The sequence below is a fragment of the Prionailurus bengalensis genome, chromosome D3 (genome assembly GCF_016509475.1).
Source record: "Prionailurus bengalensis isolate Pbe53 chromosome D3, Fcat_Pben_1.1_paternal_pri, whole genome shotgun sequence".
NCBI lineage: Eukaryota > Metazoa > Chordata > Mammalia > Carnivora > Felidae > Prionailurus > Prionailurus bengalensis.
The window spans coordinates 16,701,336-16,816,488 of NC_057356.1; the positions used below are offsets into that span (position 1 = coordinate 16,701,336).

The 115,153-nt window shown below is 50.2% G+C and overlaps 4 protein-coding genes and 1 long non-coding RNA gene across 8 annotated transcripts; all 5 read left to right on the forward strand.

Moving 5' to 3' along the window:
- Positions 1 to 4,064: 4,064 nt before the first annotated feature.
- LOC122470316 lies at positions 4,065 to 11,805 on the forward strand. The gene is made up of 2 exons (XR_006293888.1): positions 4,065 to 4,181; positions 11,389 to 11,805. It is a non-coding gene; the product is annotated as an uncharacterized LOC122470316 (long non-coding RNA).
- Positions 11,806 to 21,221: 9,416 nt separating this feature from the next.
- On the forward strand, positions 21,222 to 42,114 carry CABP1 (calcium binding protein 1). 3 transcript variants are annotated; one of them, XM_043557781.1, is made up of 7 exons: positions 21,222 to 21,928; positions 33,992 to 34,171; positions 37,201 to 37,231; positions 37,506 to 37,649; positions 38,679 to 38,788; positions 39,016 to 39,163; positions 41,652 to 42,114. In XM_043557781.1, exons 1-7 carry the CDS (start codon positions 21,281 to 21,283, stop codon positions 41,675 to 41,677), a joined length of 1,287 nt encoding a protein of 428 aa, XP_043413716.1. In that variant the 5' UTR covers positions 21,222 to 21,280; the 3' UTR covers positions 41,678 to 42,114. The 3 variants fall into 3 exon arrangements, with proteins under 3 accessions (XP_043413716.1, XP_043413718.1, XP_043413719.1); XM_043557784.1 differs by lacking the exon at positions 21,222 to 21,928 and adding an exon at positions 28,057 to 29,417; XM_043557783.1 differs by lacking the exon at positions 33,992 to 34,171 and having other exon boundaries at positions 21,236 to 21,928.
- A 13,291-nt stretch (positions 42,115 to 55,405) lies between these two features.
- MLEC (malectin) lies at positions 55,406 to 70,893 on the forward strand. 2 transcript variants are annotated; one of them, XM_043557786.1, is made up of 5 exons: positions 55,406 to 55,679; positions 62,537 to 62,715; positions 63,297 to 63,473; positions 63,580 to 63,637; positions 65,290 to 70,893. In XM_043557786.1, the coding sequence occupies exons 1-5, from the start codon at positions 55,676 to 55,678 to the stop codon at positions 65,517 to 65,519; spliced, it is 648 nt and encodes a 215-aa protein (XP_043413721.1). In that variant the 5' UTR covers positions 55,406 to 55,675; the 3' UTR covers positions 65,520 to 70,893. The 2 variants fall into 2 exon arrangements, with proteins under 2 accessions (XP_043413721.1, XP_043413720.1); XM_043557785.1 differs by lacking the exon at positions 55,406 to 55,679 and adding an exon at positions 55,696 to 56,144.
- Positions 70,894 to 77,400: 6,507 nt separating this feature from the next.
- Positions 77,401 to 89,173, forward strand: UNC119B (unc-119 lipid binding chaperone B). Its single transcript, XM_043557787.1, has 5 exons — positions 77,401 to 77,697; positions 80,115 to 80,228; positions 82,794 to 82,905; positions 83,031 to 83,203; positions 85,349 to 89,173. The coding sequence occupies exons 1-5, from the start codon at positions 77,454 to 77,456 to the stop codon at positions 85,459 to 85,461; spliced, it is 756 nt and encodes a 251-aa protein (XP_043413722.1). The 5' UTR covers positions 77,401 to 77,453; the 3' UTR covers positions 85,462 to 89,173.
- Positions 89,174 to 91,101: 1,928 nt separating this feature from the next.
- On the forward strand, positions 91,102 to 103,159 carry ACADS (acyl-CoA dehydrogenase short chain). The gene is made up of 10 exons (XM_043557788.1): positions 91,102 to 91,218; positions 92,741 to 92,904; positions 99,892 to 100,041; positions 100,280 to 100,391; positions 100,852 to 101,003; positions 101,303 to 101,473; positions 101,545 to 101,682; positions 101,859 to 101,954; positions 102,156 to 102,212; positions 102,372 to 103,159. Exons 1-10 carry the CDS (start codon positions 91,173 to 91,175, stop codon positions 102,522 to 102,524), a joined length of 1,239 nt encoding a protein of 412 aa, XP_043413723.1. The 5' UTR covers positions 91,102 to 91,172; the 3' UTR covers positions 102,525 to 103,159.
- The last annotated feature ends 11,994 nt before the right edge of the window (positions 103,160 to 115,153 follow it).

Consider the following 115,153-nt stretch of genomic DNA (forward strand, 5'->3'; position numbering starts at 1 on the left):
CAGACGAATGGAAGCGATTCTGTTTCTCACCTACTAGTGGTTGTACTAGGTCATGTGGATAAATGCTCAAAAACGTCAGCTCTTATTACTGCTTATATCCGTTGTTCACCGGTGCATAAAAATTCCCCCCAAAACTCAGTGGCTTTAAAAACCTTATAAACACTTACTACCTTGCACAGTTTCTGTGGGCCAAGAATTGGGAGCAGCTCAGCGGGGGTGGTTTTGACTCCCAGTCTCCCCTGAGGTTGCGGTCAAGCTGTTAGCCAGTCATCGGAAGGGTCCAGCTGGCTCACCTCCATGGCTGGCAAGCTGGCGCTGGCTGTTGGCAGGCGCCCTTTGTTCCTTGCCATCCAGACCTCTCCACAGGGCTGCGTGAAAAGCCTCATGACCTGGTGGCTGGCTTCCCCTAGAAAGAGTGATCCAAGAGCAGCAGGCTCAATGCGTTTTCTGACCTAGTCTCCAAAACCACAGACCATCATTTTGACAATATCCCATTTGTTACACAGGTCAGCCTATTTGCTGTGGAGGGGACTCCGAGCGGGCAGGAATCCTCCGATGCCTTCTTAGAGGCTGGCTACCACAGTTCATAATACATTTGCTCATTTAATCCTTTCAAAAGTCCCATGAGCTTATCTAACAAAACAAATGAAATGAAACAAAAAACCAACCAACAAAAACAAAACAAAACAAAAAAATCCTATGAGGGAAGTATTGTTATTACTGTTGTCACTTCTCTGTTGGGGAAATAGAGGCACAGAAAAATGAAACAATGTGCCCAAGATTATGCAGCTAGTAAGTAGCAAAACCAGGAATTCAACCCAAGTGGCCTTATTTTAGGGGCGCCTGGGTGGCTCAGTCTGTTAAGCGTCCGACTTCGACTCAGGTCATGATCTCACGGTCTGTGAGTTCGAGCCCCACATCGGGCTCTGTGCTGGCAGCTCGGAGCCTGGAGCCCGCTTCGGATTCTGTGTCTCCCTCTCCCTCTGCCCCTCCCCTAGCTCACATTCTGTCTCTCTCTCTCTCTCTCAAAAATAAATAAATATTAAAAATTAAAATCAATTTTATTGGGATATAATTTACATGTGATAAAAAAACAATAATGAAGTTCTAGAACATTTTTCTTCCCGCAAATTTTCCCATGCCCCTTTGCAGTCATTCCTCCTGGGCCCTGTTCGAGGCAATCCCGGATCTGCTTTGTGTCACTATTTGTGTCACTTTGTGTCACTGCTTTGTGTCACTTCATATAAATGAAATGATACAGTATGTTCCCTTTTTTGTTTTTTAAGTTTATTTATTTATTTTTGAGAGAGAGAGACAGGGAGGGGGCAGAGAAAGAGGAGAGAGAGAATCCCAAGCAGGCTCCATGCTGTCAGTGCAGAGCCTGGTGTATGGCTCAAACTCACAAACCATGAGATCATGACCTAAATTAAGAGTCTGAGGCTTAACCAACTGAGCCATCCAGGTGCCTCTTGTTTTTGTTTCATTTTGTTTTGTTTGTTTTGTTTTTTTGAGAGAGAGGGAGGGAGGAGGGGCAGAGGGAAAGGGAGACTCTTAAGCAGGCTCCACGCCTAGTGCAGAGTGCTTAATGGACTGAGCAACCCAGGTGCCCCAGTATGTTCCCTTCTTTTAAAAAAAATGTTTATTTATTTATTTTGAGAGAGAGAGAGAAAGAGAGAAAGAGAGCAAGGGCAGGCAGGGGAAGGGCAGAGAGAGGGAGAGAGAGAGAATTCCAAGCGGGCTGCTTGCTGTCAGCACAGAGCCTGATGCTTCGGAACTCAATCCCATGAATGAACCATGAGGTCATGACCTGAGCTGAAATCAAGGGTGAGCCACCCAGGTGCCCCTAAGCACCTGCTGAAATTTTGATTAGGATGGCACTGACTCTGTAGCCTCAGTATGGGGAGAAGGGACATTTTATACATGAACATGGTATATCTCTTCATTTATTTATGTCTTTCATGTATTTCCATAAGATTTTGTAGTTTTTGGTGTACAAATCTTGCACGTGTTTTACGAACCACATCCCTAAATATTTTATTTTTTTGATACTATTAGAAATGTTTTCATACATTTCACCTCCCAATTATTCATTGCTAGTATAGAGAAATGCCTTTTTATATATTGATCCTGTATCCTTTCATCTTGCTAAATAACGTGATTAGTTCCAAGAGATTTCTTTCTTTTGTGAATTCCTAGGATATTCTACATGCATAATCATGTCATCTGCAAATAAACACAATTTAACTTCATCCTTTCCCCCATTTTTTTCTTCCCTTCTTGTCCTGGCTAAGGACCTCCAGTCCAACGTTGCAGAGAAGTGGTGAGAGCAGATATTTTTGCCTCGTTCCCAGTCTTAGGGCTGACAGCGTTCAGACTTTCAGCATATGTTAGCTGTAGGTTTTAAAGATTAAAACAATTTTTTTTAAAAGTAATCTCTTCAAGGGGCCCTTCATGGGGCTTGACCCTGAGATCAAGATTGCACGCTGGACAGCCTGAGCCAGCCAGGCCCCCCAGCTTCAGGTGTTTTGAAAAATCCCTTCAACAGGTTGAAGAAGTCCTCTTTATTTTGACCCCGCTCACATTTGGTTTTGTTTTTATTTTTTAAATGTTTAGTTATTTAGAGAGACAGAGAGATAAATGATGAATGATAGTTATTGATATTACTATTGTTATTACAGAGAGAGAGCATGAGCGCAAGCACAGGAGAGGTAGAGAGAGAGGGAGAGGGAATCCCAAGCAGGTTCCATGCTGACAGAGCAGAGCCTGATGCAGGGCTTGATCTCATGAACCATGAGATCATGACCTGAGCGGAAGTCAAGAGTGGGACACTTAGCCGACTGAGCCACCCAGACACCCCAGTTTGTTTTTGTTTTTAAATCATGAATAGGTGTCAATTTTATCAAATGTTTTCTCACATCAATTGACATGACCATGAAGTGGACCCATATATGTCCTTTTAAAAAGAAAATTGGGGTAAGATTCATATAACATACAATTAACCATTTTTATTTTTTAAGTTCATTTATTTATTCTGAGCTGGGTGGCGGGGGGGGGGGCGAGAGAGAGAGAGAGAGAGAGAGAGAGAGAATCCTAAGCAGGCTCTGTGCTGTCAGCGCAGAGCCCGATGAGGGGCTCGATCTCACGAACCATGAGATCATGATCTGAGCCCTGAGCCAAAACCAAGAGTCGGACACTTAACGAACTGAGCCACCCAGGCGCCCCAGAATTAACCATTTTAAAAGTGAACAATTCAGTGGCATTGCACAGCCACCACCTCTATCCAGTTCCAAAAACACCTTTTATCACCCCAAAAGGAGACCTTGCACCCCATTAAGAAGTTACTTCCCATTCTCCCTCACAGCTCCTGGCAGCCATCAATTTGCATTCTTTCTCTATGGATTTACCTATTCTGGACACTTCATATAAATGGAGTTGTGCAGTATGTGACCTTACACATCTGGCTTCTTTCACTTAGCATAACGTTTTTGAGGTTGATTAACACTATAGCATGTGTTAAGTACTTTATTCCTTTTTATGGAGGAATAGTATTTCATTGTATGGACATAGCACAATTTCTTTACCCAGATATATATATTTTTTAAGTTCATTTATTTATTTTGATAGGGTGAGCATGGGAGGGGCAGAGAGAGAGAGAGAGAGAGAGAGAGAGAGAGAGAGAATCCCAAGCAGGCTCTGCACTGTCCGCTCAGAGCCCTAGGTGAGGTTTGAACCCATGAACTGTGAGATCATGACCTGAGTCAAAATCAAGAGCCGGATGCTTGATTGACTGAGCCACCCAGGCGCCCCTACCCAGATATATTCTTAACCACTATTTTTTTTTTTAATTTTTTTTTTCAACGTTTATTTATTTTTGGGACAGAGAAATACAGAGCATGAACGGGTGAGGGGCAGAGAGAGAGGGAGACACAGAATCGGAAACAGGCTCCAGGCTCTGAGTCATCAGCCCAGAGCCCGACGTGGGGCTCGAACTCACAGACCGCGAGATCGTGACCTGGCTGAAGTCGGACGCTTAACCGACTGCGCCACCCAGGCGCCCTCTTAACCACTATTTGATGCTGTCTTTCCATGTGCCAGGTGCTGTCTTTAGCTCTACAGATACAGCAGAGAACAAAGGAGAATTGGCCTTGCCCAAGTGGAGCTAAAGTCTCTTCTGGAACCTGGTATGTTCTCTGTCCATTTCTGATCACATTGGAGGCCCCATATGTTCCTGCTCATTCCTCTCCATAGCCCCAGTGTCTAGCCCACTGCTCTTAGCTGACCAGATAGGTTTTAATCTGGGAAGGCTTCATGGAGGAAGCGGCTTTTGAGCGGAGCCTTGAAGTTTGAGGAGATGAACAGTTTCCTTGAGCCGACAGTGATTAATAACAATAACTATCATTTATCAAGCACATAGTATGTGTCACACACACTCTAATGAACGCGTTAATTTCCCCAGGAGCAGGCAGCTAGTGAGGGGCAGAGGAGAGTTTGGCTTTGAACCAGGACTCACACCCCTAATGACTGCCTTGTACTGACTGCCTTTCCAAGCCTGGTTCCAGATTGGGGTTGGGGGTTTCTCTTCTCTCTATTCTATCTCCCCTTTCTTCTTCTGGGGACATCTGGATGGGACTAGAGAGTGGGCAAGCCTGGACTTGGGGCACCCCAAATCCTGGAAAGGACTCTTCAGATCTTACCCTTCCGGGTCCTTTGGACTTAGCCGAGCCCCGGGCCTCTGGGGGACCCTTCTGTCCTTTGCGGCACCCTTTCCTCCCCCAGCCTCCCCTCTTCTCCTTCCTTAGCCCCTCTAGCTCTTTGGGCTGTGCTGGAGTCTGTGGGGAAAGGAGCAGGATTTTGGCTAAATATAAACCAGGCTGTTCCAGTTTCCAAATAGAACAAAGGAGCAGGGTGTTAAGTTGATTTTTATAAATAAAGAGAGAGGGAGTGAGAGAATATTTTTTCGAGATGTTTAATAAAATCGCCTGTGAGAGGCAGGAAAATCACTGGGCTGCAGTGGGAGGGTTTGGAGGGGGAAGGGGTGAGGGAGGGTGGGGACTACTTTCTCCTTCCTGCTATGATGCTTGCCAGTGTCCTTGTCCTTTTCCTGGGACCAGGGAGAGCCGGTGGGGTCAAGGGGGTTGAGAGGCAGGGGAGGGACACAAGGGTCCCTGGGCGGTGGAGGAAGACAAGGAAGGCTCAGAATCATAACAGTTACTGCGTATCGAGCACCCACTGTATGCCAGGCCCTGTGTAGATGATGCATCATCTCACCAAATGCGCACAAGTGCACAAACTTGGGATGCTCGTCATTAGGCGCCCTGTGATCTAGCCCCTGCCTACCTCTCTGACCTCATCTCCTCGCCCTGTCCCCCTGGCTCACTTCACTCCCACCATGCCGGCTCCGACACAAAACCCACTCCCTTCCTGAGGCCCATATGCCTCCTCTCCCCTCTGCCTTGAGGTCTCCCAGCCAGCTCCTTCTCATTATTCAGAAGAATCACCATCACCTCTTCCCAGACCACCTTATCTGATGATAGAGAGAGAGCTCACCCTCGCCCCCACCTCAGTTATGAGTGCATTGCCTGGTTTCATTGTCTTCATTCACACATCACTTCTGAAATCGTTTGCTTATGTCTCTCCTCTACTCGGCCAGAACGAAAGCCCCCATGAAGACAGAGGTTCTCTCTCATCCACGGCTCCAGCACCAGGAGCCACAGCAGAGCCTGGTCCATGGTTGACGTTGCTGGGTATGCATTTGCTGAATGAATGGATAAGTGAATGAGGCTCAGAGAGGTAAAGTGACTTGCTTGAGCTCACACAGCAGGGAATGACAGAGCCAGAAGGGAGCCCAGATTTGTCTGACTCCCAAATGCATGCCCTTTCTACTACTTTACAAGGCTTTCAGCATGGAGGAAGAAGGGACTTACAGGGATGTCTCTGGAACCTGGGATTTGCTGGGGGGGGGGGGAGGGTGACCAGATACAATCCTGTAGGATCAAAGTGGGGGTGTCAATGAAGCCAAATCATCACTATCCCCTTCATCTTTTTTTTTTTTTAAGTTTATTTACTTATTTTGAAAGAGAGAGAGAGAGAGCAAAGGAGGGGCAGAGAGAGAGAGGGAGAGAGAGAATCCCAAGGAGGCTCTGCACTAACAGCCCTGCCGACACGGGGGCTCAATCTCACGAATCATGGGATCGTGACCTGAGCTGAAATCAAGAGCCACACGCTTAACTGACTGAGCCATCCAGGTGCCCCACTATCACCTTCCTCTTTAAACAATGTGGGTGACATATAAAAATTATTAAACAGACAGATCTTTGGCGAAGCTGTTAGTAGAGAGAGTTTCACTCAATATCACCCAGAGGAGAGCTAGTCTAAGCTTTGGGGGGTGGGGTGGCAGAGAGCTTCTCAGCTCAGGAAAGCGGAAGGGATGTCAGAGGAAGCAGAGATGTTTTGCACCCCCACCTGCCTGCTCCCCCCCCCCCCCAACAGTGGTATGCAGATATGGGGTGGGCTAGGAACACGTGGCCACCTGCACCCACCACACCCCCCGCCCCGGCCCTCACCAGGCTATGCCTTTCTGCTGACACCAGATTCCGCCTCACCTGGCATCGGCACCGTGCAGCTTGGACAGTCACACAGCTCTCTCTCTGAGTCTCAGTTCCTTCCTCCGTAAGATGGAGATGGTGCAATGTGCTCGGTTACGAGTATGAGGGATCCTGCAACATAAGTCAGGAACCGGACTTCAAACACATGGTAGATACGCCGCAGAATGACTGAAGCTGCCATTTTCTTACTTATCGTTACCTTTCTCTGGATTCCAATCTAGTTGAGCACAGGGACTATCATTCCATTCACTGAACAGCTACTGTATGCCAGCTTCTGGGCGAAGCGCTCTAGGTGGGGTATCTTGGTGAATCCCCATACTAAGTACTGTCATGATTAGCATCATCATACTACCATAATATCCTATTTTTATCATAATACTGTTATTACTATGAATGACGAAAATGGGGCACCCAAGGGGAAAGTGACTTGCCTAAGGTCACACAGTCAGAAAAGAGAGCGCTGGGCCTGAAATCCATGTGGGCTCCAGATCTTGGGTGTTTCAACATCATGCGATCCTGCCCCTCGGAACTAAGGAACCAGTGGGCTTCCTAGTGCTCCAGGAGGTACAACCTGGGGTAAGTGGGGAGTGACAGGGTCAGAGGGGATCCTGGTGAGAAGCAGAGGCCTGGCCTTGACGAAGAGGCCAGTGAGGGAGCCGGGGGTGGGGTGGTGGGGTTAGGGAGTGATGTTGCAGTTTGAGGGGCTGTGGCTCCAAGCTTCTGACTCACTCAGAGCAGCTCGATTCGCAGTGCAGGAGATGCTATTTATAACCTACAGGTTCTAGCAGCCTCTGGAGCATGGAGCCTTGCAGCTACCTGGGGCCCCTCTGCCCAGGCTGCAGGGCCAGGTGGGGAAGGCAAGTGGTGGGGGGAAGGCCACCAGCTGAGCCTCCTTTCTCTTTGCTCTGGACTCTCCAGTCAGCACAAAATGCACACGCAAGTGCCCCGTGGCTCACTCTGGGGCTGTCCGGCTTGTCACCAGCAGAGTGCCTGGCACCTAGGACATGGCTGAGTGAATGAATGAAGAGCAGCAGCTCTAGGCTTTTTTACTGGGTCAGATCGTGTCATTTCTCTGCCCCAAACTCTCCAGTGGTTTTTCATCCGGAGTAAAAGCTAAAGTCCTCCTAGTGGCCTACAAAGCTAAGACACCATCTGGATCCTGCTTCCTCTGACTTCCTACCCTCTCTCATGCTTACTTCACTCCAGAAGCCTCTTTGCTGCTCCTAGGAACACACTAGGTATGTTCCTGCCTTGGGGCCACCAATCCCTTTCCTCCTTTTGGGAGGCTCTTCCCCCAGAGACCAGCGTGTCTCCCTCCCTCACCTCCTTCAGGCCTTTTTTTTTTTTTTAATTTATTTTTTTAATGTTTATTTATTTTTGAGACAGAGAGAGACAGAGCATGAACGGGGGAGGGTCAGAGAGAGAGAGACACACAGAATCCGAAACAGGCTCCAGGCTCTGAGCTGTCAGCACAGAGCCCGATGCGGGGCTCGAATTCACAGACCGCGAGATCATGACCTGAGCCAAAGTCGGCCGCTTAACCGACTGAGCCACCCAGGCGCCCCTTCAGGTCTTTGCTTAAATGCCAACTTCTTGTGAGGCCTTCCCTAACCATTCTACTTAAAACTGAGCCCAGGGGCGCTTGGGTAGCTCAGTCGGTTGAGCATCTGACTTCAGCTCAGGTCATGATCTCACAGCCTGTGGGTTCGAGCCCCGCGTCGGGCTCTGTGCTGACGGCTCGGAGCCTGGAACCTGCTTCAGATTCTGTGTCTCCCTTTCTCTCTGCCCCTCCCCGACTCATGCTCTGTCTCTCTCCGTCTCTCAAAAATGAATAAACATTAAGAAAAAAAATTTAAAAAAAACTGAGCCCGTGCAATACATTCCTTGTTTCTCTGCTCATGTTTTTTCTCCATGACAGTTCCATTATCTAACATACTACATGTATGACTAGTTTATCCTTTCATCGTCTCTCTCCTTCTATCAGAATGTCCATTGCAGAGGGTAGGAATTGTTGTCTGTTTTGATCGCTGCCTCACACCTAGTGTCAGGAACAGTGCCTGGTGCATATATAGTGCTCAAAACGTTTTTGTTGACTGCATGAGTTCACTGAGATTTTCTTGGACTTGCTGGGTGAGCTTGGGCAGCTAACTTCACCTCTCTGGGCCTCGGTCTATTGGACTCAGTGGCCTCCCAGTTTGGACAGTCCTAGGGCTCTATCCCTTCAGCCTGGCTCCTGAGGATTCTTTTCAGAATACTTGCTAAAAGGAGAGCTGCCCAAGGCCTGGCTTGATATTTTTCTCCCAGACTCGACTTTTCCGTGCAAAGTGTTCAAGCCTGGGAGCGGTGTGTGCCAGCACTCTCGTATCTGTTAGGGGTTCTGAGCAGATGCCTTTGTGTGAATGAGCCTCAACATGTATTTGGGAACCTGGCTGAGATAGGACATTCCAGAAAAATGTCAGCACAGGTCCTAATCCTGTCTTCCTGCTTCTTTTTGGTTTCAATGGAGCAGAAGGTAGAAATTTCCAAGGGCATGGCAGACCCTTCTTGAGTCAACTGATAGAAACACCTGCTTCTCTGGAGATGCAAGGAAGAGGCTTGTTGACTGTGAATCCCTATACCTGTAACAGGCTGTTTCCACTTCCCCAGGACCAGCTGTGAGAAACCCACAGTAGAGCTTCCCACCTTCCAATGAGGGAAGCCCACAGAACTGCAAGCTTCAATGGGGATGCCAGGCCCATTTTTAGATCTCATCTGTTCTTAATGGGAGATGGGTCCAAACTCTCCCAGGTTTCTAGAATAATCTCTGGCAGGTCTTCCTCCCTCAGCTCCTCAGGTCTCGGCTCAAATGCCAACTGCTCATGAGGCCTTCCCTGACCATTCTACTTAAACCTGTGCCCATGCAATACATTCCTTATTCCCTTTCCCTGCTCAATTTTTTTTCATGACACTTGCCATTATGTAACCTCCTGTATATATTCTTGATGGGCTTTGGAATTTATTAGCATCTCCTATTATACACTATCTTTTCATGACATGATCTCTTCTGCTTTGGTACACCCCAGGCCTACCTAGTGCAGTACCTGGCATCTGGTAGGCATGACCAAATTTTTTTCTAGAAAAGTTAATTTTCAGGGCACCCAGGTGGCTCAGTCAGTTAAGCGCTGGACTCTTGACTTCGGCTCAGGTCACGATCCCCAGGTTTGTGAGTTAAAGCCCATGTCGGGCTCTGTGCTGACAGCTCGGAGTCTGCTTGGGAGTCTCTCTCTCTCTCTCTCTCTCTCTCTCTCTCTCTCTCTCTCCCCCCCTCTCTCTCTCCCTCTGCCCCTCCCTTGCTGTTGTGTGCACTCTCTCAACATAAATAAATAACCTTAAAAAAAGTTAATTTTCGTAAGTAATGGCCAGAGGGCAATACTGTCATCTTACAGATGACGCAACTGAGGCTCAGCGGTGACATGACTTGCCCAAAGTCACACAGCCAGGACATGAATCCCTGAGGTTCAACAGGGAAGGAGAGAGGGCATCCCTCCCTTTACTGTTGAAGGATGATCAAGGACATAAGAAGACTTGGTGTCTGGGAGACAGAAAATGGAGTTCAAATCCGAGGATCGTCATGAGACAAGTCCCTGGTTTTTGCCACACGAGCTTCAGTTTCTCCGTCTGTAAAACGGACATAGCAATCCCTACACTACACCAAGGCATTGGGAGTATTCAATGAGATATTTTAGCCCAGTGCCTGCTACTGGGCTATGCTCAATGCAACCCAACCCCACCTTGGCCTCCCAAGTGACCTCGCAAACCCCACTCCTAATTCTGCCAGCCCTCAAGCGGGCCAGGTTGAAATGCCCCAACATCTGGGCTAGGGAAGAGAGATCCCGTGAGGAACACTTCTCCGGCGCATGCGCAGCTTCTGCATCACGTGGCTGATACAAGTGGGCAGTTGTGAGGCGGGAGGAAGGTCATGACCCTGTTGGGGTAAGTGGGGCTGTTTTGTTCTCACCTCAGCTAGAGGGTCCTGGAGCGACTGTAGGTCCGCTTGATGGGGAGAGAGAAAGCTAAGACCTTCTTGAACCTCAAAGGAGGTTCTTTTGGCCTTTCCGTTTTTGAGGGAGGCTTTGGCAGGCCCCTGGGGCGAAGGCAACCCCCTCCTAGGGAAATGGTAGATCTGGCCCCCATGAGGCTGGGCAGCCCCGCTGGGCAACCCTTCCCCATTCGTTGCGACGGGGCACAAATGAGCGTTCAGCCCTTCTCTGGTGTTCGGCACTAGGGATGCAGTGACATAGGCCCAGCTGGGGGGACAAAATTCCCTGGGAAGTGTAAACGGAGCAGAAACCAGAGGGATGAGTATGAGTTAGCCTGGAAAAGAAGGGAGAAGAAGAGGTTGCAGACAGATGTGGGAACAGAGGTCAAAGGCCTTCAAGTGGGAAGAAGCCTGGCTGGTGGAGAGAACTGAGGCGGGAGCAGTGACAGTGTAAAGAATTTTGGACTTGATCCTAAGCAGTGGGAAGCCAGCGAAGCTGAGGAGTAATATGATCTTTAGAGTCCTGCATTGAATGTTTTTGCTTTGATTTCTTGTTAAAAAAAAAAATGGATTTTGAATTCATACCTGCCATTCTAATTTTTTTTTTTTTAGAAGTAGCAAATAAGGGAACAATGGAATACGTATATACCTCCAGGATTAAATATGCTAACAGATGCAAACTGCCTGGCATTCTATATGTGGTCTATAAATGGTACTTCCCTTATCTTTCCTCTAAATTCTATTCCACAATTTTTCCTATTCCAGGAGCACGGAAGGAGACCAATCTTCCCTACAGACCAAAGATAAATTTCTTTTGAAGTACTCTGGATGGACAAAAAATCAGTTCAAAAGATCAAAGGGTGATTATTTTACCAAATTATTATTTGAAGAATACGCTCACCATGATCATACAACTATTTTTTGATTTATGGAAACACAATTGGTATTCAACTTTTTAGGAGTATGTTTAGCGTGTAAAACAAGAACAAATTGCACGAAGTGAGAGCCCACGTCTGTGTTGTTTCTCACTAAGATCAGCACCTTTCTGGCCACCTAGTAGGCTTTTGAACATCTGTGTGATTGATTTCAATACTGGAATATGTTTTCTGTTAAATCTCAAGGGCATCAGTTCTGCAGTTCTCCCTTTATAGTTGTTAACATGAATTTTGATGACACGAAAAAGCTTGTTCTCCGAATTATATTTAGCTCATACAAACTCTACTGCACAATTATGTTGTAAAGAGGAATTAGGTTTTATCTTTAAGTTGTTATTATAGCCTTGTGAGAAGGTGAACATTGAGAATAAGTACAAAGTAGTAGCATATCGTATTATTAATTTTGCTACTTTTTAAAAACACTGCGGTGCAGGGCCTAGAACAGGCTGACACATGTGGTACGTGTATCAGTCAGGGTCTGCATAAGAAACAGATGGCACACTCAAAATAGATAATTAGGGGAGGATTTAATAGAGACACTATATGCAAGGGTTGGTAAGGTGTAGGGAAACCATAAGAATAGTGCAGGATCCAAGAGGCTCGTAATAGCTGGGGTCTTTGTCATTTTTTTAAAAATTTGTTTACTTATTTTGACAGAGACAGAGATGGCACGCGTGGGGGAGGGCAGAGAGAGAGGGAGACAGAGAATCCCAAGCGGGCTCCGCACCGACACAGGGCTCAAACCCACGAGACCAAACCAAGAGATCATGACCTGAAGCCAATACCAAGAGTCGGACGCTTAACCCACTGAGCCACCCAGGTGCCCCAGTCTTTATCATCTCTAGATCTGGAAGTTCAAAGGAGGGAGAAATGACAGAACCCAGGAAGAGAGGGCCACCTTGACAAGGAGCGGTGGTGAGCTATTATCAATAGAACAACCAACCCGTGGTGATCTGGCAGGGAGGGAACTGGGGGAATAAATACTTTGACCTCACCCTCCTTCTGCCCTCCACGCCTCTGCTGCTGCCTCCCATTGGCTGGAAGCTAAGAGGACTAAGGAGTGAGTTGATGTAGGATGGGTAGAAAAGTGGACCCGAAGGGGCAATTGGAAAATACCTGTTATAGAAGACTTCATTTCCTTGTTGAGTGAAGACTTGACGTTTAAATCTTTTAGTAAGACGTTTAAATATTTTAGTAAGAAAATGAGGGGCGCCTAGGTGGCTCGGTCGGTTGAGCGTCCGACTTCAGCTCAGGTCACGATCTCGCGGTCCGTGAGTTCGAGCCCCACGTTGGGGTCTGTGCTGATAGCTCAGAGCCTGGAGCCTGTTTCAGATTCTGTGTCTCCCTCTCTCTCTGCCCCTCCCCTGTTCATGCTCTGTCTCTCTCTGTCTCAAAAATAAATAAAACGTTAAAAAAAATTAAAAAAAAAAAAAGAAAATGAAACCTCTGGGAATGGCACCTATGGCAGTAAGTTCAGGGTCATTCATTCATTCATTCATTCTTCTACTGACCATACTATAAAAAAGTATTGTGCTGGGCATTTTGAGAGAAGCCCAGCCATGACAAAAGAATCCTAGACATGCAATGAATTTTCCTTCTCGATGCATGTATTTAAAAGAAATTATTATCAAAGTATAGTTGATATGCAATGTTATATTAGTTTTAGGTGCAACCGCATAGTGATTCAACAATTCTATACATTACTCAGTGCTCTCCAAGATGAGTGGAGTTTTACCATCTGTCACCATACAATGTTACTGACGCGTGTATTTTTAAGAACACATCCCCACTCTATCAAAGCACCTGTCTAGAGCTCTGAATAGTAAACACGACCCCACCGGTCTCAAAATTAGGTACTGCTCCCCCAGAAGCAAGTGAGTTCAGTTCAGGCAAAGCTCAAAGGTTCTGAATCTTGTGGCTGGCCACTGGCAACAGTTAAATTCCTTGCCATGTTGGTACCTAGGAGGTAGCCGAATAGTCATTTTTCAGGCAAGCAGAGTGGGATTTATCAGTGCAACTCTGGAAATTAGACTTGCTCTTATGAATGGAGTCAATTGTGGTCTCACATGGTCTGAATCTGTGAAATCGTGTCCCTCTTTAATGAGGTCCTCTCAGAGGAGGAGGGAACGGGTCTCCTTTAGTGACATGACTCTGACAAGCAAATCAATTCGTTCCATTTGTTTCCTCTTTGAAAACAGCAATCCTCAAGCGTTACATAATCTAATCTTCATGCCTCGCTGGTTTGTTCTGTCCTCCTGAGGAATTGGCAGATGGTGCCAATGCGGAGACCCGCGCACACGCCTCGCAAGCCTCATGGTAACGGGAGAGATGCTCACAGTGTCTGTCTCTTTGCTGTGGGGTCCCTTGCTGGCATTTGTTTCCCTGGATCGGTTTGCTCTTTAGCATTCCTCAGGCACCACTGGCTTCTTGCCTCGGGCTCTCATTCCAAGATTAATTGGAAATGCTGAAAGCAGATAAAAAGAGAACAGAAAGTGAAGTTGAAAGGGCAGAGAATTTGCCAGATCTTTTCTAAAAGCCCTTCTCCATTAAAGGCTGAGCGTCTTTGGGGTTTTAGCTCCAGACCTTCCTCATCCAGCCTGGTCCCGGTATACATCTTTGTTGCTGGGTTACACATAGAGCCCGGGGACAGGACGGGGCTGTGTCAGTTCTGGGGGAGCAGAGCTCTGCTTCATAAGGTGTCTCAATTTCTCTCTCTCCCAGTGACTCATTTACCAGCAGGAATGATTGTTCTCCAGAGAGGGCAGTTGCCTAGAACCCACCTTTAGGTCAGTGATGTCAGCCTCGCTAAAGGAAAATTATCTCAGAACTCTGTAAGGCGAGGGGCCTCCCGTCAAGGTCCTGCCGGCCAGAACCGCAATGTTTAGATGTCCGGGCAAAGATGTTGCCTGTACATCTCATCTGCAAACTGGGAAACGGCAGCTTCCGAGAAGGCAGGCGGCTTCTCAGACATCCTGCGGTAGGGATGGTTCTGCTGATGCTCAGGACCAGAAATCAGCTGATGGGTGCTGGTGGTGCCTTTCAATTGTTAAAATACCGAAATACTTCCACATGAGTTGGTAAATAGTTCCATCTGTGAGCTCCCAGTGCCTCCCATCCCTCTGCTCATACTTATGTCTGTTGAGAGGGTCTTACTTCAGGTAATTTTATGAGTAGCCCGGCCATTCCCCGCAGCAAGGTGAGCTTTCTTTGCTGAACCCACATTGTTTCCAACCTTGCGGTCCGGGGAGGTCTGCTCGGTGTGGGACCGGGAACAATTCCAAGTGCCACAGATGTAACCGCCCTGCTCACAGACTGCACTGTTGGCCGACTCTGATTTTGGATGAAACCTCCAGGCAATTAAAACATAGAACCCTCCTGCCTGTGGCAAAAACATGCCGGGTCCTTAAAGGTCACACGTACTTTTGTGCTGGCTGGTCACTCAGGACCCAGGTTCTATATACGAACAACAGAAATGATCTGTCTGAAAGGGAAAACCAAACCATGCAGAATCATCTTTCAATTCCATTCCACCCCCTCCGCTGAGTCCAAGCACAGGAGACTCATCTCTATAAAAACAGCAATGCTTTGCTTCTTTTGATTTGTTACTCCTTCACTAAGTATTAGGTGAACACCTGTAATGTGGCAGGCAGTTCCTGTGCTAAGTGCTGGATATCCCGGAGTGACGAAATCAGGCCTGTCTCTGCTTTCATGGAACATACAGTCTAGTGGGAGAGACAGATAATAAAGGAGGCCATGTGGCTGGAGTGTTGTTAGGTCACCCGAACACGGGTTGCATTTCAGCTAATGGAAACTGCATGGATGTAATGGTAACTTCCAGTGTGTTGTATACTGATGGTATATATCTCCACCAATGGAGTATAGGGGTGTGTGGTATTGTATTAAAGGAGTAAGGCATTGAGGGTGGGAGTGCGGAGTGATCACTCCTGCATCCAATCAAGATCTCAGAGAGGCTAAGAACTGCTCTGGATTAAGGAAGGAAAGTGAGGGGCGCCTGGGTGGCTCAGTCGGTTGAGCGTCCGACTTCAGCTCAGGTCATGATCCAACGGTCTGTGGGTTCGAGCCCCGCGTCAGGCTCTGTGCTGACAGCTCAGAGGCTGGAGCCTGTTTCACATTCTGTGTCTCCCTCCCCAACTCGCGCTTGCTCACTCTCTCTCTCTCTCTCTCTCTCTCTCTCAAACATTAAAAAAAAAAAGAAGGAAAGCGAGGAGCATTCTGAATGAGACTGATGGTGATGATATGTTCTAACATTTGGAGATCCGATATGCTGTTCTTAGAAGAAGATGGTAACCAGTTGTGGAATGAATTAAGTCACAGCACAGGGAATACAGTACAATGGTACTGTAATGACATTGTCTGGTGACAGATGGCAGCTACACGGGTGATGAGCCCTGCATAACGTATAGAGTTGTCAAATCCCTACGTCGTACACCTGAAACTACTGTAACATAGGGTGTAACTGTACTTCAATAATAATAACAAAAAAGATGGTAACTCCTCACCAGTCATCCATAGGGGACCGAATTTCCCTGCTCTATACTTTCTCTCTCTTTTGCCCTTGAAACCAGGAAACAAATACAGAACTTGCTAGTAGGATGAGTGGTACCAACTGCCCCCACAAAACCGTGGCGAGCAAATGGCCTACATAGGAATCAGCTCGTGACAACCTTGGCCTCACGTCAGAGGCTCTTACTGACTGAGTTTAGCTGCTATTATTTTGAAAAATCATAACTCACATCCCTAAGACAGACCAGTATTTGGTTCTATTTGTCAGTATTATTTTTGCTCTGCCTGTCTTGCTTGTCTGATTTATCTTTTTATTGAGTTATAATGTGTACACGGAGCAGTCTTCCATGCACAGTGCGGTTTTGGCACATGCATATATGCCTGTAACCCACATCTCTTTTCATTTTATTTTAAAAATCTTGGAATCCTCTTAAGTGATGAACATTTGGGTCCAAAGGCAGATTTCCAGAAAGGAATCCCCTATTCAGTCCACTGACTGCCCCTTCCCCACCAAAAAAAAAAAAAAAAAAAAAAAAAAAACCCAAAAACCAAAATCTCATCCAATCCTTTCCTGAGTTCTCCAATCACCACAGAGGACTTAAAGCCATAAGAACATTTTGTAATCCCAGCTTTCTGAAACCTAACAGAGAGATTTTGTCATCTGAAAACAAGGGAGAGATTAAGTGCGGAATCTGATTCTGAAAACAGCAGAAAGGAGTGAGCTAGACGGGAAACGTCATGGAGAATTAATTTAAGCACCACTGTGCAAAGGCTCCACAGCCTTTTTCTAGACTCTAAATATGACACACCGTCCTGGTCAGGAAAGTACAGTTTTTTTAGAGGAGTTTGCTACAGGGACATGACGTTATCAGAGTGACAGGTGTTAAATGAGAGACCCAGGTACATTTTTAAGAATTTTGCCCTGGGGCGCCTGGGTGGCTCAGTCGGTTAAGCAACCGACTTGAGCTCAGGTCATGATCTCACAGTTTGTGAATTCGAGCCCCACATTGGGCTCTGTGCTGACAGCTCAGAGCCTAGAGACTGCTTCAGATTCTGTGTCTCCCTCTCTCTCTGCCCCTCCCTCCTCGTGCTCTCTCAGAAATAAATAAACGTTAAAAAACTAAAAAAAGAAAAGAATTTTGCCTTTCACCCTGCCTGACTCCTTCTGAATGGATTCTCTTAGAAATTAAGACATACAGACAGCTACACACACACTTTTCTCTCTAGACTGGTGCCGTGGTCTCGAACGTATTATCCCTATTTAACTGCCCTCATATGCTAGGATGTTTTTCCAGTGCTCCAAAACAGCTATCCTTTTGCAGAACTTTGGCCAAGGGTTATAGAGTCAAATGATATTACAACATATAATTATTTAATAATTACAATCTGTAAAACACTTAAGGGCAAGTGAGAAATTTTATGTGGAAATGCTCTTAAAGCTATAAAGGGTATATATGTATATATATAATCCATATGGATTATTTAAAAATTATTTCTACATGGCAGGATCCTTTGCAGTAACTATATTCCCATTATATCTCACAATCAGAAAGGCAAGCCATTCTCATTTTCCACATGCAGAACTTTCCCTGTCTTTATGATGGTACTTCTGAAATATTTCCTGAATCTGTCCCAGCCTCTACATTTAGTCCTCTTTTATTTTTATGTTTATTTGAGAGAGAGACAGAGTGTGAGCAGGGAATGGCAGAGAGAGAGAGAGAGAGACAGACAGACAGACAGACAGAACCCAAAGCAGGCTCCAGGCTCTGAGCTGTCAGTACACAGCCCGATGTGGGGCTCGAACCCACAAACTGTGAGATCATGACCTGAGCTGAAGTTGGATGCTCAACCGACTGAGCCACCCAGGCGCCCCGCTACATTTAGTTCTTATTACCTCCCCACCAGACCTAAAATCCATAAAGAAAGGCAGGATGGTCATTTGTTTACTGCTCACTTCCTGATGCATAGTGTACATGGTGGGCACTTGCTCATTTTTGTGAAACGAATGAACCGCATTTCCTAATGTCCTTCCAGTCTACTCCATAATGCATCAGAACACAGTTCTGCCTGTGTCTGGTACCTACTTGTAAAACCTTCCAGGCCTCTCTACTGTTGATAGAATAAAGGACTTGCTCCTGAATGATGTCACATTCAAATTCCTTCCCAGTCTTGTTCCAACCACTTTTCTGGGCTATCTTCCTCGTCCCCCACCCTCCCCCCCACCCGCCAAATGATTCCAAAACACACCGTGCAGCCTCATGCTCCCAAGGCTTCACGTAAGCTGTTCCCCCTGCCTGGAATGACCTTCCTTTTACAGCTGGTGGAATTTCACTTCTCCAAACACGGCTCAAATGTCACCTTCTCCAACGCCTTCCCCAACCCCCCTGAAGGTGCTGCTTAACCCAGCCTGTCTTTCCCTTATTGCCTGTTTCCCATTACGTTATAGTGGCTTTCATTCTCTCTTGATTTTCCTGTGAATTCCTTGAGAGCAGGGACTGAATCTTACCGTCATTCTTTAAATATCTCCCAAATCTGACCGCTGCTCACCCCTTGCCCCCAATCACTCTAGCTAAACCGCCACCTTCTCCCACCTGTTCCGCGTGACGGCACCTGACTGGATCCATGTTGCCAGACTGCCGTCCAACAGGGGACCTGCCACGAAGCAGCCAATGATCCTTTATAACAATGTAAACAACCACATGCCACTCCTCTACCACAAGCCTGCAGGCCTGCTGGCTTCCCTTCACACTTAGAAAAAACCCAGAGTCCTTGGCTGTCTGGCCCTTTCTCTCTAATTTCACCTGTACCACCCTCCCCCTTGTTCACTCCAGCTCCATTTGCCTCTTTGCTTCTTCTCGAACATGCCAAGCTGTTCTCTCCCTGGGACTTTTGAATCATCTCCCCTCTGCCAGGAAAGCTCTTCCCCTGGGTATATACGTGGCTTGCTCCCTTACTTCCTTGTGGTCCCTGCTCAAATGTCCCCACCTCAGAGAGGTCCCCCGTAATCACTGTCCGAGAGAACCTCCTCCATTAAGCCCTCCTCTCCTACCTGCTTTATTTCTTTTCACAGCACTAAATGCCACCAGTGTGTCACCATCAACTTTCCATGCATTTCTATGGTTCACTTGTCACTGAGGATAGAGACTGTTTTGTTTAGCACCGTGTCTCTGATACCTAGAACAGTGCCCGACAAATAACAGGCACTCAAGTGTTTGTTGACTACGTGGATGAATCTTGGTATATCAGGTGCCTAGCACAGTGCCCGGTTCTAGAAATCTTTAAGTGAACGAACAAATCAGCAAATTTTACAAATGAAATGGAACCTTGGCATATATCCAGGATTCCCCAGGATCTGAGTGCAAGTGTTTTATCCACTGGCTCCATGAACATAATCTTGATTGCTTTTATTTACTCTAATATCATAGGTGATGCAACCAGGTCCCTCACTTTTCCAGAAATCGGTTGTGGACAGAGGTGTTGGCCAGCAAATTTGGGAATTTCGGAAAGATGACCAAGAGCGGCACAGCAGGGATTCCGAATACCCTTCGTTGCCTCTCATCAGCAACTAAGGGACCCTGATAAGGTATTTTATCTCCTGTGATTTATGCACAGTGTGCACTTGCTGTTAATCCTGCTGAACACCGATTATTCCGAGGGCTGGAACAGGTGAGACATTGATTGGTCCCAAACTGTGAGAGGGTGGGCCCTTTATGCCCTTCATATCTGAGTGGATGATGCAATAAGGCTCCTGGGCTACTGGACCCCAGCTCGCCTCAGTATTTGTGCTTTAGGAGCCCGAGTGGCTTTGATATGCCAATTCAGTCCCTCGTAGGTGAGCTGGGGAACAATTTGCCACACTTTCCTTGTTCACTTTGGCCTCTGGCTGTTGCTTTTTCCTGCCCATTCTGTTTGGTTTTTTCTTAATTCCTTGCATATGGGTATGTCAAAGAAGCAGGCAGTGCAGAGTAGGGTCAACCCTTGGCATGAGTGAAGTGTAACATATTCGTAGTCTGTCCATCTATCCTTCTCTTGAGGCTGAGCAGTGATCAGATGTGCCCAATTCTCATGCATGGATGGCATCAGGGCCAGAGACCAGAACAGGGAGATCCTGGGAGGTTCCCATCCCACCCCTTCCCTTCAAATCTCAAGTAACCCATTACTAAACAAGAGTGGGAGATGGGGCTTCATAAGGTGTAGAGGGAAGGGAACTAGGTTAACTGCACGTGGGCCATATTCTAAGCCCTCGGCCAGGCCTTTTATGTGCATGGCATCATTGGATGTTACCGAGGAGTTGGTTATGATCATTTACCTGCATTTTAGAGAAGAGAGAGAGGGGAAAAAAAACCAAAAAACAAGGTCCAAGAGGTTGATGACACTTGTCCAAGTTACCCAGATGGTAAGTGGCAGAGCTGGGATCTGAGATTCAAACCAGGCCTTTGTGACTCCCTGGCTGCCCACCAAGAGCAGGAATTTCTCTAACATCTGGAAAGACACGAAGGCAAGGGGGAGGGGGGCAACAGCTGGAGGGGTAGCAAATGGCTCCTACCTGAGATTTCATCATCACCAGGCCCTGCAAAGTCCAGGTTACACTGATGCCACCTGGCTTCTCTTCTGCTTTGACAACTGAAAACTCTCTGGCTGATTTACCAGGGTCATCCTGGTCACACTCCGTGGTACTGGAGTGGATGAAGCGCCCCATAGACGCTCCTTTCAGCGGTGTCCTTCCACGCCATTCTGGCTCCGGTGTCTGTTTACACAGTGCTGTCCTGGAGTGCCTTCACCCTTCTTGGGTCTCCAGTTCATGGCACCTCTCTCTCCTCGTTTCCAAAGTTGTACCCCCTGGGGAGTGCACCCCGCCTGCATTTCTGGAAGTTCCAGCGGTTCCGGGTCACTGTGGGAGCCTCCGGGCGCGATAAGAGGCACTGCCGCCTACCAAGGTCTGGGCATCTTTGGGGCCATTCGCCGAACCCCTTCCCTAGCGCTCCCGGCGCCGCGCCGCAGTGCCCCCTCCGCCGCCAGAGGCCGCCCGGAAGCGGGGCTCCACGAGCGCGGGGCGGGGAAAGGGGCGGGGCGCGGCGGTACCTGGGCCGCCGAGGAGCCGGGGGTGGGCTCTCCGGGGACAGCCGGCAGCCCCCCCAGATCCGCACCGCCAGCCGCCGGGAAGCTCGGGGCTCCGGGCGTAGAGGCTGCGCTGTCACATGGGCGGCGGCGACGGGGCCGCATTTAAGCGGCCGGGGGACGGCGCCCGCCTCCAGCGCGTCCTCGGGCTTGGCTCCCGCCGGGCGCCCCGCTCTCTGCCCGCCGGGGGCCCCGCGCCGCGCCGCACCGCGCCGCCCCCGCCGGGCCATGCGAGCGCGGGCCCCGCCGCGATGAGCTCGCACATCGCCAAAAGCGAGTCCAAGACATCGCTGCTGAAGGCGGCGGCGGCCAGCGGGGGCAGCCGGGTTCCCCGCCACGGCCCTGCCCGGGAGCCAGGGCTGCCCGGCCGCCGGCTGCCCGGCACCGGCCCGGGCACGCCGCCGCCGTCCGGGGACCCCAGTTCGCGGAGGCCCCTGTGCCGGCCGGCGCCGCGAGAGGAGGGCGCGCGGGGGAGCAGGCGCGGGCTCCCCCAGGCGCACTGCAGGCCCCGGGAGGCGCTGCCGACCGCGGCGTCCCGACCTTCGCCGCCGTCGCCGCTGCCGCCGGCCCGCGGGCGGGATGGGGAGGAACGGGGGCTGTCCCCGGCGCTCGGCCTCCGGGGCTCGCTGCGAGTCCCGGGTCGCGGGGACTCAGCTCCAGCTGCCGCGTCCGAGGCAGACCCGTTCCTCCACCAGCTGCGCCCCATGCTCAGCTCCGCCTTCGGCCAGGTAAGGGCCGCGCCTCCCGTCCGCGCTCCCGGGAAAGGCGCTCGGGACCCTGCCGCGGCTGCGCGCGCCCACAGCCCTCCTCCCGCTGCCCGCGGCCCCCCAGTCACGCTCCCCGTAGTCCTTCCGCAGCCCTGCGCCCTGGCCGGCACTCCGCCTCCCCCGTGCCTGATTCAGCACCCTGTGCGCTGTCCACGCTCCGGGCCTCTTCTGGGCGAGGCACCAGCGCCTCGCCGCCCTCCACCTGCCAGAATAGGCCAGTCCTGGAAGGGAACGACCGCCACAAACCGTCTGGAGATTTTTGCAGGGGTCCGGAGGGGCGCTCTGAGCAGGTGGCGCCAACTCCGGTCTCCAGCCAAGACTGCCAGTGAGCCACCCAAGGGAGCAAAGGGTTTGGAGTCTGGGAGTCAAGAATGGCTACCGCGGGGGCACACAGCCTTGCTTGGGGATGGAAGACACTAGTCATGAGCTGTCGTGGCCCCAGAGACCTGGGAAAAGTTTGGAGAGCTAGATGGAGACTGAAAAATATGAGAAAAGAGAAGGGTCTGGGTGGGCATAGAGGGGCTACACAGAGCTATGGCTCACATCAGAACTTTGGGGAGATTTAAGAAGTTGTCACTCCAGGGATGTCACTAGGATGGCGGGTGGGCAGCTGTCAAGTTGTAGAACGTGGAATAACACCCTGGCCTGAGTTGATGTGCATTCTAGGGTCAGGAAGGTCACTAGGGGGTCACCAGTGGCTACTCTGGTTTCCTCTAGGCCTTTCTGTCAAGGGTCATTGGCAGCTGAGCATCCGTGCCCTAATCTAGGTCTACAGTTTGGGATGTGCTGCTGGGGAGAGAGGTTCTCAGAAGGGAACTGTGAACTCCTGCGCAAAGCCAGGGTTTCCTCTAGTGCTGAGTCCATAATTAATTCAAACTCATTGGCACAGCGTTGAGGCAGTTCTGCGGCAGCCGAGGAGGGGTGTAATGCAGAGGTCTGATGGGAGAGTCTGCGTGGTGTCTGGAGGAAGAGGGGCCCTGAGTGTTTCTGTGCTAGGATGTAGTGTAGAGAAGCCGTTTCAAGCTCCTGGCTTGCCATGCTGGATCCGAATTCCACGGAGGCCGTGTGTGTTCTGCTTCAGATCTGCACATTCCTTTTCAAAACACTACTCCGTGGTGGCTGATGCCGGCGGAGGTCTGACATGAAGGCAGCTGCACGTGGATTCGGGTTGCGCGGGGCTGCTGTGTGGTGTGATAGGGCAGCAGTGTGTGGCTTTGTTCCTGTGGGGAGCCCTCGTTAGCCGAGTTAGCTGGAAGCAGTTCTCCAGAGTAGAGATTTGGATGCAGGGCTTTGGGAGTTAGTGCAGCGACATGTTGAGGTGGAGTGGGTCTGGGCTGTGGAGTCAGTGACATCTATTCAAACATTTATCCGATATTTGGGGACATCTACTTTGCCCCAGCATTTGCTGGGACCAGGGAGCCAACAGCAGACAAGATAGCTGCGGTGCTGGCTGTTTGGGAGCTCACCATCTAGCAGTGTGGAGGGGTAGGTCACGGGCCCGGAAGCACACATTTTCTGGCTGTTTTGCTAGCACTATGCCTTCGTTCCTAGAAAAAGAGTCTTTTCTTTTTCCAGTCTTCCAGAATTTGCCTTCATGGGCCCTTTGGGAGCTCAGAGCATTTCAGCTGCCTGCTTTCCATCCTCCTTCTACGTTCTTAGTCATTAATAGTCTCCAGCCCAGTGTTCTGAAATGTCACCAGGGTCACCTGAGTCAGGAAGGGCTGGAAGGTCCCATCAAATATTTATCCTCCGTGTGGGAGCTCTTGCCTCTGGAGCTGCAGACTTTTTCTCTAAAGCTCAGCACATTCAGTGTGGGCTTCCTGCTGACAGCTCTCAGACATCTGCTTGAACAACAACAGCAATAACAATGGAACCCAGCCTGGGACTTTTGTGTCAGGGTCTCCAGTCTTCTTTACTTCTCTTTGCTTTGAGATTTCTGTCCTTAGAGACAGGGCCAGGACCAAGAGAAGGGAAATGGGATTCTGAATACAAAAACATTCTGATAGAATCTGTTTAGGGCAAAACATAGTCCTGGGGAGGTCTATTTCTCACGTCTCCCAAGTTCTGTTATTGTTTTTAACCTTAAGCAAATTGTGTAACCTTGTTAAAGCCTCTGTTTCTTTACCTGCAAAACTGGGGAAATCATAGTACTTCACTGGATTTCGGGGGAGTTAGATGGAACATGGAGATAGATGTGTACAGATCTTGGCCGAGTGCATGGTTCAGAGCAAGGGCACTATCGATATTAGTTATTATTGCTGTTGTTGATTAACTGCTAAGTGCTGTCCCGGACCTTCTTCTTTCCATTTGCAATAGAGTCAGGGAGAGCCAGGGCTCAAAGTGACACTGAAAGGACCAAGCTAGACTCCTACGTTAGGGGGAACAGGAATCAGGATGCTTCAGTGACCTCCTAGAGCTGCCTGACTGCCTGCAAGGAGATGATGTGGTTTTGAGGTGAAGCCAGGGAATGGTGGTGTGGGAGAAAGAAGAGTTGCAAATTGCAGTCCCAAGTCGGTCACTTCCCATTGCTGTGACCTTGGGTCTGTTATTCTCTCCCTCTGGTCTGGGTTTCTTCCTCCAGAAATGAGACTGACAAAAACTACCTTGCAGAGCTATTAATGAGGGTCACACAAGATTAAGGATGTCAAAATGCCTGGCTTGAGTAGGTGCTGGGAAAAAAGGGCAGCCTTCATTAATGTTATTGTTAATAGAGTAACTATCTGAATGTGGGCCTGTATAAGATACTTTGAAAGCTGTCTCTGAGCAGGGCAAGAAAGGCCATTAAATGAGCTGAATGACAAGAGAGCTTCCCAAGTACCCTCTTTGTGGCCAGCTGAGGACATGCTACCCAGCTGCCTAGAGAGATGCGGCATGAGACATTAACTCAGAATAGGCATGATTTGGGGCAACTCTTGGCATTGGGTTTTGTAAAACTATTTTAAGAACGTTTTTTTGTTTTGTTTTGGTTTGGTTTGGTTTTTTTTTTTCTGCTCCTTAGTCTAAGCTGAGGAAGAAACACCCCTTGTAGAGGAGGCAACTGTGTATAAAACCCACAGCTCTGTTCCATCTTTTCCCTTTTTCTACCCATAGAGACATCTCTTCTGATTTGACTAGATTAGCCCAATTCCCAAACTGCTTTGCACATAACATGATCACCATATCTAATGAGCAAATGACCAGTATCTCTAGCCTCTGGTCTGCAGAGGTTTCTTAGTTCCTATAGTTCAGATGAGGGAGGGAGACTATATGGAAGCTTGGGTCCTAATAGATTCAATCGTCCTAGGTCTGTGTTCCTAGGATGAGGGCTGTGTATTTTGTTCATTCCTGCCCTGCCCAGTCTCTCCCTACTGCTCTCTCGGAGGGCTGGGATACCCTCTTGCCTTTCATCGGGGGCCTGGGGAAAATGAAAGAGGAGGTCAGCTTGGGGTTAATATCAATCCTATACAGTCCTCCAGGACATCCGCTTTGGCCTTTAGCTGTTTTGGGGAAACCACAAGAGTGGCCTGAGACCTCCGTCAGGAGCTCGCTAAACATTTGCCAAAGTATCTTCTCATGATCTTATCTTCACAGCAGTCTATGAAGGTTGGCATTATCCCCCCCCCACTCCACCCACCCCCATTTTAGAGATGAGGAAACAGGCTGGAGAGAGGGGAGTGGCTTGTCCAAAGGTCACACAGTAAGTAAATGGCAGGGCTGTGATCTCTGAAGAACCTGCCTGTGCTGCTCCATGCCAGTTCGGTGGGGAGTCACATAAGTGTGTTTCCTATTTGTCAGAAACATCCACAAAGCACCTCTTAGGTTATGACCCAGCTTTCCCTGAGTGTGTTCGCACCGGGCTGTCATCCAAGCTCAAATGCTGGTGATAGAACTGATCAGGGCTAGAGGCCAGCCTCCCTCCTAATCAGGAATAATCAGCAAAGGGTTTATCCTTCTCATCCCTCTGATCCTATTATTCCATTCCAGAACTCAAAGTGTAGGCTTCTGGAGGCCCAGGGGCTGCTGTCCCAGTGAAGAGGGATGGGAAGGTGGGGCCACATGATATGCTCCTTAGAGAAGCCCCCACTGTTCGATCCTTTTATTTTTTTTAATGTTTTTATCTATTTTTGAGAGACAGAGAGAGACAGAGTGAGTCGGGGAGGGAGCAGAGAGAGAGAGAGAGAGAGAGAGGGAGACACAGAATCCAAAGCAGGCTCCAGGCTCAGGGCTGTCAGCACAGAGCCTGATGCGATGCGGGCTCCAACTCAGGAGCTGTGAGATCATGACCTGAGCTGAAGGCGGATGCTCAACCGACTGAGCCACCCGGGTGCCCTGATCCTTTTAAAAAATTTCTCCTAAAGGTCAAGCCACCTGCTCCCTCTAGATCACCAGTTATCCTATGGTCACTCAGGACCACCATAACCTGACCTGTCCAGCCCAAAATAGCTTAAGCAAGCTCTGAGTTAGAATCCCTGAATCCCTTGCTGCTTTAAGCCTCAAGCTAGCAGCATCCTTCCCCCTGAAGAAGGATGGGATTTCTTCAAAGTGCATGACTTTTTCCATAGGGGCCTGTTTTTGCCATTTCCCGTCTCCTGTTTCCAAGGACAGGCATATTCCAAGGTTGACAAATGGGGGCTGTGCTCTGGGCTGGCCTGCAGGGGGCAGAAGTCACCAGGTCTGACTGAGTGGGTGTTTTGCTGAGTATGGGGGAAGGGAGCGCACAGCTGGCCCTTTAAGATCAATCCTGGGCAGGAGAAGGGGCACCTTCTAGGTGCCTGGCACTGTGCCAAGCCCTTTGTGTGTGTATTATCTCATTAACTCCTCACAACAGCCCAAGAGGGAAGGGTTATTAGTGTACCCATTTTATAAAGAAACTGAGGCTCAAAGAGATTCACAAGTTTTCAAGGTCATAGAGTTTGCTAGGCAGAAGGGCAAGATTTGAACCAGGTCTGCCGGCCTCTGCTTTCCAAGCCCTTAGCATCCGTGTCAGTGGTCTTCAACACTGGCTGCAGATTACATTTACCTGGAGCACTAAACACCACCAATGTCTGGAGCTTACCTACACCTATTAAACCAGAATCTCTGGGGAGGCTCCCCAGAGATTCTCAGCTTCAGCTAGCATTGAGAATCTCTGCTTGATGCTGTGGCTGCCTTCCCGTGTATCTGCCCAGGTAGTTAATATGAACTGGGTCTGTACCTGGAACCTAACCCGACTTCCCTCTGGGGTCCCTGGTGAGCCCCAGCTTTTCAAGAGTCTGCAGATGGTTGGTGTTCTAGGTTTGACCTCCAAGTCTTTCCGAAACCCCCAGACTAAGTCGGATTCCTCTGTCTCACATTCTCTGAGGTTTTGTGTTTCCCCTTCATCGCATTTACCTGAAATGTAATTAAGTAAGTGCCTTCCTAGCTCTTTAATAGCTCTTGCCTGCCTGCTTGAACGTAAGCTCCCTGAACGCAGGGACCATGTTTATCTTGTTCTCCCCACAGCATTCCCAGAGCCAGGCACAGTGACTGGCACACAAACACTGGACAAATGTCACTTCCTCCTTCCATTTTAATAATTACTCTCTGAGTATCTACCATGCACCGGGTACTTGCCCACATCTGCTTTAGAAGCAAGATAAGGGGAAACCCCATTTTTCCAGGCAAGGAAACAGAAGCTCTGGAATGTGAGAAGTCAGAAGCTGGCAGACCCTTCTCATGCACCTGAGTCTCATGACCCTGACCCCCCTGCCCCGCAGAGAGGCTGCTTTGTGCTCTCTTCTGGAGGAACACGTCTTTGGAGAAGGCACTTATGTTAGCTGCTCACTCATCTGTTTCATCTCCCCAGTGTTTTTCCTGCCCTTTGGGAGTCAACGCCTCCCCGGTCTCCTCCCTCTGTCCTCAGGGGCTGCCCCTCCTTCTCCGTACCCCCCTCTGGAGGTTTGGCCCAAACAAGGCTGCTGAGTAACTCCCCTGATTAAACCGTTCCATCGTCAGCAGCAGCGCAGACGTCAGGAGCTATCCAGGGACTTCCTCCCCCGGCTCCCTGGGAGCGAGCCTGTGGCACCTTCTGGGCCGCGCCCCACCCACTCCCCTAATGGGGCTTCTGACCAGCCACTCAAGCTGGACAAAAAATCCCTGGGAAAGCAGCCTCCCTGGACTGAAAACTCTTTCAGCGACCCATGAAAGGGTTTTTGCACCGGGGCCGAGAAAGAGTTCGCCTTCCCAACCTACCTCTGGTGCCCCCTGCTGGGAAAAGCTGGCTGCAGGGGGGAAACAGGGACGCCTCCTCTCTTGGGTCATCGGGCTCCGCCTGTAGGTCTTGAATGTAACATCTGAGGCTTGAGATGAGTTCACATCAAACCTGGAACCCAGAGGGACGAGGAAGAGCCACTCACCTAAAAAAAGTTCCAGTCGTGGGACCTCGAAGACCACTCTGACAAGGGCAGCCTCTCAGCTTTGCACCCAGAGGAAGCCTGTGACAGATCTTCACTCAGGATTAGGCGGAGGATGGTTAGAGGGGTCACAGCCCTGGATCACACCTCTACCGGCACTGCCTCCATCATGCCCCCCGCCCTCCCGGTGGTCTCTTGGTTTCCCTTGGGTCGGAGAGACCTGACATAGCAAAGGGAGCGAAGGACCTGATCACTGCTGTTGGCTCAGCTTCCAGCCCCGGAGCCTCATCCCCTTTTGGTAACGAGGCAAGTGTGAAAAATGGAGCGTGATGGGGATGTCACAGGATCTTCCAGGCCTTCAACTGGAACTGCCTGCTCTCAATCCAGCTGTGATTGCCGGGGGGCAATTAGGATGTGTGTCTGTCCCTGAGTTCTTTGTGTGTGTGTGTGTGTGTGTGTGTGTGTGTATGCAAGCACAAGGCTGGGAGCTGGGAGGCACCCTGGCTTTGGTAGCCCAAACTAGCCTGCTTCCCCTTCTGGGTCTGCTGGCCTAATTCCCAGCTGCAGCTGCCATTCTGGGCCCCCCTCCCTGAAGCAATCTCCCTGCAGATTTGGCAGCAGGAGAGGAGGGGCTGAGGGAAGGGAAATGAACCGGAGAGAGGACTGAGCTCTAATCTGATGTAGATGATCCGGCAGCTTTCCCCAGCTTGCTGCCCTCTGCCATCAGCTCTCCAGGCGATTTTCTCTGTGCCCTGCCCTCTCCCCTCCTGCCTTCATGTCCTTAAGAAAGTGCCCAGAAAGTTAAACCCACACACACAAACATATACACAATCCACAAAAAAAAAAAAAAAAAAAAAAAAAAAATCAGAGAGCAGGAGCAGGCAGACGAGTAAGAGAGCACGCGCGCAGGAGAGAGGGCTCAGAACCGTCCAGGAGGAAGAACCGCGCAGGCAGATGGAGGCTGGGGTTGGCCGTGACAGGGACTAAGGTCTCTTAGTCCCCAGGAGTCTCCTTCATGGACCCGGGGATCCTGAGAGGGGCTGCCTCAGCTTAGGATGGGCAACTGTGTCAAGTCTCCACTGAGAAATCTCTCAAGGAAGGTATGTTTCTGGAGTTCCCAAGATCTGGGGCAGGGGAGGGGGCATCTTGCCATCTGTGCCAGAGTTGGGGACGGAGGGGGTGGGCATCTGAAGCTTGCTACCCTTTCCGTGGGTTCTATCTAGAGCTGTTTCCCTGCCTCAATCTCTACATTCCCTCCGATCCCAGTTTTCTGTGTCTCAGGCTCTGCGCTGAAGTTGGGACTTAACAGCTGCATGGGGGGCTGTGTTTGGGAATTAGCACAAGATTTAGGAAAGAAACCAAAGAGTTCCTGGGCTACAAAATAAAAAGCACAGATCCACAGCATGTGAGTGACCGGACCTTCCTGGGGCTGGTAGGATCAGAAGAGGGTTGAGCTGGGCTTTGCCTCTGCTGCTGCTGAGGTTCCTTCCCAGCCATAGGACCAGGGACTCATTCATCTCTTTGAGAGCATCTGGCCCTCTCTCTGGTGGTCTCTAAACCTTCAGAATTGTGGGTTTTGGAGTCAATCCCATTGCTACTGGGGTATCCCCTGCCACCCTCAATAATTCTTGAATCAGGTTAGAGAATCTCAACTAGGACCAGCTGGTTCAGAGCCCCGGATTATTTCCACTGAGAAACAGGATGTTGAGCAAAGGTGTCTGTAAGTCGCTTTGTGTAGTGGATTTATTGCTTATCTACCAGGATGATATCCTTTTGCAAGAATTCCTTTTGGAAAGCAAATCACCACCTCCAAGACATTTTTCATGCAAAGCTGGGCTTACATCTATAGGGTTTTGCTTTAAATGGGCTCTGCTTGTATTTCTAGCCCTCTGTAGCTAAGCCATAGAAGAAACTCATGGATATTATTTAAAGGAAGGAGGAATGATAGGGATGTTTTCTTCCAGTTCTTTCATTTTCCAGATAAGGAACTTGATTGCCACTCAGGTAAAGTGACTTACCGAAGGTCTTAGGTTAACTAATGGCATCTCTGTCCCTAACCCCATACTACCTCCTGGGTCAGTTTGATAGTCTCTTAATTTAGGAAATTTTGAGCCTTTTTGCTCATCATCTTCCTCATTTAGCTAAGCTGCTCACACCAAATTCCCTTTCATCTCCACTGTTCCTTGGATCCTTCCGAGGGTTGACTGTTTCTTCTGTGCACACAGCCCCATCAGCTGTCATCTTAGGAGAGGATTTGGCCTCCACGCAGTTGCAGAGAAGCAGAAACTGACCTGAATTAGTCTAGAGGACCACAGGCCGAAAGCCTCCCCCCCGCCCCGGGTTCTGTCCAAAGCTTAAAGAGGTGAACTTAAGAACAAGATTTATCCCTCTGTTCTACCTCCCCTCTTCTCCCTGTACACAGCAGAGTGTTTAAGAGCCAGACTTCTCAAATCTGTTCTTTCCAGCCATGTGACTTTGGGCAAGTTACTTGACCTCTCTGGACCTCAATTCCCTTGTCCATCAAGTGGAAATACTAATATTTGCCTCCCAAGGTGATTGTCAGAAGCAAATAAAAGTGCTGTGCACACTGCCCAGAACCGAGTCCTCAATAAATGGTAATTAGTATTATTATCATCATGATCCTAATGTTTCCACTCTGGGTTTTCTTAGAATGGGGATGGAGGATAAAAAGAAAATAGGAGGGGGTTTGAGTCCACGGAATAAGGTAAAAGACAATAAAACTTCTTGCATTCAATTTCATTTTTCTTTTTGTAATAACAGCAGTTGCTTTCTTCTGAAAAGCTACAACACGCCCAGCCTCTGTGATCTCGTTTGCTCTTTTCCACCAGGTAGTTCTCTTGGCTCTTTTATAGAGCAAGGAGCTGGGCTTAAGAGCGTTCCTAAGGTCACACAGCCGAGTGGAAGCGGAGTGGAGATTTTGGAAACGCTGGTCTGTGTGAATCCATAGCTGGTATTTTATTTTTATTTTTGCCTCTGTGAGAGGCTGCGTCTCTCTCCTGCTGTCAGAAATGTTATTCGTAGATCCCCGCACCTGACCTTCCAGGTCGTCCGGATTCCCACTCACTGCAGCGATTCCTTCCTTCACCTCGCCAAGCGCTTGCTCACTTACTCACCCGCTGCTTGAATACCTTCCAAGTGAGAGGAAGCTTTGACCTGCCTTCTCTTAGCCAGCTCGTGTTGTTAGAAAGCTGTAAGGTCATGAGGCAGGCTGACCCCTCCTGTTGCCATGCTCCTCTCGGGGAGATGTCCCCTCGGTGCCAGGAGACATTGTCAAGCCGCTGCCCACTTGGCTTCCTGAGCGTGGTAGCCGGGGGGCGCGTAATGGGGAGAGGCGGCCTGCTCCGGGCTCCGTGTGGGGCAGGACCAGGCTGTCAGGTGCCATCACTGGCCGGGGGAGAACAGCAGCCTCCCGGGGCGACTTGGTGCCAGGCAGTATTATGATCAAGAGACGCAGTGGAAATTCCCCAGCCACCGCGGGTCCCTTCTTCGTGGGAACACATTCTTCTCCATCCTTCTCCGTTCTTTCCTGATTGGCAAATATTCTCCCACTTCCTCTGGAGCCAGAAGTAAATGCCTTCTGGCTCCCAGCACCTCTTATGTTGCATCTCCATCATCGCCGTTGTCCTTATCATCGTCATTGTCATCCCCATGGCAACTCCATGCATTTGGCTCTTACAGTGCTCAAGGCACTGTGCAATAGCTCATTTATTTCTCACGAGAATCCTGCGAGGGGCCGTGTGTATCCCCGCCGGACTGAGAAGGAACCCAGAGCACAGAGAGGTGCAGTCACTTGCCCAAGGTCACATAGCAAGCAAGGGGCGGGGCCAGAATTTGTCCCCGAGACTGTTGGAGTCCAAAGCCAGGGTACTAAATCTCTTCTCTGAGCTCTGTGCCTCCGCTGTGCTGCCTCCTCCTTCCTGGCTTGTGCTCACTCTGAGCCAAGTGTACGAGACTCAGCCAGAAACGAAAAGGCGGATTCTCTGCACACATCTCGGGAGCTTGTTTCATGGGGTCGAGCCGCTGTCTACTGCCAACATTCCTCTGAGCCAGCCTCCCAGTTGAGAAGGTCTCTCTGGATTTGCCCTTGCTCTAGCCTGGGTCCTGGGATCCTGTGAGAGTATGGCTGAGGCCCTGAACTCTTTCAGACATTAAACCAGAATGGCTCTCGGTCTGCCTGACCTCTCTGAAGTTCTGAGACAAGCAGAGACCCAAACCTATTGCATTCACTGAACTTGGGCCTTGCCCTGAACATGAATTGCTGCCTCCCCTCTGAGGAACCAGGATACTGCTCCTCCCTCTCTAGGCCTGGGAGAGGCTTAGGAGGTTGGAAGGGAGTCTAGTCTGGAGCCCCAGAGCGCGGGGCTTTGGGGAGAAGATGTACTGGAGGAGAGGGGAGATGATATAAGCTGGGAGAGACTGTTCAGGTTCTCAGCCTGGGAGGACAGGCCGCCCCCTACATCACAGGATCTTCTCCTGGGCATGACCTTCTGTGAGCTGGAAGAACCTGGCAGCAAGTGGGGTACAGTAGGACATAGGGTAGGGTGGGCAGCTCTGGGGTTCTTGGGCAAAGACGGCCCTCCAAGTTTCAGCTGCTCTGTTTCTCCTTGAAAGGTTTGCCTCTAAGTCTAAGCTCATCCAAGCTCAGGACTGAAGGCAGAGTCCCCTGGCCTGGATCCTGGGGGGCCTTGGGCATCCTGGGTAGGCCGGGGTGGACTAAAATGTTGTGTCTGGATGCTGCTGTTGTCCTAAGGGGACCGTCTGTGAGCAGTGCTGACTTTTTATAGCTGCATGGGAACTGTCAGGGAGGAGGAGAGAAGGGCCAGGGCCTGAAAGCACAGCTATATTCGGTAAGCAGAGAGAGGGCCCCTGCCTCAGCCTCTAGAGGCCGGGCAGGCTGGGCCAGGCAGGGAGCCAGAGACAGGAGGGGGAAGAAGGAGAGCTGCTGGGGGCAGAGAGCGTCTAGTCTTGAGGCAGCAAACTGGGTAGACTCTGACCCTCGGATGGGCTTTGCTTGGCCCAGCTGAAGGTCTGGAAACCTTGGGCTGAGTTAAGTAGCACTGTCCTTCGGAGAGGACAGTCCCCCCTCTTGGTTATGTCGGCTAGGCTCATGTGTTTGCACCTGCCAGTCCAGCAGCCTACCCGAGCCTGCTCTGTGTGTTCCCAGCTCTGATTGTCGTCACTGCCTTCCAGTGGGGTCTATTGAAGACAGGGACAAAAGTCAGTTTGGGAACATCTCGGGCAAGGACCGTATTCATTAGTCTCTGAGCGAGCACTTCCCATTGGCTGGAACAGAAGCCTCCCTCTGCCTCCTTCTCTTTCTAATCTTCTGCATGCATGCGAGTGTGTGATTTTGTGCACGTGTGTGTGTTGTGAACACATGTGTGGCCCTGTTCCACACGGCGGGTGTCACACCCAGCTCTCCCTGGAGCATCCGTTTCAGGCAAGGATCAGAGACTCCATTTCTTGAACCAGTTTCACTCCTGCCTCCCATGCATCCCGAGAGCTCTCCGAACCCTACTGTCTGACTCTCCAGGGTCTCCTCTTGAGGAGAGCCCCTTCTAGGACCAGCAGCCAGGCTGAGGCCAGGAGGGCCGGTTGGGCAGGGAGGTGACGCCCTTGCCTCTCTTTTGTATTTGCTTGGTGCTGGCTGAAGATGCGCCAGGAGGAGAAGAGCAGCTACACAGTGGTGCAGACGAGCGAGGAGGGGCTGGCGGCCAGCGGCGAGCTCCCAGGACCGCTCCTGATGCTGGCCCAGAACTGCGCGGTCATGCACAACCTGCTGGGCCCTGCCTGCATTTTCCTGCGCAAGGGCTTCGCTGAGAACAGGCAGCCTGTACGTAAGTTGGCCCCAGTGGAGCCTCACTCGACTTGCCTTCAAGGGCATAACGAGGTGCTGGGAAGAAGCGGGACCCGGTACGCAGCAGCAACCCGTGTCCCCTAATGGATATACCCCAAACCCTCAACTGGGAATCTGACCCCCAAAGTTTCCCACCCATGGCTGCAAAGCACTGGTGAGTCTACATCCACCAGCAAGAAGTAATAACAGCAGCTCATGTTTTTTGTTTGTTTGCTTGTTTTTTGTTTTTTGGTTTTTTGGTGTTATTTTTGAGCACTTGCTATGTGCAAGGCACTGTGCTAAGTGCTTTGGTGCATCTCTTCAATTAAGTCTCAGAGCAACCCTGAGAGGTAAGTACTATGATCATCCCCATTTGGCAGATGAGGAAACTGAGTCAGGGAGGTAACTCGAGATGACAGCTAGTGGGAGGCAGAGGTAGGGTTTGAACTTGGGGAATCTGACTCAGGGGTTTCCTGTACTCTTAACAGCCCTCCTGAATACAATGTCCAGTACTTCCTACAATAATGGAAATATTCTATAATTGATGCTGTCCAATATAGTAGCCACCAGCCACACGTGGCCACTGAGCTTTTGAAATGTGGCTAGTGCAACTGGGGAACTGAATTGTTAATTCTGTTTGTTTGATTCCAATTCCAATTCCTATAGCCACACGCGGCTACTATATGGGGCAACCTCCTTTAGGTATCCGAGCGGTCACCGGGAGAGGGTGATAATCATAATGTCACCAATACGAATGTATGAAGGTTCCATTTCTTGAATGCCACACGCTAAACACTTTATTTATTTTTTTAAGTTTATTTATTTTTGAGACAGAGACTGTGAGCAGGGGAAGGGCAGAGAGAGAGGGAGGCAGAGAATCCCAAGCATGCTCTGTGCTGTCAGTGCAGAGCCTGACATGGGGCTTGAACCCGTGAACTGTGAGATCATGACCTGAGCCAAAATCAAGAGTCAGATGTTTAACAGACTGAGCCACCCAGACGCCCCCTAAGCACTTTATATATCTTGTCTCACGGGATGCTCACAAAGGTCTTATTAGGTGGGTACCAGTATCAACCCATTTTATTGATGAGACGATGGCTTGGAGAGCTGAAGTGACCTACCCAAGGCCCCACAGCTAGCAAGTAGCAGATCTGGGCTTTGCACTTGAGTTTGTCCGACGCTAGAGGCCAAGATCTTCTCCCGGACCACATAAGCTGGGGAGAAAGGGGTATTTCGTGTGCTGTATTCCCATTTCACCCCTGGGGATGGTGCTCATGGTTTCCCTGTCACCTCGGTGGGCATCCCTGGCCCTGCTTCACACAGCAGAGTGTGTGATCCAGGGGCCAGCTCCCAGGACTCAGCCAGACCAGCACCACCACAGGCACCTGGAGAGGGGTACCTGGCCTTCCTGCTCCTGGCTCTGGCTGTGCACGAAGCAGAGGGGGCTGCCCTGGGGGTCAGCAGTACCCTATCCCCTCCAGTCCTGCAGAACTGGGTCCTGGAAAAGTGGGAGCCTGCGTGAGGCTTGAAGGGGGGGCGGGGAAAGGACTCATGTCGAAGTGACTTATCCTAGCCAGTGACCTCTGCGTGCATATGGACACACATACACTCGCCTACTCGCTCACTTCACTTACCGGGGTCACAGGGCATGGCAAAAATCATCCTTTTCGGCCACCCAAGATCCAAGTCTGATTAGGAAGAGAGTGATGACAATGTACCGTGACAGGCTTTTACGGTGGAAGTCCCGACAGTCATCTTGCAGAGACACGCATACCTTCAGTGAATCCTGCCCTCAGCTAGAAATACTACCTGAGGGCTGGATAGCTTGCAGCCTGCTCAGCCCCGGCTCATGTACACTCTCAACACTGTCCTGCCACATTTAGCCACTCCTGAGCACATGGTCCTGTGCACCTGGTTGTCTCATAAGGGGTTGCTCAGCAGCCCCTTTCTAGAAGATTCTCAGATTTTCCGGAGCTGGGGTCCCTTGACCCAGGGCCAGTTTACAGTGGGTGGTCAGAAGCTGTCTCTTGCTTGCCCTGACTGTGTGGGCTAGAACAGCCTGCGTGCACAGCCGAGATGCCTCACGCTCACTGTGGCCCACCTGCGTGTCTGTGTTCACAATAGGCGTGCCCACACCTGGTATGTGCTTCCTCAGGGGGGCACGCCCTGCCCCACGTTCCTCCTGCCCAAGGACGGAGAGCTGTGACAGGGAGGATGGGCCCAGTGCGCCAGTTTTGGAGCTGATTGAACAGGTCCAGTGGGGCATCAATTTCGTGCCAGTCTGTCTGCCTCCTGGGAAGGCCTAGGGTGACTGGCACCTCACCAGCCAGAGCTTACCCCATGCGTCCTCTGGGCCTGCTCTTTGGAGACCTCGCTGCCATCTGTTCAGATGCCTAGACCCAGGGTTTCCTTGACTCCCCAAGGAGATCTGGGCACTGCTTGAAGCTGGAGATGTGTGCTTTGGACCCTGGCAGCAGCCACTGGCACTGGCGGCCCCCAGGGTCCTATGCTGTGTCCCGTGACAGGGCCAGGTGTAGGATGGGGGTCAAACTGGAGAAGGTGGGCCGTGCCCAAGCAGCAGGGCACAGCCTGAAGTCTACCTCCACACCCTTGGCTCCTCCTCCTCCTCTTCCTCCCTTATGGGCAGCCTGTCTAGTCCCTGCTTTCTGTCCTTCCAGCCCCTCCCTCCCTCCCATCGCCTTGCAGATTTCCACACTGTTGTGACCTCCCGCCCACCCTGCTTTATTTACAGGTTTTTGCCTCCAGACCAGCTCTGTTCCCTGACACATCCTTGTGTCTGGAATGGGGACACAGAGGTTCTCTGCCCAGGCTGGATGGGGCTCTGGGGTCCCTGGGCATCTCCCGTGTCTATGGGAGATGCGGGGCTGCAGCTTTTTCCCTTGAAGACGTGGTCCAGGCATGCGTCCCACTCGGTGCTTGCTGTCCCTTGGATGGCCTCCAGGTTGGGCATTTTGTAACTTCTAGGTCGCTCGCAGCTGCTAATAGGACACTTTCTTTTGTTTCAGGACAGATCGCTGCGGCCAGAGGAGATTGAAGGTAAGACGCAGCCCCTTAGGGGAAAGGGTTGCTCAGCTCTCCAGGCAGTTGAGGGAAGGGAGATTGGTGGGAAGAGAGGCAGAGACACATTGGCTTCCTGGGGACAAGGCCTGGTACGGGGCTGGGTATCCTCTGTGGAGTCAGCTGTCAGAGGAGCGCCGTCCTGGCAGCTCCAGGGTCTGGCTCTCCGGGCCAGTGGGCACCCGGGCTGCCTCTGATCAGAGGCTCTGTGGACCCCACCCCCAGCCATGCCCACTTTTATTCTGTTCCTCAGAGCTCCGAGAGGCCTTCAGAGAATTTGACAAGGACAAGGATGGCTACATCAACTGCCGGGACCTGGGCAACTGCATGCGTACCATGGGCTACATGCCCACCGAGATGGAACTTATTGAACTTTCTCAGCAGATCAACATGAACCGTGAGTCCCTCCTCTGGGCACCCTCTTCCCTTCCCGTCCCCGCCCTCCAAGTCCTCTGCAGTCACACAGGCCCTGGGCTTAAGTTCTGGGCCCAGCTCTTTCCAGCTCTGTGACTTGGGGCAAACCACTTACCCTCTCTGAGCCTCCTTTTCCTCACCTGTAAACTGTACAATGAGAGGAGCACAGGAAGTCATTGAGAGACTGTCTGCAAAACAACGCTGTACGTGGCACACGGTGATTGTTGAACAGAAGGAAGTTCTCATTACTGTGTTATTCTCTGTCTTAGTTTTGGGGTTCTCCCGGAAGCAGGCCCCGAAACAAGGATTTGAGTGCAAGCAGTTTATTTGGAAGGTGAAGAGAAGCATCAGCAGGGAGTAGGCAAGTGAGACCACAAAGAGAAGGAGCCACAAAGGTTGAACTCTCGAGCCAGCCAGCACCATGAGTGGCCAGAGTCTCATTCTCATTCTGCTAGGCAGCTCAGGGAGTCAGTGTAGCAAGCCCACCTTGAAGTTAGAGCCCTCATCCCTCCAATGGGGAGTTTCAGCAGTCACTGGCTGAAAGCTGCCGTGAGCAGGGGGTGGGATGGGTGTTGGTTCTCCACCACTCCTACCTACTGGGGGATCTTGTTGAATTTGAGCTTCCATTTGCACAACAAGAGTAAGGCTTGGGGCAGGTGGGCCAGGCTCTCATAACTTCTGTTTCTCTCTCTGCCTTTCTGCTCTGTCTCTGTCTCTCTGTCTCTCCGTCTCTGACATTCTTTGCCTGTCTCTGACCCAGTGTGTCCTTAGCCCGTATCTTTCTCTCTATCCACCTCCCGACTGGTTCCCTCCATCTAACCCTGGCCACTCCCCTGAGCCATTCTTTGATAAGCCACCTGTCCATGGTCACCTGTGTGTCCTCATTTGGCCTTTGGTTATACCCTGGACCCAGCACTGGACCAGTCAAGGAGGGGTTCACAGTGCCTTCCTTTGCTTAGTTAGAGGTGGGGAGTGGTTGGATGGATGACCTAGCCCTTTCCTCTGTCTCCAGTGGGTGGCCATGTAGATTTCGATGACTTCGTAGAGCTAATGGGACCTAAACTCCTGGCGGAAACAGCAGATATGATTGGAGTGAAGGAACTTCGAGATGCTTTCCGAGAGGTAAGTGACGACCACTGGACAGGCACGGGCAGGGTGTTGTTAGAATTCCAACCCCAGGACAGTTACTTGAAAGGAGAAACTAGAGCCCCGGATCACAGGCCAAGGGAAGAAGCTTGGACAGAGAAGAGTCTCGGGGTAAGGGGGGGGGGGCAATGATGCTAGAGAAGGGGCCCGACCTTGGGCCCCCCACGTTGAAGCTACCCCTTTCTCCTCCCTGCCCTCTCTAGTTTGACACCAATGGTGATGGAGAGATAAGCACCAGTGAGTTGCGGGAGGCCATGAGGAAACTCCTGGGCCATCAGGTGGGACACCGAGACATAGAGGAAATTATCCGAGATGTGGACCTCAATGGGGATGGACGAGTAGACTTTGAAGGTAGGTGGGGTTTGAACGTGGGAGAGAAGCCAAGGCAGTAGTGGCCATACGTGGAGACTTCCAACTGTGTATCCATCATGACTCCATCTTTCCATGCCCCTACCCTTCCATTCTTGTACCCCTCCATCTATGCGCCCCTATAACCCACCTTCCCATTCATCCCTTCACCCAACCATCCATTGGTCCAGCTTGCCAAATCTCTCTCTCCATCTGTTCCATCCATCTCTTCATGTGTCCAGGTGTCTATCCATTCATCCATCTCTAAAAAATTATCCATACAATCATTTATTCATACATATGTATATGTTTATGTCTGTGTGTATATCTGGTTCCTCAGGCTGAATCCCTCTTTTCTGGGCTTTCACAGCACCTCAGGCTCACCCTCATCCTTCACACTGCTCCCCCACGTGCTAGGTGTACCTCTGCTTGACTGAACTTTTTGAGAAGAACACCATTTTGTTTATCTCTGTATTTCCTCATAATTCAGTACCTGGCACATAGCTAATGCTCAGTAAAAGCTTTTGTTTCTTCTTCTTTTTTTTTTTTAAGGAATCAGGAATCATTATACTAGTTACCATTTATTGTACATGTATTATGTACCAGTCACCGCACCAAGTACACTTACATATATTATCCCATTTTATTTTCACAACAACTGTCTGGATTGCCACTATTATGGCCTCGTGTTACATATGAGGAAATTGAAGCTCAGAGAAGTCATATGACTTGCTTGAAATTGCCAGACCGTTAAGACGCGGAGCTGGATCATAAACCAGGCCTGGGATCTCAACCACTACATATGTAACCCTGCAAGATACTGCTCAAGACAGCTATGGGATCTAGGGCAAAAATACAGTAAAACGTTCACTCTGTGCCCCGGGAACTTGCCTTCTGAGCAGAAAGACAAGATAAACATGTACCAGGATGTAGGATGCGCGTGTGTCCAGAACACAAAAGTTGGAAGGCCTTTTCTGGGGAGCACTTAGACTCAAGTTTGAGGAGAGTGTGGCTATATGGAAAGAAGGCTTTGCTGCCACCAGATCCGAAAATTTCAGGTTGCCCGTGTCCCGGTGGTGCCCCCTCACAGATGACAGCCCTTCCCTGCAAGCCCAGCATCCCCCATCCATTCTGCTCGTATGTATTGCATACATAGTATGTATACCTACTGTGTGTTGAGATCTGCCTTGAGAGCCCAAGACCAGCAAGGAAGACAGAAGCCAACGCTGTAGTCCCTGCTGTTTTGGGGGAAATACAGTGAGCTGTGGAGTACAGGGGAGAGGCATCTTGCCAAGCTGGAGGGGGGATTAGGGAAGGTTTCCTGGAGGAGGCTATAAATAAATAGAGCTCTAAGAGATGAGTAGGAGCCACCAGGTGAAGTAAAGGGTATTTACCCAAATGAATTGAAACTTACGTCCACACAGAAACCTGCACACAGATGTTTATAGCAGCATTATTCATAATTGCCCAAACCTGGAAGCAACCAAGATGCCCTTCGGTTGGTGAGTGGATAAAGGGTGACAATGGCACATTATTCACACTAAAAATAAATGAGCCATCAAGCCATGAAAAGACATGGAGAAATCTTAAGTGCATATCGTTAAGTGAAAGAAGTCAATCTGAAAAGGCTACGTAGTGTGTGATTCCAACTGTATGACATTCTTGAAAAGATAAAACTATGGAGACGGTGAAAAGATCAGTGGTTGCTAAGGGTTGTGCGGTGGGGGAGGTATGAATAGGTGGAGCACAGAGGATTTTCAAGGCAGTGAAACCGTTCTGTATGACACTGTAATAGTGGATACACGTCATTATGCATTTGCCCCAACCCACAGAATGTGCGGCACGAAGGCTGAACTTGAATGTTACTGTGGCCTCTGGGTGCTAATGCTGTGTCAGCGTGGGTTCATCGATTAGAACAAATGTCCCACTCTGGTGCCAGATGTCGATAGTAGGGGAGGCTGTATGCTGGGAAGGCAGGGTGCATATGGGAACTCTGTACTTTCTGCTTAATGTTGCTGTGAACCTAAAAAAAAAAATCAAGTCTAGTTAAAAGAAAAAGAAGAGAGAGGGGACGAGTGCAGGCAAGCTGAGAGGTGGAGGGAGAGTGAGTGTGCCAGCTGCACCGACAGGGAGATCTGTGTGTGGTTGGAGCGTAATGGACTGGGGGTGAGCTTGTGAGAGCCGCGTCAGCTGGGGCCACAGCTGGGAGGGCCTGGAGGTCACATCAGGATATTGGACGTTATCCAGTGGGGAGCCTGGGAGGTTTCAGAGGGGTCAGGTATGCAGATGAGAAAGCCCCCATCCTGGGGCCCAGCTGCTGTGCGCAAGATGGACTGGGAGAGACCGGAGGGCTGTAGGGGACCAGCCCCGAGGTAGGAGCTATGTCAATGGAGGGGGGGCGCTCAGATCCGAGGGAGACTTGGAGGCTGTGTCCTGAGCTGGGCCTGACGGCTCCTTTCTCCCCACCCGGTCCTGTCCTGTGCCCTCCCAGAGTTTGTCCGGATGATGTCCCGCTGAGGCCGTGAGGGCCCCTCCAGGACTGCCAAGCTCCCCCCCCGGGCGGGAGAAGAGGAGCCAGAGCGCGCCTCACCCTGCCGTAGCCGCCGAGAGCCCAGGATGGACTGGCGGAAGGGGCCTGCCTGCACCCCAGGGAGGTGCCCACCCTGGACCCCCTCCCCTCCGCACTGTGAAAGACTCACAACTCCTGCAACTGGAAAGGGGGGCGCCCGCCGACGAGGAGGCCACAGTGCCAAGCCAGCAGAGGTCATGCCGGGCGCCAAGTGCCATGGACCCAGCCGCTGCCGGTGGGGTGGGCCAGGGAGCCTGCCAGCAGCCCCCCCGCACAGCATGTCCGCCCCAGGGCAAAGCCTCTCGCCGCCCTCCTTAGCTCTGTGCCCGTCCCAGCTCGCCACAGCCCTGTTCTCTCAGAACCAATAAAAATATTTCCAAGACAAGGGCAGCTGTGGGGGTCTTTGCTTCTTGGGCCCGTGCAGATGGCACACATTTCCTGAGTACTGACCGCATGCCCAGAGCTGGCTGAACAGTCCTGTATTCAACATGCATTTATTGAGCACCATCAGGTACCCCTCTCATCTCAGAAGCCGGGACCTTATGCCTCTAGCTGAAGGGGAGCCTGGGGGATATAGTGATTTAGCTGGGTACCCAGTTGCCCCAAACAAAGTCAGGCTCTCAAAGAAAAGGAGACTAGAAATTGGGTAAGCATCTAGCAGGGTCTGTCCCCTTCCTGTCTTCCTGGAGCATCCGTACTGGTGGGGAGACAGACATGAAATACTTCACCACGTGGTTACAAATTGTGATGCTTTTATTAAGCAAAAAAGCAGGGATCCGTGGTAGGGTATAATAAGAAGGCCTGGTGTAGTCTGGGGAGGTCAGGAGAGGCTTTCCTGCGGAAGTGATGACAAGGTGTTTGCCACGAAGGAAATCCCAGCGTGTGCGTAAAACAGATGTCGAAATGCTGCTCTGCAGCATTGGAAGCTGGAGAGTATAGTTGTTTACTTGCTGTGTGGCTTTGGGCCAGTCATGTCCCCTCTCTGAACCTCAGTTTCCTCCTATGTGACAGGGGAATAATAAAGGATAATAAAATCCCCAGTAAGTGCTCTTAGGGCATTGCATTGCGTCCCTCCAGGGGCTGCTATTCCTATAACTGCCGTGGGAGTGCCCAGCCTGGCAGTATTACACAGGATCCGTTTGTAGTCACCGTCATTAGTTTCTGTCACTGAAGGGTTGAAGGAGTCCAAGGGGGTGTTAGTGGGTGGAAGTTGCCCAGAAGCTTTGACAGGGTGAGGACATGATTGGACAGGTGTGTAGGGTGGACCTGTATACTTCAAGCTTGTGGTTCTCAAACTTTAGCATGTAAGAATCGCCTGGAGATTTTGTTAAGCCACAGATCTGGGCCCCACCCTAGTGCTTCTGATTCAGAGTCTGAAGTGGGGTCCATGAATTTGCATCTCTAATAAGCTCCCAGGGGATGTTCTTGTTGGAGGACCGCAATTTGAGTAACACTGCTGTTAAGTCCCAGACATGGGGGTGGGGGGTGGGGGGGAGGCAAGTGTGTTCCCAGGCAGCGTGGGTGGAGGAGGCTGTGGGCTAAAAGCTGGAAGTGGGTGGTGGGTGGGAAATCCCTGCCCCTGCCTGTGTGCTGCGGCAGAGGCAAGATCCTTGTTCTCAGACTTGGCAGGGAATGTGGGAAGGACTGAGGGCGCCCCCCCCCCCCCCCGCCAGAGGCCTGGGTAATCCCCATGTCCCTGAGGCCAGGGGGGCTGGGAGTTCCAAATTCACTCTCATAATCCAATTCTGAGACTAAGCCCTTGGCTCTGCGCCCCGCAAGGCAGGCCTGCGGTTCTGCCTGCTTTTGTATTGACTTGGCTCTGCCCAGAGACCTCAGATCTACATGGTTGCAGAAGTGCAATGGCCTTGGAGGGCCAGAGGAGCAGTTCATAGAGAGAGGGCTCCTGTGGGCATCTCTGTCAGCTGATAGGACGAGCCCTTGGTGGCACCAGAGAGGGAAGAAAGTAGAGTTAGGGTGTCATCTAGAACACTTCTTTCCCTGGTGTGGTGGCCTCCTAATCACAGACAGAGTGGCTATGAAAGCGACTTGAATATATAGCTAGGCCAGTGTTCAGAGATACTCTAGTGCTCAGGACAAGGGGAAGCCCTGGGCCTGGACTTCTGTCTCCTCCAGTGCTGAAACTCAAACTCCCCTTCTGGAACTTGTCTTATATTTAGTGGTTCCTAGATTGTTCGAAGAAAAGGTTCTGCTGCATTCGAAGAACGAGGACTCATTTTTCTAGATGGATCCTAACCCAGTTGGGAGTTCTTTCTGTGACCTGCACCACGCAAATGCTTAATTACCTCCCCTAGTGGGAGCTGGGGCTGTGTCATCTTAGAAGGGCTCTCATTGTCTGAAAGGTCCTTAAATCTGAGCTTAGATTTGCCTTCTTATGACTTGTAAACTCCAATTCATTAATTCATGCATGCATGTGCTCAACAGATACTTAACTGTGCACCTACCATGTGCCAGTTCCGGTGTGAGGGTCCCTGTCTCTAGCAGGGCACACAGTTAAGAAAACAGACAAGTTGGGGCGCCTGGGTGGTTCAGTCGGTTAAGCGTCAGACTTCGGCTCAAGTCATGATCTCACGGTTCCTGGGTTGGAGCCCCGCTTCAGATTCTGTCTCCCTCTCTCTCTGCCCCTCCCCTGCTCCTCTCTCTGTCTCTCTCTCTGTCTGTCTCTCTCTCTCAAATACAAATAAACATCAAAAAAAAAAAAAAGAGAAAACAGACACGTATAATGTGGCAGCAGTGCTGCTTACTAGGTTACTTATGAGGTTAGCCTAGGAGAAGTGAGGAGGGTATGTGAAGGGTACCCAATCCAGTCCGGCAGGGTGGGGAGAGGGTGGAAGGGACAGATTTGCTAGGACCTGAAGAATCTGCCATGCTTGGTCAGAGGAGGTAAGGGGAAGAGTGTTTCTGGTTGAGGGAACAGCACGAACAAGGGCCCAGAGGTAAGGGAGAACACAGATCTTTTGGGAAACGAAGCAGAACTCCATCTGCCTGGTGGACTGGGCTGGAGGGAGGAGAGACAGAGATGAGGCTCATCAGGGAGGCAGGGCCCCATCCATCACTGCCACTGGGATGTGGAGAAGCTCAGGTAGGACCTCTGAGGGGCTGCCTTCGTGTGTCAGCCGGGCTCGGAGCAGCAGAAACTGTGGTGCCTATAAAAGGCTTGCTTTTGGAGACAGATATGTCCAGAGGGTGGAGCAAATCACGGAGCAGCTGAGGACACCCGGGAAGCATCCCTATTAGCAATGTGGTTAATAGCATGGGCTCTGATCAAAAGACAGAGGAAAACAGACCTTCCATGCCCCTGATGGAAGAATACCAGCTCCCTCCGCCCCCTCCCTCCCTGGGCCTTGCCAGAAAGATAGAACCTGAGTCCGAGCCTCTAGATCCAGCAGGCAGCTGGCAGGAAACTCAGAGAACAGGGTAACATGCTGAGCTGTACTGTGACTATCTTCCACCAGCGATATCCAGGCTGGGAAACTCCCCTGCTCAAACGACTGAAGCTCTTCAACAGATACATTACAAGAAAAAGAAAGGGGTGGAGGGAGAACTTACAGACTAAAAGGTACCAAGTTTAAAGATGGGCCTGACTTAGGGCACCTGGGTGTCAGTAAAGCGCCTGACTCTTGATCTCAGCTCAGGTCATGATCTCAGGGTTCTTGAATTCAAGCTGCACTGACAGTGCAGAGCCTGCTTCAGATTCTCTCTCTCTCTCTCTTTCTCCCCTCTCCCCAAAACAAAACAAAAACAAAACAAACACAAAACTTAAAGATGCGCCTGACTAACCAACAGTGTCCAGGGATACATTCAGGAGAAAACATCATGGACAAACATGGGGAATTCTTCCTATAAAGGTCCGAATAGTGTTTGATTTTAGAGAGAGGCCAGGAGGGGGCTGTGCCTGAGTGGGGAGCACAGACAGGGGCTTCTGGAGTTTCTGGCAAATTTCTGTTTCTTGACCTGTGTGGTATGTACAAGGGTGTTTGCCTCATAATACTTCATTTCACTAATTTATACACTTGTTCTGTAGGTTTTTCTGTGTGTCTTCTTTTCTTTTTTTTTTTAATGTTTATTTATTTTTGAAAGAGAGAGGGAGAGATCACGAGTAGAGGAGGAGCAGAGAGAGAGGGAAACGGAGACGCAGGCTCCACGCTGTCAGCACAGAGCCTGACGCAGGGCTCCAACTCACGAACCATGAGATCCTGACCTGAGCCAAAATCAAGAGTTCGACACTTAATGGACGGAGCCACCCAGGAGCCCCCGTTTGTCTTATTTTCCAATAAAAGGGTTTAAACAAGTGTAAGCTCAGGAGTCAGCCACCTGGGTTCAAATCCCCGCTCTGCCACCTTTTAGCTGTGGGGCACCGGGGTGGCTCAGTCGGTTGAGCATCTGACTTTGGCTCAGGTCATGATCTCACAGTTTGTGGGTTCAAGCCCCTCATTGGGCTCTGTGCTGACAGCTCAGAACCTGGAGCCTGCTTTGGATTCTGTCTCCCTCTCTCTGCCCCTTCCCCAGTTCCTGCTCTCTCTCTCAGAAATAAATAAACTTATTAGCTGTGTCCTCTTAGGTAAGTTATGGGACCCTCTGGGCCTCGGTTTCCTCACCTGTAAAATGAGGATGATGTTATAGCATGGTTTTGAAGATTAAGCAAGTTAGCATACTCGAAGCCCTTGGAACAGTACCTGGCACACAGGAAGCACCATCAAAGTTTTCACTCTTATTATTGTGGTGTTATTCCCCATTTCCCGACCCCTTTCTCCACTGTGTCCTGATGCCTCCACGATCCTCTCTCAAGGAAAGGGGAAAAGAGGGCCAGCTATGCTATTCTTCAATGGCTTTGGTGGGACCTCTCATTGACAGTGACAAGATAATCAGCTTAAATCTGGGATCTGGCTCCATGACCAGGGAGTGACTGTCTGCACAGCATGGTCCTGCAAAGTGGCCCTGATGCTCTTGGCTGTGCCTGTGGCTTAGGCTGCAGGGCCAGAATGTCCCTTCATCCCTCTGGAGGTGCCTGCCACCTGCTCCTGTTCTCTGCCGATGCCTGCCTGTCTTAGAGAGAGGACAAAGGGGCTGAGTACCACGAACGAGGCATGGGCGTTAGTGGTAACGTGAACCCGCATTCGAATCCCAGCTCTGCCACTTAAGGGAGTTAAGGGATGTATGTGGTCAAGGAGTCTGTCTTACTCTTTGAGCCTCCTTATCTATTATTAACGATAATAATTGCACCTGCCTGTTGGCGGGGGGTTGTGAAGAGATGATCCATGCATAATACTTAGTAGAGGGCCTGGCTCAGGGCCCTCACACATACTGTTCTGTCTAGAATGCTTTTCTTTTCTTCTTAAAAAAAATGCTTATTTATTTATTTTTTGAGATAGAGAGCGAGTGGGGGGAGGAGCAGAGAGAGAGGGAGAGAGAGAATCTCAGGCGGGCTCTGCGCTGTCAGCGCAGAGCCCGATGTGGGGCTCAATTCCACAAACCGTGAGATCATGATCTGAGCAGAGTCAGGAGTAGGGCGCTTAACCGACTGAACCACCCAGGAGCCCCGGAAATGCTTTCCCTGCCCTTTTCCAAAAGCTGGATCCCTCTCACTTTGGGGGGACTGGGCTTAAATGTCTCCTTGACTTCCTTATTGAAGGAAGGTAGGAAGCCATGGCCATATCCCATTTACGTTATTTAGAGAGAGATGAAATTCATGGCCTGACACGTATTTATTTTATTACAATACGTTCCTGTTTATCTGCTTCTTGACAGCCCTTACCCCTCATTAGAGTGTAAGATCCACATTGGCAGAGACCATCTGTGCCTTGTTCACTACGGTACCTCCAGGGTCTAGTGGTAGGTACTCAGCAATTATTTATTGAATAAATGAACAAAAAAATCCATGAACGTATAAATGTATGTATTTGTTCACTCCTTCACCATCTGTCTTCCCTGACTGGTTTGTGAGAGACCTAAGTGCAGGACCTTATTTGACCTGTTCTCTGTTGGGTCTCCTGAACCCCTTGTACTTGGCTGGGTGGGTAGTGCATGCCCGGCAAATACTTGTCAGACGGATGTGAGACTGGGGGCGCTGAGGGTGGCAGCCATTTGTGACTGCTGCCCTTGGATGCAGGAAGGGCTCCGGGCCCCATGCCCGGTGGTTCTCCTGACCTCAGGTCTTGCTCTGCTCCGGCATTGGGTCTTTTTGGGATCATTTCTCTGGGCTGCGGGCCTCGAAGTCTAGTGTCATGGAATGGGAAAACAGACCAAGGCCTGGGAGTTGCACAGACCTAGATTCTTGTCATTGGTCCGTCATTTATAGTCTGTGGGACCTTGAGCTAGTTGGTGAAGCTTTGATTTTCTCATCTGTTCAAGGGGAAATAAGAACCATAATGACAGCAACAACATATATGCCTGGAAGGGTTTTAGTGTTCAGATCAGGTAGCAGACATGAAAGCCCAATGTGCGGTCGAAGAGCCCCCACACATGTTCATTGTCACCTGTATTAGTAGCTACAAAGGCCTGAAACAGCCATTGAAAACCAAATCCTAGGGTGAAAATCGAATTCTGGGGAGACACTGCTGGGTGTCCATCAACATTGTTTTCTTTGTCTCCTTTAGTAATAAAACTCAATTTTTATGACATTCAGAAGCAAGACTACATTTCCCAGCCTCCCTTGCAGCTCAGTGTGGCCTTGTGCCCAAGTTCTGGCTGATGGGATAGAAGTGTGTGTAGTTTTGGAGCACCTGGGTGGCTCAGTCACGGCTGAGGTCATGATCTCACAGTTGTGGGATTGAGCCCCACATCGAGCCCTGCACTGAACATGGAGACTGCTTGAGATTCTCTCTCCTTCCCTCTCTGTCCCTCTTGCTGCTAGTGCTCTCTCTCTCTCTCTCAAAATAAATAAATAAAACCAAAAAGAAGAAGAAGAAGAAGAAGAAGAAGAAGCAGCTGCGTAGAGGTGCCTGGGTGGCTCAGTCAGTTAAGTGTCAGACTTTGGCTTAGGTCATGATCTTGCGGTTCATGAGTTCCAGCCCCACATCTGGTGAACTCGAATCTGGCTCTGGGCTTCGCACTGTCTCTCCTCTCTCTCTCCCTCTCTCTCTGTACCTCATGGGGTTTTCTGTCTCTGCCCCTCACTCACTTGCATTCTCCCTCTCTCAAAAATAAATTAAAAAATAAAAAGTGTGTGTGGTTTCTGGAAAGTGTCCTTAAAAAGAAGACCTGGGTTCCTTTGCCTTTCTTTCTCCTTCTTGCTAGCTGGAATGTGGCCTTGAAGCTCGGAGCTTGAGCAGCCATCTTGGACCATGAGGAAGAAGTCAGTGCTGAAGTGGTGTCAATGGAACAACAAATAAAAGGAGCCTGGATCCCTGACACCTTTCAGGAGCCCTCCTAAAAGCCCTGAAGTTCCTCACTCCAGAGTCCTTTACAAGAGAGAGAAAAAACGTCTGTGTCCTTTAAGCCATTATTACTTCGAAATTTGCTTTCATTTGCAACCACATTTAAATATAACTGATACATTTTCCAAAAAAAGACGAATTCGCAGGGCTAGATGGCTTTTAATTAATGAGCACATGTATAAATAACACCAGCTATGTTGCTGACATTCTATGAATACCTTTACAAATATTAACTTGTGAATTCTCATTATAATTCTAGGAGAGAGAAACCACTATTATCCCCATTTTACAGTCTTGGAAACTTCGCGGGAAAGAGGAGAGATGCAGTTCTTGGAAATGTTCTCTTTTCAGTTCCTGCTTCTGTTAATTCTTTCAATCAATAAATATAGACTGAGCACATACTTTATGCCAGGTCCTTTGCTAGGAGTTAAGGATATAAGGACAAAAAAGGCGGATCTGATGGCTGGTCTCATGGAACTTACAGCCCAAAGGGGCACTGGCCAGTAGCTACATGTGGCTATTTAAATGTAAATTAATTAACACTAGATAAATGTATAGTTCTCCAAACAAACCAGCCACATTTCACATGTTCCCCAGCCATGGATGGCTAGTGGCTACTGTACCAGATGGTACAGACATAGTATGTTTCCATCATGATAGAAAGTTCTGGACAAAAGGGATAGCTGGCAAGTAACGTAGCCATTTACAATCCAGTGTGCAAGCTCTGGTTTTCATATTTCTTAATTGCTTCCCTAATTTGCCCAGCTCTAGGGGAGAGAACAGAAAAGATAAAGCAGCGACTTTTTTAATTTATGTGGTATTGTTGGTATATGTTAATATTTTTCATTCATCAATTCACTCCACCTTTACAGTCACCCCATTTTGCAGATGAGGAAACTGAGGTTCAGAGAGAGGATGTGACTTGCCAAGTGGACACCTAGAGTAGATAATAAACACTCTCTGGGGTTCCTGACTCCATAAATTGTGCCCTTGACACAATGGAAAGAATCTGGGAGATAACAGTTAGCTTATGTGGAGCGCTTTCGATGGCCATGGAAGGCATTCTCCCAAAGTCTACTTTCTATAATCCTCATTCCAACCCAGATGCAGAAGGGAAGTGACTTGCCCAAGCTCACCCAGATGGCAAGGCGCTCGCTTTTTCTGTCCATGTCCTAGGCAACTCTAATCCTGCCTGGCTTCTTCCCTGTGACTCATATCCTTCTGGGGGAAGTGAAGAAAAGCCAAGTCCATTCTCCCTCCCCTGAAGTTCAGTTCCAGTGGCTCACTGGGGGCCAGGACAAGGAGACACCATGGGCTGGTTCCTGGACTCTCTGGGAAGATCTGGTCCCCTGGCTGTCTGACTGTTAGAGGCCCTAGGTGAGGAAACTTGGCTTTGGGACCAGACCACCCACCTGGCAGGGGGTGCTGAGCAGAAGGCAGGACTGGCCCCCACCCCCTTTCTGTGTTTACCTTTTGAACTTTTATTGTGAGCTTATCTTTAAGGGAAGAATAGCCCATAAACTTAAAATAGGCAAGACTTAATTAATAGCATGCTTTGTTCTTCTGATCCTTATCTGTTCAGGAAGACACACCCCTTTTCAGTTTTGTGGGTCAAGGTGAAACTGCCTCTGGGGGCTTGCCAACAGCTGCTCCATTTTCCACTTTTGAACTCTGGTTCCCTTTGGTTTTCCCCTCGTCCTGTGTGTGGGGGGTTTTTCTCAACTTTTCAGCCTGAGCACTTCACCAGGACATTTTCTATTTATTCAGTTGCCAATAATATATAATTATTTATTTTTATATGATAAATAGCTACTGTGCATTGAAGGCCTACGATGGGCCAGGCGCTCTGTTAAGGGTTCCTATCACCCTTGTATGGTGGATCTTCTAATAAGTTCCACTTCACAGATGAGGCAACCAAGGTCCAGAGAGGAGAAATGACTTTCCCAAGTCCACACAGCTCTAAAAAAGTAAAGCTAGGCTTTGAGTCCAGGGCTTTATGCCCCCAAACACCCATGACTAATATTTATTGAGCATTTAGCTATGGGCTCCAGGGTCCCACCATGCTCACTTTTAAAACATGTCCTTTTTATTTTGTGTTTAAAATATATCTTTTTATTTTCTGCAATTCTACAAGATATGTACAATTATTCTCTCCATTCTTTCCTTATCTATCAGATAAGGAAACTGAGGCTGATAGAGATAAATGTATTTACCCAAAGTCACATACATGGTAATTAATGGTGGGGCTGTGATTTGCACCAAGTGGTGTCTGAGAGGTAGCCTGGTTCAGAGGCAGATTACTAGATTAGAAGCCAAAAAGCACCAGACTTTGGCTCTCACTGTGTGGGCAAATCGCCTAACCCTACTGAACTTGAGCTTCTCATCTGCAAAATGGGGGACATTTTTTCCCCATCTTCTTGAGGTGGTTGTGAGAATAAGTGGGTGGGAACCAATGGCTGTTAAGAACCTGCTCCATCAGGGCCTGAGTTTATATGCCTTATCCCAGTTAGGGATGGAATTATAGTGAATTTTATGTTTTTAAAGTTCTCTTCTGAGTTGTCTGTATTTTCCATAAAAAGTATATCTTTCTTCCATAAACGAATGGTGTCTGTTAAAAAATTTTTTTGTGAGGCGGGCACCTGGGTGGCTCAGTCAGTTAAGCGTCTGACTTCGGCTCGGGTCATGATCTCACAGTTTGTGAGTTCGAGCCCTGCATCGGGCTCTGTGCTGACAGGTCAGAGCCTGGAGCCTACTTCAGATTCTGTGTTTCCCCCTCTCTCTACCCCTCCCCTACTCATGCCTTGTGTCTCTCAATAATGAATAGATGTTAAAAATTTTTTTTTTCTTCAATAAAAAAACTAAAAAAATTTTTTATTTTTCCAATTTTAGTGAGAAATAATTGATGGACACTTTTTTTTTTTTTTGGATGACTATAGCTTTATTATTTTTTTTTAATTTTTTTTTTCAACGTTTATTTATTTTTGGGACAGAGAGAGACAGAGCATGAACGGGGGAGGGGCAGAGAGAGAGGGAGACATAGAATCAGAAACAGGCTCCAGGCTCTGAGCCATCAGCCCAGAGCCTGACGCGGGGCTCGAACTCCCGGACCGCGAGATCGTGACCTGGCTGAAGTCGGACGCTTAACCGACTGCGCCACCCAGGCGCCCCAGGATGACTATAGCTTTATAGGATAGCTTGAAGTCAGGAATTGTGATGCCTCCTGTTTTATTCTTCTTTCTCAGGATTTCTTTGGCTATTTGGGATCTTTTGTGGTTCCATATAAATTTTAGAAGTGTTCTTTTCTACTTCTGTAAAGAACTGCCATTAGAATCTTGACAAGGATTGCATTGAGTCTATAGATGGCTTTTGGTAGTATTGACATTTTAACAATATTAGTTCTTCCAATCCATGAACATGGAATATCTTTCATTTATTTGTGTCTTCTTCAATTTCTTTCATCGATGTCTTACAGTTTTCAGAGTAGAGATCTTTCACCTTCTTAGTTAAATGTATTCCCAAGTACTTTACTGTTTTTGATGCTGTTGTAAATGGAATCAATTTCTTTATTTCTTTTTCAGATAATTTATTGGTAGGTGTCTATTTTAAAATATCTCGTTTAATCCTTACAACAACTGTGAGGTGGATGACCTTTTGCACTTTAGGAGAGAGGTGATTACAGAGAAAAGGAGTAACAGACATAGCTGGGAAGCCACTGAGAAAGGAACTGAACCCAGTTCTGTCTGATCCCCAAATCTCAGTTCCTATCACTATACGGAAGGCAAGTTCTCCATCCCGAGAGGGTGCTGGTAGGCTTCAAGCAAATTTTTTTTATTTAAAAAAAAATTTTTTTTAACGTTTATTTATTTTTGAGACAGAGCATGAACGGGGGAGGGGCAGAGAGAGAGGGAGACACAGAATCCGAAGCAGTCTCCAGGCTCTGAGCCATCAGCCCAGAGCCTGGCGCAGGGCTCAAACTCACGGACCGCGAGATCATGACCTGAGCTGAAGTCGGACGCTCAACCAACTGAGCCACCCAGGCGCCCCTTCAAGCAATTTTTTAAAACAGATGTTAGCTGTCATCCCCCAGCCTCCCTTCCTCCAGCCCCAGACAACTACTAATCTACTTTCTGCCTGTATAGATTTACCTATTCTGGACATTTTATATAAATTCAATAATGCAATTTGTGGCCTTTTATGTCTAGCTTCTTTCACTCAGCGTAATGTTTTCAATGTTCATCCATGTTGTAGTGTGTAACCGTACTTTATTACCTTTTTTTGGTTGAACAATAGTTTATTGTATAAATATACCACATTTTGTTTATCCATTCATCAGTTGATGGACACTTGTGTTGCTTCCACTTTTCAGCTGTTGTGAATAATGCTGCTGTGAACATTCATGCACTTTGCGGGGACACATGTTTTCATTTCTCTTGGGTCAAATGGAGTTAAATTGCTGGGTCAAATGGTTGCATTACCTTTTATAAGCCTCATATCTAGCCTTCAGAGTAGGAACTACTACTATGTCTTTCTCAGTTGAGGAAACTGAAACTCAGAGAGGTAGAACACTTGCCCAAGGCCGGCCACACAGTGAATAAATGGTGGAGCACGGCTTGGAACCCAGGCAATCTAGCTCAGATTCCATGCTCATCCTGCCTCCAGGGTCTCAGAACTTTTATTTTACCTAAGAGGTGGTCTAATTCACCAGATACTGGATCTCAAAAAGCTGGGCCAGACTCCTCTGTACAAAGGTAGCCCAGTCAGGAATGGAATCTGAGGAGCCCAATGGGAGCTAGCCAAGTATCCTATTCATCTCGTGGGGTGACCAAGGATCTGGGGAACCGAGAGAAGGCTTAAGGTTAGGTCTTTTGAGTCCTCCCCAAAGATTTAATCCATTTTTGTGATAGTTTCTCCTGGACTACACTACCTTAAAGGTAAAATAAACAAGAGCTCCTGTAGGTAGTTTAGTGTGTGGCTCTACAGGTCAGCTGCCTGGGAGGGAGGAAACCTCCATCACCTCTTTGTACCTGTGTTTCCTATTTGCACCATACTCCTGCTCTGAGGGCTATTCAAGCGCTGACTTGTCAGTTTTCTCCAAAGATGAGTTTTCAGAGAAGTGGAGAATGAGATAAGAAACCCTAGTGCAGGACTTCAGAGGTGCCTTGAGACGTTTACATGTCTGTGGGAGCAAGCTAGTCCAGATCCTTGCAAATTATGGAGGGAAAAAGTGGGACCAGGAGGGCGGACACTCTAAAAGTTAACCCTGTGGGGTCTGACCTTGGGGGCTGGGCAAGGAATTATGGTGCATTTCCATATCCCCCATGGATCCTCTCGATTTTGGTATCTCATTGCATTCCTTTATCTCTGTTCTAGCTAAATAATTGAGCTGTGGGTAGTTCAAAGTCTGCAATTCTCATTCAGGACCCTGGGTGTTTTTGTTCACTGCTGCACAAAGTTCATTGCCTGGCACGTAGTAGGTAGGGTTGTTAGGTAAAATGCAAAAAGCCCAGTTAAAATTGGATTTTAAACAAAATATGAATTATTTTTTCATAGTATGTCCCATTTGTTTACCTGAAATTCAAAGTTAATTGGGCTTCCTGTATTTTACCTGCTACATCTGCCAACCATACTAGTAGGGTCTCAAAAAATATTTGTGGAATTTGCCCTGGCCCTGCCCTAAACTTGCAGTGTGACCTTTTGGCCAACACTGAGTCCCTCTCTGGGCCTCAGTTTATCTGTCTGAAGAGTGGGGGTTTGGACAGTGACCACAGCGCAGAGATCGCCAATGTAGGAAAGCGCTGGGTGAAATGCCAAAGAGCAGAAAGGGAGCTCGAGTCACGCGTACACCTACAGGCTGGGTACCACGCGCGACTCCGCTCACCGGGGTTGGGGAACTCCCGGTCCCGCCCCTGAGTCGCTGGGACGGACCCAGGCTGTCGCCAAGGATACCTGGGTAGCCAGGAGCCCCTCCCCCACAAGGCCACGCATTTCCGCTGCGTTGGAGTCTTCTGATTGGACGGCTGTCTGGACGCTACCACCAGCCCAGAGCTCGCTAAGGGGTGGGGGCGGGGTCTTGTCCCCGTGGGGCTCTCTCCCTGAAGACCTGTGCTAGCAACCTGTCTAGGAGAGGATGGGTTTTTTGCCTCACACAGAGAAAAAGACTGAGGCTCGGGTCGAAAGAGTTTCCATTGCTTCTCCTACTAGAGCTTATGTTCATGCCTCTCCCTGAGAAAAGAGGGGGCGGGAAAGTGGGCAACGCACCCCTACCCGGAGCCTATTCGGTCCCAGGATTTGGAGCACCGGAAGTGTTGGCGACGTGTCAGTGCGCCCTACTCTAAACCTTCCCTCCCAGGCCACCTTTCCTATTCAGCTGCAGGATTCCGGGGCCGCCTGGGCGCTGCACCCCGCCACTTCCGCATTGAACCGCCGCTTCAACCGAACTCCCCACCTCTGCGCGCGCTCCCTCTCGAGCCTGTTGGTTGGGCTGGCTCCTGGGAGTAGCCACGCCCTTTCCCCCGCCCGGAAGCCAATGGACGGGCGTCTCCCGGCTGGGCGATGGGTAATTAATGAGGGCCGGGCGCTGATTGGCTGTAGGGTCGTGGGGGGCTGGGCGGCGGGGTAGGTTGTTCCTGAGGTGGGAGGCGGCACCCGTGGCTGAGAAGGAGGCCTGAGAGCGACATGTCCCCGGCGACTGAAGCAGAGCGGCCCGTGGCGCTGTTTTTCTGAGCCCTGGGCGGCCTGGCGGCCGACTGAGGACGAGGGTCGGCGGAGGCTGCCCCCGCTGTGGTGGCCGCCATGCTGGAGGCCCGGGCGGTTGAGGGAGCCGGCGTGGCGCTCCTGCAACTGCTATTGCTGCTGCTACTGCCGCCGGCGCTCCGGGGGCCGGGGCTCGGCGTGGTCTGCTCGGCGGGGGCCGGGCTGCCCGAGAGCGTCATTTGGGCCGTCAACGCGGGCGGCGAGGCGCATGTGGACGTGCACGGGATCCACTTCCGCAAGGACCCTTTGGAAGGTCGGGTGGGCCGAGGTGAGAGCCCCTCAGCCGAGCCGTGGGATCCGGGGCCTGCCGTGCTGGGCGCAGTCGACCGAGGGCTGCGGGCTCTGAGCCCCTTCCTCGACCCTGGGGCCACGTCTCCGGAGCCAAGTCTGTCTCTGCGGTTTCCTCAGGGACCCGGTCAGAGCTCAGAGCCTGGCGCGGTCTCGAAGCTACGAAGAGAGATTGAGGCAGAGTTGGCGAGAAGTTATATTTGGACCTCACATCCTGCATTTTCTTAACCCCTCTCTTCCAGCCGATCTGGGAAACTAAAGACGAGGGCGGCTTGTTGCCACCTCGAGGCCTCACGGGTGGTAGGTTATCAGTGTCCCAGGCCTGGGTGGTTTTGCTGTGCTGTAGTACGACCGTTCCTGCTAGATTCTTGCCATCCCAGAAATCGGCCGCTTTCCTTACCCCATCTGCAGGAGCGGGGCTTGATTCTTAGCCGGAATAGAAAGGAATCTTCGAAGACGATGAGCCAGGAAAGTTTGATTGTAGCCTCCTCCTGCTCCCCCCTTTAGAGTGAGGACTATGTGTGCTCAAAAGTAGAAGCTGAGGCCACCCCAGAGGGTGGTTGTACTGAAGCCATCCTGCACGTGAGGCTGGTGGAGTGTCAACTGGGTCAGCCAGTGGAACCATCGGAGTATTCTATCCGAGAGTACGTGTAGAGCGTGTAGCGCCTACCCTAAGAAGTCTTGAGGGGTAGGATTCCAGTGTATGGGGAAAATGATTCTGACTTAACTGACCAGCAACAGTAGTTTTCACAGAGCTGCGCAGTTCTCAAAGTTAGTGTAAGAATGGCGGGGTGGGGGTGGGGGTGGGGGGGAGCTGGCTAAAAATGCAGATTCCAGACCTAATAGATTAAACCCACGTTTCTGCACCAGGGGCTTCTGATGTTGGGCATCCTCAGACCAGACTTTGGGAAAATCTGCTCTAGACTCTTTTCTTCTGTTAAGTGGGATTGGACAACAGGTTTAAGAGGGAAGTTCCTTATTTCGTGTGTTGGAAGGAGATTTATGTTGTATGCTGGGTTCGGAGGCTGCCAAATTGGCAGTGTGCCATCTCCAGAAAGCTAAGAGACAGACTTTCTCTCATTCTTTCCACGATGCCCAGATTTGGCTCTTGCCTTTACGAAAGGGTTTAACTTCGTTCTTCCAAGTTCATTGCAGTGTCCCGGAGTTTGTTGTATTCGAGGGTTTATTGCTTCCATACGTGTGAGGATGTTGGGACACAGGGCCGTTTTCTGAAGTTCTGTGTTTGTCTTGGAATTTACTCGGCCCTGGCATGTAGGTCTCAGTGGCCTGGGTTCAGCTGAGTCAGGGCCCCGGTCTTTAGCAGCTGTAACAGCAGCGAAAGCCAGACTTCACATAAGCACGAGGTCACTGCTGTCTCCATCCTGGACCCTTCCTCTTTCTTCATGGGTGTGGGCAGGGAGGAAGGAGCTCTTGAGGAAACTAGACCGTTTGTGGACTTTGCCTCTTGAGATAGGAATGGTGAGGACGCGTGCAGATGGTTTCTTTCACTTGACAGATACCAGGCTTTACATATTACATGAATCCTATTAGGTTTATTGTGCAGAGGAAAAAGCTAAGACCATGCAGGTTCAGTTCCCAGTTCAGAAATCCTGGTTTTAATTTGCTGGTGCAGGTGATTTGCAGGGGGAGGTGTGGTGCTGGTCAGCAGTCAGCCAGGCTCTCTGTCCTTGGGTTATTGGCTCATGGTTGCAATTTCTTTGGAGGGGTTTATTGTAGCAGGTAAAATTACAAGAGACCTACCAAAGCTCGTGTGTACTGGAATCCTGTCTTGGACCCCAGCCTTTGGGGTGCTCTATAAACAGAGGTTCCCTGCTCCACTCTGTCAGAGTGTAACAGACAGGGGCCATGAATTGTAGCGGTAGGAAGGGGTGGATGGAGAGTGGAGGCTGGTTGTCAACTGTGGCTTGGACCAGCCAGTTGCATCATTGCACTTACTGGGTTCCTGACTGAGAGTAGCATTTTGGTGGCCTTAGATCTGGGTCTTAGATTCGATTCAGCTTCCATTCTCCGGAGGCATCTCTGTAGTTTCTGTGCTAAGGAGTCGGTGCCACCAAGGGAAGTGTAGCTGTTCACTCTGCCTTCCCTTCCCTGGCACTGTTTGGGTGGGATGTGCCAGGTATTTGGAGACCCTTGCTCCATGCAGCTATTACACTAATTGCAGTAGGAGCTGTATGTCTAATTTCTTTTGCCACATGCCGGCGATATTGTTTCCAGCATTGGTTCGTTTTATGTTGAATGGATTTAGGCATTTGTTGCCAAGTTAATCCAGATAAGGGTTTGGCCTGCTTTTGAACTTGATGTTTCTCTATAGTGTCTTTGTAGTTCAGCATTCTTGTAACCGTGAGTGGCTTAGGGCACCTAGTGGCTTTTGCTTTCAAAGGCACTTCATAATGTTTATTGAATTTCTTTTCTGCCTTGAGGGTAGCTAGTGCTCACAGGAGATCCTCATAGCCCGGGAAAGGCTTTTTCAACTTGTGGTCTTCACCAGATGGAAATACCACTATAGAGTGCTCAACTTGGGGCTTTGGCATGCTGCAAATTCCAGGTTCTTGCTCATTCTGGGTTCCTCCTGACTCAGGAGGAAAAGGCCTGGTTATTTGGCCTGAGGGCCCAGGACTTGGCCTGGTTTTAGGAGAGGCTATTTCCTCTTCATAGAAAGATATCTGCCAATCATTTGTATGACCTTGAAGAACAGGCTTTACCTCTCTGGGCCTTGTTTTCCTTTGTACTATAACTTCTCGTGCTCTAGAAATCAGTGACCTGAGTCTGAAAACTCTCTTGCCCAGAGTGGGTTTAAGTGCCTCTGTCTTTCTCTGTTCTTGATAACCTTTCACATGAAGTTACAAGTACGGCAGAACATGGTTCCAGAGGGGAAAAAAAGGTGGCTAAGGGCCTGAACCTATTAGATTACTAATTCTGCAGGCCTAAGGAAGACCCTTTTCTGGGCAACCTTCCTTTTGGCTGGGGAGGGATTTGGCTCTGGGGAGATTAGAGCATGAAAGACGCTGAGGGTCACTGCTGTGTCTGATTTGCTGAAGGCTGTGGGATTTGTTTAGAATTTTCTCTGCATACTTTCGCCTAAGAGGCCGGCTTCATCTGCAGGCCCTCTAAGTAGCAGAAGTTCACAGGTAGAGAACTTAGGTAGGCCGTATCCCCATTTTACAGGTGAAGAAACACCTAGAGATAATAATCTGTTCCAAATCATGTAGTAGTTTGCAGAGCCAGGGTTCAAATCCAGGCCTGTCTTACTCTCAAACTGGAGCTGAATTTTTTAAGTCGCCTGGCTCCTCTATTGTCCTGAACTAAGTAAGAAACAGCAGACATAATGTAGGCCCTTTGGCCCTTCCTTTTTGATGAACCGAATCCTCAAGGTTCCCCGCCTCAGTGCATTCAGAATAATTCTTTATGGACTCGCCTTGCGTGAGAAGGAAGTGACTGAGAAGAATAAGCTAGCGGTCAGGTGGGAGGCCTAACCTCGGGGTGGCAAGGGTGGGGTGGCAAGGGTGGAGTGCCACAGCAGCTCTGCAGTGGTGGTCTCGTGTAGGACAGCTTCCAGCTCATTCTGGCTTTTTCACTGCTGTGGTTCCTCACCGCAGTTTTCCAATTTTTTATTACTTCCATTTCCACTTGGTCCATTCCCTAAACTCCTGGGAGTGGAGGCATCTTTTTTTTTTTTCTTTTTTTTGGTGCTTATTGTGTGCATATGCTTGCCTGGGTGGCAAACCTTTATGTCTGTCTGTGTCTCTATGAGGCACTGTATTAAGCTGTTTACACATCTCCCTACATGCAACCTGTGGGATAGGTGTTATCCCCATTTTATAGGTGAGAAGACAAATCGTTCCACACCACATGGTAGGCGGCGGAGCCAGGATTCAAATCCAGGCCTGTCTTACTCTCAAACTGGGGCTGAATTTTTCAAATAGCCTGGTGCCTCCATTGTCCCGAACTAAGAAGCAGCAGACATAATGTAGGCCCTTTGGCCGCCTTCCTTTCTGGTTAACTGTCTGAGCTGTATTGTGCCAACTTCAGCAGTGTGCTGACTGTGTACACGTCACTGTATTTTAGAGAGATCTGTTTAGCTGTGAATACCTAAAGTCTAAAGGGGAAAGAAAGAAACCCTTTTTACTGCTGCATCACTTGGGACTTGGACAAATGCAACTTTGCATGTGGCAGATCTCCTGGGAAAGCCACTTGGGCTTTACAGGAAAAATATTTAAAGGTAATTCCAAGGTTGTTAAGTAGTTTTTATTCACATGGCTGAGTTTTGTGAGTTGTGAGACTGCGGCTCTTACAGATTACATTACTGTCAGTTTCTCACTTTTTCCGCTCACGAGAAAGAAAGAAAAAAGATTCCCCACACATGTACAAAATTTCCTGTGTGTGTAAAAAGCAAATGTAGTTAATGTTCCAAATTTGTAAGGATCATGGTCCTCCTGGAAGGAGGGAATTCTTAGAGCTCAAGTGGAAGAGAAATAGCAGTCTTTTAATCTTCATGGTATAAGGGTTTGAGCCTGGGAAAGAGCTGAGGCGTGTTGGCAGTCCGTCCTTTGTAGTGCTACTTGGCCACCCTTTGATTTCTTGAGAAGAAATAAAAAGAAAAAAGCCTGAAGACAGAAGCGCAATGAGTTTCCTGTTGCATTGTCTCATCAGGTCCATCTGATGTCACGGCTAACTGTTCACTTACAGGAACTGTTAACAGTTATGTTTATTTTTTTGAGGGCTTGACCTTAGCCACTGGCTCTTTTAGTTACTCTTTGACCTTCCTTAGAGATAAAAGATCCTGTTGGAGTTGTGATTCAGATGATAAAGCTCCAGGGATGACTGCTCTTGGACATCTCCCAAAGGATCTAGGTGCCAAATGTCTTCAGAGTCATCATGTGCGATTGGAAGGTGGTCTTGAAATCTTAATCCCAGGCTGGAGGAGAGACTAGGCGGGTGTACTGAAATCATTGCTAAATCTGCAGTTTGGAAAGTAGATTATGGAGCACTGGGAAACCTCATTGTGTTTACAGGATAAAGGAGTCAGAGAGGCTACTCTCTGAAGGAGGAAACGTAGCTATTCATCTCTGAGGCTGGAGTGCAGTCAGTGTCTAATATTTGAGGCAAGACCCCAGTTTAATTTGTTATGTGTTCGGGGGAGAAAAACATGTGTAATCTTGTCTCCTACTAAGGTTGGGGGAAGAGGGCTGGGGGCAGTAGAGGTTTTTGGCTTTTTGATACTGACTCAAGGTATGTAACTTTTTACCTTTTTTTTTTTTTTTTTTTTTTTAATGTAAGCTTTACCCTCAGTGTGGGGCATGAACACTCATGACTCTGAGGTTAAGAGTCACATGCTGTATCAACTGAGCCAGCCAGGCACCTCTAACTTTTTACTTTTACCCTGCCTTATTCCTTATCAGTGTGTGAGATGGGAAAGGTGGCTCCCCCAGGACTTGGGCATCTTAGGCCAGAGGTGCCAATAGGACCTTGGCAGATTTTTTTCCTGCGAGGATGGCTTAGCCCTATGGAAAGAATAGCATGGCTTCACTGCTGCGCAGGCACCTCCTTAGTTGCTGTTTGTTGGTTCAGCGAATCATCTTGAGTGCCTGTTTATGTGCCAGCGACTTTGTTAGGTGCTGGGGCTACATTAGGAACTTTTTGGTTCTAAACTCTTTTGGATTAACTGGGGATACGTTCAGGAGAGAGTAGGTGAGGTTGAGTTTTGTGAGTTTGTGGGAAGTAAGGTGCTTGCATGTAAAAGAAATTGGAGAGTATCACGCCCTTCTTTTTGTGACCATGTTTCTCTGGTATTTACCACCCTTGGAACTTTGTGAATGAAAATTATAAAAAGCAACTAAGCTGGTATCTTATTTGTAGTAAAGACAATGCAGAATGACTTGCCTAACATTTCCTGTTTGTTTTAGACCCTTGAGCTTTTCTGAATGAAAAAAACTCTTTGAACTTAATGGTCTTACAGAGTTCTTGGCCATCCCCCCCTGTTTTATGAGGTTTCTCTGAAGCTCCCCTCTCAGGGAGCCAGGAGCTGTAGCTTTTGCCTGTTTTCTTCCTGTCACTCTCTGCGGTTGAGGAAAGTCATTTTAACAAGCTTCTAAGAAGTTCTTCTCTGAGGGTTAGGGAGCTGTTGGGGTGATTAGTGTTTGGTTTCTTTCACTTTTTCTTCCTTAGAGCCATTAGGCTCTCTGATGCTTGCCTTTGTGTCTGGTCACTTTAAAGCCAGATGCAGAGGGGGTGGCTCCTTCCCCTGGGAGGGTTACTAGCATTGCCCCAGAAATGGCTCTGGCAGTTGTGGGGTCTCTGCAATTTTTGTGTGTCTTGCCTCTGATGTGGTGTCTCTTTGTCTTTTGTCCCCAGCCTCCGACTATGGTATGAAACTGCCAATCCTGCGTTCCAACCCCGAGGACCAGATCCTGTATCAAACAGAGCGGTACAATGAGGAGACTTTTGGCTACGAAGTGCCCATCAAGGAGGAGGGGGACTACGTGCTGGTGTTGAAATTTGCTGAGGTCTACTTTGCACAGTCCCAGCAGAAGGTGAGGCCTGGTCAGTGGGACATTGCCACTCTTGGATAGTCCCCTGCTATGGGCCAGAGAATGTAAGAGCCTCCCCAGAAGGGAGGAACAGGTGAGCTTTGAGGAGAAGCTGGATTCCTTCTGCCCCTCGAGAAGCGATGTCCCATTGCTCACAAGGCTGCACTTGCCTTGGGGGTTGGTGACAGAAGGCAATGCCAGAATCTTAGTTCTTGGCAACTAACTGATCCTGGTCGTCTTCCTTACTTGTCAGCACCTTCTTGTTTTTTAGCCTTATTCTTTTCCTGTCTCTTCTTATGAATTTCCTTCTTTCCATGTTGAGCTTTTTTTTTTTTTTTCCATGTTGAGCTTTTTGTTTATATTCTTTGTTTCCTAAGGCCAGTATGAGACCTTGACCATGAAGGAACATGGCTTTGATTTGGCTCATGTAAAGAACTCTTTACCCTTGACTATATCCAGCTCTTTCATTTTAAAAATTATTTCTGAACTTGAAGCCCAAGCAGGTACATGATGTCCAGCTGCTAAAGGGAGTATGAAGCTGATGGTTTTGACATTGTCTCTCTTTTTTTTTTTAATCGTGGAAGGTATTTGATGTGCGACTGAACGGCCATGTCGTGGTGAAAGACTTGGACATCTTTGATCGTGTTGGGCACAGCACAGCTCATGATGAAATCATCCCTATGAGCATCAGAAAGGGAAAGCTGAGTGTCCAAGGGGAGGTGTCCACCTTCACAGGGAAACTCTACATCGAGTTTGTAAAGGTAATGCTCTCCCTCTGCCTTCCCAGCTGAGGAGATGTTTAAAAGAGTGGGGGTGGGGGAATGTTTACTGCTGTGTGGTGCTGACCCTGGTTCTCCCATTTCCCAGGGGTACTATGACAATCCCAAAGTTTGTGCACTCTACATCATGGCTGGGACAGTGGATGGTAAGTGGTGTTTTTAACTTGCTTTTTTGCCTTGGTCTGAAGGATATGATTGAGGAAAGCCTTGGGGGAATAATTTAGCCATTCACTTTTGTATAAACACTTAAAGCCAAATTGTGGGGAATCCAAAGTCAGATGGATGGGGATGGAGTGCAGCATGGTGCTGACCATAGCTTTGGAGTAAGGTCTGTGTTCAGATTTTGCTGCTGCCACTTAATCAGCTGTTTGGTTTTGGACAAATTCCTTTAAGTTCACTGTAAATGGGGCTTAATAATGGTACCTACTGGTGTGCCTTGACCCTTCTAGTCTTGGAATCGCCTAAAACCTGTCCTTATTCTCTTTCTTTGACATCAATTTCCTGGGGGCAGAAAGGGAAAAGGCAAAAGAGGGAGGAGTCTTTCAGCGTTTCGGTGTGCTCTCGGGCATTGCTCAACCGCACTGGACAAAAGTCCACTTCCGAATGTCTCCTTGTCCTTGGGATCCGCCTTAGGATATATCACTTTCTCAGCATTGAGATGATCCTGGCTGCCAGCTTCCCAGGCTGATTTTTGCACAGAAAGCTGGTGTCTTAGTGACTTTTCTCTTCCATTCGGCCTCTGTACCCTTTCCCGAAACTCATCCTTAATGCAACAAGGAGCTCATCCTGTTGTCTTGATGTGTCTCAAGATGCTGGTGTTATGACATCTAGGCAGATGTCTTGCCGCAAAAACAGATTTGTAGCTTGAGTCCCTAAGGAGCAGGCAGAACAGAGGGGTGGTGTGTGCTGACAACCCAGGGCCCTGTATGTAGCTCAGCTTTTCCTCAGTTGCTGTGTGAATCAGAAGGGCACATGGGATTGTGGAGGCTGCAGAAGGGATTTGAAAAGGTTAAGTTTTGGGTGTCGAGTCATTGCCACTGTTCAGTCCAGTCCTCACGGTTCTGAAGAAGGAGAAAAGGAAGGTGATAGGAAGCCTCCCTGGGGTAGGGCTTCTACTACATTTTAGTTAAATCTAAAAAAGACTGGTGTTTACAGCCATCTGCTATTCTCTAGGCCAGGAGTTGTTTCTGCTACATCTGTTTTTTTGCTGTAGACCTTGCATAGGTCATGGCATCTCTTTATTGTGGCTCATTTATGGCTCTTAAGGGTCTCACTTAAATGGTGTGGGTCTTGGGGCACCTGGGTGGCTCAGTCGGTTGAGCATCCGACTTTGGCTCAGGTTGTGATCTCATGGTTTGTGGGTTCGTGCCTTGCGTCAAGCTCTGTGCTGACAGCTCGGAGCCTGGAACCTGCCTTGGATTCTGTGTCTCCCTCTCTGCCCCTCCCCTGCTCGCACTCTGTCTCTCTCTCTCTCTCAAAAATAAATAAACATTAAAAAAAGTTTTTTTTTTTTTTGGGGCGCCTGGGTGGCGCAGTCGGTTAAGCGTCCGACTTCAGCCAGGTCACGATCTCGCGGGCCGTGAGTTCGAGCCCCGCATCGGGCTCTGGGCTGATGGCTCGGAGCCTGGAGCCTGTTTCTGATTCTGTGTCTCCCTCTCTCTCTGCCCCTCCCCCGTTCATGCTCTGTCTCTCTCTGTCCCAAAAATAAATAAACGTTAAAAAAAAATAATAATAATAAAAAATTTTTTTTTTAAATGGTGTGGGTCTTACTTAAAAGATGTCTGCTTTCTTGTGTCAGATGTACCAAAGCTGCAGCCTCATCCAGGACTGGAGAAGAAAGAAGAGGAAGAAGAAGAAGAAGAATACGATGAAGGGTCTAATCTCAAAAGACAGACCAATAAGAATCGGGTGCAGTCAGGCCCCCGCACGCCCAACCCCTATGCCTCGGACAACAGCAGCCTCATGTTTCCCATCCTGGTGGCCTTTGGAGTCTTCATTCCAACCCTCTTCTGCCTCTGCCGGTTGTGAGAACAAATACCATCCTGAACAGGGTGAAGGGGTGTGGGAAAGAAACCGAACATGTTGGTTTTGGTTTCTGTATTTTTCACAGTGATTAACAGACAAACAAACAAACAAAACCACACACAAAAATTAAAGGAGAAAAAAAGAGGCAGAGTGGGTAGAGAGCAGCCCTTATCCACCACTGGTCCCAGCCCTGCTTCAGTCCTCGTGCTCTCTTTGTGGCTGGCCCCAGCCGTCTCTTTCCTCTCCAGGGTACTTAAGGTGAAGCAGATCCTCCATGTTCAAGGAGCCCTATCTGCACACCTAGTGGAAAGGACTCTGAACCCAGAGCAGACGTGGTTCCTTTTTTTAGGTTAGAAATTAACAGCAGGGAAATGTCATCTTATTACCTGAGAAGACCAGCGCTGGGAGTTGGGTATGTTCTGAAGTTATGTCCAGATAAGTTTTCAGATGTCCTGGGATTGAAAGTGTGTGTGCTTTGTGTATGTGTGAAGGTGTATAATTTGTATGATAAAGACGAAAACAGAAGGGGGATTAAAAAAAAAAAAAAGAAAAGAAAATTAGATACTTCCTTACTTGGAAGCCTTTCTGGTTTCAGCCCAGTGATGGTTCCACCTTAAGTGTTTGCGCTTTGTCATTGCTTGTCTCCCTGACATATGCCAGTTAGAGGACTGTCTGGTATCCAAGACGATTAGTTTATGTCAGGTCCTCAAGTTGCCTCTGACGTTACCACAACAAATCATTTTGATTTCAGTGCCTGTTGGGGACTTTGATTTCTTCTCATTTTTTTCCCCCTTTAATCTGGCCCATTTGAAATCTCTTCTCTCTCTCTCAATCATCCCGCTAAGTTATTGCCAAGAAGGGAAGGCGACCTGGGGATTTGGGGTTCCCTCTGCTTGAATGTCTTATCCTCTACCACCTCACCTTGTTGGTACCTCCCTCCCTGGATCTCTGAGCCAGCAGCCAGGAGGACCTGACCCAGCAGTTCTTTTACTGGCCCCCTTGTAGGGTCTTGCTGCCAGGGGACAGGGATGCTTTCCAGCCTGCAGCAACAGAACACTTGACCTTAAAAGTCTTTTCTGGTCTTTGGATTAGAAAAGGCTTATGTTAGCATAACTTAAGAGCCACCTCAGAGACTTGAGCCCTACTAAGTGACTGACCACTGTTTAGAGTGTCTATCTAGTATCTGATGTTCATTTATTCCCATGTCCTTCTGTGTCACAAGTCAACCAGTTTTGGTTTATGCCTAGAGCTGCCCCAAGAAATTAGACTCATTGTCTGTATCTGGCCCACTGGCGCCTCTTCCCGATCCTAGCAGTCTACCCCTTTCCTTTCATTTCCCTGTCTGAGCTGCAGTTGGGTTCTTGGTGTGACGGAGCTGAAAGATTTCTAGTCAGCCATAGTCCTGGCAGCTCTGAAGCCAGCCTTAGCATCAAGTGGCTGTCTTCAATTCCCTGGAAAAACTTGTACAGGAAATGAAGGTTCCCCGTTGCCTTTCTTTCTGGTCACTGTTATTCTTTTCCCAGTTAGAGCAACAATGAGGGAGGACCCAACCAAGCTACACAGAGTTTTGTGGATGGAAAGCAGCAGGGTTAGCTTCCGCTTGGGCTAGAGCAGCATAGAATCTCAGACCAGGCTCATCTTTTTAGAATGTGTTGAATTGTCTTTTTTTTTTTTTAATGTGTTTGAAGAGCTCCACGCATTTGAATTGCTTACGTGACAAAGTAAGTAGCTCTTGGGCTCATGGCCTGGGTTTTGGCTCTTAATGAGTTACTCTGGGCCAGCATTTAGTCCTTTGAGAGTGGGAGCCCTTTATTTTAGCTGTGACTTAGGCCTCAGTAGTAGGGGATTGAGTCAGGCATCTGGATGACTGTGGCCTGAGGCCGCAATAAGAGGAACACTTCCTGGAGTGCTTCACAAAGCTCCCTGCTTTGAAGGATGGCATCCTGTAGCCTTGGTCCGGGGCACCCCTTGCCCAGGGCAATGGACGTCCTGACTAATTGGGCTTCTGACAGTGGCTTTGGTTCCCCTTCCATCAGATCTCCTCAAAGCTGTAGGCCACTGTCAATGGAGTAGACAAGAGGAGGAAGGAGGACTCGCTGCCTCCATTTTGCCTTGTTTGTTAGTTTGCCTGGGTCTTTGAGGAAGGAGGGGTCCCGCCTACTCACCTCAACGCATCCCTTCAGTGACTCAGAGTCTCAGAAGGAAACCCTGGCTCCTGGGGCCATTTCCTAACGGTACTGTAAGCCAAGCAGCTTTGCTTCCAAGCCCACCCCTGTTTCCAAGCTCACTCCTTTCCCCTGAGCCCAGGGATAGGGATGGGCATTTTCCTCTGCTTGTGTCCGAAAGGAAGGAACATCTTTCTATGGCTCACAAAAACTAAAGGAGAAGTGAGGAAACAGGAAGAAGTATGGTGGGGGGCTGGGGTAGAGTCCCCTGGAGCCAAGTCCACCCAGCTAACAGCTGCCCGGGGCTGGTCATAGCTGGCCCATGATGCTGAACTTGAAAGCTTTTTTTTTTTGTTCGGGGAGGGGGGGGGGGGCCCTTCAAGATGATATAGGTACATGAAGTTTAGGTTAAAGGGGTGGGGTGGGGCACTCTTTATTTTTATTTTTGTATTGTGTACGTCACCAATTACTCTGTTCGTCGTTTGCTTTTTGCACTGTTTGTTCTCCTGCCTGTATTTTGAGCTAGTGCTAGGACCAGGCAGCTACGCTGTAGGGAGTCTATCTGGGGTTGGGGAGGTGATGAGGGGTGCCACTTAGCTCTGGGGAAGGGGAGGCCTGGACTCTTCTACTGGATCCGTGCACTGTCCTAGGTTTTTAGATCTCCCTGAGCCCAGCTGGCCAAAGCCAAGAGCAGACGGCCAAGATGAAACTCCTTTTGCCAGGAATGTGGCTTCGGTTCAGTTTCTGGGTGGACCACATTAAGATGTTCTGCTGGGGATAGACTGAGAGTCTTCAGTGTAGCTCTGATTTGGGTCAGGGGCCAGCTGGCCTTTTTGGGTTTCACTCACGCTGACTGAAACATCCTGCCAGGAAATAATCTGTGGCACTCATGTCCCCTAAACCAGATCCATATTTCTGTAACATCTCCACTATGGAGGAGAAGCTGCTCAGTGGATATCTTGAATTCTGGTGACTTGAAAAATGGTTATCTTCGAGTGTCAGTGGTGTTAGACTCCCGGGTGGTGGGGGTGGGGGCGGCACAGGGCCTGTAGGGTCACTACCGGCTGGTTTGAGAATGTAACCTTTTCTCTTTTTTCCACTGTTTGCCTAAGAGATACTGGCCTGAAATTGGGAGAGCACATTAGAGGTCAATTAGGCTTTGAAGAGATGGGGTGAAGTTCAAGTTAAGTTTACCTGCCCCTTTCTGTGTCTGGAAACTAATCTGGTTTTGGAATTGTGTTTTGACTTCTTTATCTTTTTAGAGAAGCTTCTGTTTTAAGGAATTTCTCTTCCTTCTTATCCTGCTTCTACTTTCTCCTGGGAAGACCTGGCCATGGCTTCTAGAATCTCAGTTGAACTTCAGAAAACAGCAGCAGTATTTTCCCTTTCCTAGCACATATACTCCTTTCTCTAGAAATTGGCTCACCTTGGGAAGACCAGGGAAAGAGTCCACGGGTTCTCTACCCTCCCTGGAGATTGGGGCAGGACCCACCCCGGTCAGCACAGTGCCTTTTCCTCTCCTGCTCTGAGCCAGGGTGGGCATTCCCTTTAGATTCAGGTCTGGGCAGGGGTCTTACAGTCCCTGCCGTGGGGCTGCTTCCCCATCCCTTTCTCCCCCTCCCCTTTGCTGGCCGGCTCTAACCTAATTCAAGTGTCTTCTTGCCTCGAGGAGCCTTAATGGCATCAAGTGGCAACATGTAATATTGTCCTCTATGCCTCTCCAAAGGACCTAGGAGAGCAGGTGAACTTTCCAAAGTGAGAGAGTAACAGATGCTCCTGTTCAAAACAAGGGGAGGAGGAGGAGATGCTTGGGCCTCCTTCTGCTGTGGCCCTGGGGGAAAGGAGCCTGGGGTAAGGCTCAGTGATAGTGCGGAAGCAGAACCAGAAACACCCGGGATCTGTTCAGAAATCTTAGAAGTCTGCTTCTCTTCTATGGAAAGATATAATTAGGGATCAAAGAGCTCTAAAAATATTGCAAAGAAGCCTTAATGTTCAAGCTTCAGAGAGATCAGAGTAATTTCTCCCGTTCTGTCCGAGCTAGGACTCTTTCTGTATTTAGACCTCTTCTGGGGCAAGAGGGCTAGATTTCCTCATTTTATTACGAGACCAGATTGGCATCAGTGGGTCAGCTGCCCAGCTAGGGCGGATTTCTTCTTTGTACGTGGGTGGCTTGCTGCCGATCTAGTTTGTCCTTCCCCAGCTGCCTTTTGGGTGGCCTGCCTTCGGCTGCCAAATCATTTTGATAAGAGCAGATATTTGGGGACTGGCTGGACTGGCAGAAAAAGAGCAGGATGGATCTCTTGGGACAGTCCCCTCCCACCCCCCACCCCCTCCAGGATCATAAAGACAAGGAGCCAGGATTGTGCCGGCAGCCAGGGAAACAGTAGTCCTGTTAGAGTTGGCAGGGAGGGCCCTGGCACCTCTCACATCCAGGCAGTCTTGTGAGGTGGGGGCACACAGCACCAGGAGAAGCAGAACTTCGTTCTCACCTCTATTTTGAGCTTCAGTGCTTTATTTCAGTATGAGGGAAAACAACAACAAACTGAAGTGTGCTTTCCGTCCTTTGAAAGGACAACTGTCAGGAAAGGAGAGCCGAGTTGCCAGGTGGGAGGGGAGAATTGGCAGGGAGAGTCTTTACGGCAAAACCAGGAATGAGGCGTTCTTGACTCCTCTTCCCTGGCGTGTTACGATCCAGGGAATGAAAAGAAATTTGACCCTGGATTAGTTCCCTCTTTGGATCCTCCTTCCACCATGTTCTCACACACTAGGACCAGCTGCCCATTCTGAGCTCAGAGCAGCCTCTTCAACAATTATTGGCCTAACCTGGCTTGTCAGGAAACCACCCCTGCCTCCCTCCCCCCCCCCCCCCCCATTGGGCCTGGCTGCTCTGTTCTATACCAAGTACTGGAGAAGAGTGGCAAGTTCTTAGTAGGCCTGGTAGCTCCTAGATTCCCATCCTCTCCCTGCCGCGGCGAAACAAACTGTAGCCACAACATGCATTTACAGCAGCACAGTGAGATGTGATTGAGGGGCTTTGAACCTGGCTGGCCCGGGAAAGCAGTGGGGGGTGGATAGAGCTGTCTTTCCTTCTGGGCTGTCTCCATCTGTCCCTACCCCTGACATGCCCCATCCTACTCCCACCAAAAAGTAAAAAATCAGGATGTTTTTCACTGTCCATTGCTTTGTGTTTTAATAAACAATTTGCAGTGACACTGTTGAGATTGAGTTTGAACTTGATTGCGAAGAGGTGAAGTGATTGGGTGGGAAAAGGGAGACATGGGGGCTCACTTAGCTGCAAAGGGCTCTCCTGGGACAAGACCAGCAGCTTTTGTCCATTTTAGCCTCGTGTCTCTTGCTTTTGTTTTCGCCGGGATGTTTGGTTAAGAGAATGAAGTTCTGTAAAACTGCCTGGCCATTTCAGCCAGCAGTGCATTCAAGGAAAAATAAACAGTTGTTTTGTTTTGTTTCCACTTTCACTGGAATGCCAGGCCATGACTCGACTCTCCCTCCCAATGCACATCTTTCCCTCAGCTTCCACGACAGCCTGTGGACAGACCGAGCCCTGGGATGATTTTCTCTGCTTTCTCCTTTTCAGGTGTGTTGTCAGTGTTGAGTATACATTGGGAAGGATGTATATGCAGAAAGAGCAGGAAGGATTTCTTTCCCCTGTAATGAATCTACCTTGTTCACAGCTGAGGAGCATGAAACTCAAAAAACTTCATTTACCCCAGGCTAGTCAGTAAACAGTGAAGCCAGGTTTCAAATTCAGTCTATCTGCTTGCAAAGCCCCTGTTCTCTCTAAGCTATAAGGATACTTGTGGATATCCCTTAATGGAGCCCTTGAAATGGATGAGGCACAATGCCAAGCACTTTTACAGAAGTTATTTCTGTTTCATCTTCAACAAAACAGTTGGTATTAGCCTTACATAGGTGAAGTGACTTGCCCAAGGCCATAGAGCCAGCCTAGACAGAGCTAGGACTTTACACCAGGATTCTGGCTCATCATTACTCTCTGTTACTCTGATTACCTTTCCTTTCCCCACCATGCTATGTGACTGGCTCCAGACTCCAGAACCTACCTGCTGTATTTCTCCAGCAAGAATGGAGGCTGCTGGTACCAGGAGAGTTTGGCCTACTTCCCTCAGTTATCCCTTAAAGGGCAGAATTCATTGCTCAGCTCCAAGAATGAGGCCAGTGTTGATGGCGTCTGTTCTCAGGGCCCAAATAAACCAGGAGGCCCACAGAGCCTCTTTCTTAGCTCGAGCCCACCCATAACTGGAGTTCTTTACTAATTCAGACCTAGCTGTTACTATTTCAAGTAGCTTTCCGCGAGCTGCCAAATGGGGGAAGAGACCTGAAGAAGCCTTGCTCTAGGGAGTTGCAGGGAGGAAAACTGACAGAAGATCTTGGGCCAAGTGCTGGGGGTTGGGTGAAACCGCTCCTTGGGTCCAGATCTTAATCTCGCGAAGGAAATCAGGCTCCCGGTTGGCTGGAGCCGGTGTGTCGGACCTTTCTCCATACTTGGTACCCCGCCCCCCCCTCCATCCCGTATAGAGGAAGAGAGAGGAGTTTTCTCCACATTTACTGGAAAGCTCGTTGGTATTAGCAGTGGTGAGGGGTCAAGGCAGAGAGGACGTGGAGCAGGGAGGTTCTGCAGTGGGATTGCCTCTGTTCTCTGACAGCCTGAGGTGGTAGGCACCTCACTGCAGGACTCTGGCCCTAGAGTCTTAGTTTTGTTTGTTGCCACCCACTTATATGTTAGTAAAAAATAACCCCACTTGCTCTTTTGGCTTGGCCTTGTGCTAAGACTTACTGTCCTGGGTCTCCTTGCCACTGCCACTGGAATCCATGTGTGGCTTCCTCAAGCCTGGTCCCCAGCTCATTTCCCCTCAGCTCTCTTCAGTCACCATGCTCTCCCATCCAGCTCCACCTCTTCTCCCCATCTGGTGTGCCTGTCCTCTGCTGAGGGGTCCTGGAGAAAGGCCGCTGAAATATATTGGCATCGTGACCACTCACGATTCACGCCCCCTGGTACCAGCATCGTGCTTTCGTTGCTGGTTTTGATCTCTTCACTACATCCAGGGAAGATGTGTGACTAGCTTGACTTATAAAGGAGGAAACAAAGGCTCAGAGGGGATAGATGACCTGCCCGAAGTCACATAGCTGGTAAGGGACAGAGTGAGGAGTGGGACTAACCACACACTCATGCTCTTAATGCCATGATGTGCTGTTCTTTAAAAAACAAAACAAAACAAAAAACAATTAAATGAAGGTAACTGATGATGCTGGGTGATGGTTAAATGGAGGTTTATTATATCATTCCTTTTCTGAAAAAGAAAGTAACTCTTTAAGATGTAGTGATACAGGAAATACATGAGCATTTTTTTAATTTAAAGTTATATGGATGCAAAATCTGAAAACTTCTCATTCTCATACCTACTCATCTAATCCCCAGAGGAGAATATAGGTGATGGTCTGGTGGATATCTTTCCTTTTATACGTATTTTATATGTACATATATTTATATGTATACGCATATATACATATACACATATTGATACAGAATTTTTTTTTAATGTTTATTTTTGAGACAGAGAGAGACAGAGTATGAGCGGGGAGGGGCAGAGAGAGAGGGAGACACAGGATCCGAAGCAGGCTCCAGGCTCAAACCGTCTGTGCACAGAGCCCGATGTGGGGCTCGAACTCACAAGCGGTGAGATTCTGACTTGAGTGGAAGTCAGACGGTTAACTGATTGAGCCACCCAGGTGCCCCTACACAGATTTATTCTGCACATGTGCACATGTTTCTTCAGAATCCATTAGGGAATTATTGGGTCAAACATTATATGCATTTAAAGATTTGGAAGTACTGCCCTCCACAAGGCTCCATGAGTTTTCACTCACCAAGCTTGTGCTGTATGACTTGGGAATATGCGAGAAATCCCTTTTGGAAACAGGTGGGATATAAATATAAATTCTTGCTTTGTAAAAACAGCCCTCAGCCAGGGAGATGGTGACTTGGCTACTAGGGAAGTTACCAGTTCTCAGTCCCAGACCACAAGGCATGCCTGCAGTCCCAGCTTTGAGCCGCCAATTCGATGCATGCCACCTTTAGGAGGGAGTAGGAAGGAGGACTGAAGTTCCCAGTCTTTCTAGAAAAAGCCCTCTGATGTCTTGCTTACCTTGGTTGCACCAGCACCAGGCCCCACCTGCCTGGCCTGGTTTGAGTCAGACTGCCTGGCTACCCTGGGACTGCCCTGGAAAATAGCCACTGTCACACCTCTTACAGCAAAGAAAACAACCAGGAGAGGGACTTGCAGAGCTCAGAGCTGGGGTGAAAGAGTCTGGCCTGTCCATGCTGGCCTTCCCGCATCTAGCCCAGGGAAACCTTGGGTTAAAACTTGCTAATCCGGTAGCTCTGTGTTGTCCTCTTTTCTCCAAACATGGTGTTAGTTTATGTACTTTTCAAAAAACACTTTTTAAAAAAGCCTTTTGATGCACCTTAGAAAGATTGGTGAAGAGAAGTAGCGACGGATTGGAGTTTATAGCCCTTATTCTTCCTACTCCTTCCATGTATGTATGTGTGTGTGTGTGTGTGTGTGTGTGTGTGTGTGTATGAACAAAGGTTCATAGGTAGTGACCCGAGAGAGTGTATGTATGTATGTGTGTGTGTGTGTGTGTGTGTGTGTGTGTATGAACAAAGGTTCATAGGTAGTGACCCGAGAGAGTGTAGGCCCCAGCTCCAGCTCCCCATGTAGGAGTTTTTATTTAATTTTCTTTTGAACAGGAAAAAGTGATCACATGTGAAGTTGCTTTTAAATTTTAAGAGAAGATAAGGCTACTTTGGTTTAACGTTTTCCTTCCGGACAAAGATCCTAAGATGTATATTTTTTAAATATATAAGCAACCCATGATCGTATGCTGGTGACAAAATAGTGCATAAGTAGCTCTCATGTCAAAAGTGACTATATTCTCTTTTTAGTTCGTTCCTCCTAATACTGTCTCCTCCCCCGAGGGAACTACGCTTGACACTTTAGTGTATCTCAAGATCTCTTCCTTTGCAGTTACAAATGCAGATCCATAGATTCATGTCCTTTTTATTTTATTTATTTTTACTTTCTTTTTTTTAAGTTTATTATTTTGGGAGAGAGAGCGTGAGCATGCAAGCGCCAGGGGGTGAAGGACAGAGAAGCCCAAGCAGGCTCTGTGATATCAGCACAGAGCCTGTGAGGGGGCTGGAACCCATGAACTGTGAGATCATGACCTGAGCCAAAATCAAGAGTCCATGCTTAACCAATTGAGCCAGCCAGGTGTGCCCCCCCCCTTTTGTTTTTCATGTCCTTTTTATTTTAAACAAATGGGATTCTGTGCCTTGTCCCCCCTGTCTCCTCCTACCCCCAATATGTCTTTAAGCTCTCTCTATACTGGTACATATAGATGGATCTCATTCTTTTTTTTTTTTTTAAGGTTTTTTTTCCTAACGTTTATTTTTGAGAGAGAGCACACATGCCCGAGCACACTTGAGCAAGTCTATGTGCTGACAACAGAGAGCCTGATGGGGGGGGGCTGGAACTCACAAACCGTGAGATCATGGCCTGAGCTGAAACGAAGAGTCAGATGCTTAACAGACCAGCCACCCAGGGGCCTGGGATCTCATTCTTTTTAACAGCTGCATAACTTGAATGGATGCAACTGTAATTTATTGTAATTTTTCAATGTTGCAAATGGTCCTGTGGTAAACATCTTTGCACTAAACAACTCTGTGCATAAAAGGGGTAATACATTTGTTACCATCCCTAGAAAGAGAAAAGCGGGGGATCCAGGTAACTATTCTTGAGAACTCTGAGAACAAAGGTTCAGTGAGCAAGTGAGTGGGAAATGGCTGCATTCTGAGCCTCCCTCCTGGTGATTCACAATTAAGTAGCATATTAAAAGTTCTGGAAATTCTTCAGTAACCACTCACTGCTGAGTGGTTTTTTTTTATTTTTTATTTTTTTAATTTTTTTTTTTCAATGTTTATTTATTTTTGGGACAGAGAGAGACAGAGCATGAACGGGGGAGGGGCAGAGAGAGAGGGAGACACAGAATCGGAAACAGGCTCCAGGCTCTGAGCCATCAGCCCAGAGCCCGACGCGGGGCTCGAACTCACGGACCGCGAGATCGTGACCTGGCTGAAGTCGGACGCTTAACCGACTGCGCCACCCAGGCGCCCCAATGCTGAGTGGTTTTAAAAGAGTTGTTTGCAAAGGGAAGGACTTTAATTCTTTGTACACATCTATTAAAATTTTCCTGAACGGTTTGGTAAATGCCACCGTGGTAATCTCTCAAAGACAGGACAGTTTTTAGATAGGAACTTGGCCACATACTGTTCCACCAGGCTGGGCAGCTGGGGTGTAGTAAGGTTTGGATTTTGTCCAGGAATGAGGCTAGGTCTGTCAGCCCCTCCCAAGCCCCTTACATAAGGTGAGAAGGACACAGCAAAGCCTGGCATGAATTAAGTATTGAGGCTGACCATGGGGAGAAAGGTGGAGTTTCACTCTGGCCTAAGTCTGGGTAAGATGTGATACCACACTTAGCAGACACACTACATCAGTTGTAGGCCCAGGCCTCTGACACAGAAGCCTGTTGATCCAGAATCCCTAGAGAAGGAGCCAACCTGGGTGTGAGAGGATGGCCTCAACCCACCCTTCACCCACTCAACCCCCTGGCCCACCTCTTCCAATTGGTGAAGTCATGGTTAACTTCCAGGGCTCAGTGCAGATGTTGCCTCTGTGAAGCCTCTTCCCGATTGGCCAGACCACTCCTGTGTGTTCCGGTAGCATCTTTGCTCTACCTCTTTTTATTTTATTTTATTTTTTAATGTTTATTTATTTTTGGGACAGAGAGAGACAGAGCATGAACGGGGGAGGGGCAGAGAGCGAGGGAGACACAGAATCCGAAACAGGCTCCAGGCTCTGAGCCATCAGCCCTGAGCCTGACGCGGGGCTCGAACTCACGGACCGCAAGATCGTGACCTGGCTGAAGTCGGACACTTAACCGACTGCGCCACCCAGGCGCCCCATGCTCTACCTCTTTTTAGAGCAGTCGGCCATCTGGCTCCTCTTTGAGTTCATTCATACTTACTGGGTTGGTCAAGAGGAAGGGCCACATAATGAATTATGTACTTCACAGTCTGTCCCAGCAAAGGGGAAGCTCCTTCATAGTGGAGCATTCCTTCACTCACTCACTCATTATTGAGCACCTACTGTGTCAGGCATTAGCTGGACTGCCAGAATACAATAGTGAGTAAGGTGGACCCAATCCCAGTCCTCATTCATATTCTTACATTCCCTGTAGTCTAGCACAAGGTCGAGCCCAAAGCCTGGCACAGTAGGATTTAGAAACTGTAATCTGGAAAGGTGCTTTTGCAAGGCAAGCACTTTTAACTTCTGTGCTACAGATTAAAAAACTCTCAAGATGCCTTGTCTACAGTTTATATGACAGAAAGTCATTTGACTGTATGAAATATTTTAAAGACATTTGAGGTGAGGTGACTTTGGGGACCTGATGGAGAGTCTGGGGGGTTGGCACCCCAGCCACCCTCGTGGTTTACCACCTGGCTGGGCCCAAGCAGGCGAGACGGCAGCCGGCCGCTGACCCGCAGGCCCCGCCCCCCGCCCCCGCCCCCGCCCCCGCCCCCGCCCCACCCCTCCCCAGGTGCCACCCCGGGCCCCGCCCCCGCTCTCCATAGTTACGGCGCTGCGGAGGCGGCGGCCATCTTGGCGGCGGAGCGATGAGCGGGTCGAACCCGAAGGCTGCGGCCGCGGGGTCAGCGGCTGGGCCGGGGGCGCTGGTGGCCGGCAAAGAGGAGAAGAAGAAGGCAGGCGGCGGTGTCCTGAACCGACTCAAGGCGCGGCGGCAGGCGCCCCCCCACGCGACAGAGGACGGCATCGGGGCGGCGGTCACGGAGCAGGAGCTGCTGGCTCTGGACACCATCCGGCCCGAGCACGTCCTGCGCCTCAGCCGGGTCACCGAGAGTGAGTGCCCGCTCGGCCGCGCCCTGCCCTCGCGCTGGGCCCCGGGCCCCTTGTCGCCTTCAGCGGAGCCGGCCGCTCGCCGCCTGACCGGCCCGGGGGTCCACCCTGTGGCCCCCTCGGTCGGCCAGGCCGCGCCGCCGGCCACTCCGCCGGGCGAGCTCTGCGCCTCCCACCCTCAACTAGACTAGGTTGGGAAGGGGTTCTCTTTGAGCTTGACTGCGTTCCCCTGCGTCCAGCCACGCCAGGCTTCTCCTGGGCCGGCCGCAGCTGGGCCTCCAGGCCGGCCGTTCTCCTCCTCAGCTGGATCTGTGTGGGTAGGGAGCCCCCCTTAAGCTTAACTGGATCCTCTTGACCCTGGTAAGTGGGACTGCTGCCCCCTCATCCTGGAAGACCCACAGGTATCAGTGAAGCTCCTGCCGAGCCAGGCTCCCTCATCCTGCCCACTTCCAGCTTCTGCAGCGTCTGCCTTTCCAGACCCCTACTTTCTTCCTCCGCCTTTCTGCACCCCGCTCCTGACAGCCCCCCTCTCCAGCCTGGCTTGACCGCCCTACCTCTTTTGGTCCCAAGCCTTGTCCCTTTGTGTGCAGGGGCGTCCTTCCTTCCTCAAACAGTGGCATTTCATGCAGATTTTAAACAGTCACATTAAAAAGTGTGTTGATAAAGTTTCAGTTTATGTACACGATCCAAAATGTGACTCCTGCTCTTGACACGTGTGCTCGTGAATTGAGGATGTGTCGTGCAACCATTCTACTACGCCTTTTCATGGATGTAGGTACGGGTGGGAAGAAACATATTGCCCACCCCCGTGTCCTGGTTCTCCTTCCTTTCTCTGTTCTCTTCCAAGCCGAGCCCTGACCTGATGCCCTTTGTCTTGCTATTTCTTCCCCAGAGTTTGCAGTCACCTTGTTAGACCCTGCTGCCCTCCACACTTCTAACCCTGCAGCACCCGCACTCCCGCCACGGACCTAAGGCTGCCACAGTGTCCTCTGCTGAACGGCTTTAGCTGTCAGCCTGGGGCCGCTCGGGTGTACTCAGGGAGCTGGTGGCAGCTCCAGTGATGTGGGGATGGGAGTTCAGGTGGTGGGCCTTGGTCCAGCCAGTATGAAAAGGAATTCCCATCTCTTAAGAGGTTTAACCTGATTCTGGATATTTCCATGTCCCCATTTGCCATCACTGTTTGGGTCGGGCCTGTCCGTTGCATGCCTGAGTATATCTTCAGTAGGTCTTGCTCTTCAGTTCTGACCCAGTTTTCATTCGGGGCCCTGAATGTATAGAAGTGCTCATCACCTGAGCCTTCTAACCTCCTACTTCCTCCTCATACCAAGGGGGAATCAGGCCGTTGTAATGCCTGGCCCTAAGCAGTGTTCTTGGTGGGCAGAGGTCCTGTGTAGGGGCTTGGGATTGGTGCTGTGGCTCAAATTCATGTCAGCAGCCTACTGGAGAAAGCCACAGGTCAGAGCTTGGTGACCTCTGGATTTTGTTAGCCTGTTCCGTTCAGTTGTGTATGGAGTACCCTCTAAAGGTGCAGAACCTTCCTCAGTCTTTTTCAGATTTAGGAAGTAATCAGGAGCTCTTCAGTTTGCCATCATGCGGTCAGGAGTCATCGTAGAAAGAAATCAGCAAAGTTTTCTCTGATCAGTACTGTATTGACCAGCTGCTCAGGTTGTCAGAGGTTCCACGTTACTTTGGCCCAGTACCCTCACCAGCCAGTCTGTCCTGTCACCTGTGTAGATGTGGCCCGCTGCCTGATTTGGTACAGCCCACAAGCTGAGAATGGTTTTTACAGTTTTAAATAGTTCGGTGGGGGAGGGGGAGAAGTCTTGCCCCACATGGTTCCATGCAATTCGTATTTCAGTATCTGTAAATACTTTTATTGGACTACAGCTATGCTCATTCGTGTGTTGTCTGTGGCTGCTTTTGCGCTACAGTGACAAGGGTTGAGTGGTTGTGATAGAGACAGTGTGGCCCCAGAGTCTAAATTATTTATGATCTGGCCCTTTGCAGAAAAAGTTTGCTGCTCTCTGCTTTGTGATACTAATGGCTGGCAAACAAGTACTATATTAGCCATTAGATTAGCATGAATGTTTTTAAATGGATTTCTAAAAAAAATTCTGTCCTGTTGTGATATTCAAGGGGTTTCCAAAGGAGTCCCCTTATACTATCCCTGTTTCTTAAAGTGTTACGATAATCTTTCATGCAAACCAAATCCATGCTCTTTTTTTCTTTCTTTGATCCCCTTATTCTCTTCCTGCAACATTTGCTTTTAACGTAAGGGGAAGTTTTTGAGTGTATTTTAAGTGAGTTGTGTAAGAAAAAAACCTGAGTTTGCTTCAAAACTGGAGGAAGAAATGAATGGTAGTTTTGGATGATTATTTAACAGCATTGGTGTCTCTCTCTCTCTCTGTCTCTCATTTCAGATTATTTATGTAAACCTGAAGATAACATCTACAGTATTGATTTCACCCGCTTCAAAATTCGAGATTTGGAGACAGGGACGGTGCTTTTTGAGATTGCCAAACCTTGTGTTTCAGGTAGGCCTCGGTACTGTAGCAGTCACTTCAAAAGGTCCTTGAGGCTCAAATTTGTGTGTACCATTGCATCCTGTGGCGTGGACTCCAGCGTGTCCACTTCCTTGCCTCCTCCTGAAGCTTGGGCTGCCAGGTGCCCTGGTTTGCAGCTGCGCTAAGAGGCTGATGTTTGCCGAGTATCTGCTCTGTGCTGGGCGCTGTGTCCCACATGTTTCTGTTTACATCAGGTCACGTGATCCTCACATCTCTGTGAGGAGCTATTACTCCCATTTTCCAGATAAGGACACTGAGTCTCAGAATTTCCAAGTGACTTTCCCACGGTCCTGTGCTCATTCCTCTTACCATGTCGCCTCTGTTTAGGAGAGGAAGCCTTGGAATTAAAAGTACAATGAAGAAAGCTCACCTGAGCCTTGTGTCCTGGGGACACTGGAAGGGTCATGCTGGGGGTCCCATTCCAGGCTCACCTGTCTTCTCGCTCGCTTTCCTTTCAACAGTGCCTTCTATTTTCTTGTAAGGCCTAGTAGGATGTTAATCTCCACCATTTTCTGGAGGAACAGAAAGCCCAGACCTATGAACTCATCTACTTGGGATTCCTTAAATTAGCCTTGAATAGATGCTTCCTGTGTTGTAGTGCACGCAGCTCCAGGGTGGTTCCTCTCTGGCTAGCCAGGCCACATCAAAGTCTTTGGAGCTCATCACTGGAGACGGAGCACCCCCTGGAGTTAGTTACTGGAACACCAGCACAGATGACTGCAGTATCCACTGAGGTCTGAATCAAGAATTCTTTTTGCAAAACTCTTCTCATATGATTTGCTACTCAGAAAGAGCCTGTAAATTTGGTAAGGCAGGTGTTAGTAGCCCAGACAGGTCGAAGGGCTTTCCTGAGAAGGTCTCGGCTCAGGTTCATTGCACAGGCAAGGCTAGAGCCCTGGTCTTCTCACCCCACCTGGCATCCTTCATGCTCTCATAATCTAGTGCTGACCAAGGCACCTGAAGGCTCCAGCTTGTGGATACTTAGCTGGTATTGGGAGGATCAGGGCCAGGCAGCCTCCTGGGTCTGTGGTATTCACGTCCCTATGTGAAATGTCCCAGTACTTTGGATGTTTCGAGGACCCCATGGCCATTTCAGATGTGTGGACTTGGACTAGGCTGGGCCCAGAGTAGTCATTTCAGTACAAAACTGAACTGTCTCAAACAGGGAGGCTACAGAACTTGTAAAGACACCTTGATTTTTGGGGCGCCTGGGTGGCTCAGTCGGTTGAGCGTCCAACTTCGGCTCAGGTCATGATCTCACGGTCCGTGAGTTCGAGCCCCGCGTCGGGCTCTGTGCTGACAGCTCAAAGCCTGGAGCCTGTTTCACCTTCTGTGTCTCCCTCTCTCTCTCTCTCTGATCCTCCCCTGTTCATGCTCTGTCTCTCTCTGTCTCAAAAATAAATAAATGTTAAGAAAAAAATTTATTAAAAAAAAAAGACACCTTGATTTTCAACTTCTCCAGTCTTTACCTGTAAGGATCTTGATTCACTTAGAATATGCTCACACTGAATCAGTACCCTCCTACTACACTTGTTCTGATGAGTTTGAATCCCTGAGATTTGGTCTGATTCTCTCTGAATCACACTGTTGGAGTGAGGGCTCTAGAGTCTCTGGCTCTGAACGCCTGCTCCGTCTGGTTCCCCATTTGCTCTTGGGCTTGTGATAGGCAGAGGGATGTTTGGGGTTAAAAAAGACAGAAGTTGCACCCACATTCAGCCAATACCTGGAGAAAATTTTTTTGTGGGATACTGGATGGCTACTAGTGGGAACTATCTCCTTGTTCACATTAAAATGGTTCTCTGATTCATTTTACAAAACTTCCATTTCCTGGGCTCAGGAATGGACTAGACTCACCCTCAGTCAGGTCCAGCATGTTGGCTCATTGCTTACCTACCTCACTGTTTCCCAGGTTGTCATTGTCTGATTTGGCATGGCCTGGGATAGGCGTTACAAGGCTGTAGGCCCATGTCTTCCATTTAAATGACAAGATTATGTCTTGGAGCTTGTCTTTGCTGCCTGTCAGAAAGTTTTGTGTTCTCTGAACTCGCCTTTTGCCTATTTTCAACCTTCGTAGGCACGTTCTTTTGGTTAGCAGCTAGCACTGCGACCTGATAACTATGTATAATATAGACCATGCCAGGGACCTAGTACCCAGCCTGTGTTTCAAGCTTCACTCTTAGGATACGGCCCAAGCCACTCAACTACATAAAAGGTAAATAGCTTAATGTTTATAAGAACAAGCTTCAAGTCAGATGGACCTGGGTTCAAATCCCTGTTCCCTCCGTGTACTGTTTGGGGAAATTTGAACTTGCTGCTTAACCACTCTGGGCTTCTGCATCCTTATCTATAAGATGGAGATAATGATGACTCTCCACAGGGTTGGGAGGATTCTGTGAAATGATCAGCGCAGGGCCTGCTATGTAGCAAGTGCCCAGTAAGTATCAGCCATCCTGCCGTTGGTGTTAGTGCTGTTAATTGATTGTGTTGTTTGGTGGCGCTGAGACAGTACGCTCAGGATTCCTTGTGCTCTTTCAGACCAAGAGGAGGAGGAGGAGGAGGAAGGTGGAGATGTGGATATCAGCGCGGGACGTTTTGTCCGCTATCAGTTCACACCGGCATTTCTCCGCCTCCGCACAGTCGGGGCTACGTGAGTACCAGTATTTCTGGAGGGAGAACACTCGTTTGTCCACAAAGAATGTTCTCGGTTGGGTTCTGGGTTGGCTTTAAAGAAGGGAGGAGGCAAAGTAGGGCTCACAGAGATTTATTTTGCAGAGTGGAGTTCACAGTGGGAGACAAACCTGTGTCAAACTTCCGGATGATCGAGCGGCACTATTTCCGGGAACGCTTGCTGAAAAACTTTGACTTTGATTTCGGCTTCTGCATCCCCAGCAGTAGAAACACTTGTGAACATATCTATGAGTTTCCCCAGCTTTCTGAGGATGTCAGTATGTATCCCCTGACTTCTTCCCCGTCCTAAATTCTTAGGACTAGAAGGAACAAACTTTGGAGTCTGTCTGGTCCAACACCCTCATCTGGCAGAGGAGGGAGGTAGTGACATGATGCCTCTCCGGGCATTTGACCTCAGGCTTCTCATTTCCTAGTGCTCCCGTCTAGGGTTTAAAATTCTGCCTGTATGGGAGCATCAGAGGTTTTAATAATGCAGGCCATCTGCTTTGGGTGCCTGCTGCAGGGAAAGGGGGTGACTGAGGAAGAGGAAGAGAGGGCCATGATGATTTCTGGGACTAGGGTTAGCCGGAGCGCCTCTCCGAGCCTCCGTTAGGCTTGCTTTTCCACTGTGTGCTAGTCATTGGCTTCTGCTCGGCGCTCCTTCTTTGCCCTCCCCTTTCTCCTTAGAGGGAGAAGCTAAGCTGGGGACTCAATAGAATCAGAGGTCTGGGGGCCTCGTCTTTCCCATTCCCTGCAAGTAGAGGTGGCGTAGATAAACTGTCAGAATAGAGCCACAGGAAATAGGGAGCTCTTATAGGGTTTGGGACAGAAGGAATGGCCGGATGGAAGTCACGTCTTAGGAAGAGTAATCCTGTAGTCCTGTGGAAGAAAAGCTGGGGAGGCACCAGAGGGAGGAGCCGAGGCAGGGGAAGAGGTGGACTCATCAAGAGAGAGAGCAGGCTTTATCAGTTCCCATGACTCTGGTGGAGCTCTCTCAGGCTGGCCTTATCTGTTAGTAACCAGGGAAAATGGCTCCAGAACATTGAGAATATGAGCGGGAGCCTGTGAATAGTGTGGGGGTTTGGCTGAGTTGTCGGGAAGGATCTGCATATACTGACTGGTTTTCTCAGAATCCCTTGTCCTTAAAATTGTTGTATTCTGAAAGCCAGAATGTTCCTCACTCACATGGCAGTGCTGCTTTTAGGTAAAATGAGGATTGCTGCCTGGGGTGGGCTGTTTATGACAGCATCTCGTCCTGGTTTGAAACCCGCTCCCCAAGCTGTGCCAGGATATGTAGATACTTGCAAGGAAAGATTATGCATAGTAGTACAAGTTTTTACCCAAGGTGGTAGGACTTTTCTTCTTGAAAACACATAAGCTAAAAGAGTGTGGAGGTCAATATTCTGGATATGAACCAAGTAACTTTGGCCTCGGTGGGTCCAAAGGACTTTCAACAGTCAGTTTCATCTTTTGAGACCTGTGGTAAACGAGAGCGTTTCCTCCAGAGGAACCAAAATAGCTTGTGATCGTTAACTCAGAACTGATCAGAGGTAGTGACTGTTAATTATCTTGACTTTCCAGAATGGTTAAAGAGGCCTGGGCAGCTGCCTGGACAAATGAGATTTAAATCTGGATCCCAAGACAAGCAGACCTTTTGCTGACTCTTTTGCGAGTTAATACCCTGAGCCATCCCCGGAAAAGGCTCCTTGCCCTTTGTCACCCCTCACTCGTGTATACCTAGGATCCCTTTGGTTGTCAGGAGTGCCCATGGGAAGTGGGCACAGTGAGGCACAGCTTTTGGAATTTGGACCAGAATGTCTAGAGGTGGGGAACAGACCAGAAGTACTGAATAAACAATGTGCAGTAGTCCATGTTCGGCAAAGGGTAATCCTGTTTTCCTGGGGTTCCGAGTACGAGTCCAGGCTCGAGATGCTCAAGGAGTGCCATGTCAGAGAGAGGATTGCATCCTTGTGTTGAAGTGGGTATCATGTTTAAGTTGGGGGCCTCTTTGGTCCTCTCCAGCTCTCTAAGCCTGGCCCCCTCTGTTCTGACCTCATTATTCTAACAGTATACGCACATGTTCTGGAGGGCTGGTCTATGAATTTTAGAGGGGGCACTAATTTTAATTTTTAAAGAGGTTTTTTTTTTAATTTTTTTTTTTTTTTTTAGAGAGTGGGGAAGGGGCAAAGATGGGGGGAACAGAGGATTCAAAATGGGCTTTGTGCTGACGGCAGAGAACCTGATGCAGGGCTTGAACAGGGCTTGAACTCACAAACTGTGAGATCATGACCTGAGCTGAAGTCTGATGCTTATCAGCTGAGCCACCCAGGTGCCCCTAGAGGGGATACTAAGTTTTCCCCCACCAATTCTGTGGGGCAGACTCACATGTAAGTCTTTGCTTTTTCCCTTTCTCTGACCTGCAGTTCGTCTGATGATTGAAAATCCCTATGAGACCCGTTCTGACAGCTTCTACTTTGTTGACAACAAGCTGATAATGCACAACAAGGCCGATTATGCCTATAATGGAGGCCAGTGACCGCTGTGGGAGTGGACGGGGAGGTGCTTTGCTGTGGCCCGAGGTCCTGGCACATGGAGGTGGTTGAACCTGCTGTTCGTCAACACACATCTGGAACCTGGTCCCAGGAAGCCAAGGCTGGGGTGGTGGTTTCCTGTGCTCCAAGAGAGGTGCCAAACAGTGCTGTGTTTTCTTCCCCAGTACTTTTTCTTCCCTTTTCCCTTACCCCTTAGGTTGCAGACGTATTATAGTAATGTGAAGGATTAGGGTAAGGCTACTGGAATCCAGAGAAAAAAGAAAATTTATTTTCACGTAGTCATAGCTGCCTGCTGGTTGTGCTGATGAGCCCGGGCCGCTACAGGCACAGCTGTGTCAGGGTAAGGAGGCTCTGGCCAGCCGGCTTGCCAGTCAGCGGCTTTTCCATAGGTTCCTGGGTGCTGTGAGAAGCTGAACGGTGGGTCTCTTCCAGGCAGCTCGCCCTCTCACTGGCAGTACTGCCGGTGGCACGGTCTGACCTCAGTTTGAGCGTAGTTCGAAAGCAACTGGAAAAAAAGAGGGTGTGTGTGGGTGCCAGGAGTGGAGGCACCAGCGGCCGGCAGGGCTGCCACACTGAAAAGTCCATGTTGTGGAGAGGCCTGCTTCTCTGTCTGACTTCCAGGATCCTCCGCCAGCCCTCCCGGGGATACGACAAGGTTTCAGCCTGGCAGTGCCTTCTCTTCCCGCTTTGGAGGAAAGACGAGCTTGCTCTGCGTGTCCTGCCTCCTGACTTTTGAGTATCTCCTGAGATAGAATGTGGCAGTGTTTGCTCTCGGAGCAGTAGGATCTCTTGAGGCCACATCAGGCCTCGTATTTTGTGTTTTTTGTTTCATTTTTTTTATTTCTAGGCTTCTTTCGGAGAGGTTTTATAAGATGTCAGTGGTGTTCCCAGCATATGTGATGTGTGGTTAGACTTCTGATAGTATTAATCAGGTTCCTGGGGCTAATCTGGCTCGTGTTGGGACTGGATATAGTTACGGACCAACAGCTACTTAAAGGAAGGATTTGATTTTTCAACACAGGAGAGCCTGCAGGATTGGCTTTGATAGGGATTTGCGTCTGAAACTCTGTAGATTTCTTATTTAGGAGGATTTTCCTGTCTGCCTTTCTACTGAAGTAGTTTCTGGAACCATCCTGGCAGGTCAGACCTCTAATGCATATTCTGATCCTTCATACTGCTAGTTGGAGTTCTTTTGGTTGTTTGGAAAGGATGAACTAGCCTGAGGTGGCTCTCAAAGGGTGCTCTCAAAATACCTTCCTTGCACATCCTTGTGGGTTATGTTTGTCCTCAGGCCCTTACTGGATAGACTCTTGCCACCTCAGCTCCGTATGGTTGTCTGACTGTGGGTGGCTTTAGCTGACCCTCTGATAAGATTGTTGCTGTGGCCAGGATTTTGCATCGATAGAAAGGTAGCGGTAGGAAGGGCCCAAGTATGTGGTGATAGTCATTGTGAAGCATCATAGTAACTGACGGAGAGCAGTCTCCCAAGATGCTTGGGACAAAAGCCATGCGGGGCCCAGGATGGAAGGGCCAGCGCTTTGCCACAGAAAGCCCCTGTGCATTCACTAACCAGTGTCTCTCCCTGTTTGGATTCTAGAGCGTGAGTGGCCTTGAACCTTGGCCTAGTAGTGCTCTGTGCCAGGCCAGAATCTGGGCTGTGCCAGGTGCTGGCAGCTTTCTCACTGAGAAAACCCTTACTTGTGTGTGTTGGCACTGGGTCCAACCGCTGAGGAGGGAAGAGACCAGGCACCCTGCAGACGGCTTACTCATCGCCAGGCCGGGTGAATCTTAGAACCGGAGTCCACTACAAATCTAGGTGCCTTATGTGTGGCTCTGTCCCACATGCTGCTGGGGAAAGCTGCATTGGCCTCCTTCCCTCCTCCTCTGTGGACAGACATCAGCACTGCTTCCTTACCTTTGGTTTCTCCTCTAGCATATTCTCCTCTAGCATATTCTCCTCTAGCTGAAGCTGTGTGCATATTGAGCTTGAGAATCGCCCCTTCTCTATGTGACAGCGGCCTAATCAGGAGATTTTCTACTATTTGATATTCACTTAGTATCTAGGATGTGGTTTTTGGAGCTTCCAGAGCTCTGCTCAGTTGAGTATGTCTTGGAAACGTGTCCCAGGATAGATCATGTCTTGTGGACTCGTGGGCTGTCTCTTATATGCAGTGTTAGCCTTTGCCTGGAGGGCAGAGGAGGCAGGCATTCTGGCCTGAATAGTGCTGTATTCTCCTCCCTACTGGCTTGCCTTAGTCTCACTGGGGACGGTTTTGAGGCCATGTGCTCAGTCTGTGCCATCTTCTGCTCCAGAAGGTCTGTCTGGTATTCTGTACCTGGGAGTCTGGATTTGTATGTCTCATTACTCAGGAAATCAGAGTTAACCACCCTGGGGTGTTAACCAGGGTGAGTTTCAAATTCAAGTTTTTTTCCTGAACTGGGGAGAGAATTGGAAGTCATATTTTCTCTGAAAGTAGCTGAAGCAATCAGGAGTTGAATCAGGAGGCCATGTTGTTAAGTTATCTGGACTGTTGATAGCACGTGTCTTGGGGGTAATCATACCATTGGAGGGGCAAAACGACCTGCATGGGGAGACCCTGCCTTCTGTTCAGAGCTGGTATCTGAGCGGCAGCTCCCGGAGGAATACATTCCAGCAGACCGCCGGGCCCATCTGTTGCCACGGGGCCTGACGCCTGCACCTCTTCCTCTCCTGTCTTGCTCCTGTTCCTCTGCCTTGGAATCTCCAGGAAGAGTATCTCTCTTTTCCTGTGGAGCCTTTGGGCTAAGATGCCCTTCTTGCTTCTCCAAAGAAGATCCCTGTTGATTTCATTCTGTCCTAAAGAGTACGCGGAAGAAATAACAACTTAAAGTAGCTGTGGGCTAACGTAGGCTTCCCCGTCCTGTTATGTTGGCTCGGAGATCTCTTGCAGAGAAAGCAGTTTTCAGGGGCATGCAGACTCCCTGAAGACACCTACGGCCTTTGGGCCATCTGATTCTCAGAGAGGGCCAGTGATTCAGGGAAGCTGGGGCTAACTGTAGACCAGCGATTCTTGAAATGGCAGTGACGGGGAATCTTCAAGGGGAATGCCTTCAAGGGGCATTCATTTCTGGAATGGATTTCCTAGGCTATGTGGACTGGATGAATTAGGTGAGTCTTGCCTTAGTGTCCTGCCACCCCTGTAGACTCCCAGGGCACTCTTTTTTCTCTGTCAAGTCACTTTCTTTTGGTGGCTATTGTCACCACGATGTCAGTGAGGTTTGGGGACTGGAGACAGCCTGCCCCCAGAATCCCAGCATAGATTTCCTTGCCAGGGCATGGGGCAAGGGGTTCCTGTGCAGAGGTGCTGCCGTCCCCAGTGTGAGAGCCTGGTCGTCAAATCATCACTTACTCACATTCCATGTTACAGAACATCTTCGCCACAAGAGGGGTCTGGTGGAGGCGGATTTACCCTTGTTTTATAAAGGATCATGTAAAGTCATTGAAGTTGTGAAAGTCTATTTTTTTTCCCCTGTAAATCTATTTTTCACAGAATATAAGAAACATCAATGACCTGATCTGTCCTTCCTCCTCTTTCCCCTTCACCCAAGATCCTCATTCCAGTTTGTATTGTCTTTGTGTCCAAAGTAAACTAGGTGACTTATTTGTATAAAATGTTATTTTGTCACAAGAGACAGTAATAAAAGATTTTCACAGTACACGCATCCTCTCTTGTGTCCTGAGTGGACCCTTTGCATTGCTGGGGGGAGCAGGTGTGGGGTGGGAATGGGCTTGGAGTTTCTTTATGTGACCTTTCTGTAAATAATGAGTAGAGGTGGCTTCTAGGGTGAACAGGGAACAGTGTTTGGCTTTAGGTTTTATATTTTTGCTTTGTTTCGCTGGGGGACTTTGGGAATTAAACATTTGTGTATTTTAAAGTTAGGCTTATTAAGGTGTACTTTAACTGCAGTAAAATTGACCTGGTTTAAGGGTACAGTTGGATGAGTACGCAATCTTATTACCCCATCACAATCTGATATAGGGATTTTGCGTCACCCCAGAAAGTTCCCTAAGGTTCCTGGTGTTGGCAAAGGGCAGTTCCCTCCCTTCACCCAAACCTCCTGCAACCATTGTCTGGTTTCTGTCTCTACTGGGAAATTTGCCTACTTTTAATACAAAACAACATTCTTGTTTAAGGTGAAAATACAATTTTATTTATTTTTTTAAATTAAAAAATTTTTTCAATGTTTACTTATTCTTAGAGCACGAACAGGGGAGGGGCAGAGAGAGGGAGACACAATCTGAAGCAGGCTCCAGACTCTGAGCTGCCAGCACAGAGCCTGACATGGGGATCGAACTCAGGAGCTGTGAGATCATGACCTGAGGTGAAGTCAGATGCTCAACCAGCTGAGCCACCCAGGAACCCCGAGGTGACAATACAATTGTAAAGTATGTCTGGTTTAGATGGTCTGTGGCACCCAAAGCAATTATCGGCCTCTGTTCACTCACTCATTTCCCCCTCTCCTGCTTTTTCCTGTCTTCTTTCACCCAGGGCTGGCGCTCAGGTGGGCCAATAGAAAGGTGAGGAAGGCCTCAGAGCATTTGCCAACCACAGTCATTCATCTGGCTTTAAAGTATTGTGGATTTAGAGGCTTTCTTTTAAATGAAAGGTAACATATTAAGGACTTTGCCACATCTTTTCATTGATCTCGGGGATGCAGGGTAAGGCCTTGGTGGAAGGCACATTTTGACCTGCGGGTCAGTGCTTCGGACAGGTGCCTGGCTGAGTTACAGCGGGAGAAAGACAGGGATGGAGGGATGTGTAGGTGCTTGGGAGGGTGTGGAGGTCTGACACACTTGTGCTAAGGGAAGACCCTTGTCAGCAACTGGAATTGCCAGTTTCCTGGGGAGGGTGAAGGCGTCCTGGGGCGGATGCTAAGGACCAAATGCATGGCATCGGGAGCAGTGCCCCACAACTGCGAGTGAGATGGGAACTACAGCGGAACAAGGGGGTAACATCCCTACTCCCCCCCCCCCCCCCGCCCCCCGCCCCCCACAGCTGCTGGGGGAAGGAGAACTCCCTCCCAGGCAACCCGATTCCTCAGGCCTGAATATTGAGCACCAGAGCAAGACGAGACCCTTGTGCTTCTTGGAGTTCACAGACCAGTGTGAGGACTGGAGAAGATGTCAGATGGTGGGTGCCATGAATAAGGAAAACAAACGCTGGGATGGAGAATGTGTGGTCAGGGCAGGCCTCAGTGAGTCAGGCCTGGATGGAGGGACGGTGTATTCCGGGCAGAGGAACAGGGCTTGCAAAGTCCCGGAGGCAGGAACAAGCCCTGCTGTTGCAGAAAAGCTACTGCAGAAAAGCTGCCTTGTGCGGCCAGAGCAAAGACAGCGAGGGCCCGGTGGGCATGGTGGGCTTGGGGCGGGAGAAGTGGGCGGGGGGTGGCCATATGGGGCATTTTAGTTTGCGGGCTTGGATTTTAGGAGAGGCGGGCCACCGTCCAAGGGTTTTGAGAACGGACGTCCGTGGACAGCGGAGACCGCGTGACCCCGGGAGAGTGCGGTTTGCGCTAGCTGGCGGGGGGCGGGGCCGGGAAGAGCCGCGGCGGACCCCGCCCCCGGGGCTGGAGCCCGTGACGTCCCGCCTCCGGCCCCGCCCGCGCAGCCCGGAGCCCGCGCTCCTGCGGTCGCAGTTTGGCGGTGTTCGCGTCCATGGCAGCTGCGCTGCTCGCCCGGGCCTGCGGCCCCAGCCTCCGAGGTGAGTGCGCTCCCGCTCCGCTCAGCGGGGCGGCGGCCCGGGCCGGCCGGGCTCTCCCCGGCAACGGCGGGAGGGCGGGCGGCGCCCCCTCCGGGAGCGCGCGCGGCCTTTGCCCTAGTTGGGCCGCTGCTGGCGCCTGCGCGGCCCCGGCTCCTGTTCCGACCCCCGCCTGCCGCCCGGCTCTCGCAATCGTATCAGCGCCCCGAGCGTCATTTCCCCGCCCCCTCAGGTCCGGGGCGCGTCCCTCCTCCCGAGCCAGGCCTGGGATTGAACCCTGACCCTGGGACTTTGACCTTGGACGAGACGCTCGGCCCGTCCTCCTCATATGGCGGGCGCGTGGGTAAAATGGTCCCGCCAATGTGTTACTGTTCTCAGGGAGTTGTTACGAGGGTCGAATCAGACACAGCCCGTGTAACACACTCAGTTCAGCGCCTGGCATATGGTGCCCAGTGAATGTTAGGTCTTCACACTGCACCTTTCTCTCCCTGTAGCCGCAGTGACACACGTGGCCAGGGCTTCCTTTGCCTGGCCAGAGACCCAGCTCACCCTGCAGGACTGCAATAAGGGGACCCCCCCCCCTACCCCCCCCATTGAGGTCTGTCTCTTGTCAGGCCCTGTGCTGAGTGCTGCAGTCAGGATCTCTTTACCCCTTCCACCCCCAGGAGCTAAGTACTGTTGGCCTCCACATTTTCTGGGAACTGAGACCCAGTGAAGTTAAGATCCTTGCCTAAGGACACAAAGCTGTCTTATTATTACCATTAGTGTCCTAATGGGATAGTTGTGTGCAAAGTGTTTAGTAAGTGGAGAAAGCATTCCGCTGGTGTGCATTTCTGAACAGCAGCACTATTGACATGTTGGGCCGATGATTCTTTTATTTTGTACTTTTTAAAAAATTTTTAGAGATAGGGAGTGAATGTGAGCTGAGGAGGGGGATGGAGGGAGAGACAAACTTTTTATTTTCCTATTAAAAATTTTTTTTTAATGTTTATTTTGAGAGAATGGGGGAGGGGCAGACACAGAGCCCGATGTGGGGCTCTATCTCAGGAACTGTGAGATCATGACCTGAGCTGAAATCAAGAGTCCAGTGCTTAACTGACTGAGCCACTCAGGTGCCCTGAGAGACAGAATCTTTTTTTTTTTTTTTTTTTTTTTGAGAGACGATCTTAAGCAGTCTCTACACTCATTGTGGAGCTGGCCACAGAACTCGATCCCACAACCCTAGGATCATGACCTGAGCCAAAATCAAGAGTCAGATGCTCAACCGACTGAGCCACCCAGACATCCCTGGGCAGATAATCCTTTGTTGTGGGATCTGTCCTATACATTGTAGGTAGGGTGTTAGTACCCCTGGCCCCTACCTAGTTCACAGCGATAGCATTTCGCTCTTCAGGTGTAACGACCAGAATTGTTTCCAGACGTTGCCAGATGTCCTTTGGGACATTCCTGGTGGAGGCCCACCAAGTCATTGGTTTATGATGGTGATGATGCAATCCCTTTCCACCAACACCTGTTCTTGCCGCAGCTCTGCGTCCTTGGGACTGGTGTCAGTTGCACACTATCTACCAGTCTGTGGAACTTCCCGAGACGCACCAGATGCTGCGTCAGACGTGCCGGGAATTTGCCGAGAAGGAGCTGGTTCCCATTGCCGCCCAGGTGGACAAGGAGCATCGCTTCCCGACAGCCCAGGTGAGAGTTCCAACCTCAGCAGCCCCTGATGGTGGTCTGCCAGCTGCTCCTGGATGTGTGGGGACAGTGACAGCCAGAGGCACCGAGACTCCCAAGCCAGGAACCCTGGGACCCAGAAAATGTTCTGGAGGTTTCCTTCGTTCAGCACGAGGCCTGGATTTAACTCCTGGAATAACAGTAATAATGGTGCGTGGTCGGCATGCTCACTGTGTGCCAGGCCTTGTGCCTATAGTAAGAGTTAACGTTTGCAGGGTGCTCGGCACGGTTCTGAGGTGTGCCAGCCCATCCGCGTCTCACCGTAGCCCTGTGAGGTGAGGGTACTGGTATCCTACATCCGGTTGTGCGGTTGGTAAACCCAGAGGGACTCAAGGGTTCAATAATGGGCCCCAGGTCACGGAGCTCGGGAGTTGCACAACTAGGGCTGGGACCCAGCTCCTCGCCAGACCCGGAGCTCTCAGTGCGAGGGCTCTTTCCCTTGACGTCGGCGCATCTGTAATTTCACGTTTAAGATGTTCCTGCCGTAGGGACGCCTGGGTGACTCAGGAGGTTAAGCGTCCAACTCTTGATTTCAGCTCAGGTCGTGATCTCACGGTTTGTGAGATCAAGCCCCACACCGGGCTCTGCGCTGACAGCAAGGGCCCTGCTTGGGATTCTCTGTCTCCCTCTCTCTGCCCTCCCCCCCCCCCCCCCAGCCTCCAGTAAATAAACTTTAAAAAAAAAAAGCTGTTCCTGCTGTATTCCCGGGCCTGGCAAGCCATGTGGCACATGGTATAAATATCCAGTAGCTATTTGTTCAGTCAATAACTTGTAAAAGAGGAAACCTTTCTGGCCTCTTCTCTTGGCCTGTTTTTTTTCACTCTTAAGGAGTTCAAGAGTTGCCATCCATGTCTTCTGGGCTCTGGGGCCACTTTTCCAGCTTAGAAAATACTGTGCTGATCACAGCATATTGGGCACTGTGCTTAGAACCATGGCAGTCCCTGGGGAGCTCCAGGTATAGTAGAACCTGGCATTCTGGGCACTGGCATCAGGGGGATAACTTTTGAGCTGTTGAGTACTTCATGTGCACCTTCTTATTCTAGTCCTGAGGACGTCCTCACCTGCAAGTCTAATCTCCATTTTGCTTCTAGAATGCTTACAAGGATTAAGTGGGGGTAATGCCTGTCAAATTCTGGTGCCTCCTGGCCCTTGGGAAATGGTAGCTATTATTAATACCATTACGTTGAGAAATTTGAGGCAGAGGTAAAGTGATTTTCCAGGGTTACTGATCCGTGGTGCTAGACTTCATATCTCAAGTCTGGCTGGCTCCAAAACCCTTCTCCATCCACACTATCCACGTGGTTGTTCCAGAAGCCCCGCTGGCAGGCAGGGAAGCCCCCTTCTAGTTGGGAATATTCCCGTCAAAGGTCTAAGCTGCCCTTCTGCCCTCTGTACCCACATGCCCTGCTCTCAGTAACCTTATCTGGCAGTTTCCCTTCATCTTTCGGTGCCGTTAATGGAGATGTGAACAAACGCCATCTCTCTGCAGACAGAGGATGGGAGTGAGCGGATGACCATTGACAAGCAGGAAGAGCTCAGAGGCGCTCTCCCCAGAGCGGTTATGTGAGCGTGGCTGTGTGCTGGGGCTTTTCCTACCAAAAGACAGTCGGCTTGATTTACTTTTCCTATCCTATTCCTACATTCCCTCAAATTCTTACTAATATTACAGACAGATTTGCTCTGGGCAAGAAAGCTGGCAATAGAAACAGACTTTTTGACGAGCTCCTCTGAACTAATCCTCTGGCTTTATAATCTCCTCCCTGCTTCCTGGTGCTGGGTATTTTTCAAGCTAACCCTCCGGAAGAGGGGCAGACACAGGTATGGGGGGAGGAGACCATGGGCGGCAGGCAGCCTCCTTCCCTCTGGCAGGTGGGGGCCGAACGCACGGCCACGGCTCAGGGTCGCGATGGCATCTGTATTTGGGTCTGTGTTGGTCAGGGTGTTTTCATGTCTGTGATGTCATCAAATTGTCCCGAGTCCTGCTGTTATTATCCCCTTTTCGTAGATGACAAAGGAGCCGTTGTTTGAATTGCCTGGGGTTGCAGAGCTAGGAAGGAGTTGTGCTAAATCTTCGGATTTTGCCACCACCCCGCTTGTCTCGGTGGCTGATGGGATTATGGAGGTTAATCAGTACTGGCCTCCCTTGGCCACGGATTGAGGAGGCCTGCTGGGTTTTTGCTTCCTCCCTCTCTGTGTTTCAGGGAGTGGGGGGGTGGTGCTCATCTCCCAGTTGCAGCAGGAAGGCCAGGGCTTAAGCGGGCAGAGGGAACAGAGCTCGAGCCACACAGAGGATATGGCAGGTTGCGGAATTCAAGATAATAATCCCACTAGTGTTTCCAGATAAAATAGACATAGGAACAGGAATAACTATCATTTAGGGCTTACCGTATTCTAGGTGCTTATGCCTTACATCTTCAGCACAACACTCTGGGGGTAGTTACTTACCCCAGAGTAAGTGGGGTTTTTAGATGAAAACGGAAGCCAGGGGTTAAGCTTCTTGCTTCCCAGTCACACATATAGAGTCAGTAGGAGTCTATAGACTCCTGAGCCCGGCCTGGCCTATAGTAGATGCTTAGTTAATGATTTCTAATATTTTTTCACCACCGCCCAGAAATGTGGGTTTATGGGGGAAGGGTCAAGGGGAGAAGAATTGGGGGAGGCAGACCCAACTATTAGGTGGAAGGCTGGTGCCAATTTCTGGTTACTTGGCTGGTTTGGGAACCTAAGTGCAACTTCATTCTTCCTGGGTCCAAACCAAAAAAAAGAAAAAAGAAGAAAAAAAAGTGTAAATATAAACTTACAATGTTATTTTGTCATAAAGGGAAGCAAGAAATAAAATGGTGTTTCAACTGATTTTGGACTCACCAAACTTTATGTGTAGAAAACTGAGCCCGGGCGCCTGGCTGGCTCAGTCAGGAGAGCGTGCGACTCTTGATCTCAGGGTCATGAGTTCAAGCCCCCTGTTGGGTGTGGAGCATACAAAACAAAACAAAACTGAGCCCCATTTCTTCTTCACTCGGTGACTGTTTATTGAATAACTTTAATAGACCAGGTGCAACACCTCGTCTTTTTCATGCCCTGGCAGGTGATGGTGCTACGCTGACCTGGTTAGCCACATAGAAACCTCTAGGGCCCTACCCCATTTTCTTCTTCCTCATAGCCACCGACTCTTGTTAATTCCACCCTGGAAATGTGTCCTGATTGCCGCCTCCCATGTGTCTCAAGCAAACTTCATCGGTCTCTGTTCCGGGAGCATCCCGTTCATAACCCATGATCCTGGTTGTGCTCAGCACATCGCTGGGCGTATGTCTTCCAGCACGGATGTTGCAGGCAGTGAGCTCCTATTTGGGTTTGCATGTCCCTGTGCACACAACACCTTGCTCTCAATGAGTGCTCGACCTTCAGCAGATGGTCGCCCGGCTGTCAGGTAGCCCCGAATGTCCTTGCTGCATCAGCTCGGAGCACCCACGAGCCGACAGCGGACACTAGAGGCGGCGGCCAACGGGGCCTCTTTCCCTCGAATACGCAGCCAATCTCCAACAGGCTGGGAGATTTGATTCTTCTAAGGGGGTTAGTTTGGGCTCTAGTGAGCACACACATACTTAGGATCCATTTGATTTGTAAAAATGTGAGCTCTAGAGGCGACTTGAGGCATTGACTTTATATGAAGTACCTGCTCAGCGTCTCCCAAACCCAAGGCAGGCGGTGCCGAAGGCTCGTTCCGTCGCAACCAGGAAAGGGGTGTTACTCTTTCTCGCGTCTTGGGAGTTTGGAGACCAGTAGGCTTGGCCTTGTCGGGGCTGGTGCCTCTCTTTGGGCTGCAGGTCTGGCTCACAGACACAAGAGACCGAGGGTGGCCATATGAGTAGCTCCGGGAGGTTCCCCTTGGGACGACTCTGAAGCCCAGGCCCCTCTGCTGGTAGCCGGTGGCCATCCGCGCACTTAGATCGGAAACGATTTCTACCACTGGACACGTGTTCTTTATGTTTCTGCTGCTTTCCATCTTGGCCCTGCTTTCTTTCTCTTTTTGATGATACTGCGTGTTCTTTCCACGGCCCCGCTGGTTCTTTCCCTCGATGCCGGTCTCTTTTCCAGGACACACTTGGGTGAGGGCACCTCGTGGCCATAACTGCTTCTGCCTCTGTATTGTTCCTAGAACATTCCTGCCTCTGGCCGTAACCTTTTGCCGGAGTTCTCACGATCTGCTTCAGAATAGAAAGGTTGGAAAGGGCAGCCCCAGGCCCCAGGCATCCCTGATGAAACTGGGGGAACCTGGTTGTGTGCAGGCTCTGGGCCTGGCGTGGGTGAGTGCCTGCCCTCAAGTGTGTTGGGGCTGGAGGTTTTTCAAGCAGACACTGATGGCAGGAGGTGGGGGAGGAGGGGACATGGGTGAGACTCTCAAGAGGAATGACCGGTCAGGGGTGCAGTGATCTCCTACAGTGACAGCTGCCTGGATAGCCAGTGGGAGGCGCTGCGGAGGGGAGAGTGCCCGGAACTCTGGCTTCCTTGTAGCGGAGACTTGGCTTGATTCCTTGTGTCCTGGAACCCCACCTGGGATTTGGGTTTCCTTTTTGTTTCCGGGGATGAGGTGGAGTTGTGGGCCTAATCCGACCTTTCTTTTGGGCCGAACCCGGAAGGGCTGTGGCATGAGGAGGAGGTTGGGTGGCACTGGTAGGTAGCGTGGGGCAGTTTTGCCGGTAGGCCAGAGAGAGCCTTCCAGCGGGGTGCCCTTCTAGGCTTGCGCATGCGTCCTGGAGGCCTGCGTGTTTCCGGCACCTGGTGGAGTGTGGCCCGGACTCCTAACCCAGCACCACGTTTCTCCCCCTGGCATGGGTGAGTTGGCTACCTTCAAGTGTGGGTCTGATGGTTTCTGTTTGGAGGCCACGCTCGTGCTGGCACAGCGTCCTGTGAGGCCCCACATGGGTTCAGATACAGCGCCGAGTAGGTCACTCTGCCTTGAACCCCTGCCCCCCCCCCCCCCCCCCGGGTGCTTCCCACCTGCTGAAGCGATACAGCATCTCTGAGCAGGCCGCTGCCCCCCTCTGACGGCAGGTGTGCGGTCAGCACAGAACATTTGTCTTTTCAGCGGGTCTCGAAATGACACATCCCTGGCGCCTCTGGGTACTTTATCACCGTCTGTTAGTTTCCTCTTGCTGGTGTCCACAGACTAGCGGCTTGAAACGACACCACGTTATTATCTGACAGCTCCTGGAGATCAAAAATCTGATGTGGGACCCGCTGGGCTGAGAGCCGCATGCTGGCCGGGCCGCTTCCTTCTGGCGGCTCCAGAGAAGGGGCCATCTCCGTTCTCCGACCCTCCTTTCTCCCTCTTTCCCTTGTAAGGACCCTGGAGATGACATAGGGTCCCCCTGGGTAATCCAGGGTAACCCCCATCTCACCAGCCTTAATCTCACCTGCAGAGCCTCCCACCCATGTCGCCCCCCTGTGGCTGCAGAGCTTCATTGCAGTTGCGGCTCTGCAGCTCACTGCCTTTCGGCAGACACTTGTGGTCTTTCCGGAGTGGCGGAGGGGAGTAAGGTCATCCCAGGTGTGGAGTCTTACAGGAGAGTCTCCCCGGGAGCGGTTCAAGGCAGAATCTGGTAAGAGATTCATAGAGGGGCGCACAGATCATTATGGAAGTGCCCCTCCTCCCATCCATTCTTGTCCGGATGCCAACTTGTCAGCTACTTAATGATAGTAAGTGCCATTCACTGATCAGCTTGTGCCCGGCACTGGGCTCAGCATTTTATATATATTGTCTCAGTCCTCAAACAGTTCTGTGACGAAGATCCTATTTGCAGAGGAAGTGTAACAATTTTATAATCATGGAAATAATATGATAGAAAAGTGAGAAGATATTGTGAACATTCTTATGTTTGCTTCTTTTAAGTTAAAATAACGTAAGAACGTGGTTACAAGAATCTAGTGACATAGAGGGGCTTGTGGAAAGCAACGGTGCCCTTCTCCTCCCCCCGCCCCTGCTGCTCCCCACAGTCACTTGGTTTTATTTGCTTCTTTTTGAAGCTCGGTAGGTTGTGTGTGGTCCCCGTTGGGCAGAAGGAAAGCAGGCTGAAGGAGGGTAGGCAGTTCGTCCCAGGTCAGAGGGGCGGAGCTGGGTGGTGTGCTGAGCTGGTTATGGCCCTGGGGTCACGGCCCGGCGTGCAGTCCAGCTGCACTGCCTCCGGGCTCTGGCTCCGAGCAGGTTGCTTCATGTGTCTGAGCTCTGGAAAGACTCAGATGCAGAGCTGGGCACATAGTAGTCACTTGATGGTTGACCATTACTAGTATTGTTGTCCTGCATCAGAAATTCCAAACTCTTACCACTTATTCGCTCTTTCACGGGCACTGGGGATAGCACAGTGGGCAGACAGCAGTCTCTGCCGTCATGGTCAGGGAGAAGGATCGTAACCGAAACCAGCAGGGTAATAGGTGTGAACCTGCACCCGCCTAAGCACCGCATTGGAAAGGTGGAGATTCTGGGAGGGCACGCAGTTAGAGGACAGAGACGGTAGCTGGAAGAAGCGAGGCTCGAGCTGAGGTCTGAAAGGAAGGAGGCCGCAACAACTCATTTGCAGATGATCGGAAACAGCATGTGCAAAGACCCTGTGGTGGGGCGGCAGAGTATGTGCGTGGGGCTGAGAAGGTCAGTATGACACTGTGCTGCCCTGCTTCTTACCTTGGAGGCCCCTGAAGGCTTCCTGTATCTTCTGCCTGCTCGCTGGCTGTGGCTACAGACACAGAGGTGACCCAGTGTGGAGTGTGGGGGCACAACAGCTTCAGTCCACGGTGCTGTCATGCAGACCTCAGCTGAGGCTGGGTCTTCAGTGTCTGGATTCGGGCATCATGGGGTGGGTGGATGGGGCCACATGGCCTGTTTGTGCAGACACCGGCTCAGGAGCTAAGGGGTGCTCGCCTGACGGCCCTTGCCATGACATCCTTCTTTGGGGCCAGGTGAAGAAGATGGGCGAGCTCGGACTTCTGGCCATGGATGTGCCCGAGGAGCTAAATGGTGCCGGCCTTGATTACCTGGCCTATGCCATTGCCATGGAGGAGATCAGTCGGGGCTGTGCCTCTACAGGAGTCATCATGAGTGTCAACAATGTGAGTTCCCTCTCCTGGGTCCCTGGGACACACAGGTGGAGGGGAGGCTCCCGTGGGCAGGTGGGCACCCTGGCTATGTGTCCAGGCACCCTGGGCACAGCCAGGCCTTGGTGCCCAGCCCCCAACCTCCTCTGGGCTTGGTCCTTTCAGGTAGGGCCCTGGAGAGAACAGGTCTTGGGGTGGGGTCCACAGGCAGGCAGGTGGCCTCTGACCGCCTCCCCGCGCCCACCCCCTCCAGTCCCTCTACTTGGGGCCTCTCCTGAAGTTCGGCTCCAAGGAGCAGAAGCAGCTGTGGATTACCCCTTTTACCGGTGGTGACAAAATTGGCTGCTTTGCACTCAGTGAACCAGGTACCATGGTGGGACAGCGGTCAGCCCCCATCCCCTCACCTCAGGGTCAGAGTGACGGACTTGGGTTGGAGCTGGGTTGTCCCCCAGGGCAGAGGCAGGAGGGGGGCCCGCGAGAGGCGAGGGCACAGGTCTTCCGTGCGGGCCGCCTGGGAGCGACCAAGGAGCACGCAGTCACCTCAGCTGAGCCGGTGAGGGATGCCTGGCTCTGGGGTCCCTTTGGGGTGAAGACGCCCTGCTGTGCCACCCCCCTCCCCTCCTGGACTAGTCTCCGAGGACTCTGGGAGCTGGTGCGGCCTGGGAGCTTTCTGTTAGGAGCCAGAACCCTGATTCTTTGGAGGCCGGGTGGCAGGGGCCTCGTGCTCACAAGTGGGGGGTGGGTGGAGCCCGGGTCCCCTGCTTGCTGGTGGCAGCGCCCTTTGCGGGGTGGAGGCGGTGGATTCTGAGTCTGTGCGTGGGGCAGGGAATGGCAGCGACGCAGGAGCCGCCTCCACTACCGCCCGAGCGGAGGGCGACTCGTGGGTCCTGAACGGCACCAAGGCCTGGATCACCAACGCGTGGGAGGCCTCCGCCACCGTGGTCTTTGCCAGCACGGACAGATCCTTGCACAACAAGGTGGGAACCCCAGGGGGAGGGTCGATGAGACCTCCGGGATGCAGACCTTTCGCAGTTTCTTCACCCGAATCCCCTCGGCTCCGTGGAGCTGTTCTGCTCTTGGCCGCCTTGGGGCTGCCCCTTCCCCTCTCTGGCCGGTTGTTGGCCTGAGGCTGGAGTCTGCACCGTCCCCAGGGAGGCCAGCAGAGGGCGTCCCGGCCTGAGGTCTGAGGGAGGGAAGGGGCTGCTGGTGTTTGGTGGGGGATCAAGGGGTGTGGCCTGGGCCAGCCCCTGAGAACCTCTCTGGGTATGCCTCGCAGGGCATCAGTGCCTTCTTGGTTCCCATGCCGACGCCTGGGCTCACGCTGGGGAAGAAGGAAGACAAGCTGGGCATCCGGGCCTCATCCACGGCCAACCTCATCTTTGAGGACTGCCACATCCCCAAGGACAACCTGCTGGGGGAGCTGGGGATGGGCTTCAAGATAGCCATGGTGAGCCCGGCAGTGCGGGCAAGGGCTCTGGGGCCCCGCTGGCCAGCCACTGACCGGGGCCTTCCCCACAGCAAACCCTGGACATGGGGCGCATTGGCATTGCCGCCCAGGCCCTGGGCATCGCCCAGGCCGCCCTCGATTGTGCTGTGAACTATGCCGAGAATCGCAAGGCCTTCGGGGCCCCCCTCACCAAGCTCCAGAGCATCCAGGTAACGAGTGGAGCCTAGCCTGGATGCCGGAGGGAGGGCAGCCCGGCCTTTCCTCTCCGGCTCCGAGGTGAGCTTTTACCTGCTTGCAGGCTCTCCCTCCTCCTCCCTCCTGTCCTGGGAGGGAGGGGTGGGGGGGTGGGGCGGCCACTGACTGAGGCGGGGCTGGGTTCTTGCAGTTCAAGCTGGCGGACATGGCCCTGGCCCTGGAGAGTGCCCGGCTGCTGACCTGGCGTGCTGCCATGTTGAAGGATAACAAGAAGCCTTTTACCAAGGTGCCTGTGGCAAGGGGGTCCCTGGGCATGGCCCACAGCTTTGGTGTGCCGAGGGAGAAGTCCGGGTGGGGTCCCGCTTCCTTGGGCCTCGTAGGCTTACTGCTTCGAGGGGAGGCTCCCCAGGCCCGGCCTTGCTGAAGGGCCATGAGCTGGGGGCTCCTCCCCAAAGTAGTTTCTGACCCCACCATCCCTTGTGCTTAGGAAGCAGCAATGGCCAAGCTGGCTGCGTCGGAGGCTGCAACTGCCATCAGCCACCAGGTGAGTGTCCTGGGTGCATGAAGAGGTGCCTGGGTGTGAGGTCCCCAGGACTGAGTAGCTGAAAGTGGGCCGGTTACCCCTCCCTCGCTGGTCCCTTACTGTGGCCGATCCCGCCCCTGACACGGCCTTTTCCCTCCCGATCCCCTGCTTCCCCCGCAGGCCATCCAGATCCTGGGTGGCATGGGCTACGTGACAGAGATGCCGGCCGAACGGCACTACCGCGACGCGCGCATCACTGAGATTTATGAAGGCACCAGCGAGATCCAGAGGCTGGTGATCGCTGGGCACCTGCTCAAGAGCTACCGGAGCTGAGCCCCACTCAGGTGCCAGGCTGACCTGAGGACCGAGGGGAAGGGGGCGGGAGCCATGAGGCCTTAGCCCTGGCTCCCATCAGGGATGCTGGGGGGGGGGGGGTGGACAGGCGGAGGGCGTGCCTGCCCTCTGCTGTGGACTCACCTGTTGCCCTCACTCTGCCCGCCCCAGACCAGACTGCCTGGGGGTTAAGTCTGGGAGAAAGGAAAGGCGAGGGGCGGTGGCCAGCATCGGAGGACACCCATCTTCAGCTCGGTTTTTTGGCTCTGCTACCTTTTCACAACCGTGCCTTGTTTTCTTCATCTGAGTGGACCTGGCCTCCTGGCGGCTGAGTTACCACCATGGGGCCCCCATTTCCTTTCTCAGGTGGGCCAGGCTCTTGGCAGTGTCTGCTCCTCTCCCTGAGGTCGGGAGTCAGGGGGAGGAGTCGGCTGGGGGCCAGAATGACCGGACCTCATTGTAGCACAAGTGTGTTCTCCTCGGGGTTCCCAGGGATGTCTCGGGAAGGCTGTGTGGCTGGGTGACTGTGGACGACCTGGCGCCCCATAACCCTGTACTTTGTGTGGGAAGGGCTCCGAATCACTCTTCGGGACAATTGAGCGTGGAAACTAATAAAGAATACCTGTGCTCTGGTCCTCACGTCCTTGTCTGGGTGCTGCTGGGGAGATGGCCCGTTGGTGGCTTCTGTTGCCCCGTGTGAGTATGAGTGTGTGTTTGCGTGTGTAAGGCTGACTGCAGGGGCGGCTGTCTGCACGGGAGAGCTCCGGGACCAGGCAGGGTTGACTCAGTTAAGGAGGATGCAGGGCTGGGGCTGGGGTGAGGGGCTAGGACCATGGCCGCCAGGTAGGGAGGGCAGGTCAGGGCCTCTGGGCCCATAGTTGGGCCCAGCCCCCGAGCAGGAGGAAGGAGGGTGCCTGATGGGTGGGGAGGGGACCAGGGACTGGGCAAAGCTCAACAGGCCTGCAAACCTGGCTGTGGAAGGGGGGGCCTCAGCAGCGTCCTTTGCTCAGGGTGGCCGTGCTGGAGCTGCTGGTGACGGGCCTGGTATCCCCAGCTTTGAACGACTGCCGCCCAACGTGATGAGGCAGCGGCAAGAAAAACGGAACAGAGACAGATTTCAGAGGAGCCGGGGTCGGCCCTCCCCGTGAGGCCTCTGGAGGGAACTGGAGGCGGAGCCGTGACCCATCTGGAGCCCCCATCGCGCGGGCGCCGACCGGCTGGGACCCTCTTGGTGGCGGAAGCTGCCGGGAGCCTGTGGCCCTATCCCCGGGCCCTTCCTTTGCTCCCACGCGAGGGGCTGGCTGGGTGCGCCGCCCACTGCGGGTCCTGGAGGTCAGGTCAGCTCTGCGTGGCGGAGCGGAGCGCACGCGCTGTGGGGCCAGGCCGCAGGTGTGCGGGCGTCCTGCTACCGAGCCGCACCTGTGGCCGCATGCGTCTTCCCCGCACGCTCTCTAGGTCAGGCTGCGGCCCCGGGCGGGCAGGCGGCAGGCGGACGGTGGACATCTGGGTGATCTGTGCCCCCTCCTGCTCCAGGTGAGCGCCCAGGGGCTTGGGTCCTAGCTCGCACCCTCTTTGGGGCTCCCAGATCTGCCCCTGTCGCCGCCCTGGGCTCAGGTGCGAGCCTGAGGTGGGGGGTGCGGGTGGGATTCGGGGCTTCTCCCCAGCAGCGGCCAAGTTAGACCTACCCCAACCGAAGCAGATGAAGGTCTGTCACTCCCGAGACACCGACCCCACGAACAGCTGGGAAGGGGTGTTCCTATGGCTCCCTGACCCCTTCAGCCAGATGGCACTGGCTCCTGGCCCAGCTGAAGGATGAGGGAACGGGCAGGTGGTTCATGTTGTCTGGGCCATTATTCTAGGTAGGGTGGGGGGTGGGGGGTGAGGGAGTTTAATGATGTTGAGGCCCAGAGGGGAACAGAGGGAGCCCAAACTGAGCCTTAGCCCCGGGCAGGGGTAGTCCAGCTGGAACCCAGCTCTCCTCAGGACTCCGGCCCCTCCTGGTTTGGCTTTAGGCCCACCTGCCCCACCTGCTCCAAAGCGTGTGGGTCTTGACGGGCCTCGGGCTGGAGCCGCAGACACTGCTACTGAGTCAAAGGGCTGCACGCCAGGGGATGGGCCTGTTTCCAAGTCCCAGGTGGGTATCTGCTTCTCAGAACCGTCTGGGCCTTTCTGGGAAGACGGTGGGAAGAGCCTCACAGCGTCAGGAAGGGCCGGGAGCTGAGCCAGGGTCCAGTCTGCCCTCTAGTCCTTAAAGGGGCTGGTGGGGGTGGCGGGGGGTGGGGCAGTGAGCTCACCAACCCTTGGCTTTGACAAGGAGCGGGCCTCTGGTAGATGAAGCCAGCTCACGAGTAAGTGCTGAACTCCACCCCTGCGTCTGTTTGGACCTGAACTGTTGGAGGAGGTCTCGGACATCACGTCCCTTTGTGCCCAGCATGTATTTCCTGAGAACGAGGACATTTGCTGATGCACCTACAGGATGGTTACCGAAGGGGCAGCGTAACAGTGGTCAACTGTCATACAGAGACCCCGGTCACAATTTATCCATTGTCCCATTGTCTTTCTCATTTGTTTTCAAGGTCCAGGGTCACTTGCCGCATTGAGAGGTCTCTTGTCTCCTTCACTCCAGGACAGTTTCTCAAATGGTGTTTGTTTCTCACGACATTGGCATGTTTGAAGTGTCCAGGCTGGTCATTTTGTAGACTGCCCCTGGGTCTAGATTAGTCTGATCATTTCAGGACTGGCTTCATGCTGTGGATTTTTGGCAGTGAGAATGTGGTGAAGCTATTTTATTGCTGACTTCTGTTGTTGGTAGGTTACCTTCTTCTGAATTAATCTGAGGTTTGTCAATGATTTCAGTCTTTCTTTTTTTTTAATGTTTCTTTTTAAGAGAGAGAGAGAGAGAGCGCGCGCGCGCGTGCGTGTGGGGGAGGGGCAGAGAGAGAGGGAGACACAGAATCTGAAGCAGGCTCCGGGCCCTGAGCTGCCAGCACAGAGCCCGACGCGGGGCTCGAACTCATGAATTGTGAAATCATGCCCTGAGCTGAAGTTGGACGCTCAGCCGACCGAGCCACCCAGGCGCCCCCTAGCTTCCCTTTGTAAATCTTGATACCGTGTTTTCATTATTCCATTGTTCTGAGTCCCACTGCGCATGCGTTGTCTTTTACCAGTTATTGAGAAGAGTATTATTTTATTAACATGGGATTTTCCTCGGTATTTTTTGTTACTGATTTTTTTATACACTTGTGGTGAAATACATATAATGTAAAACTTACCGTTTTTCCTCAAGGTACATTCAGTGGTATTTAGCACATGTACAGTGTGCAACCATCAACACCATCTCGTTCCAGAACACTTTTGCCAGCCCAAAAGGAAATTCCGCACCCATCGGTATTGATCTTCACCTCAATTGCGATTGTGGTCTCAGAACATTTCCTGATTATTTAAATTCTTTGAAATTTGTTGAGATTTACTTCACGGTCCCTAAGTCACCTCTTCGTAAAAACCAAATCGTGTTTAAGAGATTCTTTTTCCCGCTTTGATACGTCGACTGTAGTTCGTTTATTCCGATTCCTGCCTGGTGTCTCATTGTATAAATATACTTAGGAAGTTCCGAGTTTTGCACTGTCACAAACCGGTGCAGAGAACATTCTGGAATGTGTCTCCTTGTTCGTGTGTGACAGCTTCTGAGTATTTAAGTAGAAGCGGTCTTTGCTGGACTTTGGACTGTTTCTTCAGCTTTCCCAGATGTTGCCACATTGCCTTCCACAGCAGTTGGATTAGAACGCAGCCTTCTAATAGGGCAGGAGCATGTCTACCCCTCGGTGCCATCAACTTTACACTGTTTCTTCACTCTGATTGTGATTTTAACTCCCATCTCCTTGGTTATTACTGCATAGCTTTTTCACATGGTTGTCGACCCTTGTGGTTTCTGCTGTGAATGGCCATTCCCGTCTTTCGTCCGCTTCTTCCCTTACTGATTTGTAATTGTCTCTTGGGTTATATTTTGGATGCTAATCATCCGTCAGCTGTCTAGTTGCAAAAAGGCTCATACAGCGTGTGGCTTCCACTTTTTAAAATGGTTTCACATTTTCATGTTCACTCTTTAAAAAGTTGTTTTAGAACTAAGTTTTGTTTTCTGCGAACATTTCAAATACATATTTTGTGGTAAAATGACCATCCGTTCTCAGCGATAGTTCCGGTGCATCATTCCAGACCTTTCCCTGCGCATCTGTGAACATCTCATTTATGTGTCCCTGCCCCCACAAGACGCATACTCCATGCATTACTCAGCTTTATTCACTTTACATTTTTCTCACGTCAGTACATTAAAAAAAATTTTTTTAAATTACATTTTAATTTTGTTTTTGAGAGACAGAGCGTGAGGGGGGGAGGGGCAGAGAGAGAGGGAGACACAGAATCGGAAGCAGGCTCCAGGCTCTGAGCCATCAGCCCAGAGCCCGACGCGGGGCTCGAACTCACGGACCGCGAGATCGTGACCTGGCTGAAGTCGGACGCTTAACCGACTGCGCCACCCAGGCGCCCCATATCTGTCTAATTTTGTAACATTCTTGGACATAACATCATGATTGAGTAGCTATGTATTCTGTGATCTCTAGGGCCTTGGGGTATGATGGAACAGATTATCAGATGTTAGAATACTTACCGTTAACATTAGGGCTTATGCTGTGCATCTGGTATCTGTTTTGGGGTCCTGAGCTGTAGTTACCACAGCTAGTCACGTAGCAGGGATGTGCCTAGGTGGGCATCTCATAAGAGTTCTGGATTCTGAGGCTTGAGTGGCTGCCCCGGGGCAGAGACGTCTCACATCTCTGTGGTTCACAGAGGGCCCCTGGAAGACCGTGCCCAAAGACACAGCCAGTGGGATGTTGAGGAACGGCGGTTGCCTCTCCCGTCGGTCACAACCACCTCCTGTTACCTCCTAGCTGGACCTGGCTTTCCCTGGAGGCTGCCACAGTGGGGCGGTGGCACGGCCGGGCTGTGCTCGGCCGGGCTCAGTGTCGGCATCGGGACCCCTCGGCCTCTAGGTGCCCTTGGCTGGGAACTCATGCTCTCACAGGCCACAGAGTGACTGCAGGCCAGGGAAGGAGCGGGACCCCTGAAAACCTTCCGTCCCCCTGCCATCCTCCCTGCCGCACCCCATTCTCCTGCGGCTCTGTGGATGCTGTTGTGATTACAGTTGGCGTATTGAAGGGGTTTTATATTAAGTATGTTTGGTCTAAAAATAAAAAGCACTTCATCTAAAAACAAAATCTGTGCAGCCCTTGTAGAGGGTCTGCTCTTGACCTCTCTGGACGTCACCTGTGTGTATCTTTTTCCTGCTGCTTCTGTATTGTATCCTTTGCTTAAGAAGCCTTAGCTGTGCTGTAACTTGATCTCAGATCGTCCACATCTTTCTAGTGAATCACCAAGAGTAGAGGATGGTCATTGGACCCCTGACCTATCTGCTGCATAGCCCCCGACTCTGCTCTGGGCTGCTGTTGATCCCTCTGCATTTGGTGTCAACCACCCTCTGTCCCTGGAATTTCACTTGAGTTCCTTAACGCTGTATGCTCTCCTTTAACCTCTGTAGAGCATTCAGGGTTTGGCTAAGGAGGGGATCAGCAACCTAGGCCAGCTTACTGTCTTGCAGGAAACCAGAAATCATCTTACTTACTTATTTATTTTATTTATTATCATTTATTTACTTATTATTTATTTATTTATTTGAGCACAAGCAGGGGAGGGGCAGAGAGAGAGAGAGAGAGAGAGAGAGAGAGAGGGAAGCACAGAATCTGAAGCAGGCTCCAGGCTCCAAGCTGTCAGCACAGAGTGCAATGTGGGGCTCGAACCCACTAACTGTGAGATCATGACCTGAACCGAAGCTGGACGCTCAACTGACTGAACCACCCAAGCGCCCAATCATCTGTTATATTTTTGAAAATTGTTTATTGCTGATGTAGTTAAGTTCTTTTATTTCTGTGTGTTTATCTGGTTATGCTGAAGAGCTTTCTTGTTTGTTCTCTCAATGGATTGCCTACTCAGAAAAGCTCAGTCATCACTGCCAATGATCCGTTCTGTATTATGCCTCTCATTTCTTTTTCTTATCATGTTGCATTGACACCTGCATGGCCACCTCTGCTTCATGGGAACGCCTCAGGGGTGTCACTGTTAGGTATGACATCTCTTTGTTACACATTTCTGGGGAGGTAGCCATTAGTGACTTCAGAAAATTTCCATCTGTTTCTAGTTTATGGACAGTTTGTTTTTCTTTTCTTTTTAACGAGGAAAGGGTTGCAGATTTTTAAGATGTGTTTTGAAGGTGATGGCTTTTCTCCAGTTGTAAATGTGTGGAATTACATTAATACTTTTCTCCTGTTTGGTATGGCTGTTATGCTATGAAGCTTAACTGGTCATGGTTTATTATTCTCATATAATGCAGGATTCAGTTTGTTAATATGAGCAGTTTTGCATATATATTCATAAGTAAGATTGATCTGTAAAGTTTTCACTTTTTATTCTGACCACAGGGTTATGCCAAACTTGAAGAAGAGTTAGGTTGTTTCCAACATTTTATATGCCCTGGGATAGTTTAATTAGCAATAAAAGTTTTGTTATAACTCTCAGTAAAACCATCTGGGCCCGATACTTTATTTTTCTAGTAAAAAGAAAAAAGAGGTGTAACTGGTAAGTTACACAATTTTAAGGGTACAGTTTTATGGATTTTCCTGCATGACTGTCCTGGAATAACCACCATCTAGGTAAGGCTATGGAACGTTTCCAGCACCCCACACTTCCCCTCGCGCCTCCTGATGAGTGAGTGGCTCCCGAGGTGACCGCTAATCCAATTTCTATCACCATAGATTAGTTTTGCGTGCATTTCAACTTCACATAACACTGTGATACAGCATGAACTATTTCGATGTCTAACTTTCTTCACTCAACATTACGTCTGTGAGATTCATCCATGATATTGAATTACGGTCACTAGTTCATTTTTTAAAAATAGTTGTCTCTTCACTGTATGAATTTACCCATTCGTTCTACTATTGGGTTGTTGGGTTTCCAGTTTTTGTCTGTTACAAATCAAGCCGATATGAATATTCTTGCCCCTGGCTTTCGGGACACGATCACTCTGTTCTGTCGGATGTAAGCATGGGGGTAGAATTGTTGCTCATAGGGTATGCGTGTGTTCAGTGGCTGCTGCCCAGCATTTCTCCCCAGCAGCTTTACCAACTTACCCTCTCATCCACGATGAGAGAGTTGCCCCAGATCCCCACTGATGCCTGCTATGAGATGGCTTTTTAAGGGCAGGGGACAGATTTTTTTTTTTTTTTTTTTCAGTTTTCAGACTTTACACGGCAAAATGGGGAGGAAGGTACAGAGAGTTGCCATATGCCTTCTGCCCCCACACATGCACAGCCTCCTCCTCCATTATCAACATCCCCCACCAGAACGGTACATTTGTTACAATCATCGAACCTCACTGATATGTCATTATTACCCCAAGTCCATCGTTTACATTAGAATTCACTCTTGGCTGTACATTCTGTGGATCTGGATAAATGTGTAATGACATATATCCACCATCATAATATCATGCAGAGTATTTGCACTCAGGACAGATGTTTAACTGCTTTTTTAATTTGTTCTAGACTTACTAGTCCATTCGGGGGTTTTTTTGTCTGCCTTGTCTAGGATCAATTTTGTTAATTTATGTTTTCCTAGACAACAGACTGTTTGCATAGATTTTAAATCTAACCAGCATAATTATTATAGGTTTTGATGTGCAATGTTTCCTTAAAAAAAATTTTTTTTTAAACATTCATTTTTTTGAGAGTGAGAAAGACAGAGCGTGAGCAAGGGAGGGGCAGAGAGAGTGGGAGACACAGAATCAGAAGCTGTTTCCAGGCTCTGAGCTGTCAGCACAGAGCCCGACGTGGTGCTCAGACTCCCAGGCTGCAAGATCATGACCTGAGCCGAAGTTGGACGCTTAACCGACTGAGCCTCTCAGGCGCCCCCGTAATGTTTTCATTGTATGTTATTTTTCTTTAAAGTAAAAAGTACAGTGGCTCAGTCATTTAAGCCCCCAACTTCGGCCCAGGTCGTGATCTCATGGTTTGTGAGTTCGAGCCCCGCGTCTGGCTCCGTGCTGACAGCACTGAACCTGGAGCCTGCTTCAGATTCTGTGTCTCCCTCTCTCTCTGCCCCTCCCCCACTTGTGCTCTGTCTCTTTCCCTCTCTCAAAAGGAAACATACATTAAAGTAAAACGTACAAAGATTAAATAGTATTGCAGAGCTGTAACAGACACCTCAGTGCCCTGCCTTTTTCATTTCCTTTTCATTTCCTGGCTCTTTTGGTATATACATATTTATGCTGTTCACTCAATTTCTTGATTTATAATTTGGGATTCTATAGGGTCATGTCCTGGTTATAAAGGCTGCCATTTTAGCTTTTTCCCCAGCCTGCTCTCCCACTTCCCTTCCCCCAACATTCTCAGCCGAGTTATGTCATGATTCTTGGCTTAATCAGTATTTAGTGTTGACCTCATTATGACCATGTTACTACTGTTACCACCAAGCCAAGGAGTGATTTCCTCCTCTTCTCTTCCCCCTCCCCCCCTTCTCCTCCTCTCCTCCTCCCCTCCTCTTCCTCCTCCTCCTCCCCTCCTTCTCCCCCTCCTCCTCCTCCCCCCTCCTTCTCCTCCCCCCTCCTTCTCGTCCCCCTTCCTTCTCCTCCCCCTCCTCCTCTCCTCCCCCTCCCCTCCTCCCTTCCTCCCCTCCTCCCCTCTTTTCCTCCTCCTCCTCCTTTCCTCCTCCCCTCCCCTTCTTCCTCCTCTTCCCCTTTTCCTCCTCTTCCTCCTCCCCTCCTTCTCCTCCCCCTCTCCTCCTCCTCCTCTTCCTTCTCCTTCTCATCCAATGTTTTTTTTTCTGGAGTTAGTAATTGTCTCATTTTTCTACTTGCTTATTTCTGTGAATCTGTCATGGATTTCTCCAATCTCTCCAACAAAGTGAAAAACTCCTCTGATTTAATTTTCTACGTGTTTACACACATCGTATGTCTTGTAAGTTCCATGTTTTTGTTGGTGCCATCCCTGTAGGAGGCTTCCCGTGTTGGTCTAGGACCTTTAAGAAGTGACACCAAGATGGGATTAAGTATGCGGGGATTTTTTTCTTGAGGAAATACCTGTGTGAGAGGAAATGAGGGAGCCAGCCCCGGGCTGGGAGAGCCACGGGACTGAGATGTAATGACACCACGTGGAGGAGAGCAGAAGGGAAGGTCGGGTGGACGCATCCTGAGGAAATTTCTGCAAAGCCATCAGGGAGTCTTGAAGCTAAGATTGGCTATCACAGGAGTCCTGGGTCCCCCAGGAATCACCTGCCTCAGTTACCCTGTTGTCCTGGGAGGGGCCCATGGCAGGCGAGGCCTCCGTGCAAACTGGAGGATGGAGTTCAAAACTAGGCCGCGGGGGCTATTGGTCAGCTGTTCTCCCTGATGCTGGAGGTCCGCGAGGCACATTTCAGTTGTTTCTCTACGGAGGTGTGGGGAGCAGCAGTTCTGTGGTTTCTGTGGGCCTTTCTTCTTCCGGGGAAACTCAGGAGGAAGTCAGTGAGGTGAACTACGGTTCTTTGTGCTGCGGTCGACCTTGGGTTTGCAAATTCCTCCTCACTCGCCTCCACTGTCCGTTCTATATTCATCTTGGCCCCAGCAATCACCTTGTGTTGGTGGTTCTGCCTGCTGGAGTGGCCCAAACCTTCATTTCTGACGGGTCTGAACACTTACCGGCAGACCCTTTTCAGCCTGGGGTTGCTGCACGTGTCCGTCCACGGTGGGAGTGGGGCAGGAGAATACCAGAAGGTGCCCCGTGGCATCACCTGGATTCCCTACAGATTGTTCCCATCCTCCTTCCTCCTGATCCGTCGCCTCTGCCAACACGGTGATTCCCGTTTCCTTCTGCTGCCTCCTGCAGACGTCCACCTTGCCCTGGCAGCGGCCGGAACTTGCAGTGCGCCGGGATTCTCTCTGCTCGCCCCTCTGGTGACGGGGACTTCCTACCCTGCCGAGCCCCAGGGTGGTGGCATGGGAGGCACAAAAATGGCAAATGGGAGCAACTCCTGTTCCCACTCCGTTCCAATTGAGAGCCATGTATCCTTCCTATGAGGTCTCAGAACTAGATAGAAGTCTCTGATTTTTTAAAAAATATTTTTATTTATTTTTGAGAGACAGAGCACGAGTGGGGGAGGGGCAGAGAGAGAGGGAGACACAGAATCTGAAGCAGGCTCCAGGCTCTGAGCTGTCAGCACGGAGACTGACATGGGGCTTGAACTCGGGGACCGTGAGATCATGGCCTGAGCTGAAGTCGGGTGCTCAACCGACTGAGCCACCCAGGAGCCCCAGAAGTCTCTGATTTAATAAAAACACGGTGTTCTGATCGACACCACCTATTCTTTGAGAACATTTCCTTAGCTGGCATTTCAGCTGTGCCTTTAGGCCACTGAAGCTTTGGGTGAGGCGGCTTCTGGAAGGCCCAGTGTGTGACACAGCCAGTGGCTCCCCGAATCGTGGGTGCACTTCTACGCCTCTGTCACGGCCACATGCTGTGCTTGCTGTTTGGCCCGCAGGCCTGGGCATCAGGCTTTCTATAAGCCCCTGGACAGTGGTGCTGGCTGAGGCTCTGTAGTTGTCTGTCCTCATGAGGACGAACCACTGGCCCTTCCAGGATGGAAAAGGATCAATGTTGACTGGCTACCAAGTGGTCTTCCCAAGGAATTATGCCATAAGGGGAGCTCAGGGTTGGTCTCTGCTGCTGACCAGCTGGACATCCTGAGGCAGGAGCAAGTAGCTCAGTCTTTTTTTTTTTTTTTTAATGTTTATTTATTCTTGGGGGGGAGAAAGAGAGAGCACAAGTGGGGAAGGGTCAGAGAGAGAGGGGCACAGAATCTGAAGTAGGCTCCAGGCCCCAAGCTGTCAGCACAGAGTCCGACACAGGGCTCGAACTCGTCAACCTTGAGATCATGACCCGAGCCGAAGTTGGACGCTCTACTGACGGAGCCACCCGGGTGCCCCTAGATCAGTCTTGATAGGTGGGAGTCCATGCTGTTGATGGCATTTGTGGCCTTTCCATCCATGCACCTGCTGTGCCAGTTCTAGGGTGGCTGGTGGTGAACACTGGCCAGTGTTGATCCACTGGGTCATTTTGTCTGCTTGGTTGTGCAGCACCTCTTCCTTAGTGGGTAGCTGCGTGTTTGTGTGAGGGTCTGAGTTTCAGAGGTTTCCGTGTGGCCTTCTCTACTATGACAGCCCTCATTCCACACCCAGGGACATAATATGGGCATCATTGCAACTGCCAAGTTTATCGATGCCAATTATACAAGCAGGGACTGGAGCAACGACCTGGATGTAGGTGAATCTACAGACCCACTGAACCCACTGTGAAGTGGCCTCTAGCCAGGATGCCATCTGGGACCTGACCCTGTCAGCCCCCACTCCAAGGAGGGGGGACTTGGGGCGCCTGGGTGGCTCAGTCGGTTAAGCATCTGACTTCTGGTCAAGGCATGATCTCGCAGTTTGTGGATTCAAGCCCTGCGTCGTGTTCTGTGCTGACAGCTCAGAGCCTGGAGCCTGCTTCGGATTCTGCGTCTTCCTCTCTCTCTGCCCCTCCCCCGCTCATGCTCTATCTCTGTCTCTCAAAAATAAATAAATGTTAAAAAATTTTTAAAAAGAAAAAAAGGAGGTGGACTATGATGAAACACTGGGCCTTTGGACATCAGGGTCAACTCAGACCCTGTGTCCAGTGGTCCTTGAAATATCTGGTTAGTCCCTTTCCCCCCCGGTCTGCGTTCACCCAAGTAAATGACCCTTCTTCTTTTGGGGAATGACTGAGGGGAATTCTCCTGGTTTATATGCTTGTCATGATGTTACAGGGTCCATGGTGATGGCTGGGATGTCCTTGCTTCTCAGGACCTAACCACTTTTCAGTCCAGGGGTCCCACACCAGTCCCTGTGAAGAGATTAAATCTGTGACTCAGATCCCTGGAGTCACCTCAGCAGAAACGAGGAATAGAGATGAGATTATCTGGGAAAGATCTGTGGATGGTCCTCTTGTCCACTGGTGTGAATCCTTGTGTGCACAGGTGACCCACAGAGTTCTTGAGAGTTTTATACCACTGCCAGCTTGGACTGAATGGGACAGAGAGAGGGGCCAAATGAAAGGAGGCTGTCTTTTAGAATTGTGCAGGCGGGAAACCACCCGAGCAAACATGCCGCATTTCACAAAGAAGGGAGGGTAGAGCCGTGGGCCATGAGAGTTACTCCCAGGCCCTGAAACCTAAGGGGGGTTTGCCCAGCTGGATTTCAGAATGTTTTGGGACCATGGTTCCTCTTTTCCTCCACTTTCTTCCCTTTTGAATGTCTGTATACTTGTCATCCTATAGCTTCCTGCTGCCAGATTTTGGGAGAGGATAATTGGTTTTCGAGTTTCACGGGTACCCTGTGCTCTGGGATGGAGTCTGCTTGGAGCCTGGCTCACAGCTGACCTAAGTGCTGTGGAAGACGAGATCTGAGGCTTTGAGTTGCTGCTGCAGTGGGTTGAGACTCTTAGGGACCAAAGCAATGGGATGGATGTATTTTG

What these genes read in the sequence shown, in the direction of transcription:
- UNC119B (XM_043557787.1), top strand. Translation starts at nt 77,454, where the DNA reads ATGAGCGGGTCGAACCCGAAGGCTGCGGCCGCGGGGTCAGCGGCTGGG. An exon ending in CCTCAGCCGGGTCACCGAGA is followed by an intron (nt 77,698 to 80,114) that starts GTGAGTGCCCGC and finishes CTCTCATTTCAG; the next exon opens with ATTATTTATGTAAACCTGAA. An exon ending in CTCCGCACAGTCGGGGCTAC is followed by an intron (nt 82,906 to 83,030) that starts GTGAGTACCAGT and finishes TTTATTTTGCAG; the next exon opens with AGTGGAGTTCACAGTGGGAG.
- ACADS (XM_043557788.1), top strand. Translation starts at nt 91,173, where the DNA reads ATGGCAGCTGCGCTGCTCGCCCGGGCCTGCGGCCCCAGCCTCCGAG. An exon ending in ATCGCTTCCCGACAGCCCAG is followed by an intron (nt 92,905 to 99,891) that starts GTGAGAGTTCCA and finishes CTTTGGGGCCAG; the next exon opens with GTGAAGAAGATGGGCGAGCT. An exon ending in CTTTGCACTCAGTGAACCAG is followed by an intron (nt 100,392 to 100,851) that starts GTACCATGGTGG and finishes TGCGTGGGGCAG; the next exon opens with GGAATGGCAGCGACGCAGGA.
- MLEC (XM_043557785.1), top strand. Translation starts at nt 55,916, where the DNA reads ATGCTGGAGGCCCGGGCGGTTGAGGGAGCCGGCGTGGCGCTCCTGCAA. An exon ending in GGAAGGTCGGGTGGGCCGAG is followed by an intron (nt 56,145 to 62,536) that starts GTGAGAGCCCCT and finishes TTTTGTCCCCAG; the next exon opens with CCTCCGACTATGGTATGAAA. An exon ending in CATGGCTGGGACAGTGGATG is followed by an intron (nt 63,638 to 65,289) that starts GTAAGTGGTGTT and finishes TTCTTGTGTCAG; the next exon opens with ATGTACCAAAGCTGCAGCCT.
- CABP1 (XM_043557781.1), top strand. Translation starts at nt 21,281, where the DNA reads ATGGGCGGCGGCGACGGGGCCGCATTTAAGCGGCCGGGGGACGGCGCC. An exon ending in TCAGCAGATCAACATGAACC is followed by an intron (nt 37,650 to 38,678) that starts GTGAGTCCCTCC and finishes CTCTGTCTCCAG; the next exon opens with TGGGTGGCCATGTAGATTTC. An exon ending in TGGACGAGTAGACTTTGAAG is followed by an intron (nt 39,164 to 41,651) that starts GTAGGTGGGGTT and finishes GTGCCCTCCCAG; the next exon opens with AGTTTGTCCGGATGATGTCC.